Source organism: Neophocaena asiaeorientalis, unplaced genomic scaffold (genome assembly GCF_003031525.2).
Source record: "Neophocaena asiaeorientalis asiaeorientalis breed wild unplaced genomic scaffold, Neophocaena_asiaeorientalis_V1.1 scaffold15, whole genome shotgun sequence".
Taxonomy (NCBI): domain Eukaryota; kingdom Metazoa; phylum Chordata; class Mammalia; order Artiodactyla; family Phocoenidae; genus Neophocaena; species Neophocaena asiaeorientalis.
Genome location: NW_020185328.1, coordinates 597265 through 723228, shown reverse-complemented (window position 1 = coordinate 723228; position 125964 = coordinate 597265). Strand labels below are relative to the sequence as shown.

Sequence of the window (125964 nt, the reverse complement as noted above, 5' to 3'; positions counted from 1 at the left end):
CTGTGCCCGTGCCGCCCGGAGCAAGGTAATTACCGCGGCACACGTCGGGTTCCCCTTCTATACAAGGCGGGTAGGGAAAGCCTCGCTCCTCAGCCGGGGTGGTGAGGTGAATTAAGCACCAGGGTATGAAAAGCACGGCCGAATCATGTTCTCGCCCTTCACCGCCACAGGGAAGCGGCACTTCGTTGACACTCTGTAGAGAACTTTCCTCAGAGATGTTCTTCTGTGCTTGCCCAGCACTTACCACACCCTAGTGCTGCGGTCACCAAAGCGGGCTGTGTGTAAGACTGGATGTGAGAAGAAAGTGCTAGAACTTTCATTTGTGTTTGTAACTAAAAAGTAAGAAAGAATTCACATTAAATAGGTGGCATGACCCTGACTCTAAATGGTCCCATGTTCCATATGTTATAAGTGGGATTCTGAGGGAAGAGGGAAAACTGTCCAAAATGCAGAGGGGATGACAGCGGTGCTTTTACTTATGACAATACTTCATTGATGCTAGGAATTCAACTCTAAGACGTACTATTTTTGCGTGTGTGTGTGTGGTACTTGGGCCTCTCACTGTTGTGGCCTCTCCGTTGCGGAGCACTGGCTCCGCACGCACAGGCCCAGCGGCCATGGCTCACGGGCCCAGCCACTCCGCGGTATGTGGGATCTTCCCGGACCGGGGCACGAACCCGTGTCCCCTGCATCGGCAGGAGGACTCTCAACCACTGCGCCACCAGGGAAGCCCCGTACTATTTTTTATACACTAGTAAGAAAAAGAACTGTCTTATAAACTTGTGACATAATGCTTTCTTGTCACTTAGAATATTTTTAATTGAAATTTTTATTTTTAAAAAATTTATTTATTTTATTATTTTATTTTATTTATTTATTTTGGCTGCGTTGGGTCTTCGTTGCTGCGTGGAAGCTTTTCTCTGATTGCCGCGAGCAGGGGCTACTCTTCGTTGAGGTGTGTGGGCTTCACATTGTGGTGGCTTCTCTTGTTGAGGAGCATGGGCTCTAGGCACGTGGGCTTCAGTGGTTGTGGCACGTGGGCTTCAGTAGTTGTGGCCCATGGGCTCTAGAGTGCAGACTCAGTAGTTGTGGCGCACGGACTTAGTTGCTCCACGGCATGTGGGATCTTCCCGGACCAGGGCTCAAACCCATGTTCCCTGCGCTGGCAGGCAGATTCTTAACCACTGCACCACCAGGGAAGCCCCTAAAATTTTTATGTTTTAAAAAATATCCCTTTTAGATTTATTAGACATATGTGTTTGCTATCAGTCTTGCTCATTTGAAAAGAAAAAGGAAAATAGAAGCAAAATAAATTTGGTTAAAATATTCTTTAGATACATTCGCGTTCAGTCTGCAACATTCCTGATGACTTTTTTGTTTCACTCAATATCATCTTCAGTGACATGAGTATTAATAAAACCACATTTCTTAAAAGAATGTCCCAATGTTACCTCTGGGATGTTCTTCCCTTCCACTGAAACCAATCCAGGCTTGCTGAGTATGTGCAGAGCCAACTCCATCACCATACTGTTTGGGCAGTAAGCATAAGACACCTCCCAATTTCTTTTTAATAGATCGTTATTGGAGTATAATTGCTTCACAATACTGTGTTAGTTTCTATTGTACACCAAAGTGAATCATCCATATGCATACGTATGTCCCCATATCCCCTCCCTCTTGAGCCTCCCTCGCATCCTCCCTATCCCACCCCTCTAGGTCATCTCAGAGCACGGAGCTGATCTCCCTGTGCTATGCTGTTGCTTCCCACTAGCTAACTATTTTACATTTGGTAGTGTATATATGTCTATGCTACTCTCACTTCGTCAAGGCTTCCCCCTCCCACCCCATGTCCTCAGGTCCATTCTCTATGTCTACATCTTTATTCCTCCCCTGCAACTAGGTCCATTAGTACAATTTTTTTTTTAGATTCCATATATATGCATTAGCAAATGGTATTTGTTTTTCTCTTTCTGACTTACTTCACTCTGTATGACAGACTCCAGGTCCATCCACCTCACTACAAATAACTCAATTTTGTTTCTTTTTGTGGCTGAGTAATATTCCATTGTATATATGTGCCACATCTTTATCCATTCATCTGTCAATGGACACTTAGGCTTCTTCCATATCCTGGCTATTGTAAATAGTGCTGCAGTGAACATTCTGGTACATGTCTCTTTTTGAATTGTGGTTTTCTCAGGGTATATACCCAGTAGTGGGATTGCTGGGTCATATGGTAGTTCTATTTTTAGTTTTTTAAGGAACCTCCATACTGTTTTCAATAGTGGTTGTATCAATTTACATTCCTGCCAACAGTGCAGGAGGGTTACCTTTTCACCACACCCCTTCCAACATTTATTGATTCTAGATTTTTTGATAATGGCCATTCTGACTGGCGTGAAGTGATGCCTCATTATAGTTTTGATTTGCATTTCCCTAATAATTAGTGATGTTGAGCATCTTTTCATGTGCCTCTTGGCCATCTGTATGTCTTCCTTGGTGAAATGTCTATTTAGGTTTTCTGCCCATTTTTTATTTGGATTGTTTGTTTTTTGATATTGAGCTCCATGAGCTGTTTGTATATTTTGGAGATTAATCCTTTGTCCGTTGTTTCATTTGCAAATATTTTCTCCCATTCTGAGCGTTCTCTTTTCATCTTGTTTATGGTTTTTGTTGTGCAACAGCTTTTAAGTCCCATTTGTTTATTTTTGTTTTTAATTCTGTTACTCTAGGAGGTGGGTCAAAACAGATCTTGCTGTGGTTTATGTCAAAGAGTATTTTTCCTGTGTTTTCCTCTAAGAGTTTTATAATGTCTAGTTTTACATTTAGGTCTTTAATCCATTTGGAGATTATTTTTGTGTATGGTGTTAGGTAGTGTTCTAATTTCATTCTTTTACATGTAGCTGTCCAGTTTTCCCAGAACCACTTATTGAAGAAATGTCTTTTCTTTGTTGTATATTCTTGCCTCCTTTGTCATAAATTAGGTGACCATATGTGCATGGGTTTATCTCTGGGCATTCTATCCTGTACCATTGATCTATATTTCTGTTTTTGTGCCAGTACCATACTGTCTTGATTACTGTAGCTTTGTAGTATAATCTGAAGTCAGGAAGCCTGATTCCTCCAGCTCCGTTTTTCGTTCTCAAGATTGCTTTGGCTATTCGGGGTCTTTTGTGTTTCCATACAAATTGTGAAATTTTTTGTTCTAGTTCTGTGAAAAATGCCAGTGGTAGTTTGATAGGGACTGCATTGAATCTGTAGATTGCTTTGGGTAGTAGAGTCATTTTCACAATGTTGATTCTTCCAATATAGGAACATGGTGTATTTCTCCATCTGTTTATGACATCTTTGATTTCTTTCATCAGTGTTTTATAGTTTTCTGAGTACAAGCCTTTCTCCTCCTTAGGCAGGTTTATTCCTAGGTATTTCATTCTTTTTGTTGCAATGGTAAATGGGAGTGTTTCCTTAATTTCTCTTTCTGATTTTTCGTTGGTGGTGTATAGGAATGCCAGAGATTTCTATGCATTAATTTTGTATCCTGCAACCTTACCAAATTCATTGATTAGTTCTAGTAATTTTCTGGTGGCATCTTTAGGATTCTCTATGTATAGTATCATGTCATCTGCAAACAGTGACAGTTTTACTTCTTGTTTTCCAATATGTATTCCTTATATTTCTTTTTCTTCTCTGATTGCCATGGCTAGGACTTCCAAAACTATGTTGAATAAGAGTGGCGAGAGTGGACATCCTTGTCTTGTTCCTGATCTTAGAGGAAATGCTTTCAGTTTTTCACCATTGAGTATGATGCTTGCTGTTGGTTTGTCATATATGGCCTTTATTATGTTGAGGTAGGTCCCCTCTATGCCCATTTTCTGGAGGGGTTTTATTATAAATGGGTGTTGAATTTTGTCAAAAACGTTTTCTGCATCTATTGAGATGATCATATGGTTTTTATTCCTTAATTTGTTAATGTGGTGTATCACATTGATTGATTTGCATATATTGAAGAATCCTTGCATCCCTGCGATAAATCCCACTTGATCATGGTGTATGATCCTTTTAATGTGCTGTTGGATTCTGTTCGCTAGTATTTTGTTCAGGATTTTTGCATCTATGTTCATCAGTGATATTGTTATATAATTTTCTTTTTTTGTGAGATCTTTTTCTGATTTTGGCATCAGGGTGATGGTGGCTTCATAGAATGAATTTGGAAGTGTTTCTCCCTCTACAATTTTTTGGAAGAGTTTAAGATGGATTGGTGTTAGGTCTTCTCTAAATGTTTGATAGAATTCGCCTGTGAAGCCATCTGGTCCTGGACTGTTGTTTGTTGGCAGATTTTTAATTACAGTTTCAATTTCATTACTTTAATAGGTCTGTTTATATTTTCTAATTCTTCCTGGCTCAGTCTTGGAAAATTGTACCTTCCCAAGAATTTGTCCACTTCTTTGTGGTTGTCCATTTTATTGGCATATAGTTGTTTGTAGTAGTCTCTTATAACCCTTTGTATTTCTGCGGTGTCAGTTGTGATTTCTCCTTTTTCATTTTTAATTTTATTGATTTGCTTCCGCTCCCTTTTTTTTTCTTGATGAGTCTGGCTAAGGGTTTATCAATTTTGCTTATCTTCTCAAAGAACCAGCTTTTAGTTTTATTGATCTTTGCTATTGTCTTCTTCATTTCTATTTCATTTATTTCAGCTCTGATCCTTATGATTTCTTTCCTTCTACTGACTTTGGGTTTTCTTTGTTTTTCTTTCTCTAGTTCTTTTAAGTGTAGTGTTAGATTGTTTATTTGAGATTTTTCTTGTTTCTTGAGGTGAGATTGAATTGCTATAAACTTCCCTCTTTAGAACTGCTTTTGCTGCGTCCCATAGGTTTTGGGTCACTGTGTTTTTGTTGTCATTTGTTTCTGTGTATATATTTTTTTCTTCTTTGATTTCTTCAGTGATCTCTTGGTTTTTTAGTAGCACACTGTTTAGCCTCCATGTATTTGTGTCTTTTACAGTTTTTTTCCTGTAATTGATTTCCAATCTCATAGCGTTATGGTCAGAAAAGATGGTTGATACGATTTCAGTTTTCTTAAATTTTCTGAGGCTTGATTTGTGATGCAAGATGTGATCTATCCTGGAGAATGTTCTGTGTACACTTGAGAAGAAAGGGTATTCTCCCACTTTTGGGTGGAATGTTCTATAAATAACAATTAAATCTATCCGGTCTACTGTGTCATTTAAAGCTTTTGTTTACGTTATCTATTTTCTGTTTGGACGGTCTGTCCATTCGTGTAAGTGGGGTGTTAAAGTCCCCTACTATTATTGTGTTACTGTCGGTTTCTCCTTTCATGGTTGTTAGCATTTGCCTTATGTATTGAGGTGCACCTGTGCTGGGTGCATAAACATTTTTATAATTGTTATATCTTCTTCTTGGACTGATCCCTTGATCATTATGTAGAGACACCTCCCAGTTTTGAAGATGTTAAATATGAAAAATGTACATCTTAGACATGACAAAGTACAGTGGATTGCTTTTATGAGACTGTGACATGTAGTTTACATACTTCAGCAATTTATCTACGTGAATAATTTGATAAAAACAAATCCTTGAATTATAGAATCTTAACATCACTGCCTAGTGAGCTGGTGAGTCACTGTGAAAATTATTTGCAACAAAGTTAAAAGAATCTAGTTAAAACTGAGCTATTATTATTTTTTTTTTTTACAAAGAAGGCAAATATTTTAAACTCGCTGATCTTCTCTGTAATGATGTGTCTCTTAGTAGTATGTTACCTAATAGATATTTTTGGAAAAAAATAAAAAACAAGGTTTTTTTGTCCCTTCAAGTAAAGATAACATTTCAACACTGAGTGAGAAAGTGCTATAAAGAGAACATTTGAAAACAAATATTTCAAAACGTTACCACTATTGTGGGATTTTTTTTTCTTTTTGCTAAAAATATGTAACTTTGTCACCTACAAAAAAATGCTTAAAAAACTTGGAAACAATTTACTATCTTTTTCAGTCTTTCAGTTGAGTAATTGAGTGAATTTTCAACCCAGGTGTTAAAAAATATGAAAATGCAGCAGCTTCTGCTCAGTTTGAAAGGACGACTAATCAATATCAGGAGTAATAAAATTATGTAACCAAATGTTAATAAAAAGCTTATATAATTCATAGATTAGCTTATTTTTCTACAATTTTTAGTGAGAAGAAAGGCTTCTTATTTTGTTAATAAATTATTCAAAAAATGAATTTTACTCTCGTTTTAAAATTAATTTCTATTTTTGTGTACATTTTACAATATATATGTTGGAAATTTATATTTATAATATATATTTATGTATATATATAAATTTTAAGTAAATCTTTTAAAAAGCTGACCATATATTGGGAATATATTCTCAAGTCCCTTTTTTCTTAAGGCATGCACAATCTAAAATGTTTAGAAACCACTAGTCTGTTAACTTCTAACTGAAGCATGTTATAAAATTGCTAAATCAGACACAAGATGGTATTCCAGTACATCTGAGCTATTTTCTGTAGGGGAACAGATGAGAGGTATTGGAGAAAGGACTTGAATCAGTTAAGCAAGCAAAACAAATTATGAGAAAACTATAAGATGCAGGCAACAATGATAGCCTTCATTATTCTCTTCTTTTCCCTGGATGCAAATAAATCAGAAGATGACTTATCTTACATAAGCATTATTAGAGAAATTATCTTCTTCTAAGTTCATCAGTAGCTCATTCAATTTAGGCTTAAATATTGAGGGAAAGCTCATGCTAATAGTTATTGATAACAGGGGTTCTCCCATCCTCCCTGCATCCTTCCTGTTATTGTAAGCTCCAGGACTGCAAGGAGTCCTGTCTTGTTTGCCCCCTTATCTCCAGCACCTGGCACAGTGAGCAGCACAGAATAGGGGCTCAACAAATACTTGTTGAGTTGAATTGACTTGGTCTGGAGAGATCTCATTCTCTTTGGTCAACCAAAGTTATAAGTGGTATTGAATCTTCAAACTTTCAACAGAGTTAAAAAAGAATAGTTGGAAAATTATATATAGTTTTGCTTAGCATGTCAGTGACCCTTCCATATGGAATTTAACCCTCTGTAGAGGTCTTTCTGTTTTCTTTTTTCCTTTCTCTTCCTTTCCTTCCTCCTCTTCTTTGAATCTCTGGGGAGTTTCCCTAGTAGATACATGGTGGTTGTCAGTGGTTGCCTATCTAGTTAGAGAAAAAAAAATCTTGCTTCTCTATTTTCTGAGAACAAGCCCTAGACAGTTGAGAAAGGCTGGTGAAGCAAGAGCCTAACATACAAACCAAACTATCAACCTATGATGGTTAGGATGATTATTTTTAAGTCTTTGGATATGAGATGGTCATCTGTGTAGCTATAGCACTTGCAAATCAAAAGCTCAATTAAGTGAATAACCACACTGACAGTGACAAAGACTTTTCTAGGAAATACTAGTTCAGTTTCCATTTCTGGTATTTTTCCATTCCTTTAAATGTCTATTTTGGTTCATTGTTGATATCAGAAGTCCTGAAAGTACTTAATCATACTGTGCTATGAACAACTGAGTGTCATTTGTCAGAATAAATATTAAGAGATGGTTGCCAACATAGTGATTTAGTGCATCAGACAAATGCTGGCACCACTTAAGCTTGATAATAAGTTTTGACATACATTTTAACCTTTTACTTTAATAAGAAGATTAGAATCTAAGATTAATTATTCATTCTTACTGCTTCACTTTGCAAAAGTTCCATTTCTGAAAGTTTTTGCTTAATTATCAATTTTACTCATCTGTCCAAAGTGTTACACTGATAGGACACCAGTGTAACTCCTAAATATACTTATAGTCATATGTTGAAAATATAAAATATTGTAGTGTAAGGTTCTTAGATTATTTGTGATCCCCAAAGATTCTTAAAATGCAGAGTTGTAACTTTTCCACAACTGACATTCAGCAAGCGCAGATGTTGTTTATAGATGAACAAACCACATGGAAAATGCCGTGTCTTAGATAGGAACAATGCATTTACAAGAGGTTTTTAGGTTGCCAGAAGCCTTATTAAATGAAAATAAAGCTTAAAGAGTAAAATGAGACAGGAGGCAAATTTAAAACACTGACAGCCACAGGCCCTGCACAATATAAGTTTGATTCGCAGTCTGGCTTGGCTCTTCTCAACAGCTAAATCTAAGAGACATATGACACACAGGATTCACAGATCCCATCATATAATGGCTTGTAACCTGGGCATCAGAAGCAGAACTTGCGGTGGCCCAAGAGAAAGTTCTTAGGTTCTTCTAAAGAGGAGAGTGGTTCACATAAAAGACAAATTTCTTACAAACATTCCTACATAAAATCACACAGTAGATTCTTATTTATTTAATTAGTTAGTTAGTTATAGATTTGCTCAATGAAAATCTAATGAAGGGCACTCTGGAACATAGATGCTTGGTGAGCATTAACATTCTTTTCTATGTATCAGTCTTTTAGGCTCCAAATATCTCTTTGCTCCATGCTTTCCATACATAAAAAATACTCTCTGGAATGGACTTGAGGACACGGGGAGGGGGAGGGGTAAGCTGGGATGAAGTGAGAGAGTGGCGTGGACATATATACACTACCAAATGTAAAATAGATAGCTAGTGGGAAGCAGCCACATAGCACAGGGAGATCAGCTTGGTGCTTTGTGACCACCTAGAAGGGTGGGATAGGGAGGGTGGGAGGGAGACGCAAGAGGGAGGAGATATGGGGATATATGTATATGTATAGCTGATTCACTTTGTTATACAGCAGAAACTAACACACCATTGTAAAGCAATTATACTCCGACAAAAATGTTAAAAAAAAAAATACTCTCTGATTTCTGTAGTGAGATAACCTCCAATCCTGTCCCGTCAGTGTATCCAGCTCAGAGCCAAGCTTTCTGGGTAGTGAGCAACAGTGGTTTGCCTAGTGAGCTATGACTACTCTGGTCCACTGCCTATAACCGCCAGACACACATTACCTGTACCCCACTCCCTCACCCATGATGTAAAGTGGTGGAACAGGAACAATGAATGCTCCCCTTTGGAAGGGAGAAAAATGTGAGACACCGGAAGTCATTGGTCTGAAGCACTGCTATCTGCTGGGTGATGTATTAGTGTTTTTGATTTTAGTCTACAGGACCTCTGTTAAAACTGAGACAGAATCTCAATTAAGTATCCTTTGCTACAAGTCAAACACAAGAGAGTAATAATAGGGTAAATTAATAATTTGACCTTTCTTTCTAGTCCCTCCCTCCAAAGTAATAGTTTTTTTTTTGGTTTTTTTTTGCGGTATGCGGGCCTTTCACTGTTGTGACCTCTCCCGTTGCAGAGCACAGGCTCCGGACGCACAGGCTCAGTGGCCATGGCTCACGGGCCTAGCCGCTCCATGGCATGTGGGATCTTCCCAGACCGGGGCATGAACCCGTGTCCCCTGCATCGGCAGGCAGACTCTCAACCACTGCGCCACCAGGGAAGCCCCTAAAGTAATAGTTTTGTGAGAATCTTTCCACATTTTTCTTCATGTCTTTATAGATGTATAGGGTTTTTTTTTTCTGCTTTAAACAAAAATTGAGTCATTCTATCTATCTATCTTTTGTTTTTCTTTACCACTTGGCATAAACTTCATTCCACAACATACGTAATAGATCTAATTCATTTATTCCATAGCTACAAGTATTCCGTACTCTGTATACACTAAGATTTATTTGACCCTTCTCTTATTTATAGGTCTTCAGTTTTTGTCCTATTTTCCTCCAAACAAAAATACAACATACTCACCAAAAGAAAAATATTCTTAAACATAAATATATACAAATGTATAGCGTGTAGTAGAATCTCACATGTGGCCTGTTGAATCAAAGGGTTTGAGGGTTTGAGCTTTTTCACTTTAATGTATTATGCAAGATTATTATCCAAACTGTAGTAATTCACACTCTTACGAGCATACCACATCATCACTAACAATGAATGCTATCCATCTTCTGTAATTTTTATCAATATAACAGGTGAGAAATGGTATCTCATTGCTTTAAACTGTATATCCTTGACTACGATCATCTTTTCCTATGTCTGATAGTTTTTACAAATAAGTATTATTAATTTATCTCAGCCTACCTTCCAATAATGTATAATGCAAGAACTTTACAACAGTAGGCTTCTATCTTCATATCTTCTGTGCTATTCCATTGCACATTTTACCTTCATACATATTACACGCCACACAATACATTATTACTACTTTTGCTTTAACTATCTTTTAAAGAAATTTAAAAATAGAAAACAAAATTTTCTGTATTTCCCACATATTTTTCATTGCCAGCACCCTTTATTCCTTTGTAGAGATCAAAGTTTCCACTGGGTATCATTTCACTTCTGTCTAAAGAAATTCCTTTAACATTTCCTGTAGTGCAGGTGTGCTAGTGACAAATTTTCTCAGCTTTTATTTGTCTAAAAATGTCTAATTCACCTTTATTTTGCAGTATTTTTCGTGTTTATATGAAGTGACAGGTTTTTTTCTCCGTAGCATATTAAAGATATTATTCCATGGTCTTTGGGGTTACATTGTTTCTGATGAGAGTCAGTGGATTTCTTATCTTGTTCTCCTATATGTAATGTCCTTTTTGCCCCCTTGATGTCTTCAAGATTTTTCTCCTTATCACTGATATTCATATTATATTATGATGTGCTTTGGTGTGATTTCCTTGGTGTTAATTCTGCTTAGTGTTTGTTGAACTTGGTAGATCTGTGGGGTTTTTTTGTTTTTGCCAAAACTGGAAAAATATTCAGACATTGTTCCTGTAAACCTTATTTTTCAGTTTTTTTCTCTTTTTGCTTCAGCTTGGATAGTTTCGATTGCTGTGTCTTCAAGTTTATTGCTTTTTCTGCTGCAGTGTCAAATCTGTTAAATCTATCCAGTTTTATTTATTTACTTATTTATTTTTAGCTGCATTGGATCTTTATTGTTGCGCGCAGGCTTTCTCTAGTTGTGGCGAGCAGGGGCTACTCTTTGTTGCGGTGCACAGGCTTCTCATTGTCGTAGCTTCTCTTGTTGCAGAGCATGGGCTCTAGGCGCGCAGGCTTCAATAGTTGCAGCATGTGGGCTCAGTAGTTGTGGCTCGCAGGCTCTAGAGCGCAGGCTCAGTAGTTGTGGCACACGGGCCTAGTTGCTCCGTGGCATCTGGGATCTCCCTGGACCAGGGCTCGAACCCATGTCCCCTGCATTGGCAGGTGGATTCTTAACCGCTGCACCACCAGGGAAGCCCCCTATCCAGTTAGTTTTAGATAAAATTTTTAAATGTTTATCATCTTTAGAAGTTCCATTTTTAATAGTTTCCTTTTCACTTGTTATCAGTTTTTCCTTTTAATCCTTGAGTGCATTTATAATAGTTGTAGTAAAGTCTTCGTCTGCTATTTCTTTCATCTTTGCTATTTCTGATTTTATTTCTATTGCCTGCTTATGAGTCACATTAATTGTGCTTCTTTGCCCATGTAGTAATTTTTTACTGAATCCTAGATATTGTAAATGTTACAGGATCTACAGAGGCTAAAATATTTGTTATCTGGTCCTATACAGAAAATATATTTGCTAACCTTGCCCTAGATATATAGAGTCGTGTTGAGTATAACTGCCAGTACATGGAGTACACAGCATGCAGTTGTCTTTTAAAATCCTACCCCACCCCCACCTTTCTTCTTTCTTTCTTTCTTTCTTTGCAGTTAATACATCAGTACTTTTTTTTTTTTTAATTAGGCAACAGTCAAGAATATAAGAGTGGAGAGCAAAATAAACAATGCCCTTTGTTCCCCACCCTCATCACAAACCCAAGAACTATCAAATTTAGTTTAGGGAGATTTTGGTCCTCTTATTATATCTATCAGTCCATCCAGACCATACTTTGATAATGACACCTTCTGTTGTTTGAATTTATGCAAAGTCCCAAGCAAACACAACTTTTAGCTGGGTCTACTGTTAACAGTTTCTAACGTCTACACCCACTTTCTATTCATTGTATTCACAAACATACGCCTTTCTTTGTGTGGGTACATTTGGGACCATGGTATACATATTGGTCTTTTCTACCATTGTTCATCTTGGAGTTCTTTCCATGTCAAAGTGTGTAAGCCTATCTCATATTTTTCTTAAACAACTTCATCACATCTATAACACAAATAGGCCACAATTCATGAACTAGTTTCATTTTAATGGACATTTTGTTTTGTAATTTTCCATTATCAACATGATATTGCAAGAAACATACTTTACATAGTTTATATACGCATTTCTGAACATTTGTGGCTATTTCATGGGATAAATTTTGGAAGTAGAATTTAAACATCAGAAAAAGTGCATGTTTACAATTTTTATTGAGATATAATTGACATATAACATTATATTTCTTTCAGGTGTACAACATAATTATTTGATATATGTGTATATTGTGAAATAATCATCACAGTGTCTAATTAATGTCCATCATTCCACAGAGTTACGATTTTGTTTTCTTGTGATGAGAACTATTAAGATTTTCTTAGCAACTTTTGAATATGTAATACAGTTTTTTTGTTTTTTGGGTTTTTTTTGTGGTACACGGGCCTCTCACCAATGCGGCCCCTCCTGTTGCGGAGCACAGGCTCCGGACGCGCAGGCCCAGTGGCCATGGCCCACGGGCCCGGCAGCTCCGTGGCACGTGGGATCCCCTTGGACCGTGCGGCCCCTCCTGTTGCGGAGCACAGGCTCCGGACGCGCAGGCCCAGTGGCCATGGCCCACGGGCCCAGCAGCTCCGCGGCACGTGGGATCCCCTGGGACCCGGGCACGAACCTGCATCCCCCGCATCGGCAGGCAGACTCCCAACCACTGCGCCACCAGGGAAGCCCTGTAATACAGTATTATTAACTATAGTCACCATGCTGTATACATCCCCAGGACTTATTTATTTTATTTTATAACTGGAAGTTTGTACCTTTTGACCACCTTCACCAATTTCACCCACTCTCCATCCTCTGCCTTCAACAAACACCAGTCTGTTCTCTGTATTCACCAGTTTGGTGTTTGTTTGTTCGCTTTTTAGATTCCATGTATAAGTGAGATCATACAGCATTGTTTTTCTCTATCTGACTTATTTTATTTAGCATAATGCCCTCAAGGTCCATCCATGTTGCTGCAAATGGCAGTAATTCCTTCATTTTTATGGCTGACTAGTATTCCATCATATATATACACATAACTGATCCATTTGTCCATCAGTGGACGTTTAGTGTGTTTCCATATCTTGGCTATTGTAAATAGTGCTGCAGTGAATTTTGGGGTGTGGATACCTTTTCAAGTCATTGTCTTTGTTTTCTTCCCTGAAGGAGAATTGCTGGATCATATGGTAGCTCTAGTTTTAATTTTTTTGAGGCGGCTCCATACTGTTTTCCATAGTGACTGCACCAATTTACATTTTCGCCAACAGTGCACAAGGGGTCCCTTTTCTCCACATCCTCTCCAACGCTTGTTATTTCTTGTTTTTTTAATAATAGTATTCTAACAGATGTGAGGTGATATCTCATTGTGGTTTTGACTTGCATTTCCCTTTTAATTAGTGATATGGAACACCTTTTCATGTGCTTGTTGGCCATCTCTATATTATCTCTGGAAAAATGCCTATTCATATCCTCTGTCCAATTTTTTAATTGAGTTGTTTGTTTTTTTGCTATCGAGTTGTATGAGTTCTTTATATATTTTGGATATTAACCCCTTTCAAATATATGACTTGCAAATTTTTCTCCCATTCAGTAGGTTGCCTTTTCATTTTGTTGACAGTTTCCTTTGCTGTGTGGAAGCTTTTTTAGTTTGACATAGTCCCACCTGTTTACTTTTGCTTTTGTTGCCTTTGCTTTTGGTGTCAAAGCCAAAAAATCATTGCCAAGACCAATGTCAAAAGTTTACTGCCTGTATTTTCTTTTAGGAGTTTTATGGTTTCAGGTCTGATGTTCAAGCTTTATCACTTCTGCGGCCTCTCCCGTTGCAGAGCACAGGCTCCAGATGCGCAGGCTCAGCGGCCATGGCTCATGGGACCAGCCGCTCCACGGCATGTGGGATCCTCCTGGACCGGGGCACAAACCCGCATCCCCTGCATCGGCAGGCAGACTCTCAACCACTGCGCCACCAGGGAAGCCCTGAGTTAATTTTTGTGTAACGTGTAAGAGAGTGGTCTAGTTTCATTCTTTTGCATGTGTCTGTCCAGTTTTTCCTGCACTATCTATCAAAGAGACTGCTTTTTCCCCCTTGTGTATTCTCGGCTTCTTTGTCATAAACCTACCTATGTGTGGGCTTATTTCTGGGCTGTCTATTCTGTTCGGTTGATCTGTGTCTATTTTTATGCCAATGTCATACTCTTTGATTATGATAGCTTTGTAATATACTTTGAAATCAGGATGCATTGTGTCTCTAGCTTTTTATTCTTTCTCAAGATTGTTTTGGGTATCAAGGGTCTTTTGTGGTTCCATACAAATTTTAGTATTGTATGTTCTTTTTGTGAAAGAATGCCATTGGAATTTTGATAGCAATTGCATTGACTCTGTAGATTCTTTGGGTAGTATAGACATTTTAACAATATTAATTCTTCCAATCTATGAGCATGGACTATGTTTCAATTTGTGACTTCTTCAGCTTCTTTCATCAATGTCTTATAGTTTTCAGTGTACGGGTCTTTCACCTCCTTGGTTAAATTTATTCCTAAGTATTTTATTCTTTTTGATGCAATTGTAAATGGGATTGCTTTCTTATTTTCTCTTTCTAATAGTTTATTATTAGTGTATAGAAACCTCACTGATTTTTGTGTATTGATTTTATATTCTGAAACTTTACTAAATTTGTTTATTACTTCTCAGTTTCTTTGCTTTTTTTTTAGTTGAGCTTTTAGGGTTTTCTCTAATGGTATCATATCATCTGCAAATAATGATAGTTTTACTTCTTCCTTTCCAGTTGGATGCATTTTATTTCTGTTTCTTGCCTAATTGCTCTAGCTAGGACTTCCAGTACTAGGCTGAATAAAAATGGCAAGAGTAGTCATCCCTGACTCGTTCCTGATCTTAGGGGTAATACTTTCAGCTTTTCTCCACTGAGTATTATGTTAGCTGTGGACTTGTCATGTATAGCCTTTTTTATGTTGAGGTCTAGTCCCTCTGTTTCCACTTTGTTGAGAGTTTTTATCATAAATGGATGTTGAATTTTGTCAGATAACTTTTCTGCATCTATTGATATGATCATATGATTTTTATCCTTCTTTTTGTCCATATGGTGTAACACTTTGATTGATTTGTGGATGTTGAACCATCTTTGCACCCCTGGAATAAATCCCATTTGATTATGGTATATAATTCTTTTAAGGTATTGTTGGATTTGGTTTGCTAATATTTTGTTGAGTATTTGTACATGTATGTTCATCAGGAATATCGGCCTGTAATTTTCTTTTCTTGTAGTGGGCTTTTCTGGTTTTGATAGTGAGGTAATGCTGACCTTGTAAAATGAGTTTGGAAGGGTTCCCTTCTCTTCTATTTCTTGGGAAGATTTTGAGAAGGCATGATATTAGTTCTTCTTTAAGTGTTTGTTAGAATTCACCAGTGAAGCCATCAGGTCCTGGACTTTTATTGGTTGGGAAGATTTTGATTACTGATTCAATCTCCTTACTAGTAATAAGTCTGTTCAGGTTTTCTATTGCTTCATGGTTCAGTCTTGGTACTTTGTATGTTTCTAGGAAATTATCCATTTCTTTTAGATTGTCCAATTTTTTGCATATAATTATTCATGGTAGTCTCTTATGACCCTTTGTATTTCTGTGGTATCAGTTGTAATGTCTCCTCTTTCATTTCTGATTTTATTTATTTGAGTTATCTCTCTCTTTTTTTTTTTGGTGAGTCTAGTTCATACCCCCTTTTAACTTTTTGTTTTGTTTACTTTTATTTTTCCTTTCTAATTGTCTATCTCCAGTCTTATTACTTCCCAACTCACTGACACTCTCATTTATATAATGTATCTTTCCAATTTGCATTCTGTGTGTTTATTCACATACTTATGAATTTATGATAAATATCTAACATTGTTATGTTTTTAAAAATTTAAATGAATGGTATTACTTTATAAATTTAATACTGTTTTCACATTTGTTTCCCTCTCAACATTGTGTTTTTATGATCGATTCATGTTGTTACAAGTAGCTTTGGTTCATTGTTTCAGCCTGTTGCATAACATTCCTTCAAAAGCATAATCCACATTTCCACATTCATTCTCATATTGATGGGCTTCTCAGTTGCTTCGAACTCCTTGCTGCCACAAATAATACCTTGAACATCCTCGTGTATGTCTTTTGTGCATGTATGTGGATGTTTCTCTAAGGTGTGCACCCAGAAATAGAAGTGCTGAGTCATAAGTGATGCACACACTCAAATGAACTAAGTACTACAAGATTGCTCTTTAAAATTGGCTGCACCAGTTGGCAGTCACATGAGTGGCATGTGAGGATATCCATTTCTCCTCATCTTTTTCAGAAACTTGTACTATCCAATTGTATTAGTTTCCTAATGCTTCTGCAATAAATTACTACAAGCTTGGTGGCTTAAAATAACACAGATTTTTACATTCTTAAGGTCAGAAGTCCAAAGCGGGTCATATTGAGCTAAAATCAGTTTGTTGGCAACGTTGCACTCTTTTCTAGAGACCCTAAGGGAGAATCCATTTTCTTGCCTTTCTCAGCTTCTAGAATCAACTCACATTCCTTGATTCACGGCTCCCTTCATCTTCAGAGATAACAATGGTCAGTCAAGTGTTTTTCATGTCACATCACCCTAAGTCTCCCTTTCCTGCCTCCCTCTTTTACATTTAAGGACCCCTGTGATTACATTATGCTCACTTGGATAATCTCCCTCTTTCAAAGTCCACTGATTAACAACTTTAATTCTACCTTCAACCTTAATTCTCTTTTGCCCTGTAACCTAATATATTCACAGGTTCTGGGGATTAAAATGTCAGGATCATTTTGGGGGGGGCGCATTTTTCTGCCTACCACACCAACTTTATAGTTCTTGCCAATTTGTAAAGCATCTCATTGTAGCTAAAATGTACCAAAAAATCTTATAAATTGATAAGAAAAAAATGAATAGAAAATGAGTAATGGATATAAATAGACAAGTCACAAAAGGAAAAACCTGAAGTGTTAATAAATATATGGAGAGATGCTCAACTTCACTCTTAATAATAGGAACGCAAGTTAAAACTACACTGAAACCACTTTTTTGTAACAATTTGAGATATTTTTGGTAACAGTTTGAGGTATATTGAGATATAGTTATTATACCACATAACTCATCCATGTAAAGTGTAGAAGTCAATGGTTTTAGTATATTCATAGAGTTGTGCAACCATCACTATAATCAATTTCAGACTGTTTTCATCACCTCCCAAAGAAACACTGTAAACTTTAGCTATCACCTCCAACCCTTCTAACCCTCCTGACCGGAGGCAACCACTAATCTATTTTCTGTGTCTGTAGATTTGCCTATTCTGGACATTTCATACAAATGGAATGATATAATATACGGTCTTTGGCAGCTGGCCTCTTTCACTTAGCATGTTTTCAAGGTTCATTTGTGTTGTAGCATGTATCACTAACTTTATTCCCTTTTTTGGTTAAATAATATTATTCCATTTTATTGATATACTTCATTTTGTTTAGCCATTCATCAATTGATGGACATTTTGGTTATTTCTATCTTTTGGTGGAATGATGCTGTTATAAGCTTTCATGTACAAATTTATGTGTGGACATATGTTTTCATTTTCCTTGGGTATATTCCTAAGAGTGAAATTGCTTGGTCTAATATAACAACTCTATGTTTAAGTTTTTGAGAAATGTTCAATCTGTTTTCCAAGGTGGCTGCATCATTTAAAATTCCTACCATCAGCAGTGTATACAGGTTCTTCACCAAAACTTAATATCTGTCTTTTTATTATAGCCATCCCACTGTGTGTGAAGTGGTTATCTCTTTGTGGTTTTCACTTGCATGAGACCATTTTTTACCTGTCATATTAGCAAAGATCAAATTTTGAAAAAACACTGAGATGGAGAGTATATTGGGAGAAAACAGGCACTAACCAACATTGCTGGTGGGTTAGTGCAACCTCTAGGGAGGTATTTTGGCTATTTGGCTTATTTATTGATATCTTAAATGCACAAAACCTTTGACTTAACAATTCCTCTTCTAGCAATTTGAACTTGAGATACTTTTGCATATGGAAATGTGGAAAGTGATTTACGTACAGGGCTTTTCACAATAGCATTGTTTGTACCAATATTAATTAGTATGGGACTGATTATGTAAATGGAATGCAGTGCTACACTTTAAAAGAATGAGGCAATTTCATATGTACTAATATGAATTTATCCCCAAGATATATTGATATGTGAAGAAAGATGGGGTACTGAGCAATGTTCCACTATGCTGTCATTTTATAAAAAAAAAAGAAAGAAAAATATATATTTGCCTGTGTATCCCTAGGATATCTCTGAAAGAATGCATAAGAAACCAAGAGTGATTTCCCCTGGAGAAGGGAATTAAGTGGCTGAGAAAGGGTGGGAGGTCATTTTTAAATAATATTTCTTTCTTTTTGTATTTTAAATTTTCGAACTACATGTATGCTGTAGTTATTTTATGAATAATTTTTACTTAAAATTTTCTGCATAAAGGTCTGGCATTACTTATGCTAATTCCAACTTTATCTTTTGTTATAAAAGAAATCTTTTTATTATGTTTTTTAATTGGAAAAAAATCTTTTTATTATGTTTTCTAATTGGATATTGCTGGAACCAGGGGGCACTAATGATTCTTATATACAGATCTTATTCTGATAAATTATTATAACACTCTTTTATAATAGTTAATCTTATTGGTTATCATAGTTTATCTTTTTTTTATATAAATGATTGTATCACCTAAAAATATGAAACCTTTGTCACTTCTAATTCTTATACTTCTTATTTTTTTAATTGTCTTATTGTGTTGGTTTGGTGGAGTTTTCCTTGACCCATTTCCCCTAACAGGTCAACCTTGAGTGGTTCACAGAATTATTCAAGCTTTCCATAAAACCTGAGTCTGAGGCTATGTGCTTCTTCTTCTCACAAGTAGTGAAACTCCAGTCCCAAAGGTCTGTAATTATTTCCTTCACCCCTGTGAATTATGCTTTAGCTCCTACTCAGTGCTTTTACTTTGGGCCTCTCTTCATTTCTGGCAAATGGAGTAGTTCTTTCTTACTTTTGGCTTGGCTATGTATTTTAAACAAATTTTTTTAAAAATTCAGAATTTCAATGTATTTGGAGTTAGAGACAGCTTCTTATATCATCTGCTATATTATTATCAGGAAGTCTCCATCTGCTTTGGACAGAGTGTTTATGTTCCCCCCCAAATTCATATGTTGACGCCTTAATCTCCAGTGTGATGGTATTTGGAGGTAGGCCTTTGGGAAGTAATAGGTTTGGATGAGGTCATGTGTGTAGAGCTCCCATGATGGGATTGGTACCCTCATAAGGAGTTAAAGAAACCTAAGCTCTCTCTTCACATTGTGAGGAAATCAAGAAGACAGCTGTCACGGAACCTGACCATGCTTTCACCCTGATCTCAAACTTCCAGCCTCCAGAACTGTGAGAACTAAATATTGTTATTTAAGCCACCCAGTCTCTAGAATTCTTGTTATAGCAGCCCAAACTAACTAAGACACCGTCTGACCACCACCCCTTTTTAATACCCATTTTTGTCCCTATTTCTTTTCCCAGTCATTCAAATATGGATATATCAATATTTGTCAGAAATTTTGACCCTCTTTGGTTCTCTTCATATTCTTTTTCCATTGGTGTATTAGTATTCTACTGCTGCATCACAAATTGCCACATAGGTAACAGTTTAAAACAATATATATTTATTATCTCAGAGTTTTGGTGGGTCAGGAGCCTGGGCATGGCTCAGCTGGGCTCTCTGCTCATAAAGCGTCTCACAAGGCTGCACTCATGGTGTTGACCAGGGCTGTGACATTATCTGAAGCATGCTATCCTCTTCCAAGCTCACAGGGTTGTCGGCAGAATTCATTTCCATGCAACGATAGAACTCTTGGTGGCTTGTTCCTTCAAGCCAGCAGAAGAATCTCTTTGAACGTGGGGAAGGCCTCAGTCCCTCTTTTAGAGGGCTCATCTGATAATCTCCCTTTTAACTGACTCAACGCTAACTGATTTGGGACCTCAATGACACCCACAAAATACCTTCACCTTTGCCATATAAGGTAGCATAATTACAGGAGCGATATCCTACCACCACTACCATTTTCTGTTGGTTAGAAACAGGTCACAGGTTCCACACTCAAGAAAGGAGGATTATACAAAGGTATGAATACAAGAGAGTGAGAATCATGGGACTGTCTTAGAAGTCTGCCTATCACACTTGGTAATCTTATACTTGAATACTATTTGAAATTCACTCTTTAGCAGGAATGAATCTCAAGTCTGTACCTTAACTTCCGTTTCTTTTTCAATAACCATTTCAGCCATCTAACGAGCATCTCTGCTTCTGTGGCCCATGAGCATTTCAAACTCGATACAGTAAACCTTGATCAATGATGTATCTAATTCTCACATAAGGAGATGATTGTCTGAGTTCATAATTTAAACTTAGCCTTTAAAGTCATGAGTTTCCTCTGCACATACCCATTCCACAAGCTGATCTTTTTCACTTTGTTAGGGCTAGTGCATTAAAAACTGAGTTTCATTGGCTAGGCACTCAGCTGGGCTAACTACTAAGTCACTTGCTGTTATAGAGCACTGCCTCAGGCTTCAGCATCCTTAGAAATTACACGTCATGCTCCTCAACGGTCTCTCTAGAGTAGTCAAAACCACGCACACTATAAGGTGTTTGTTCTGTATTTTTAAAACCCGACTTCCCTCTACTCCTCTAAACCAACTATTTTTCAAGTTGTTCATGGGTTGCTTAATGCTATCACCATCCTCCAAACCATCCAGTCTTACAACTCTAAAGTAGTGGTGTGTGAACTTAAGTGGTGATATTTAAGAAAGGAAGGAATCTCCTGATTTATTATGCAAAGAAGCTTTTGCGAATGAGCATATGTGCATTCTTTTCCAGGAATGATGCCCTTAGCTTTCTTTAGATTTTCAAAGGCGTGCTTAACTGAACAAAACTGACTTAGAGTTAATTTTGTTTTTTCTCTCTCCTTTTTAACTTTGGCTGGGTTGTGAATTTCTTTCAACATTGCCACCTTGATATTCTTAGTATTTCTGTCATCACTACCAGCATCCTAGTTCAGGTATTCATTGCCTTTGTATTATATACCTAATTACTCTTTCGCCAATTTAATCTTCCTAAAGCCCAAATTTGAACGTGTGTTTAGCCAGTCAACCATTCATTCAGTTTACAGTGCCAATTGCTGAGAATACCAAGATGGGTAGATATTTCATATCCTCAATCTTTTCCCAATTTGGTGAAAAAAAACAGATATAAAGATATTTTTAAACAACAGCATATGTGCAAGAGTAAGTTTTACTATGTGTATACTGCTATGGTAATAATCAGAAGAGGATCTAACTCATCCTGAGGGAATAAAAAACAGAGTCACAGGATGTGACACTCACGGTGGGTCTGGAAGGATGAATAGGAACTTTGCAGGTCCAAAGGAGCGTGGAAAGATCATCGATGGAGATGGATTGTATGGTTAGATGTAAGGAGTCAAAGTGTAGGTTGAGCTTGGGAAGGTTTGAATAATTTCTACGAATCCTAAAGATGCACGGGGTGGAGTGTGAGAAATGAGCTGACATGTAGGGTTGGTCAGATTGGAAGATTCTCATTTGTCTTTTGTGAGGACCCAGGAAAGATTCAACCGTCCATTCCATTAGTGGCAATTTGTTAAATGCCTGGTATGGGTTGGGCGTTATGATAGGCCCCACAGGAAAGAGGTGATAAGAGACACAAATTGAAATTTTGTAAAAGAGTAGAACTTAAATGTTCTCACCAAAAAAAAAAAAAAAAAAAAAAAGGTAAATATATGAGGTGATAGATGTGTTAATTAACTTGATGCAGGGAAGAATCCTTTCACAATGTATGTGTATATCAAATCATCATGTTGTACACTTTAAATATCTTACAGTTTTGTTTCTCATCTATACCTCACTAACGCTGAGGGGAAAAAAAGAGATGTGTAGATAAGTAATCATAATAGAGTTTGATGAATTCTGTGAAAGTGGCCATCTTGTAAAATGGGGAGGCAGATCAGGGAAGCTTTTTGAAGGAAGATATATGAGCCCAGGGACTTCCCTGGTGGCGCAGTGGTTAAGACTCCACATTCCCAATGCAGGGGCCAGGGTTCAATCCCTGGTCAGGGAACTAGATCCCACAAGCATGCCGCAACTAAGAGTTCACATGCCACAACCAAGATCAGGTGCAACCAAATAAATAAATAAATAAACATTAAAAAAAAGAAAGTGTTATTAACAACTGCAATGTATAATCATTGTACTTTAAAAAAAGAAAAGATATATGAGCCCAGTGTTTTGCACATAGAAGGCACACATTAAAGTTCCTTGGATGATTACATGGACAAGAGACTGGCTGGCTGATATGACAGGGAGGGGTCTCCCAAGTAGAGGACAAAGGAATAAGCATGTTATGTTTAGGGAGAGAGAATTATCCTGAAGTATATGGAGAACTGTTGAAGCACTAAAAACATTGACCTAATCCTCCTTTTAAATCTTGAAATAGAGAGAAGAGTGACCTGGAGGAAGGAGAGACTGGGTACTCTGTGAGTGGGGCAGAGATGCAGAGGAGAATATGGAATTAAGAGACATTTAGGAACAGATTCCAAAATAGGACTCAACCAGATTATGGAATGTCACATAGAGGAGGATTGTGAGTTCAGCTTTGGACAGGCTGAGTTTGAGGCAGTTTGGAGGTATGATGGAGGATGTCTAGTAGGCAACTGGCTATGTAAGCCTGGTACTTTGAAGAGAGATCTAGCCAAGACATGTAGAAGGCATCAGCATGAAGGTGGTAATTGAAAACATGAAAGTACATGAGATCATCCAGGGAGATTTTATAAAGTCCTTGGGAACCTTAGAAACACTAATTTTGAAAGAATGTGAGAAAAAAAGGGATAGACAAGAAACTGTAAGAGGCTGGGGAAAAATCAGGAAGAGAAAGAGACCATGGAAACTGAGGGAGGAACTAACTTAAAAAGGCAAGGAACTGTCCAAAACGATAAGTTCTGCTTCAGAGGAGTGCATTTAGTCATTAAATTGATTTGTGAAATATATATTGGGAACATAGTCTGTGTCAGGTTCTAAACATTAAGAATAGAAGCAATTCTAAATATTAAGGATAGAAATTCAGAGTTTGGTGGCTTACATTTTGGTAGAGGAGTATTTATATAAGCAAATATGTACAATGAAATATTTAAGGTGTTTGATCAAAATTTCTGTAAGTTATACCAAAAAACACCAATGCAAGAGAGACCAGTTCTACCTGTGGAGGGCAGGGGAAATGGAAAGGATTCATATAGAAGGTGACATATGCGAAAGTATTAATTGGATCTGGCAATTACCTGCGTAAGAGGAATTCTTTAGAGGTAAGGAAAAAGGTCAAATTGTAGTTGGTAAGGAGTAAATGAGAAATAAATAAATAAGAAATGTAAGTTATCCTTTCAAGAAATTTGGCCCTGAATACAAAGGGGTAATTTCAGGTTCTGTCTCATTCTCTCTCAGCTTCTGCTTCTGGTGACTTCTGTCTGTATGTCTGTATTGATCATGTTTTTATTTATATATTTATTTATTTATTATTGAAGTATAGTTTATTTACAATATTGTGTTAGTTTCAGGTGTACAGCAAAGTGATTCAGATAGATATATATATATATATTTATGTATATATATACATATCATACCATTCTTTATTCTTTCATACCGTATCTTTATCCATTTATCTGTTGATGGACACTTAGATTGCTTCCATGTCTTGGCTATTGTAAATAGTGCTGCTGTGGACATTGGGATGCATATCTTTTCGAATTAGAGTTTTTGTCTTTTCCAGATATATGCCCAGGAGTGAGATTTCTGGATCACATGGTAATTCTATTTTTGGTTTTTTAAGGAAACTTCATACTGTTTTCCATAGTGGCTGCACCAATTTACATTCCCACTAACAGTGTAGGAGGGTTCCCTTCTCTCCACACCCTCTCCAGCATTTATTATTTGTAAACTTTTTGAAGATAGCCATTTTGAGCTGTTTGTATATTTTGGAAATTAAGCCCTTTTTGGTTGCATCATTTGCAAATATTTTCTCCCAGTCTGTAGTTTGTCTTTTCATTTTGTTTATGGTTTCCTTTGCTGTGCAAAAGCTTTTTTATAAGTTTGATGATCATGTTTTTTACTTTCTGTGTTTTACGATGCTTTGACATTTTGGGGCCTTGCAGACCTGGGGAGAGACCTCCCCTCCCAGGACTAGCTAATTCCTAAGATAGTAAACAATTTGCTTTCAAACACTCTTCATATACAGATCAACTGTCTTAGTCAGCTCCAGTTGCTATAACAAAATGCCGTAAACTGGATGACTTAAACAACAGACATCTACTTCTCAGAGTTCTGGAGACTGGGAAAGTCAAAGTCAAGGTGCCAGCAGATTTGTTCCTGGTGAGAGATCTCTTCCCAGCTTGCGTATGGCTGCCTTCTTGCTGTGTGCTCACATGGCCTTTCCTCCGTGCACTCTCATGGAGAGAGATTTCTCACTCTCTTCCTCTTCTTACAAGGACACTAATCCCATCAGGAGGGTCCTACCCTCATGACTTAATCTAAGCCTAATTACTTCCCCAGATCCTCACCTCCAAATACTATCACACTGGGAACTGGGGCATCAACATATGAATTTCGGGGGGACACAAACATTCAGTCCATAACACCAACTAACCTAAAGTCCATATCCCTGAACACCTCCTTTATACAATTTCCATGCATCAAGTGAGTATTTCCCATTCCTCAGACCACCCCACGTCCGAGTACCAGATGACTAAAGACTAGCTTTATAGCCCAGAGTCCACTGGGATTATTCAAACTACCCAATCCTAAACTTGCTCAAACTTGCCTGCTCTGCCCTGCTCATTCCTTCCCATGAAAACCCCCCAAAAGGCTGTAGGACATGTTCTCCCCTCACTCTTTCTGCCTCCTGACCAATTCTGGAACTTCCCTATGTGGCCCTGCACAGTGTGGTGTGCCCCCTTCTCTTGGAACTGTGAGTAATAAAGCTCACAGTTTCTACAGTGAGGTATCACCTCACACTGGTCAGAATGGCCATCATCAGAAAATCTACAAACAACAAATGCTGGAGAGGGTGTGGAGAAAAGGGAACCCTCTTGCACTGTTGGTGGGAATGTAAATTGATACAGCCACTATGGAGAACAGTATGGAGGTTCCTTAAAAAACTAAAAATAGAACTACCATATGACCCAGCAATCCCACTACTGGGCATATACCCTGAGAAAACCATAATTCAAAAAGAGTCATGTACCACAATGTCCATTGCAGCTGTATTTACAATAGCCAGGACATGGAAGCCACCTAAGTGTCCATCTACAGATGAATGGATAAAGAAGATGTGGCACATATATACAATGGAATATTACTCAGCCATAAAAAGAAATGAAATTGAGTTATTTGTAATGAGGTGGATGGACCTAGAGTCTGTCATACAGAGTGAAGTAAGTCAGAAAGAGAAAAATAAATACCGTATGCTAACACATATATATGGAAACTAAAAAAAAAAAAAAAGGTTCTGACCCTAGGGGCAGGACAGGCAGGAGTAAAGACACACATGTAGAGAATGGACTTCAGGACACGGGAAGGGGGAAGTGTAAGCTGGGACAACATGAGAGAGTGGCATGGACATATATACACCACCAAATGTAAAATAGATAGCTAGTGGGAAGCAGCCGCATAGCACAGGGAGATCAGCTTGGTGCTTTGTGACCACCTAGAGGGGTGGGATAGGGAAGGTGGGAGGGAGACTCAAGAGGGAGGAGATATGGGGATATATGTATATGTATAGCTGATTCACTTTGTTATAAAGCAGAAACTAATACACCATTGTAAAGCAATTATACTCCAATAAAGATGTTAAAAAAAAAAAAAAACCCTCACAGTTTGCTTTCCATGTCATCACTCAGTCATCTCTATAAAATAAATCCCAAGTACAATCAAGACAATGTCTCGGATTTAATATTACTAATGGGAGAAGTTGTGATTAAATTTATTTGTCACTGTATTATTAGTTCTTTAAGGCAGCTATAAAGAATTACCACAGGGGCTTCCCTGGTGGCGCAGTGGTTGAGAGTCCGCCTGCCGATGCAGGGGACACGGGTTCGTGCCCCAGTCCGGGAAGATCCCACATGCCGCGGAGCGGCTAGGCCCGTAAGCCATGGCCGCTGAGCCTGTGTGTCTGGAGCCTGTGCTCCGCAACAGGAGAGGCCACAACAGTGAGAGGCCCGCATAACACACACACACAAAAAAAAGAATTACCACAAACTAGGTGACCTAAATGATGGAAATTTATTCTCTCACAGTTCTGGAGGCAAGAAGTCTGAAATCAAGGTGGACCATGCTCCCTCTGAAGGCTTTAGGGAAGAATCCTTCTTTGCCTCTTCCTAGCTTCTGGTGGCTCCCAGCAGTCCTTGGAATTCCATGGCTGTAGCAGCATCCAATCTCTGCCTATTTCTTCACATGATGTGTTCTTATGAGGACACCAGTTATTAGATTTAGTGCCCACCCTAATCCGGTATGACTTTATCTTAACTTAATTATATCTGCAGAGACCTTTTCCCCAAATAAAGTCATATTCTGAGGTTCTGGATAGACATGAATTTTGGAGACATTATTGAATCTAGCACAGTCACTCTCCAAACTGGTATGAGGCAGAGTTCTCACATTAGGCTGCTCACATAGAGAGCTTATGCTGCCGGCTGTGCTTACATGCAACAACCCAGCTTCAAGATGGAGTTTCCTATCTAATTGAAACATACACAGATTCAGAGGAGGAATTGTTGAAAATAAATGCCTTCGAAACATTGATTCTTGGGACTTCCCTGGTGGTCCAGTGGTTAAGACTCCACGCTTCCAATGCAGGGGGCGTGGGTTCAATCCCTGGTCAGGGAACTAAGATCCCACATGCCAAAAAAATAAATTAAAAAAAAAATGATTCTCTAGAGAACATATTTTTAAGGCTTACTTGTTCCCAGGCATACACTCCTGCCTGCGGGAGAAAGTTAAGATTGGTGATGGGGCTCCTTGTTGAAGAGGCAGTACTACTGGTTCCAAGAGACACCTGAGCACAGCTCAGTGGACCAGCCCGTGTGTCCCAACAGTGGGACTCTCTGAGAAAGTCAGCTTCTGAAAAACTGATTCTGGTTACCTCTTCCCATCCAAACCTGGCTGGCAAGAGGCCAGGGAAGACCATGAGAATTTGCAGGAGCAAGACCTGGAAGTAAAGTCTAGGTATGTGAGCTTGGCATTTGGACTCTTTCCTTTTAGAGATGCCAGACAAATGTGTGACTGAGAAGCTCCTTGAGAAGTCCCAGGAGTTGCAGGGACAAAAAAATGGATCTCAGAAAATGTTCCCTGGTAAACTCTACAGGCATTCAGTTGGAATCCTGAAGGGCTTCAGCCTATGAGTCAATGGGAGTAGGAAATAGGCTTCACAAGAACTCCAGCCTAGCTTTGCATTATTTTAATCCCAGATTGCATTAAGATGATCTACCTCTCGCCAAACATCCTGCCAAAAGTAAAAGTCAACCCAGGGCCGCAAATTGCCTTCATATTTCTTCATGTACAATGTCTAGAATTCAATAAAAAAGAATGAAGCCTACCAAAATAATAATTAACCTAAACCAGAAAGAAAATATGAACAGAGCCACAGGAGATACAAATGTTGGGGTTTTTAGACATGATTTTAAAATAACTATGAGAATGTGTTTAAGAAATTAAAGAACAAGATGAATAATTTTGTCAGAGAACTGAAAACTATAAAAATGAATCAAATGGAAGTTCTAGAACTGAAAAATAAAAAGTAAGCACTGAATACATTGATTTAATAGTAGATTCGATGCAGCTAAAGAGAAAATAAAATTGGATATATGTCAGAGTCAAATATCCAGACTGAAGCAGGGAGAGACAAAAGAGGTAAGTGACACGTAGAACACAGTAAAAAGGTCTAACATACATGGAGCTGGAGTCCATTGAGAGAGAAGAAGGCAGAGGACAGAATCCAGGCTATATAAAGAGCTTCTAGCAGCAGACAACTCAAAAGAAAGATGGGCAAGAGACTTGAAGGCACTTCTACAGAAGAGGGGTTATGGGCTGAATTATGCACCCCCTCCCCCAATTCATATGTTGAAGTCTTAACCCCTAGTACCACAGAATGTGACCGTATTTGGAGATAGACTCTTTAAAGGAGGAAGTAAGTTAAAATGAGGTCATTAGGATGGACCCTAATCCAATTTGACTAGTGTCCTTATAAGAAGAAATTAGGACACACACATACACAGAGGGATAACCACGTGAAGACAGGAAGAACATAGCCATCTACAAGTCAAAGAGAGAAGAAAGCCTCAGAAGAAAGCAACCCTGCTAACACTTTGATCTCAAACTTCTAGCCTCCAAAATTGTGAGAAAATAAGTTTATGTTGTTTAAGCCGCCTAGTCTGTGATACTTTGTTATGGCAGCCCCAGCCAGCTGTTGCAGAAAGTATTCATAAGGCCAGTTAATACACGAAAAGGTGTTCAACCTCACTAATCATCAGGGAAATGCACATTAAAAACACTAGGCTACCACCACACCCACCTGAATGGCTAAAATTTAAACATCTGACAGTGCCAAAAGTGTTAACTATTGCTATAGTTGTCGACTCAGTTTACAGATATTTGTAAAACATTGTCCCAGGCACTGTACTAGAGAAAGGGACTCTAAACAAGGTAGACACTTTTCTTACCCTCCTTGAACTTGTGGTCTGGGAGGAAAGACAGACAGCTAAATTAGCTAACAAATAATATGTGCTAAGTGCAATGATTGTGAAAGTGTGGGATGCCTTGGGACACACAGCAAGAATATCTAGCCTAATATGGGAGTAAAATCAGTGGCAATTAAGAAGAGGAGTAAGCATTGCAGGGCTCTTCTAATGAGAGTCAGACTGAGATTCATGGGCTCCACAGGCAGCCTAGTAACTGGTGTTCCTTCAGGGAGATGATTTTCAAATAGATATTCAACATTTATTCAAAGATGAGGCTGAATCTCTTTGGGGGAAGAGCAGAGAAGGACCTCAGGGTCTGCCTCAGCCTGTCCCCTAGTATTCACAGAAATCCTGCTCTGGCCATAGACTCATCAAAACAGAAGCCTGCAATCAAGCCTGGCTTCATGGATGTGTGACCTGTAAGGATGCACAGGTCCCAAGCTTAAAAGAGTTGCGCTTGGTTTAATGCTCTGCTGTCCCCAATTTTTGAAATTCTTAATAATTTTTGAACAAGGAGCTCCAATTCATTTTTCACTGGGCCCCTTAATTTATGTAGCTGGCTTGGCCTGTAACTAACAACACTTGAGATCCTTAAACAGTAGTTTAGCATTCTCCTTGGGAGTTTTATATGGCCAGGATTATTGTGAATACAGACTCTCTGTCTGTATAATTCTGGGTCCACTCCAGACCTCCTGAATCAGAATCTCCATTTTAGAAGTTCCCTGGCAATTTAGTGCACATTAAAGTGGGAGAAGTGTTCATTGATAACACTTCTTCTCCCCTAGGAGCTGAGGTTAGAACTAACTCCACCCCTGACTCCTGGGCATGTGACTTGGCCTGGCCAATGAAAGCATTGCACTCCCTAGCAACAGTGATTAATTAGCTTAGAGATAAGTATGTGATGTGGGTTATTCCAAGCACCTTAATTGTTGGAATTTGTGTAGGAGCTGCTCAGCTGAGACCATCTCTTTTTCCCTGGGACTGCTAGCAGTAAGAGTGACCTGATGGTGGACACCATATGAAGCTTGAAAATAAGCCAACAGTGTAGAAGGACAAGCCAAGAGATGGGGGAAAACAAAGTCTTGATGCCATTGCCTTAGCTCCTGGATCAAGAGGTACTTAAAGTTAAATCTACCCTTGGATTTTTTTTTTTTTTTTTTACCTGATGCAATAAAGTCTTATTTTCATTTAAGTTCATTTGAATCAGATTTTCTACTCTTTGGTACCAAAAGAGCCCTGATGGATAAACCCCTCTCTGTTTAATTTTATATAAGGTGACCCTCAGAGCTAGAGAGATGTTTTGCTGCAGTTGTGTGTACTCACCAATAGATGCACTTTTTTAAAAAAACTTTATTTATTGATTGATTTTTTTGGCTGTGTTGGGTCTTTGTTGCTGCACGCGGGCTTTCTCTAGTTGCGGTGAACAGGTGCTACTCTTTGTTGCGGTGTGCATGCTTCTCATTGCTGTGGCTTCTCTTGTTGCAGAGCATGGGCTCTAGGCACGTGGGCTTCAGTAGTTGAGGCATGAAGGCTCAGTAGTTGTAGCTCTCGGGTTCAGTAGTTGTGGCTTGCGGGCTCTAGGGTGCAGGGTTAGTAGTTGTGGCACACAGGCTTAGTTGCTCCACGGCATGTGGGATCTTCCCGGACCAGGGATTGAACCCGTGTCCCCTGCGTTGGCAGGCAGATTCTTAACCACTGCTCCACTAGGGAAGTCCCAATAGATGCACTTTTTGCTTGAACTATCCAGTCTAGTAATCAAGTTGCAGAAATTCACCGGATAATTACGAAATTTCTACTTTGTTTACTTTAAATGACACCAGTCCTGGATCAAAAATTTTTTTTCTTTGTGCTTTTCTGCTGTTTCAAAACATGCTATTCAGTTTTAGCTATTAATGGAGGACCAGTCAATTCCAATGTGTAATAACAGGTTTCCTTCTGGGGTGTACCTTCCTTAGGTGGTTCACTGAGCAAACAATGCTAAGAATGAAAAGGTCCTCTTTCCCCATCAGGAATCTATGGCTAAAAGCACTTCTCTAACCAAAGCCTGCCCTTCTCCCCATGTTCACTATCTCCTCTAATTGCAGCTTAAGTTCCATTATCTCAAGGAAATGATTAATCAAGCTTTTTCTTTAATACAACATCAGTCCTTTTTCCTTCAAAGCATACTAAACTATGTTTTACTTGTCTCTGACTTGTCTACTAGCCTAAAGGTTATAAAGTTTCTTAAGGTTACAAATCTAACTCGAATATAGAACATGAGAGCTGGAAAGGACTGAAAGATTCTTTAGCTGAATCCTTTTACTTTCTCTGTCTCACTGTCTCTTCCCCTCTGCTTCTCTCTCTAGTTGCAAGACAGGAATAAAGATGTAGACATAGAGAATGGACTTGAGGACACAGGGTGGGAGGGGGAAGCCGGGGCAAAGTGAGAGTAGTAACAACATACATACACTACCCAATGAAAAACAGATAGTTAGTGGGAAGCAGCTGCATAGCACAGGGAGATCAGCTCGGTGCTTTGTGACCACCTAGAGGGGTGGGATAGGGAGGGTGGGAGGGAGGCTCAAGAGGGAGGGGATATGGGAACATGTGTATGCATATGGCTGATTCACTTTGGTGTACAACAGAAACTAACACAGCACAGTGAAGCAATTATACTCCAATAAATATCTATTAAAAGAAAATTATAGGGCTTCCCTGGTGGCGCAGTGGTTATGAATCCGCCTGCCGATGCAGGAGACACAGGTTTGAGCCCTGGTCCGGGAAGATCCCACATGCCACGGAGCAACTAAGTCCATGCACCACAACTACTGAGCTTGCGCTCGAGAGCCCGTGAACCACAACTACTGAGCCCGCAAGCCACAACTACCGAAGCCCGTGCACCTAGAGCCCGTGCTCCCAATAAGAGAAGCCACCACAGTGAGAAGCTTGCGCACCACAACGAAGGATAGCCCCTGCTCGCCGCAACCAGAGAAAAGCCCATGTGCAGCAACGAAGACCCAATGCAGCCAAAAATAAAATAAAATAAAATAAGTTTAAAAGAAAAAAAAGGAAATTATAGATACGACCAAAGCCCACCCTATCCTTCCCTTCCTCCCTCCCGCCTAGAGGTTAGCTCTACGGTGAAGCTGGTATACATCAATCCAGTATATGTTTTTGTACTTTTATGATGTATTTTAGTGTCTGAAAATTTGTATAAAGGGAATCAGATTGACATATCCTCTTGCAGTGTGCTTTTTTCCCCACTCACTCATATTCTTGAATTTATCCCTGTCGATAATGTGGATCAGGTCTGGGACAAGCTTGCATGTGAGCACAAGGAAGCATGTATACAGCTGCTCATTGCAGCACTATTTGTGATGGTGAAAAAGTTGAAACTACCCCATGTAGGGGAATGGATGAGCTGAGGTTTATTCATATAATGGAATGCCAATCCATAATTAAAACAAGTAACTTCTGTATTTTACATGGTCCAGAGAGGTTATGTGAAATGGCAAATGTCACTCAGTTGAACAGTGGGAAACCTGAGCCTGAATCCAGAACCCCTGGGTCTAACCTAGGGCTCTTTTTAAAAATTTTTTAATATCTACTCTTTTGTGTGTAAGTTTTTTTTTAATAAATTTATTTATTTTTATTTTTGCCTGCATTGGGTCCTCGTTGCTGCGTGCAGGCTTTTCTCTAGTTGTGGCAAGCAGGGGCTACTCTTCACTGCGGTGCACGGGCTTCACGTTGCGGTGGCTTCTCTTGTTGCAGAGCACAGACTCTAGGCGCGTGGGCTTCAGTAGTTGTGGCACTCGGGCTCAATAGTTGTGGCTCGCAGACTCAGTATTTGTGGCTCGCGGGCTCTAGAGCACAGGCTCAGTAGTTGTGGCGCACGGGCTTAGTTGCTCCTCAGCATGTGAGATCTTCCCCGAGCAGGGCTCAAACCGGTGTCCCCTGCATTGGCAAGCGGATTCTTAACCACTGTACCACCAGGGAAGCCCATAGGACTCTTTTTAAATTAATCTTATATTTTTAAATAATTTCAAACTTACAGGAAAACCATGAAAATAACACAAAGAATTCACATATACCTTTACTGGATATTTTTAACGTGTCGCTTTTGTTTTGTCATCTCTCTCCTATCTCTCTTGAGACACAATTTCTTCACTAAGCCATCTGAGAGAGATTGCTTGCATATATTATTGCCCTTTAGCTAAAATACTCCAATGTGTTTTCATATAAGTATTTTTTTAAATATTCACAGTGCAGGTATCAAATAGAGGAAATTTTAACATTGATACAGCATTTTAAAAATAAACTGCAGCTCATATTAAAATTCTGCTGAATGTCCCAATAATGGTCTTGATAGTAAATTGCCCCTCATACTTGCCCTGGGCATAGGATTCAGTCCAGAATCATGTGTCGGTTTTAGTGGTCAAGCCTAGTTTTCAAATGATTTATTATTGCTGCATCTGAACATGTTTCACAGGTGTGCTTTTTGTAATTGCTCTATTACACACACCTGCTGACTTTAATATACTCTTGGTATAATTACTATATTCTTGGTGCTGTGTACAGTATCACTACCAAGAAGAAAACTCCAGTCTTGCGTAGCAAATGTTAATTTTAAAGAAACAATTTAAACCACAGCTGAGAAATTCACAGTAGAGCACAGTGCTGAGTTAGGCATATGGAGGGAGTGAGTGACCTTTGTTCAAACTCTTACAAGCTGGGTGACCCTGGCACAATGCAACAGCTCTCTGACTCAGTTTCCTCAGCTGCAAAGTGGTGATGATAATACCTCACAAGTTGTTGGGAAGTTAAACAATGTTTGGGAATAGCCCCATATGAATTCATAGAACTCATTTAGAGCAGATCGGGTTTGTTTTTAGTTTGTGCACTGAGATTTAGTTTCTGTCAAGTTTGTGTTAATGGTTATGACACCTAGTAGCCCTTAAGCCTATTCACAGCAGAAGTGGGCGGTGACACTTAAGTCATTTCTTCCCCAGTTTATGACAAGGTTATCTGGTTTCTGCACAAACACAGATAAGGTGCTTTCTCTTTTACACATTATACCACATAAAACTTGGTATTTGGGGCTGCCCTGGTGGCGCAGTGGTTGAGAGTCCGCCTGCCGATGCAGGTGACACGGGTTCGTGCCGCGGTCCCGGGAAGATCCCACATGCCGCAGAGCGGCTGGGCCTGTGAGCCATGGCCGCTGAGCCTGCGCGTCCAGAGCCTGTGCTCCGCAACTGGGGAGGCCACAACAGTGAGAGGCCCGCGAACCGCAAAAAAAAAAAAACAACTTGGTACTGCGCAAAAGATTTTTCTTTATGTAGTCATAGAAAAGGAAATTTTCATCAGTTAGTTTGAACATCTTGGTTAGCCATACTTTATTAACATTCTAAAACTCAGTCACATAATTTAAAGGTATTTTCCTCTTCTCAAATAGCGTGCAATGTCTTTATTGAGGCACAATTGTTTGAGATGGAAAGAGGACAGTTATAAACATTTATATAAACAAAAACATTAGAATTTCATTTCTAATTTTAGTCTTCCAAATAGGAAGTACAATGAATTGATAATGCAATCCAGTGGTCCCCTCACAAGCTTTTAAAATTTATGGTGTTTTTTAAGCTGAATTGCATTTATGGCCAATTCTTCTGTCTGTAATTGCAAAGAGGTTGATCGAGGAAGAAGTTGTCAGGATGGCTTGAGGTTTAACTCCAGTTTACTAAAAATTTACTGAAAACAACACCGAATATATGTGTGTGCAGTAGTCCCTATTCAATTTCAGGTAAATTAGTGCACGAGATAAACACCACTATTGCTAATCATTATTAAAACTATATAGATTCTGGGAGCAAAATACAAAGCTATAACTCTGGAGGGTTGTATTAGGACTCTCAATTACAAATAACGGAAATACAGCTCTAAGTAGTTTATGCAAAAAGATGGCTGTATGATAAAGTTTTCTCTTATACTGTAGGTCACGAATGTAATTGAACCTTGTTAACGATTAAAACCAAGGACTGTGATACATTTGGGGTTCTCATTCCACCTCTCCTCTTTGCCCTTTTCTGTTCATCTGTTTATTCTTCTTGCTCTCTGCAAACCATCCTCCTTTTTAAATTCTGGTCATGTGAGAAAAAGACATGACTAACAACAGCTTCTGAACTCTGCATCTAAACTTCTATCACTGGAGAGACTGTTTCTCCAGAATTTCTGGGGAAGGCCTTTCATTGGTCCAGCTTAGGTCAAGTGTGAACCTCTAGCCCAATTGTTATAACCAGAGTCAAGTCCTAGGAGGGCATTTGGTTGGCCTGCCTTGGATTAGGGTACCCCACAATAATCAACTACAGTCTGCTGACCAGTGTGACACTGAAGGAACATGTGGAAGGGAGGAAAGGGGCAGTTCCCAGAGAGGGGGAACTGGGCAGACGATAGACGGCCACCATAGGGGTGTACTCCATCCTTTCTTAGGAAAATTAGTTTCTGATTACTTATTGCATCCATAATGATTAACTCATATACAAATATCTAGACTACCAATAACAGTGAGTTAAAAATATTAGCCTCACCTAAAAATAGACGTAAGTTCTCCAGGGCAGCCCCTCAAAATCATCAGGGACGTAGGCTCCTTCCATCTTTCTGCTCCACCGTCCTCAGTGTGTGGCTTCTTCTATCCTTCAGGTCGTCTCACAGTCCCAGATGGCTGCTGGAGCTCTAGCTGTCATGTCTACTTTCCAGTCATCAGGAAGAAGGAAGGGGGAGGAAAGGAGAAGAGGTTTCTCCATGTGTCTGTCTTCCCTTTTTAACAGACTTCCTGGAAATCCCTCTAAAAACTTCTATGTAAATCTCATTGGACAGAACTCAATCACACGGCCACACGTAGTCGTAAGGGAGGCTGGAAAATGGCTTTTAGTGGTTCAATAATAGAGAGGTCCTGATAGTAAGTAAGAATGTGAAAATGGATGCTGAAGAGACAACTAGAAGACTCTACCACATTTACGGTGAGCCAGACACTGGTAAACAAGAACGAGGTGGGTGTGATTTATAAACAGTTAACTATAGCCAGTCCCTAAGGAGGCACAAGATGAGGGGGCGAGTCCAGTGCCAGGTGGAGAGAGTAGCTTGACAAGGGAAAGGGGTATCTCTTTTGCTTTATGGAAGTAAGGAGAGAGGATGGGGGAAAGCAATTTGTGGGTGAGGTGGTGGTGAGGAAGGGGCTCCATTGATTGGCGTCTGTTGTCCCTGAGAAGAAGAGGTCATGGAAGAAGTGGGGATGCTGAATAATAACGGACAAAGGCAAAAAGCTCCTTTGTACAAGGAAAAACATTTAAGTGGCTGGTTCTGAACCCCGGCAGTGCACAAGATACCCCTGATGAACCTTTAAAAAGGTACTGATGGGGCTGGAGACCGTGATCAGCCTTCAGGAGGTTTTGGGTTTTCTTTTATCAATAGTTTACTTTTTAATGAATTTTTTATTGAAGTGCAGTTGCTGTACAATATTATATAAGTTACAGGTGTTCAATATAGTGATTCACAATTTTTAAAGGTTATACTTTAGTTACTATAAAATCCTGGCTGTATTCCCTGTGTTGTACAGTATATCCTTGTAGCTTATTTTATACCCAGTAGTTTATACCTGTTAATTCCCTACCCCTTTATTGCCAGCCCCCTCACCATTGGTAACCACTAGTTTGTTCATCTGTGATTCTACTTCTTTTTTTGTTATATTCACTAGTTTTGGTATTTCTCCCAGTAGTTTATACCTGTTAATTCCCTACCCCTTTATTGCCAGCCCCCTCACCATTGGTAACCACTAGTTTAATCTGTGATTCTACTTCTTTTTTTGTTATATTCACTAGTTTGGGTATTTCTTAGATTCCACATGTAAGTCATATCATACAGTATTTTTCTTTCTCTGTCTGACTTATTTCACTTAACATAATGCCCTCCAAGTCCATACTACTGGTCTATTTCTAAGCGATTAAGTTGGTTTAGGTGGTAAAAGAACCCCGGAGTAAGAGTCAGGAAAGTGGATGTGCCCCCAGCTCTGCCACACTGCATAAATCACCGAGCCGACCCCAGCTTCATTGAAAAAATTAACAGGCTAGATTGAAACAAAATAGATGACATTTAGAAAAGTAATAAGTAAGTAAGTATATTCTACGTATTATCTCTACTATTTTAGTTGAATATAGTGATTTTCTTTACACCAAAGTTCCTATTGACGCAAATGCCTGGTCTTTCAGAATTCAGCTGGTGTTTTTTTTATTAGTGAGCTATTTAATGAATGTCCTGTAAGGTGAGCACATCTGTTGGTTTGCTCATTTTCTTTAACACACCACACAATTTTTCTGCTCCTGATTATCAGAGAAAGCTATCTAATTAGTGTGGTAGCTAGAAACATTTTCTCCTGAAGAAATGGAAAGTATTGTTTGTTGTTTTTTTTTTTTGCGGTACGCGAGCCTCTCACTGTCGCGGCCTCTCCCGTCGCGGAGCCCAGGCTCCAGACGCGCAGGCTCAGCGGCCATGGCTCACGGGCCCAGCCACCCCGCGGCATGTGGGATCTTCCCGTACCGGGGCACGAACCCGTGTCCCCTGCATCGGCAGGCGGACTCTCAACCACGGCGCCACCAGGGAAGCCCGGAAAGTATTGTTTGCTCACTGAGGTGTTATTAACTCTGCCATATGAATCTATTTGTAGTAAGGAATTCAGTCAAAAGTTAAAAAGGTGGTTAAAAATAACTGCCATGTTGAAATGATCCAAGGAAATAAAAGAAAACTGCAGAGTTGAAAAGAGAAATGCATATTTTTACATTGTGTATTGCTTTCTCATCAGTTATACTGTGGCAGCTTAGAGAGAAACAACAATGATGATGATAAAATAATAGACTAAAGGGAAGAGCTTCAGAAGACACACTGAGGCCTGAAAGTTCTCTGATGCCTTCATGTAATATTGTTTTCCTTCTCATGGGAAACGGATGGAATTAATAAATTGTGTCATTGTCTATTATTCATTTACTCTTTTAACAAATATTTATTGAGCACCTACGATGTGCCAGGCACTCTTCTAAGCATTAAAGATCAGTGGGGAAAAAAGCAGACAACATTTCTGCCCTCCTGGATCTTACATTGTAGTAGGTAACAGTGAACAATGTATGAAATATGCAGTATGTTTGATTTTAGATGGTGGTGAGTACAATAAATAAAGAAAAGGGAGGGGAGGAGAGTAGGAAGTATGGGGGGCAGGTTTCCAATTTTAGATAGAGTGACCAGGGAAGGCCCAGAGGTGGTGTGCTAGTGAGCAACGCAACAACCTTGGGGAAGAGCATTCCAGGAAGAGGGAACAGCAAGGCAAAGGCCCTGAGGTGTTTGCTAGGTGGCCAGGGGACAGAGAGAGGTACACCAGGTAGGCCTTCACAGGTCACTGTAGTGACTTGGACTACTATTGTTTGTGGGATGGGGAGCCATTGACAGGTTTTGAACAGACAACATTGTTTTAGCAGGATCATCTAGTTACTCTATTGAAGAAGATCTGTGGGAGACTTTTGCAATGACCCAGGCAAGGGATGATGGTGGTTTGAACTAGGGTGGTCAAGCAGAGGTAGTAAGAAGTGATTTAATTTCTGGATATATTTTAAAGGTGGGGTAAATGGATTTTCCTGAAAGAGTAGACATGAGGAGTAAGAGAAAAAAAAAAAAAAATCAAGGATGACACCAAGATTTGTGAGCAGTACTATTTACTGAGATGGGGATGCCTGTGAGAATTCTTGGGAGATCATCTTGTATTGGATCTTACAGCCTGTGAGGAGGTGCAAATGGACATGTCAGACAGACAATTGAATGTATGAGTCTGGAGTTCAGGGTCAAGGTCGGGCTAATCTGTTTTCATGACATGTAGATAGTGCTTTAAGCCACAAGAATGGACAAGATCACCAAAGGCCTGAGCTGTGGGGCCTCCAGCATTTATGTGACAGAGAGACCTAGGAGAAACCTGAAAACGAGGCTGAGAATGAGTAGCCAGAGAAAGAGGTCATAGGCTAGCGGTGTCCTGGGAGTGAAGTGAGGAGAGCGTTTCAGGAAGGAGAGAGTAGTCAACTCAGTCAAATCTTCTTCTGCAAGGTACGCCAAGATCCGTGTCCCTGTCCCAGAAAATAGGATGAAGAGAGAGAACATGAAACTCCAGTGATTGCCCAGGGTCACACACTTGGCATGTGGTAGATTTGAGATTCAAAAACCCTGATTGTTTGACCTTAATCCAAGCTCTTAAAGGGAAAATAAAACAAAGTCTAGTCCACCTATTTACAACATCAGTTGTATTTGTAGCTCTACATGCTTTTCTGCAAATTTTTTGTTAAAAAAATTGGACTTTTAACAGAAGGATTTCCATGCTTAGTAAAACAAAGGAAACAAAATGGGGAAAAAATAGGAGTTTTAAAAATCATCATTTCATTAACGTTATGAGGATAGGCTGAAACCAACGTCTAGCATTTTTCCAAAGTGTTTCTGGGTTGGTTTGTTTGTTGCATTCGAATTGCTTTTCTGCATTACTCTGGGCTTTAGCGAGCTCCTTCCTCATCCCTCACAAGGTTCTACATATGCTGCCTCTCTTCAATCAAGTGGAATCTCCGAAGTAGCATGCTGGGTGGAATGTGCAATGAATACTAAAAAAGGAAAAATGAACCTGCAAACACTTGGCAGCTGGCAGCTTCTTAAAATCCTAATCTCATTTAATGAAATACAAGTGATTTTCAATTTTAGCTACTAAAATAATATTCTACGTTGAATACCAAAGTAAAATGAGTGCTGAACTTTGTTTAAATCCAGATGAGAAGAGGTTTTAAATAAGCATCACATCAGCCAGTATCCAATGAATATCAAATTTTGCATGTTTACCATGAAATCATGAACACTGAAAAGAAAACAGCAGGAGTATGATGAGAGTTTAGGGTTGGTGTTGTTTACTAGGTGGACATGAGCAGCCTGCACTACCTAAAATGCATGCTTTTCAACTTTTCTAGTCCTTTTTCCTCCTCTTCAGTCCACAAGTCTAGTGACACTTCCTGCCTCTCCTCTCAGGTACCTCATATTCCCATTCTTGCTGTCTCCATTTAAGTATCTGTCTCTTCCCCCAGACTCACATATGTGTGTACAGACATATATAAGAGGATTCATTACAGGAATGGGTATACTAGTGAAAAATTGGAAACAATCTAAATATCCGGTAACAGGAGAATAGGTAAATATATTAAAACACATTTATTCTATGGAATACTGTGCAACTGTTTAAAGGAGTAAGATAAGGTTAAATATGATGACGTAAAAATTTCCAAGGTGAAAATAAAAAGTCACAGAATAATACTATATGTTAACCACTTAGGTAGAAAACATATTGGAAAGAACACCATTAACTTGTTGAGAGTCACTATTTTTGATGATGGGGATGACACATGGGAAGCAGGGGTGGGAAAAGGCACTGTCACTTTTCATTCCATTTACATTGGTATTGCTTAGATTTGTTTCTTTCATGTATAACTGTATAGCTTAAAACTATATATATATTTTACTACTGTACTCTTTCTTTCTCACTCACTTCTAATAAAATTCTCAGGCAGGATGTGAACAGAAAGAAACAGTCAGGTTTATGGACTTCCGCATCTCACACTTGGGTTCCAGTGTTTGACTATTTATGATTTCCTTCCTGTGCTCTGACAAAGTCACTAATTATAGGTATGCCTTTATGGTTAAAAACTGCATTTTGTTTTGCTTGAATTTTTGAACCAGTGATCTCAAGAACTGTGTTTCTGCAACACTTGCTTAGTGTGCGAATCCTCTTCCTACCCCAAACAAAAAGGGACCATTTAAGAATAAGTTCTTAATTTGTTGCTAAATGCTAATTATGAGAATTAGATAATAAGTTGTTTTCCTGACCATAAACATAAAGGAAATGCATCTTCAGAAAATCGATGGAAATTCTGTATATAAAAGATGCAGATTATTTATCCTAAATTAAATTCAAAAGTGAAATTAGCAAAGTGGCTAGGGTAGTCCTAACATAAAACATTAATTGGGATTTAATGGTGATAATCTTAGCGGTAGGAAAGAGACATAATAGTCTATCAGACCTTTGTTAGATATCCTTGTAATATTGCCTTAATGATAGCATCCAAGAAAGTTGCACACAATCCACTCCATGAATCAGAATCCAATTATTTTTTATTGGTTTCATGCTTTTACCCAAGAGAGATCCATAAATTGTTTTTAATCACTTCTTTTATCTTAAATCAATAGTGTCTGCCAAGTGGGTAATGTTTTCCATTAAAACATCATCTCCCTGTAATTGGTATGATTACTTCATAAAGAGATAAACTGCAGCACAATTTGGCAGTCTTTGGGTTTATAAAATCTAATTATATTCACAACACAATATTTTATTCTTAGTAATCACAAAAAGAACATAAACTTGAACAAAACCCAGACATTTACGATGAAGTAATTGGAAAGAAACAAGTTAATTATTGCATATAGTACCACCTCTATTAGTAATCTCTGAGAGAAAGCTTTTTACAAAGTCATTCAGAGCGTAGGGAGGTTCAAGGGAATTCTGGTCCTCTTTGCCTGCTAGGCAACCTTGTGGCTGAGATGGGGAGTTTTGTTCAATCCTGAGGTACAGGCTTCTCAAGGCTGGGCTAGGACCCGGATCACCCAGGTGTGGACTAGAAATTCCCCAGCCTTGGATTTTCATATGCAAGCCTATGCATGGATGGATAGGCTGCTTCAGCAGGAGCTACAGAGGAGGGGTAGTGGGGACAAGCATGAACGTCACCCTCTGTTTCAACAGAATATTTGCTTTCACTTGTTTTTTATTTGGGGTTTCTGCAACAGATTTCACTTGGAGAAAGGGGATCAGCTGCTAAAATTTATTTTTGAAAACCTCTGCCCTATGCCATAGTCATCTTCTGCCTCTATGTCAAAGGGACTGAAAATAGAAGGAAAGAAAAGAAGCTGGGAACACCTTCTGACTGAACCAGGAGGGCCAAACAACAACCCATGTTACCCAAAAACTGCATGCTAAAACTCTAAAGCCCTCTTATAGCATCAATATTATTTCTAACTCTGGCAAAAACAAATTCCTAATTTAAAAAAGGATAAAACACACACACAAACCAAGAAGATACCCCCAAATTGTAATTCAATTTTTCCTCCCTATATCGCTTCTGTGTAAGAAAAGAGAGGTAGGGAGCAAAGAAGATTCGAGAACAGGAGGAAATTAGATGTCCCTTAATCAGCTTCAGTATTGTCCAGAACCAAGGTGTTCCATTTTGCTTCAGCATCACTGCATACTAATCTACCTTTCTTTCTTTGTATTTCTCTCCCCTTCTTTCCTCTCGATGGTATCTTGAGGGGCTTTTTCTCTCTCTTCCTCTTTCTCCGTAACCCACTCCAATAAGTATGACACATTCATTTAGGAAGCAGCAACTTAGATTGTGAGACTCAGAGAAAGTTAATAATAAGCCCAAGGGCTAGATGGAAAGATGAAAAGATACAAAGTTGTCCCCTAAAGCTACAGAAAATTCTGACTGAGGAAGGGAAAGGTGGCAGAGGTCTGGGGTTAGGGGCAACTTGTCCAGGAGGGAAAGAAGTAGAGACATTAGCTCTGGAGAATTCTTCTATAAAAGGGACTTATCAGTGGCAAGCTGATTCTCACATGCAGCTCCTACCTGTGATTCAGATTGCAACGTCCCCTCCTGGGAAAGACCTTCCCTGACTGCCCAGCACAAAGTGGCCACCAAGTCCTTCTCTATCACATTATCCCATTTTACCTCTCTACATGGCAGTCATTATCTGGCATTTTTATTCTTTATTTTTTTCTGCCTCTCTCCATCTCCTATCCTCACCCTCTTCCCCACCAAAAAGCTCCCTGAAGGGCAGTGATTTGGTTCCATGTGCTATCTGCTTCTTGCTTTTAGAATATAAGCTCTAAGGCTGCAGGAACTAGGCTGGTTTTGTTAACATCTATATTGGTTCAAAGTGCCTTTACACATAGTAGGGGCATTCAACACTTCAGTGAATACTTGTTGAATAAGAATCATAGAAAGATGGGCTTCTCTGGTGGCGTAGTGGTTAAGAATCCACCTGCCAATGCAGGGAACATGGCTTTGAGCCCTGGTTTGGGAAGATCCCACGTGCTGTGGAGCAACTAAGTCTGTGCACCACAACTACTGAGTCTGTGCTCTAGAGCCCACGTGCCACAACTACTGAGCCCACGTGCCACAACTACTGAAGCCCATGTGCCTAGAGCCCATGCTCTGCAACAAGAGCAGCCACGATGATGAGGCGCACCACAACAAAGAGTAGCCCCGCTCACAGCAACTAGAGAAAGCCCACGCACAGCAGCGAAGACCCAATGCAGCCAAAAATAAATAAATAAAATAAATAACTTTATTTAAAAAAAAAGAGTCATAGAAAGAAAACCCTTTGCCGTTTACCAAGGTTGCATTGTGATGAAGCAGTTGAAATTTTCTCTGAGTTGGGGCAGTGGCAAGCATACTGCTTTGTTTATAGGTATAGCCTCAAATTTTAGTCCATTGGGACCAACAAGGGCCAATGGCGTGGATGGAAGTGTCTCCTCCATTCTTAACGTGTTGTGGGTGTGAGAAGGACACTATAGGAAGAGAAAGCAGCCCCCTTTCTGCTCCAGGGGGACAAGGAGGAGATGTTCTAAAGGAAGCACTGACTGCATTGAAAGCACACACAGAAGATCAAATAATGCTGCAATCCTATAAGCCTGACAAAAGCTTTTTTGATGTGTGGCAGGTTACAGTTATACTGAAATACACTATGAAAATATTTTTCACTTGTTAACAGATGTCTTCAGCAGATTGGTAAACATCAAAGATTCATCTTGGTCTTTTGGTATTTCTATCTCAAATACTACCCGCCTCTTTGCTTCATTATATTCTCCCATTGGATAAGGAATAACACAAAGGCATATGATCATTTACAAGTCAAGATATTTAATGTTAGCATTTCATTAGTGATTTAAAATATACACCTTTCAGAATATGTGAAGTACAACAAATATATACATATTTTAGGGTAAACAGAATAGAATTTCACAGCAGGAGATATATTTTTTACACCAATAGTATGTTCATTTTGGAGCACAATGGCTTTAGTAAATGATATAAAATAAAGAGGACCATCAAGGCAAAAAAAGAGATGAATTGTGATAAATTATTTATATGTTGGACATTAAACAGTCTTCATAGATAGAGTGACCAAATGATTTATCATCCAAAGGGATGCTTCTGAGAGGGAAAAGGCACACTGGCCATAATTAACACTGGGACAACAGACAAAAACCAGGACAAACCAGGATGTGTGGTCATCCTCCTCATGGGGACATTTTTTTTTTTTTTTTTGCAGTACGCGGGCCTCTCACTGTTGTGGCCTCTCCCGTTGCGGAGCACAGGCTCCGGACGCGCAGGCTCAGCGGCCATGGATCACGGGCCCAGCGGCTCCGCGGCATGTGGGATCTTCCCGCGTCCCCTGCATTGGCAGGCGGACTCTCAACCACTACGCCACCAGGGAAGCCCCATGGGGACATTTAATGACAACAAAACTGGTTTTGTGGTTTTTCTTTTTTTCAAAAGCCAAAGCAAAACAAAATAGCTTGCTTATGTGCTAACAACTGGTCCTTTTTTGATTAACTGCTTTGTTTGCTAAAATAAAACTATTTAATCTGAATATAAATTATTGCTGACAACTGTTAGAAGAAGAGAAATTCAATGGGTAATCTATTCAATTTTCAAATTGTTCTGATCATTAGAAAAAAGTTCCTCCTGATGTAAAAATTAATCATAATAGAGATGTCTGCTGGGTACCATTTCTCAATTAAAATATACATTTTATATTTTTAAGATCACCCACTTCCAATATTGACCTGGTTGGCAGATAGAGTTCATCTCCAGTCCCAGCCCTTATTGACTGTGGCCATGAGGAGCACTGTGTTGCGAGGATTCTGAGGCCACCTTAGGGCTCAGCAGAAAGGCACGTGGTGATGAGTTGGTGATGTTTACAGGAGACATAGGATATGGGGCAGTGACAGGTGTGGCAAGTATTGCCATCCTAGATTTGGAAAAATACCTGGTTTAACAATAATTTTGAGACAGATATCTAATACAAAAGAAATAATTACACCTTGTTGATCTTCTACCTCAATAAATCTACTACAGTGTAATTAATACACCAACTACACCACAGGAGAACAATGCCATCACTCTGAACTGGAATGAAGACAGCTATCTCATGATTTCCACACATCACTGTTTTACAACTCTCTCAGTCCAAAATCAAAATAAGGAAGATCAAATTCTTAACATCTGAATAGAAAGTAGTAGGGCAAAAACCCAACACAGTAAACATGCAATTAATTGTTCCTCTGTTTCCATCCCTTACCTATTTTGTTGTCTGTGGGCTGTATTTTTATCTACTCGAGAGAACACTAAGTAATAAAATGAAAATTAAACTTGCTTTTCCTCTTGTAAGCGAATACTAATATCTCAATTTCAAAGAACGATTTTCAGCATTTATTTCACTACCACATATTTTGTATTATTTATCCTTCATACAAAAGAGAGATCTGTTTTGTGCCTTGTAATGAGGAAAATTAAAAAAGATATAGTTGATACATCTTCTAAAATATAGGAGGCATCCCTAATATTGTTGCTGCTTTTGTGGCCATGAATTATGTTCTATCTTTAGATCTTAATTCTCCAATTAAAAAAAATAGGGCAGAATTAAATTTGTGTTGAGGGAGAGAGCCATCTTCAAATTGCAAGGCAGCTTTGGACTACACAGCTCTACTTTTCTAAGAGTGAAATCCTATTGAAGTGGCTTTCCAAAATATTTTGTGGAAAATAAGAATTTATAGATGGTAACGCCTCGTTCATGCTCCCCAAACAGGTCACGAATTCATCAGGCAGCAGGGTCTGTTCTGGAATAGTTTCATTTGGTGATGCATTTTCCAAAAGCATGGTGGTTTCCCCTTCTACAGGGTTTTGCATGTCTGGAGGACTGCATTCTCCTTGATTTAAAATGAGGCTTAATTCTTCAAGAAATAGTGTGTTGCTTAGCGAATTCATACTTGAGACAGAGAAAGAAAAATTAGGATATTTTTTAAACCTGGCATTCTTTCCCAGGTTTAAGCAATCAGCTGGTGGCTCCAGAGGTGAGGAAGCTGTTTCATCATTTTTGCTGAGATGGTTTCCCCCAGTGAGAAAATTTGAAATCTGGGGTTTATACCCAGTGTTGAGATCAGGAATATATACAATTGTAGTGTTGGTGAGTAGTGACTTTTGCAGGCTGTCGTTTGTCTCCACGGATCCTGCGTTCTTTTCCCTTTTGTAGTCCATGGGTTTTTCTTCTGGGAGAAAGATTTCTATCTCTGTAATCACTGGATCAACATATAGGACCTGTTCTCTGGAATTATTATTCATAAATTCACTTTTTTCCTAGAAAGAAAAGACATTGTTTTTTTTTTTTACAAAAGAAGTTTAAAGGAGCCAACTGGATAATTGAGTAAGGACTGGAGTTTTGCTTTCCCTCAACTTTCCTTTCCCCCTCATTTTTCTTCATATTGTTTCACTTCCCATATGATTTCCTCCTTTTGTCTTTTGTTAACCCTGCTCCATTCCAAATGTTTGTTAAATTCTCCCAGGAGGAGACTGAAGGAAGGGAGTAATAAAAATAGTCCATGCTGTAAGCACATGCCTTTATTTAAAAATTTTAAAGAGAAAGAAGCCTATTTCATATTAACTTGCAAATTATTTCAGGACCTTTTAAGATTTTGGACTATTTCTTAATATTATAGTTCCTTTCTACAAGAAAATACTTTGTTGCTTAAATAAAAGAAAGTTGGCGGTGGGGGATAGTGCATGAGAATCCTATTTTGCTTCCATTTGAGAATAAAGTTGTAGTAAATGCTTTGTGCTGTGGTTCTAAAGGGGTGCAGCTAGCTGCTCACAATTCAGACATGTCTGTGATGATCAGTCAGGAGGGTGGGTGAAGAAAGTTTTTCTTTGTATAAAAGCCTGATGACTCTTCTGGTAAGAAAAGGACTCGAAGCCTTCCAGCTGATGGCTGGCTTCCCAGGGCAAATAACTCCCACCCAACACAATTACAAAATTATAGCCACTTGCTATGGACTGAATGTTTGAGTCCCTCCAAAATTCATATGTTGAAGCCCTAACCCCCAATGTGATGGTATTAGGAGGTGGGGCCTTTGGGAGGTAGTTAGGTCATGGGGGTGGAGCCTTCATGAATAGGATTAGCGTTCTCATAAGAAAAGACACGAGAGAGCTGATCTCTCTGTCTGCCATGTGAGGACACAACCAGAAAGCAGCCATCTGCAAGAGAGCTGTCACCAGGAACCAGATCTGCTGGTGTCTTGATCTTGGACCTCCCAGCCTCCAGGACTGTAGGAAATAGATGTTTGTCATTTAAGCCACCCTGTCTATGGTATTCTGTTGGAGTAGCCTGAACTGACTAGAACACTACCCCTTAGTCTTTGGGCAGAAAACAAAGCCTCATCTGAAGGAAACCCTAAGGTTCATTTCTAATTCCAGGAGCCCAGAATGGGAAGGAAGTTTGACAAAGACGAAGACCTTGAATAAAGCAGCATGAAGGGTCATCCAAATTTTCATCGACTCTGCCTCCCCAAGGCACTTGCCAGGTTTGGGTTGGGAAGGGCAGACATGTAGTCATGGGTCAGATGCAGTCAAAGGAGCTAGAGTTGCTATAGTAAACTGAGAGGAAGGCGGTGTTTTCCCCTCTTCAGGCTGGCAGCTGAGTGGAGAAGTGGATGGGAGTCAGACCGTAGTGAAGGACATAGAAGAGCAACAGGGACTATTCCAGTGTGAGGACAGCAAAGGAAGAGGAGGATCTGATCACAACAAGGGCAGGGACAATGCTCTGAATCACAGAGTGTCCCCAGTTCCCTAGGATAACTAGTGGGGGGGCAAGACAGAACGACTAAGTGGAATGTATATCAAGACCACAGTATTTATTAGTTGTAGTTTGGTGACTATGTACTTGTCCTTCAGTCAGCTGTTAACTATGTACTTTATTCTATATGTGGGTTCAGTTATTCCAGACCACCCGTCCACTGTGTAGGCAACGTTACCTCCTTCAAAATCAACCACGTCCACACCCTTTCTCTCCTTCAAGGATCCAGAGACAAGGATCCCTCCTCTTGCTCCAGGTGAGACTTTCCTCCACATCCCCTCATAGTCGTGCTTGATCAGTCCCCTCCCTCCCCCGCCCCTCCCCCCATACTAGTCCTCTCAAGCCCATTCAATTTAGTACAAACACGCTTCTGAGTCCATACTGCTCTGGAGCTACTGTTAATACATTCGTCGCATCAGTATTGAGAGTATTTGATCATGTGTCAGCATAGCCCCTTTCTTACTTCCCTTCTAGACTACACTCCTCAAAAGATGTCTCCACTCTCAGTCCCCTTCCATTCACTTCTAACTGACCCCCTGAGCCGGGACCACCAGTGACCTACTCCTTGTCACATTCCACAGATGAATTCCACTTCTTATGTTACAGACCCTCTACAAAGTCAGCACCAAGGACCCTTGCTTCTCGACACTTGGCCCACAACTCACGATGCTCATTTCTCTACCTTCCCATTCTGCCTCTTTCCTAGGACCATTCCTATTCCAATGGACACACCCTCACTGACTCCTCACTGGCTTTAGCAATAGTTTTCAACCCCTTAACAGTGTGCTCAGCATGGCTGTGTAGTGGAATCACTTGGAAAGCTTTGGAAACTGCTGAGGCCTGGGTCTCCCCCTGCCCTCCCTCCCCCAAAGACCCTGGGTTGTGGCCTGGGAATCAGGATTCTAGCATGCAACCAAGGCTGAGAACTGTTGCCTTAGGGACTCACCTGGGACTAGGGAAGGAGTTGGTTAACGGGCTCACTAGATCTCCAAAAAGAGCCACTTTTTCTTGTTTTACAAATACTTGTCTTCCTCACATCATTTGAACAAAGGGTTCCTAGGCTAAAAATAACTTTTTTTCAAGTTTGAAAACTATTGATTGGCAGAATGAAGTCTGAGTTCCATAATGAGATCTCCTGTGATCTGATCCCACTCTGCATTCCCACATTATTCCAGTCACTCTTCACATCAAGTGTTTCCACAAAGCAACACCCAACATGGTCTTCTCACCTCTGTGCCCTTGCTCATGTAGCCTGTCTATTTTGAATGTCTTCCGTTTCTCCTGAGCAACTCCTTCCTGTCTTTTAATATGTTTCCTCTATACTCTCATCATGTTTGGTCTCATCTCTGTTACTGTACTACGTCACTGCATTGCAATGCTTGAATGATGTGTCTGTCCCATCAACTGAGTTTTGAACCCCTTGACAGCCAGGCTGGAGAGCCAGAAAGTGTAGGAGCACACATAGCAGATTACTTCCCCTCTTCCATAATCAGCAGCAGCTCCTCCATAACTGGCAAAGTCCCCTACAGCCTCAGGGTCTTCCTGGGGCACCCTTCTATTCTTTGCTAAACTGGATACCTGGCCTACCCCTGGTGACGCCATCTGCCATAGTCCCCTCACATTCATCTTCTCTAATTCCACTGGGTCTCAGGAGCAAAGTGGTGTCCTCCCTGGGCTCCACCTGCTTCTCCAGTCTCATGTAAAACAGAAGCCCCTTTGTGTCTCTGAGGCTCGATCTATTGAGATTTTCTTCCCTCTTCCTTTTGTCCCTGAAGACACCTTCCAACTGCTTGGCCACCAAGTAAGTGGCTCTGGCACCTGGCTTACAATCTTCCATTCACTCTTCTCTTTTGAATGGCATTGCTTCTCTCTTTCATCTCTCTTTTCTTCCCTTAGTCCATTCTCTTATCTCTCTTAAGTATGATTTGAAATATGTATAATTTTATCTCTACATAAGCCATACAGTTGTGCAAATATGCACACATATTTATTTGAATGGAAATTCTACTCTAATTATTGGACTGCACTCTTGGTTTCAGCTGCCATTTAGTTTGTATTTGATGGTGTTTGGTTACCTGTAGCATTTTCACAACATTGCTATTTTCTATATTAGGAATATCTTCATAAATCCACTTCGGTATTAGCAATAAGATTCTTCTTTTAATTCTAAAAAACAAAAAATGACTAAGAATAAGCATCTTACTTGAGGATTGGTGCAGGCAATCATCTAGGAGATTAGGAAATCAACTAGAATGGAATGCATAATTAAAACCAAACTTTCCGATGCAGAAACTAAGATTTCCATCTCTTACTTTAAAAAGTTATGTGGGAAGTTGATTCAATATCTTTTCAGATTTTCCTCTTCTCTCTATTGCTCTGCCTGTCTCTAATAAGCCGGAACATTACAAAACACTCACACTAGATTCAAGATAAATGGGAGAACCACCCAGGAAGTGAAACTATACACATGTTAAATATGGCAAACCATTATAAGCGGAGATGTCGGTGTGGAAAAGTTTGTAAAACCTAAGGGATACTTTGTAAAACTTTCCAAGGGGACCATAACCACAGAGAAATATTAAAGAAGAGAATGTCATATAATAAAACTATAATATTTGAGCTCCTCTAATTGTAATGATTCTAAATAAGGTTGAGATGATAGTGGTGGCTCCAGACTTTCCTTATGTAGTTGGAGCAGGAGTCCTGGGAAGTTGGCTTGCAGTTGTGTGGCATGGTGAGGACACCAGTTTTTACTTAGGCTGTGTGCTTATTATGGATCTCTGGGATCGGGTGGTGGAAGGAAGAGTGAGAAGCTGTGAACACCTCACCTTTCCTCCAAAGCTACCCCTTGTCACTGCCACTGTGTTGAAAGCACTTTCTGCATTTACGTAAAAACTGATTTGAGCAAAAAGGCTGTCCCGGGAGCTTCGAAGAGACTACACTGATCTCTGGCACGTTATTATGTGTTAACAATGCAGCACAACAGATCAGACTCTTATGCAGCTTCTCTAAGAACTTTTACTAAGTAACAACCAAATTAGCTGCATGAAATTTGCTTGCCCAGTTTGACCTTGAACTGTAGGGTAAAAACTAATTTCTTTATACATATTTATACAATGTTTTATGGTTCAGTTTTTTAAATAATTCACACTCCCTTTGTATACCTAAAATGAGACCAAATTAGTAAGTTCATGCTATTGAAGAAAAGTTTTTATACAGCATATTGATACAGTGAGAAAAATATATATGTGTGTGTGTGTATATATATAGATAGATAGATACCACTCTTGTTTTCATTATATTAAAAATTGTTTTGCTCTCCATTTTCCAGTTCTGTTTCTGAAATAAGGCTTCTATAAATAATGTAAAGTTATAGTAAAAACAGTTTCTGCTCATTTGTAAAATAGTAATATTGGAATTATCTCTGGTTTTATCTTTTTAAAAAGAATGCTTATTTAAATAATTAAATTAGCAAAGAATTGTTTTCTTATTTATCGTTACCAGTAGGAAGTTAATTTTTAGTTTGTAACAAACTTAATGTTATTTAAAATTTTACACTCTCTGGGACATCTTTGGAGAATAACACAAATATTAATATGCTTTATGCACTACGAGTTAGACATTAAGATATTTCAAAGGGTTTTATAATCAAGTATATTTTAAAACAACCTGAAATAAGGTTCCATATTAGTTTTCTCACCTCACAAGGGTACCAGGGATATATTTATTAATGTGTAATTTAAAAGCTTAGGTTTTGAGGAAAAAGCCTATGTAAATTTAAAAAATATATCACTAGTGTACCTTATTCACAATAGCTCATTCTGAATCTCTCTACTGCATTTTGATTACAAATTTCAAAGAAAGAAGGATTATCTCACGAAGCAAGTGATGGCAAGAAATAGAAACTCAGTGCCAATTAGGCAAAGAACATTCACATGTGTTAAATTTGTGCCTCACTGGACGAACTGGGGGACTGACACCTCAAACAACTTTATTAACCAATTAGAAATACTCAGTGCATCTGGTAAGATTTAGGGTGTCAAAGGACTTGCTTCCCTCAAAGTCTCATTTTAAAATAATTAGGCATTGATCTTTATTATACTAATACCATATTGGAAAAAAATGACTGAAGGAGGCCAAGGGGAATGGGCATTGGGGCTGGATGCTAAAACACTAACACGATTGGTATCAAAGTGATGAATTCACACATTGCCACACTTCTCTTCACATTGATTCAGGGGATTTGCTTGGGTAGAACTTGAGGTAGGTTACGACTTAAACTACTGTGAAGAATTCAGGCACTGTAGACAGACTTGAGGGCACAATGAGAAGGCTGCGTAGGGAAAGACAGAACATGGGCTGAGACGTCAGCTGTTCCTGGCTTAGTGTTTGGTGACCTTGGGCTGAGCACTTAACCTCCCTAAGCCTCGTGTAAGTCATCTGTAAAATAGGCCACTGAGCTTTTCTGGCAGGATCTTGCAAGGATTAAATGAATGACATTTGTAAATAGTTTGGCATGGATGGGTACTCATTGAACAGTTTCTTTTGTCTTTCTCTCAAGAAAAATGTTGATGAATTTTTCTAGTAAATCATAGAATTGACTACATTTTGATGGTACCAATATATGTCTAAATGAGAAAACAAATTCTACAAAAACTTACCCAGTTCTGAGCGATCTGTTCAATATCCCAATCAAAGAAAGAATTGATAAAATAACGGCAAAGAAGACCATTCCTAATAGAAGCCCAATGTCTTGTTGCCTATTGTCTGAGAGGAAAGAAAAATAATTTTAGGTATAATTTCCATCTATGTGACGCCAGAATCATTGTTCTTCTACTCTGCTCCAAGTGAAGGTCATTGATCTCAAAGGAAATAGGAAGGGGAAATAAAATTAACCTTTACCTTGGGCTGTAAAGTGACTGCCCTTCCAAACTGCACAATACCTTTTGTTTGAGGGAATTGGGCTGCATATATCTGATGTCAGTGAATTGAGTCTCTGGCAAACGTGGTCAGCATTAGACATTTTTCTGAGCTTGTGCTTGCATATTTTATATAAAAAAAGTTTAGTGATAAACATCACTTGGTTTGTTCGGCACGAGTGAGAATTCCCAATTGCTTGCAACAGAGTCTAAAGCTGGCCACAATCACAATTGAGTTGTTTTTTTTTTTTTTAACCTTTTGTACAAGACAGAAGTTATGTACAACTTGTCACCATTCTTCGAAATTTATTGTTCATGAATTTTTTCCTGCTAAAAAAGAACCTTCACTCTACTTAGAACAATATTTGTTATAAGAGAGAAATCCAAATTGCCATATATCTTACACTGACATTTTATTTTAAAAACAGTGCTTTTTTTGAATTTTGAAGTGGAATTAATCACCTGTAATCTTTAAATAATTATTATATTCGGCATGTGTTACCTACCAGGCTCATCCTATTTTCTCCCTAGTACATGAAAAACCCTATTTTCTATTTTCAAATGTAAACTTTAATTTGGACATAACTTGTCATGCTGGAGTTGGTTCTGAGCCATGCTGGATATTGGCCCCTTCCATCCTCCTTCCTCCCCAGCTTTGGCAGACGTTTATCGGATACTTACCATGTGTCAGACACTGAATTGGCCCTGCCCTAGTTATTCCCCAGCTGCACCTAACATGAACTTGGGGGTCTCCACGCTGTCCAGCCCCTCTCCTAAAGCCACTGGTGGGCCAGGGCCAGTGTGGCTTACTTCGCTCCAAAGTCCCAGTGGGGTATGGAATTAGTGTTTTCCTAGGACTACAATACTATTGCTAAGGATTTCAAGCAACTAACGGGAGGTACTGGCTTCCACATATCCTTGTGTATTAGTCCTGGAGGAGAATGAGGAATTCCCAAGTTAACATGGGGCCAGGTAAAGGGCTTTGAGGAGTAGAGCGGAGTCACCAAGAGAATACCCTGAGATACCTGGGTTCAAACTAGATGCTGCTGCTTATTAGCTCTGTAACATCAGAGCATAATAATGAACTTGCTGAAGCTCAAGTTTCCTCTTCTGTAAAATAATACCTATCTCACAGAGCAGCCATGGGTTCCTAGCCTCCACAATTCCCACAGAAATATCAAGGTGCAGGTCTGTGCAGGCATTTGTAATTAGGGATCTGTGCTGAACCTAAGCACTTGGCCTGTAATTGATTCACATAACACAAACTCAGAGTACCCTTACATTGCTTCATTTCCTTTATAACACTAGCTGCCACCTTCCTTTCCTTTTTTTTGTTTGTGGTTTCCCCCACCCCACCCTGTCTATCTGGAATGGAAGCGCCATGAAGACAGGGCCTTTGTTCATCTTTTTCACTGCTGATTCCCCAGTACTCAGAATAGTGCTTGGCACATAAAATATGCGCCTGGCAACATAGAATATTTTTTGAATAAATAAACAGAAGTCCAAAGAATGTCAATATCACCTGCCAAAGTTTTTATACTATTCTTGCCAGATTTCTGTGCAAGGAGATAAATGTTCTACAACCTGATCTAATACCTTTTTTATGCCTGAAACATTTAGATATGCTTATCAATGGAAAATACAAAGTCATACTAACAAATAAAATGGGAGCTGGTTTGTATAAGAGAAAGAGCACAGACTTCAGGATTTGAAAATTGGATTTGAATTTTAGTCCAAACAAGTTCCTCAACCTCTCTGAGCTCCAGTTTTCCCATCTGTAAAATAGATACATAGCACTTACCTCAACAGGTTGTTTTGAAGATTGATGAAGATTTTGAAGGTTGAAAAAGATGATGTATATGAAATTCCTAGCACATGGTAGACACTCAAATAATGGTATTTTTTAGGAAGAATTTTTGAGGTCTTGAGCCCCAGCAGCAATTGAACTGAACGTGTATCTAACCCAGAGCAAAGCTGGCAAAATCTACCTAAACAACTCCTTACATTCAATTTAAAGCAGATTTTTGTTTGATTATTTTCCTATGGAAAGCATGTGGCATATCTTACTGTCAAGAAACGTATGCCTGACACATGATTTTTCAGTATGGAGCATTCAAATGGATGATTAGTAAAGACTACTCAACAAACCTAAGCAGTATTTTCTTACCAGAAGTAAGGTGTCCTTCAAAGATGGAAGCAATTAGAAGCCCAGAATTCTGAGTATCATGTTGAAATGATTTCAGTGTGACCTGGGGAACTTAAACAAAAAGAAAATAGTGTCAGCTTTTTATTTTTTGCACTCAGGTTACCCAATTTCCTAAGAGAGTTTCTTCACTTGTTTGGAGATGATTAAAGCAAACCAGTAACTTTAATAGACTGGAAAGATGGAGTAAAAGCAAAACGTCTGTGTGTTTGTGTGTGTGTGTGTGTGTGTGTGTGTGTGTGTGTGTGTCTTCCTAAAGGAGGAAACATTCAAAGGACAATAAAAACTACCTAGGGTTTGTAAGACTTGAAGGTGTGTCCACTAATTTCATGAGGCTTCTAGGCAACAAATTCCAAGGAGCTTTATTTCATTCACCGAGCCAGAAAAAAACACACAACTGGTCTCTACTTGATTCCTTCCAATAGATGATGCAATAAAGTTTAGATTTCCTTAAGAGCCTCCAAGATGTGTCACTTTTGCCTTTGCACAGTCTTAGAGATGCTGTTTGTGAACAGCCTCTTGGCTTCATATAAGAAGCCCAGTTTTGATTAGCAGACACTTTGAGGTTATAACATAAGGGTGGAATGCCATTAATGACTTCCCTCTGCTCCTTCCCCGCGGGCAAGGATCCTGGCCAGCACTGTCTACCCATAAAGCCTGTCAGAACACTGCTAATGAAATCTTCTGACCAGGGTGGGGTCAGCTGCCTTGGTAGCTAACTTGTTTTCAGCCTGAACTCAGAAGAGTCCTGGATGGGCTTCCCTGGTGGTTCAGTGGTTAAGAATCCGCCTGCCAATGCAGGGGACACAGGTTTAAGCCCTGCTCGGGGAAGATCCCACATGCCGCGGAGCAACTAAGCCCATGTGCCACAACTACTGAAGCCTGTGCTCTAGAGCCTGGGAGCCACAACTACTGAGCCCTCGTGCCACAACTACTGAAGGCCGTGCGCCTAGAGCCCGTGCTCTGCAACAGGAGAAGCCACCGAATGAGAAGCCCGCACACCTCACCTCAATGAAGACCCAATGCAGCCAAAAAAAATAATAATGATAATAATAAAATAAAATAATTTATAAAAGAAAAAAAAAAAGAGTCCTGGAGTTTCCTTACCCACCTCCTCCCTCCTGATAATTAAAAGCTGCCAGAGGTGACTTCAAGGACACAATTCTCCCAGCTGACAGAAGATATTCATGAAAATGGTTCTAAGCTCTGGATCTCCAAGAGGGCCTCAAGCCCTATTTATTCAGTCATTCTGATTTCAGTGTTCAAATTCTTCTATTAAAAGAATCACTTTGGGGGCCAGGGAGAAATCACAACTTGAGGTGTCCTTAACTGCTACGGAGATATCATAGGCTTGTATAACAAGCTATGTGGCCAGGGCAACTCTCTTTGAGAAAAATATCACAGAGTTCCGATAAAAAGATTCCTATGGGTCTTTGGAAATGTTTTAAAAAGGCTGATCTGGGTGCAAACACAGGCTCGATTGAAGAGTAGTTTTCTAAGAACAATGGGTAGGGAATTTTAGAAGATGAAAACATCAGAAAAGCCAAAAGTTCTTTCCTGTGTTTTTATTCTCACTTCTCCACAGCAAGAGGGAAATGTTTCACTGTGGATTGTGACAAATCAGAAGCTCTTTCTGGCTCCTCAGTGCTTCACTATGTCTCTTTTTTCCCTAAGTATGTGGTTCCATCCCCAGTGGTCAACAGCCAGGTTTATTCATCTAAATTAGTATTTTACAGGCTTATGTTCATTCTCAGGGAGCCCAAGCAGGAGTGTGCATCTACATTAGTTTAAAATTTTAAGAAAAATATTACATTAAAATGTAACACAACTTTCAATTTTGCAAAATCATGGGTTTATAGCATATGTTGGTGGATTATTTTTGTTTTCACTTTTATTACTTTAAAGTTAGCATTTTTATTTAAAAATATATATGGTGCTGTTGGCTTTTAATACAGGTTAATATAATTCTGTTGTATAAACTACAGGTGATTATTTGGCATGAAACGTCAGTTATTAATTTGCATCACATAAAAATAATTTTCATATCTGACTAGGGCTTTATTAGCCCTAATAGAGAATAAACATAATCTTCCTTTAGAGTCTTTTTGTTATCATAGTTTCAAATCAACCAGGTGTATTAATTTAAATTAGATTAAATTAAAGTCAGTTAAAAGAGATGCTTAATTGTAAGAGGGTAATTTCACAAAGAATCAGATATCTGAAGTAAGACAATTTATAAACAAAACTGTCAGAGAAGAGATCAAGCCAATGACAAATTTTTTTAATTAATGTTTATTGGAGTATAGTTGCTTTACAATGTTGTGTTAGTTTCTGCTATACAGCAAAGTGAATCAGTTATATGTATATACGCTGTACCTATATCCACTCTTTTTAGATTTCCTCGCCATTTAGGTCACCATAGATCATTGAGTAGAGTTCCCTGTGCTATACAGTAGGTTCTCATTAGTTACCTATTTTATACATGGTAGTGTATATATGTCAATGACAAAATTTTTAAGCGAAGGACTGAAATGAAGCCATATAGACTATTATCTTCATGACATACTGCCACCAAGTGGCTAGGTCATTTCTTCTTAAATCATACTTAATATTTTTCATTATAAAAGCAGTAACTATAATAGGAAAAAATAATTTTAATAAGAAAAATAAAAGAGAGAGGGAAAAAAACTCTAATACATCCCCTTAATTCACTTGCCATGACTGAAAAACATTGTTTATATCAACTCTAATCATCAGTGTATTGCCTAAAATGCTAGAAGAAAATCTCATGGTATTTTTGTTATTTATTTAATATCTGCAGTGTTATGTCTGTAAAGAGACAGTTCTGTCCCTGCAGCGGAATATTAAATTATGCTTTATTACTCTCACAGCATATATTTGAGTATACTCAGAAACCCCAAATCATCTCTAATTTGGTAAGAATTTTTCTATAACTTATACACACTGACATTGGACACTAGAGTTAGTCTTAACAGAAGGCAGTATGTTTATAGGGAGTTTAGAATGGTTTTAAAAAAAGATGCAGTTTCTTGTTCTTGGACAAAACTAGAAGCATAACTACATTCTTTGGCCTACCCAATACCAGCTTAATTTAATCAAATCCACTCAAAAGGAATTAGTTTTAGCGATAATGTATTCCATCTGTTTCTTAGGGATAATGTCAAATCAGCCTCCTCAGCCTTTCCCTCTACGTCTACCATGGGGCAAAGTGTGTTTTGTTATTCTTTTAAAGTGATGATTTATCGAGTACTAATTATGTTCCAGATACTGTACTAGACTTTACATGCTTTCTCTCACTTAATCCTTACAACAACCCAATCAGGTAGATAGTACTATTGTCCTCATTTTATGGATGAGGAAACAAAGGCATAAAAAGGATAAATGACTTGTCCAAAGTCACCTAGGTAGAGGTCCAAGAGTGAAAATTCCTTCCTGGCTCTGGCATGTAATTTATGCTGGTCTCTGCTCCATTAATTAATAATCTCACTTTTGTAGCAGGATGGCTCCAGATGGAGCAGCTGAGTCAGCCTTGCAAGCAGTGCTCCCATGCTGAGACTTAGCCATTGCTCCCTGGGGGCTGGCCAGTGTGTTAGAGCTGCCTGGCCTCGTAGGGCTCAGAAGCCACCACAATGGACGATGGTTGGGCTAACCCATTGAGCACTGATTCTCAGACTCTTCCAGCCTAGAGTTATCTTCTTCTGAACACCAACTATTTCCCTTTTATACAAGCAATACTTGCTAACTGTAGGATGCTTGAAAAGTATAGAAGAGTATGAAAAAGAAAATACAATTTTACATTTGTTTAGAAACAATCATATTTTTACATTTGTTAACAGTCTTTTGTGTATATCTGTACCCTAGTTGAGATCATGCTCTTTACTAAATGTTGTGTCTGGGATTTTTAAATTTAATATTATATCATGAACATTTTTAAATTTTCTTAAAAATTGTTCAAAATCATCATACTAATGGCAATGTAATATTTCATGATGTTTGTACTGTGTTTATTCAATCATCCTCCATTAAAAAAGTGTATAGCTTGGTGATTTCAAATACCAGCTTTGGATTCAGATGAAACTCAGTTCAAATCCCGGCTCTACCACTTGGAGTTGCTTGGCCCTGGGCAAGTTGCTTAACTGCTTTGTGACTCAGTATCTTCATTTGTAAAATTGGGTAATAACAACGCTTCATTCATGAGGTTTGATGACATAGTTCATACAAAGCACTTAGTACCATGCCTTATACAAATTAAAAGCTTAATAAGCGTTAGCTATTGCTATGATTGGACTTTTAGATTGTTACCAAATTCTTACTTTTATAATTAGCTTTTAAATAAATATCATTGTACATAAGACTCCTTTCCATAGCTCTGCTTATTTCCTAAGGCTAGATTTCTATAAGTGGAATTAGTGGGCCAAAGGGTATGGACATTTATAATGCTCCTTTGTTTATTTTTGTCCTTGCCAGTCTTGGTGTCAGAGCCACACTAATCAAGGCCTGCTTCTTAGAGGTTTGACCAGAGCCGACACAGGGACCTTTCTAGATCTTTATCTTTCAGAAGTTTCTAGATATTTAAGAAAGAGGAACCATATTAAAGGTGTGTTTTTCAAGTTAGTGAAGGGTTTTTTTTCCATTTTGTTTTTCTTAAAACATAAACATCTCCTTTTGATTTCTTTCTATTCTCCTTCTTCTAATAATCTTAGCTATTCACAGCATTTACATGCTATCTCCCTAGGCCAATTTAGCTCTGTGGTTGGAATTCAACATTATTGGGCCAAGGGTGAAGATTGGACCCCCAGTCCATGTCAGATGGCAAAGCAAAAGACAGTGGCCAGACCTATCAAATAGGCAGCAGAAGCCCAGGGCAGAGAAAACAATACATCAGAACAAACTCTTTATCACACCTCGAAAAACAAGTCAAACAATGAATCATTTCATGAGTTACCGTGTTATCCTTGTATATTAATGATAGGAGGTCGTGCCTAGGCATATTCAAGGGACCGTCTTCATGTTTATATTCCTAGGCTGTAAGTACTTGGTACATAGAGAGTAAAGAAGGTAAGAAATATGTATATGGCAATCATATTGTTAAAGAGAAAGAATAAGAGAAGGAAAAGGTAAAAAGCAGCAGCCACCTAGACATTTTCTTGAGTGACATGGACCACACAGAGGTGAGGGTCTGATGTCAAAGTGTAGCAAAATTCTATGTGCAAGAATAGGCAGCTTCCAAGTTTTACCCAGTGGTTTCGGATTCTTCAGAGGTGCAACCTTGCTGTCAAGCCAGCGTGTTCCTGTTCCTGAGTCTGAACAGTCTAGTGGACATTTGCCATTTTTCAGTTGCCCAGCACCAGGACTTACTCTGTGGGCATCCTAGGGTAGGTAGGAGGCCAGTAGGGCTTCCCACTGTGGTAGCCTCAATGGAGCAGAGGCCCCCTCTCCCCACAGCCAGCAAGTAGCTGCAAGCAGATGACCTGAGCCTAGCTCATCAGATGCCCTCCTCCCCACCTCGCACAGGACACACAGCTCCAGGAAATCGCTTAGAATCCAATATGGGTGCAGCAGCTATATCCAGGGTCTGGTAACAGCAGCACCGATGGAGTGTCCAGGGCACAGGGCAGGCAGTGGCAGTGACCACAGTGCCAGCTGCAGAGTTCTCACCAGATTCTTCCTAGGCTGCGATTTTGGCTGTGGTTCTAGTTCCTGCAGCCCTTGGATCCTGCCTGTGATCATTTTGCCAGCCTTTCTACTACTTTCCAGCTATCTTTCCCATAATTCTCTTTCTGCTTAAGAGAACCAGATTTTATTTCTTTTGCTTGTACCTAATCACAGTGAAAACTTGTGTAGTTGGTAAAAATTGCAATTGTTGGTAGTGGGTGGTTAGGTGAGGAGACATGGTAGGACAATAATGACCCCACAAAGATGACCATGCTCTAATCCCTGGAATTTGTGTATAGATTACCTTATATGGCAAAAGGGATTTGAGATGGAGAGATTATCCTAAATTACAGGGATGAAATTTCAAGGGTCTTTATAAGAAGGAGGCAGGGGGGTCAGAGTCAGAGAAAGAGATTGGCAGATGCTATACTTCTGGCTTTGAAGATGAAAGATGAGGCTACAAGCCAAGAAATGCAGGCAGCCTCTAGAGTCTGGAAAGCGCACTGAAACTGACTCTCTCCTAGAGCTTCCGGAAGGAACACAGTCCTGCCGATGCCTTGGTTTTGGCCCAGTGATATTTATTTTGGATTTCTCACCTCCATAACTACTAGATAATACCTTTGTATTGTTTGAAGTTACTGAATTTATGCTAACATTTTACAGAAGCAATAGGAAACTAATACAGGAGATTATTACTTCCTCATGAAAAAGCATAATCTTTATTCTCTATTACAGGATTGCAAACCTCAGAGAAATTGTGAAACTCTTATGAATTGCTTTTTATTCTACAAAACCCTGGTAGTTTATTAGGGACAGGACCCAAAGATTAAATAAATCCAGATGAAGGGTCTAAAATGATTAGTATTTCAAGGAATATTGTGTATATGTTTAACCCAGTTTAGTAACCACAAATCTACAAATTTATAATCCATCTCAATATGAATGAATCAGAAATCTCTAGTTACAAATGACAGAATTTTTGCAAGAGTACATTCTGTGCCTGTGTGCCACTTCTAATTTGCATTATATTTAATACCACCTATATTTGGTTCCATTGATATAACATTTGTTTTAGTGGCTAAAAAGCCACTAAAAGTCCTGGAAAATTAATGAGAATCTTTGAGTCACTGGTAATGCAACAACAAACAGTATTTTGTGAGAACAAAGTACGATGTGGTTTAATATCTTGCTTATACTTGCCTTCCTCTGGAGAATTGTCAAAAAAAAAAAAACAGAATATGAGTTCTCTGGGAAACTTTTCTACTGCAAGTTGCAATTCAAGCAAGTTAATTAGTCATTATGAAATGTGACTGCCCTTCCCTCAGGCTTCTGACTTGTCTTTAAAGGGATTAGAGAAGCCTCTACCTTTTCTTCATTACAAACGGATCTGTATTACAATGCAGAATTGAAAAACATTCCTGCCTGGAAGACCTCTTCTCACATTGGTAGTAGGGAATTCATGGTCACATTTTCAGTGTTGGTTTTTTATGCTGACAAACCATCTTTTCCCCTTTGGGGCTCTTTCTGTACTGCTTAAAGACCCCAGAAATTTTTACAGCGACTATCCAGGTTGGTGGTCTAGAAGCTGCCATTTCAGCAGCCCCTGAAGGTTTTCAGAGCCCCTGCTGAAACCTCACACCCAGAGGCAGGGGAGGGTGTAGGCAGTGGGGGTAATGTGGGATGTGATGGTTTACTGGAGCCTAGGTCCTGCATCCCGTGCTTCTTGGGATCCTGGGCTGCCAAGAGACTTGGGGTGCCCAGTGACTGAGAAAGCGGTGAACAGGAGGAAAAGGAATAGAGAGGGAACCGGAGAGTACTAGAGAGAGAGGCCTGAGACTCTCATGTGCCCACCCTTTTCTGGCCCCCAGAACCACTCTTACCAAGGCAATGGCTTGGGCACTCTGTTCTCCCCCTTTCTGTCCACATTTCCTACCCACACCCTTCATGACACTTCTCCCTCTTAAAGGGTGTGTCCAACTTCCAGAACACTGGTTTTTACACTTCGCTGCAGAAGTATCACTTGACTAGAGGCTGAGGCATCTGTATTTTAAACTAGTACCAAGCATTTCTAATGTAGATGGTCCACAGACCCCGCTCTGAGAAACATTGCTTTCAGGACATTTTCCTGAGCCAGGGCCAGCTGGAAAAACACACTATGCATTTCCCTGTGGTGCCTTGTCTTGGGCAAGGTCAACCTTTCCCGTGTATACTTTGTCCTCATCTCAGACTGCACTATCCTATCCCAAGGTTTCCATTGTTTCATTCTCATCACTTTAACCCAAACGTGCTTCCACATCTTGTATTCATTGCCAAAGTAGAAATAGTTGATAGCATCTTACAGTTCCCTCTTCTCTCATTTATTTGCATTTCATAACAAGCATTACATTAAATGAAGTTATGTTGGCATATTAGCTAATGTGTAGAGGAGAATATGGTTAGGTGGCCCAGGGAAGGTTGACATGGGACCCTCCTAGGTCTCTTAGGAAGGAGACCAGCAGAGCTAGAGGGTGAGTGCTGGAATCCTACAGCCTGAGCTATGCCCTGGCCCTACCATTTACCAGCGCTATAATGTTCAGCCAACCGCTTAACCTCCCTGAGCCTCATCTCTTCATCTGCACAGCTGGAATAACAGTTTTATAGGGCTGCAGTGATGAGTAAAATCCTTATCGCAGTGCCCAACACACAATAAGCATCCAGTAAATGTTACTATATTATTTATTATCCTGAAGTCACCTGGATTCAGTCACTGAATTAGCCTCTTGTTATTATACCAGTATAGAAAAAGTCTGTAATCTAGAGAAATTTCTCCTATGTGATTGTTAAAGCCCAAGAGGAAGTAATCAACTAAGGTTGATTTTTTTTTTTTCTTTTTTAGTATAGGAGTCCCCCCTTATCCAACGTGTTGCTTTCCTTGGGTTGTTACCTTGGTCAACTGGGCCCCAAAATATTAAATGGAAAATTCCAGAAATAAACAATTCTTAAGTTTTAAATTGCATGCCATTCTGAGTAGTGTGATGAAATCTCACGTTGTCTAGCTCTGTCCCACCCCAGATGGGAATCATCCACGGATCTGGCCTGTTAGTCACGTAGTAGCTACCTTGGTTATCAGAACACCGTCTTGGTTATCATGGTGCTTGTGTTCAAGTGACCCTTATTTTACGTAATAATGGCCCAAAGTACAAGTGCAGTGATGCTGGCAATTTGGATATGCCAAAGAGAAGCCGTAAAGTGCTTCCTTTAAGTGAAAAGATGCAAGTTCTCAACTTATTAAGGAAGGAAAAATAATCCTATGCTGAGGTTGCTAACTTGTACGGTGAGAATGAATCTTCTATCCTTGAAATTGTGAAGAGGGAAAAAGAAATTTGTGCTAGTTTTGCTGTCATACCTGAAACTGCAAAAGTTACAGCTATAGAGTGTGATGAGTGCTTAGTTAAGATGCAAAAGGCATTAAATTTCCACAAGATATTTTGAAAGAGACTACGTTCACATAACTTTTACTATAGTATATTGTTATAGCTGTTCTATTTTATCACTAGCTATTGTTGTTAATCTCTTGCTGTGCCTAATTTAGAAATTAAACTTTATCATAAGTGTGTATGTACTGGAAAAAAAAACATAACGTATATAAGGTTCGACACTATCCGTGGTTTCAGGCATCCACTGGGGGGTTGGAATATATCTCCCAACTCTTAAGGGGGGACTACTGTGTGAGGCTTTGTTTTCCATTGAAGTCTAAACACTCTAAGGCAGGAAAAGATAATACGTCATTTAACCCTTATTATAATTGAGTTCCTTTGGTTTCTTTTGGAGACCAGGTTTTTGAAGACCAAGGAAAGGCGCTGTCCAGAGGGAAAGTGATACAGAAGAATGCTAGGGGCCTGCAGGAAAAGCCGTACCTACTTCATGATTTGTCCTGCTGTGCCATCTGGGCATAATTTTGGAAACACATTGTTTCAGGATGAATCAATTTAGTGATACACATAGGAGAATTTTAGAGAACAAAAACAGGAAATTCCTGCATGGAGGGTGAAGTATTGCCTGGGCTGTGTTTCTTCATAAATAAATAAACCTTAATGACTGGGAAAGTTTAGCCAAGAAAAACCCATTATTAAACAAGTTGGTTATGAAACAATTCAAACTTCAGTTGTGAGGTTTGATTCTTACTGCTTGATTTCTATATTTATAATGTTATATACTTTTTATTATACTTTTGTATTGACTGTCTTCTCTAGAATTAAGGAATCTTTGTCTCCTTTGCTCACTGAGGTTCTGCAAGTACCTAGCAAGTGTCTGGTGCATGGTAGAGGATACATGAATACTTCATGAACAACTTAAATGAATTACTGTCTTTTCATGGATACCTTTTTAAAAAGAAATTGATATTAAAGATTTACTGAAAAGCAGTTTGGCAACTTGCATCAAACATCTTAAAATGTGCTTAACTCTTGATCCAAAAAGACCTAAAGACGTAAGGAGAGTTCATATACAAAGCTATTCAAAGAAGTTTATTGATAACGGAAAAAATGCAATAACCTAGATATTGTTTAAATAGAGAAATGATTAAATTATACTACATCCATAAACTGGAATGCACCCATTAATAGGTTTTTAAATTCAACAAGGTAGATTAAGTAAGAAAATCAGGATATAAAACAGTACATATACCACAGCATCAACCATTTAAAAATATGTGCATAGGAAAAAACTAGTATTAAATCCATTAAAATGTAAACAATACTTATTTCTAGGTCGCATATTACAACAGACTTACATTGCTTTTACAAATAGATAAAAAGAGATAAGTTTTTGAAAAGATTTAATACTAGCACTTTCCCTAACACACTTTCCCTGTTTCTTCTTTAATGTGTCTTAGAAAGGAATTTGTACCAAGAGAATAGTTTATGGTTCCTCTTAGCTAACATGTTAAACATGGATAGATTCAAGTTTTCAGGGATATTTCATTTTAACTGGCATTTTTGCCTCTTAAGTGGTTTTCTCCCCCTTAGGAAACAAAGGCTTTACATTTAGAATTGTTGCGGGGTAGCTGATATTCCTGTTCCTTCTATGTGAGGTTTACGGCCTTTACTTTTAAAGGAGAACATTTGTGGTCCTATACAGTAGTCCCTTTGTATCTATGGGGGATAAGTTCTAGGACCGCCCCCCCCCCCACCACGGATACAAAACTCTGAGGAAGCGCGAGTCCCTTAATTAAAATGGAGTAGTATGTTCCCATAATCTATGCACATCCTTCCGTATACTTTAAATCATCTCTAGATTATTTATAATGCCCAATACAATGTAAATGCTATGTAAATAGTTGTAAATACAATGTACATGCTATGGAAATAGTTGCCGGTGTGAGGCAAATTCAAGCTTTGCTTTTGGAACTTTCCAGGCTTTTTTTCCCCAAATATTTTCTATCTATGGTTGGTTGAATCTGTGCATGTGGAACCCATGAATATGGAGAGCTGACTGTACTTAACCTGTAGGATATTTTAGTAAACTGTTCCTCCACTTTGATGTATAGTTGACCCTTGAACAACACAAAGGTTGGGGTGCTGACCCTCCACACAGCCAAAAATCCCCGTATAATTTATAGTTGGCCTTCAGTATTCTTGGTTCCACTACATCCCAGTTTTGCACCCGTGGATTCAACCAACCACAGACTGTGTAGTACTGTAGCATTTATTGACAAAAATCTGTGTATAAGTGAATCCGCAGAGTTCAAACCCATGTTGTTAAAGGGTCAACTGTAATTGGTTAAAGAAAGAAATTGATGAGATTACTGAGGGCTGGTGGTGAGTAAGAAAACTCGTGTTCTCCTTTAACTGCTGTTAAAGCAAATCATGCTTGAAGCAAATCATGCTTCAGTTTCCTCATTTGTAAAATGATGCCAATTACACTACCAAATATGACTAATGTAAAGGTCAAACAAGCTTATATGTAGTGGTACGTTGTAAGAGGTAAGTAAATGTTAATTATCAATTTGAATAATCTTGCTAAACAATTTTAGATTTCATTAAAATAGATTATCAACTAAATTCTGACTATTCTAAAATGGCATCTAAAGTCCTAAGAATTTTAACAATATCAACTTAAAACAGAATACCTTAAATTAAAAAGTCACTTTAAAAAAAGAGAACCGATAACCAGTATTGTAAATGGTTCCCTTAATAATGTGTTTCTGAGATTTTGGCAGTAGGGGGCACCGAAAGGACTTCTTAGCTTGTCTGGCTCTTGGCACTTCTGCTTATTTGGTGTCCATCAATATTTACAATGTATGTCAAAGTGTTTTGAAAACATAAAACACAATTCCAAGATGTTGTATTATAGTAAGAACGATATTAACAATGCTGTGATTACAATTAAGTACTTCAGTTCTGAAAAAAAAATTTTAATCTAGTGTATAAGCTACCTACAGTAGGGAGACATCTTCAGGATAATGGGGCCACTATGGAGTATTATGAAAATTACTATAGATTTATTTTATTATTTGCTTACAATTGAGTCTATTTGGCTAAGATTTTATGGAACGATGTGTGAATGACTAGAAAATTAAACGAATAATATTAAGAGCAGGAAAATACCTAAAGATAATAGCTCAGCTAGATTTTATTGAGAAGAGAATTACGTAATCCCGTGCATACAAACAAGCACCCCCAGGTGGTTTTTATTGGGTTTTATGCCCTGAAATGTTTGAGAACCATTACATAAATTGTAGTCAGCCTTAACAAAATCAAAGGAAAATGACAATTTAAATGTTATCACCTGCCCTAGAATAGTTTTGTTGATTTTGATAGAAATTAAGGAGAAACAAATATATACTTAGAAAAGAGACAGAAGTCAAAAGAGAAGCCTAAGAAATTAAATATATAAGTACACTCACCTATTTCAGGAGTTTTATGAAAAAAGGGTGAACTCCAGGGCTGCCAGTACCTTTTAGCTTTTTCTTGACATCTTACTTGAAATACATACTTAGTGTTTGGCTGCAAGTAGAATTCTGACTGTTGCGCGTATGTAAAATTGGTGTCAAATTCTTTAACCTAAAATGGATGAATAACCATAGTGAAATACCATAAAGAAATGATGCACTGTGCTTTTAAAACAATTATTCCATTTAGTAGAAATGTATGAGACACTTATTATGTTCCAGGACCCTGGGAAAACAGAGAGGAATAGGCTACTTTGTATAAAAGATGGCCAAAGATAATCAAATACATGTTATTTAACCTTAAAAGTGAAATACATGTTGCTTAGTGTTTGACAACTCTTTCAAGCTTTTAAATATCAAGAAATTCCAAAATGTAATATATTCTTAATTTTGGAACAGCAGATTTTAATAGGGTGGGAGAAAGGGGGACATAATAGCAATTGTTTGAATTCAGTCTTCCTTCCTCTCTCTCTCTTTCTCTGCAGTTGCATATTTAGATCAATAATTCTTCCTGAATGATGAAATAATTTCACTTGTGAATGATGACTTTTGGAAAAAATTACCTACAAACTAAGCTGTTAAATTGGTCCTTATTGCAGATCTATGCATTCTACAAGGATATATATATCCTTTCTCATATATATATATGAGAAAACAAAACAAAACATTTAAGACTGTTGAAACGTGAAAATCCAATGGAAGATAAGCAAGAAAATAGCTGAGGGATAAACTTAAAAATCATTTTTCTGGGACTACAGCCTGCTATAAAATATAATGAAAAAGGACCCCCAGACAAGCTGGTTCAGATGGGAGAGAAAAACCAAGGCATTTACGCAACACCTTAGTGTGTTGTAATAGTGGATCTATTGAAAAAAGTGAAGCACAATTGAAACGTAAACATAAAAAAAGTCTAGGGTTCGCCTGGTGGCGCAGTGGTTGAGAGTCTGCCTGCCGATGCAGGGGACACGGGTTCGTGTCCCGGTCCGGGAAGATCCCACATGCCGCGGAGCGGCTGGGCCCGTGAGCCATGGCCGCTGAGCCTACGCGTCCGGAGCCTGTGCTCCGCAACGGGAGAGGCCACGGCGGTGAGAGGCCCGCGTATCGAAAAAAAAAAAAAAAAAAAGTCTAGAAATGCATTTATTCAGCAACTGGGAGAAAACAGTCCCCAGGAAAGAGAAAGTTAAAACTATCACGATTAAAACACACACTCTCACACACACACACTCACACACACACACACACACACACACACACAACAAGGTATACACGTCATTTAGAGATTCTAATGTTAAAACCCAGTCTTAACATAAATCTTTAAAACTTTCAATGCATTGAAAATGTAAAAATCATAAACATATCTGTTTTGGGATATCACGTTTCCTGAAAGATATCATTCAGAGTTTCCGTAAGCCACATTTCTACCCACGGCCCTTGAAATTTTCTGCTCTTCTAAATATGACCAAAGGCCCCTAGAGTCTACTGGGATCCAGGAGAAATTTTTTTTTTTAACATCTTTATTGGAGTATAATTGCTTTACAATGGTGTGTTAGTTTCTGCTTTATAACAAAGTCAATCAGTTATACATATACATATGTTCCCATATCTCTTCCCTCTTGCGTCTCCCTCCCTCCCACCCTCCCTATCCAACCCCTCTAGGTGGTCACAAAGCACCGAGATGATCTCCCTGTGCCGGGAGAGTTGTTATTAGTGCCAAAAGTTTGACTTCCATATGCACCCTGCTTCATATGAGCTTCTTTTGGTGAGGAGTTGCTGTTCTCCAATATGTCTCTTGCCATTATGTTTATAGATAAGTCCTCTAAGAAGAGAAATACCCTAAAGTACAGCCAGAGTTCTAAAATAGAAAGAAGAAGTTTATGGAACTGTTAACAGTTGCTTCTACTAAGAGGCCAACCAGGTGCCTGCTTAGGGCCTTGCAAGTTGAAGACGGTACCTTCAAAATGATACTTTCAGAGGCTACAATAGACATTGAGAGAGCTGGACCTAACTGTGTTCCTATGCAGAGGGTATGACCTCAAGGGCCAGAAATATAACTTTATTTTTATAGCAGCTACTTTCTTTTTAGAGCCTCAATTCTGAAGACGTGAGGCCTGGAAACTTAATCTCCATCATTTTGAGGTACCGCTTTTCTTAGGGTTACACCTAAATTTCTGGGAGCATCCTTGGGTGAAGGGGAGAATCTCAACCTATTCAGAGTTCTATAATCCCAACTTCCTCTGACTCCCAACCTGGGGCATGGCCCAGATGAGGGGTCCTGCTCAGTAACCACCCAAGTCTAAACTCTTTTTGTTCTTCCCCCTTACCAACCTCTTCCCCTCACCCATTTCCCCCTCTCTCTGCTCAGGAATCTTTATCTAGTCTTTGGTGTGAGGGAAGGAGGGGGATGGGGATTGAGAAAGCCAGTCATGACTAATCACATTTTCTTACAAGTCTTCTGTCCTATACTAGCATTTATACTTTTGAAATGCAAAGGCCAAGGATTTGAACCTTGGCTGTCTGCCTGCTGTTCTATTAGCCATTCCAGGAAAAAAGTGAATGCTTGGTTTTGTGCAGCCCATGAGCTAAGAAGACTTTTTACATTTTTTAAATTGTTGAAAGAAAATCCAAAGAAGACTATTTCAATGATGCATGGAAATGATATAAAATTCAAATTTCAGTGTCCAAAAGTAAAATTTTACTGGAACACAGCAATGTCCATTCATTTACATATCGTCTATGGCTACTTTTATGCTACAAATGCAGAGTTGAATAGTTGGGACAGAGATCTTATGGCCTGCAAAGCCTAAATTGTTTACTATTTGGCCCTTGAATAAAAAGTTTGCCAATACCCTGGTCTAGCTTAATCAGAGACTCGAGTCAATATTAATCCATTCAGTTGAACTTCTAGTCAAGATTTCCCTACTTTACTATCACTGCTGTTGGCACCATCAAAGGCAAATAATAATAATACTAATAGCTAATGTGTCAAAATATTATCTGTGTGAACCAGACATTATAAATATCAATGGAAATACAAAAATGATTATGGAACAGTCCTGTCTTCCAGGGACTCGTAGTTAAAGGATGGGAAAATACACATGTAAACAGGTAAATACAAACAACATGGCAAATGTTCCTGAGAAAAGGTACACAGAAGTGGGCAAGGATGCCAGGGAGGTAGGGAGACAGTCCATGAAGATAACCAACAAGTAGATATTCTCCCCATGGTGTCAGCCTTGCAAGTTCACCTGAAGGACTGGCTGATACCTCGTAATTTATATGCAGCTTAGCTAAAAACAGCTGAAAACACCCTCAATGCACTGATTTTGATTTTCAGGTGGGCATCCTTGGCTCAGCCACACCTGCTGCATGGCTCTCCTGGAGGTTAAGATGAAGAGGAACAGTAACAGCCAGCATTTACTGAACATTAACTCTATTCCAGGCTCTGGGCTAGCTTCTTCCATCATTTGACCATCCCCCAAACCATATGAGGTAGGTGCTTATCTTATCCCTCTTTTAGGTGTGGTAATAATGAGGCCCAGAGAAGCTAGGGAACTTGCCCAAGGCTGCGCAACCAGAAAGTGGTAGAGCCAGGCTTTGAACTCCAGAGCCTATGTGTTTAGCCACAAGGCTTTCTGCATAGCTGTCTGCCACTTTGAAGTGAAGAGCTTCCTTCCATCAGTTATCTGATGCAGGCAGAGCTGAGGTGGAAGAACAAATCGGTAGTCCTTTGTGTCTGCCCAATCTTCATGACTCTCGCTTCCTGTCTCCTTACAAGGAGGTAAAGACAACATTTTATGCATGATCCAGATGAAACTGACGGGTAACAACTGTAAAAAACAAAGCATCATTCTGGCTGTTACCAACTGGACTTGGGTCATCTGTGTGAGTAATTACATTTGGAGGAATCATGGTAAAAGGGATAGGATACACATATTGAATTGAAACTGGTTCCTTCATTTTCCCAACATTTTTGGGGTGCCCAAAGTGATGTAGGGTCTGTAAGAGGCACTAAGTTACTAACTCTGTAAGCTTGGAGAACCTGGCTTAAGCTCTTTTCAAGCCCTATGTCCTCATTTCGATGATGGAGCTGATACTACCTATCATAAAAGATTGTGATGAAGATGAAATGAGGTAACAAATATTCTTTCAGCTCCTCCATTTGCCTGCTTCTGATAAAGAGAAGGTTTTGAAAAGGGAACTCAGATTTACCTCTGAGTTACCAAGTCTCACAGTGGCATATGTAGCACCACCAAGGGGAGCAGAGAACAAGAATTTCAACAGGAAAACAGTTGGTTTCTGAAAATCTATTCATGGATACCGATACTGTAACTCCTTTCTATTTTCTAAACATTCTTATAGCTTATTGTGCCAAATAAAGAAATTTCGTCTTCTCAGTATCATCCTATGACCCTGACACTACCCAGGTGTCTTATTAGAGTAAAGCCTCATCCACTCAGAATCGAGGATGAGAGTTTCATTTGGGTTGTTTTCAAATGTACCTAAATTCCACATATGCCAAAGATTGGCTGTGAAGTTTTTAATCTTGCTCGTCCTAGGCTTCAAGCATGGGGTTGCTGTGCACACAAATGCCACAGTTATTTAGTCAACGAGTCCAGCAGGATCTTCATGTGGTTACTGACCAAATGCTGCAGCACATGGACTTGCATCCAAGTGTAATCTAAACAACTAAAAGATCACATTTCTCATGTACATTAACAAGGGTAAATAAACAACTTGGCATCCGGGATTTCTTTTTAAAGAGCAGTCTTTAGAGTATGTCATGAAATCAGTATAGTTTTACCCTCATTTTCTTGACACTCTTTAAACATATTGTTCTACAGCAAAGCCAATATCGTTCATGTTCAGAATGATGAAAACTTTGGAGCCATGCTAATCACCAGAGAATAAATACATATCATTTCACTTAACTCTCTGAAAACCGGTAAATTCATACATGACACGTAACTATTAATTAAGCAAAGCCATAAACTCCATTCCTTAATTATTTTGACTAAATGCCAGTTTATTGTACTTAAAAATAATAAAATGGCATTTGTTTTCAAATACACTAAAATTGGTACTTTTTCTTCAGCCAGGCTAGTGTTACCCTGTAGTTCAAATTAGTGAGTTTTATTATAATAACATTTTATTATAATGTTCACAGGTGCTGTCATGTGATGAACCTTGTACCTATGCCTCTCCTAAGATGCTTACTAACTTACCATTGGTATTTAAGGATGATTAGTTTGCCTAGACATTCACTTTTTACCTTATGCTCATCTAAGACTAATATAGTAACAAATTTTACATTTTGGATTGCACATTTCTCATTTAAAAAGAGACACCCATAAATCTGAAGTTCTTTGAACAGATTTTATTTCCCTGGGTGGCTGTTAAATTTCAGCATAGAATACTTACATTTTATATTCATAATCACTGATATAAATTTCACCCTAAGAGACAGTGAATTACAAGGAGCTAAAGAGATGAATCCGTCCTAGTTGGACATTTGTCTGTTTAGCAGTTTACAAAAGGCAAGAGACCTTTTCAGGAAACACCTCTCTATTTGGAAGCATCATTATTAAAAGTAGAGTGGTTTGAATATTACATGAACAATCAGATAAAAACATGTAAAATAGATCATTATACATCCACTGTGGTCACTGACTATTGGCTGGCTTTTCTTTCACTCACTTACATGCAAAAGAATAGTGAAAGTTAGCTTACGTTCCAAGTTTGGTTTGTTGTAGCCTTGTATCTCATTTCACAGGAAACCTTTTCAATTGATGTTTGACTATTCCAGTGGATTATGGTTTTGGGCACTGTAGTATTTATATCCTCAGCCCTGGAAATAATGGATGCAGAAGGTATCACTAAAGAAAAACAAAAACAGAAATCCAGCAGCTTAAAACTTGCCTAGGGAGAAATCAATATTTTTTCATCAATATTTAGAATGTTAAAACTCAAAGTACCAAAAAAAAAAAAATCTCCTGATCTAATTAACATGAAATTTTTCTTGTTTTCTAATCTATTATGTAGGAGAAAACTGCTGTTCTAAAGTAAAATTCTGTTCCACCCATTCTCCATTTCTGTTAAATGGAGCTCTGTCTTGTCCTTTCCCACCTCATACTCCCCTGTATTCCAAACTAATGAAATTCTGAAGCCTGGCCTATTAACAAAAGAATGTAAAAAGGAGGTAAAGAAGATATCTCTTCTTTCCCACACCTGTTTAGGGAGAAATGATGTTTTGCATCCTAAATTTAGTTCAGAGAATCTAATTTGGTAAGATGTAAAATTAAGATCGTTCACAATAATATTTTTATTCTCTTGTGTCATAGGGAAACTTGTATGAATATTTATATTTATTGCTAACTTTTGTTATCTATTAAAATAAATCTGTACTTGAAAGTATGATTTGAACAAGGAGTCTCACAAGACTCTTAGACTTTACAAATTATTGCTGTGTTCTGTGATTATGATTTTCAAAAGGAAACTGACATTCTGATTGGTTATCTTACTAGTTATTTTTTGTACTAGGTGTAATGGTGTAACTGGAAGCTCTGTATTTCTAAACTGTGTAAATTCTTGTAAATTTGTTCTGTCTGAACAGAATAAAATCATGGGCATTTCCCATTTTTCCTATATGCATAGTAGAACAGTGAAAACCTATAACTTTGTTAGATGTATTACTTAACAAAGAACTCAAGAACCTGTATGTGTGTTTTTAGAGGCCATTATTACAGCTTAATATTCTCTATGACTTAGTTTCCTTTTTGTTTATTCTAAGTTTATAAAGTATTCTTTGGGAAATTTGTTTTATTTTCAGTGAATAATATTATCTAAAATTATGTGCACAGATATATGATTTGTAGAAAAATATAAAAATTAAAGATTTGCTTTCTAGTAGCACTGACCTAAAATAAAATCCTTGGGCTAAACCCAGTATAGAACAAAAGTAGTAGTAGCAGGATTAATCTTATTAAAGAGCTTACCATACTGAAGTTTTATCATCTGAATTCCATAGGTGGTTTCCTTTTGCTAGTTTAAGCTTCTTGTAATGAGAATCAGAATTCAGAGATTTCTAGAGTCAGGGAAGTGGATCTCCAGGGCTCTGAAACCACTTGGGACCATTTAAGCACCCTCAAGGCTACAAATTACCTACCCCCTCCTGTCTCCCACCTCTGAGTGTGACCTGCCACAGACGTAACAACGCAAGCATTACGAGACCCTTTTGCAGAAAGAGATATTCTGGGGAGGAAGCAAAAGTCTGCTTAGTCCTATGAGAAACGTAAGTTGGGTTTAAGATAGAGTCTTAGCACAGAGCAGATAGGTGCAATAGAGGTCTGACGGTTTAGGTTTGAATGAGCTTATATTTTTCAAATAAAAACATGTTATGTAATATGTACTTGAACAGTAGTTTGTTACACAGACTCAGAATGTTGAATTTTTGCTCTCATTGCTTTGGTTTCATACATTCCCATTAGATCTTACATTTTTTAAAAAAACGGTCAGTTCCATCATAGATGCCATATCTTTAGTTTCCACTTATATTGAAATAAAGAACCATATTGTAGTTCTTTGGTGTCTTTCTAACAGCATGTATTTGCTTATAATTATTCAGTGGGGAGAACTAATGTTCAAAATGGCAGCCGGAAGGCACTGCATTCTCCGTATTGAAACTTATTTCTCTATAAAAGAAGTTTAAGCATTCCTCTCACATGTCATTTTGGCAGTGTTACTGCACTCTTAATTCAGCCCTGCCTTTCAGCATATCTTCCTAACTTAATTAAAGACCAATCCCATAGCCGTTATGTGGAAATTGCTCCCAGCAAAGTTCCCTGTCTTCAGTTTCATAGAACAGTTCATATATCTAACTTGCAGTGTCTCATTCTTAAAGGGCCACAAATGAATGTAGTTCATCCGTTAATAACCTAGGGGCTCTGTTGGGAGTAGCCTCCTACACTGTCAACCTGTGCTTTTCAACCTGAGTTTCTAAGAGTGCATTTTGGGATACTGAGAAAGGAGGAAGAGAAGGAGGTGGAGTAACTCTAAACAAGAGGCTCCCTGGTTCAGTGTGAAAAGCAGATTTGGAGGTGACAGCCAGATGAGATTTTCCCTTTATGGGAGGTGGGGTGCTGGTTAACTACAGCAAGTCGGCAAGTCTGAGATGACATCTGGCTCTCCTCCTTCCTAGCTATGTGCTTTGAGCAAATTATTTTATCTCTTTCTTTGTCTGTAAAATGGGCACAGTGGTATCATGCATGATTGTTTTCAGAATTAAATGTGATTTGCATGTTAATTGTCTGGAACACTATAGGTGTTCAATAAATGGATGCAATGACACTAAGATCTTAATAAGATAACAATGGTAATAATAGCAGTAAGACTAATAGTAATAATCTAGTTCCTAAAAATGATACTGCCAAAATGATACTGAACACAATAGCCTTTAAACATCATTAATCCATTGAGGGGAACCTGTTTTAAGATAAGGGCATGTTATGGCTATATCCTGCCTCAAAATGTAAACTTACAAAAATGTGGAGAACTATAAGTCCAAGAATATACAATACAATGGAGTTACTATTCACCACCATAGTCAGCAGTGTTTGTTTTCAAAGCCAATATTCATAGCATAAGGACAGATTTTTAAACCAATCTTATTAGTTGAGATAGTTCAGTTTAGTTGAGACGTTGAGACATTAGTTCCAATAAAAGACCCCAGTAGTCCCCAAAGGATACCCGTGTTGTGCCCCAAGAGGTGTCACATCCCCTAGAACATTAATCAGCAGGAAAGTTGTCTTTCTATTAAAATAAATAATTGCACATTTTGCAGTGTGCTTTAAATAAAGACTGAGGATAGGAGTTGAGGATACTAGAACTAGAGGCTTCCTAGCTCTGCAAACTCAACTTCTAATGCCACCTAGCCTTGGCTTCCTCATGTGTAAATTATAATCTCTTCTACAAAATAGGACTGTTGTGAGGGTTAAATAACATAATGTATGTAAAAGCAGTTAGCACTGAAGAAAGTGTGCCATAAATGTTAGCTACTGAAATCATCTTTAATAATAAAAACAAGAATAATTGGCACTAGAATCTCCAGAGAGAAGGTGATTCACACTTGGTGCTCTTTGGCTGTACTCTGGCTTTAGGACTACGATATAGTTGTAAAAGGCTCAAGGGCAATCACTTTTTGGAAGTTATCTTAAGGAAAAAAACAACTACTATGCAAAAATTCAGCCAAAAGGTTGTCCATGGCAGTGTAGTTTATGATGGCGAAAAATTGAGAACAATAATAAGGGACTAATTAAAGATATTAATTAAAAATAAGATTATAGATTAAATTAATAGAAATATATATTCTATATTATTATTTTTTTAAAGGCAAGTTCTAAAATACCTGAAGCAAAAAATGTTAACTTTTGTTGAATCTGGCTGGTGTACATAGAGATGTCTACATAATTCTCCACAATTTTCTGTTTTTTGTAGAACTTTTCAAACAAAATCAAACAAAAACATAACTTCCAAAATAGCATATACAGTAGAATGCTTTAGTATGCTATACTTCTCACAACATAAGACTCATCACACTTTATTATAATCCTTATTTCTTTCCCTCTTCCCTGGTAGATTGCAAGATATTTAGGACAGGAAGTATCTTCCTTGTCTATCTCATTCTCCCTAGCCCTTAGAACAATGGTTAAACATAAGAAGTTCTCAGTAAATATTGTGAAAAGACATACCCCATGTAGAAATAAGACTGGAAGAATATACAACACAATGGCAGCCTTACTTATCTTTGGCTTGTCTCAGGCAGTGACTTATGGGTAATTCTTGTTGTCTGTATCATGATCTTCAGGAACTTTAGGGAAACTCTTTTCAAATCTCAATTTCATTTGATTAGGTCAGAACAAATTAGTTGTTTATTCGTAAAGCCATTACAGAATTTCTTTTTCTTTACCTATATCGTCCAGGTGAATTTGCACTTGTTTTGACTTCTCTGTGCCCAGTACATTTGAAGCTTGGACCCAAACCAAATACTTCTTGCCACCTTGCAATGAATCAGTGGAGATGTTAACATAACTTGAAGTGAGATACTCTTGCTCTTCTTCTGTCTCTAAACTTAAAAAAAAAAGATTATGATCACCAGTTATGTTGGTTTGAATTAATTATTCCTCAATTTTTTTGATGCTATCTTTTTAGCTAGCTTTCAGAAAGCAACCTTTTACTTAAAAATGAATCAGAATTGGTTTCACTTTTAGAATTTTTTAAAACAAAGTCAAGACCATCCAGGGCCACAGTATGACTTTCATGGGCCCTAAGCACTTTTGCCTTCATAGACCCCTTCTCCCATTAACATAAAAAAGTTTATATGTGTGTAGGTATGTTTATGTTTATATATATATATATATATATATATATATATACACACACACACACACATTCATATAGATTATGTTTCACAACTGCTGATATAAAAGCAACTATATTAATATCACATATTAAACCATTTTCTTTGACCTAATGGTTCATTTTTTCCTGTGATTTTAAATGCAATTAAACATCCTGTAGACTCCTGAAAGTATGGCTAGCCCTGGGTACTATGCCTACTGTACCTCTTTGGGAAGGGCAGCTGTGGACATGGCTTGAAGTAAATGAGCTCCCTCTGAGAAGGAGCATTGCACAGGGGTTCCATGCAAGGGCTCTGTAATAAGGAATGCTAACTTCATGGTAAATAAGTATTCAAATGTGAAAATAAGAGAATGGCAACTATGTGTAAGTAGTAAGTAGGGCATCTTTGAATATTTTCCAGTTAGAGAAAACCACATACATGTTGTTAATTGGTTTGTGGCTAATTCTTTTATCACACGTATTGAGACCACAAGTCAAAATGGAAATGTATTCTCAAACCGACATTAACCATAGCTACTAGGCAATTTAATTCTTCTTTTTTTTTTTTTTTTTTTTTTTTTTTTTAATTTTTTTTTTTTTTTTTTTTTTTTTTTTAATTCTTCTTTTAAAGTCTACCCCTCATATCAGCACCTAGACCACAAAGCACTATTTTAGATGAAGAATCTAATTGTAATGACTGACTATATACCTTAGGACAATTTTTGCATACAAATGTATGTTACAAAGTTTTTTTTTGTTTGTTTCTTTCTTTTCTTTTTTTGCGGTCCGCGGGCCTCTCACTGTTGTGGCCTCTCCCGTTGCAGAGCACAGGCTCTGGATGCGCAGGCTCAGCGGCCATGGCTCACGGGCCCAGCCGCTCCGCAGAACGTGGGATCCTCTCGGACCGGGGCACGAACCCGTGTCCCCTGCATCGGCAGGAGGACTCTCAACCACTGCGCCACCAGGGAAGCCCTGTTACAAAGTTTTTTAAATTTCTTACTTCTATTTCTTTTTTTCTTGTGCTAACTAATACATAACAGATTATTTGTTGAAGGAGTCAGCATGATTTATATTTTTCTGAAGTTTCCATTGCACCTAATCCTAGTTGGAGTTAATAGATTTTTAATAAACACTGCTGATTTGTGGTGATAATGGTGAACAGTACTTTTTAATTTAATCATTCATTCAAAAAATATTTATTTAACACCCACTATGTTCCAAGCGCTACTTTAGTCACTGGGGCTACCACAGTGAACAAAACAGGTAAAGTCCCAACCTTTGTGGAGCACACATTCTGGTGGAAACAAATGCATATATAATATGTCTTGTGGTGATAAACATTCAGAAGAGAAAAGAAGGAGGTTAGGAAATGCTAGGAGTAGGTGTGGGGGTACTTTTTTTTTTTTTTTAGGGAGATTGGGAAGATCTGAGCATCTGAGAAGGTAACACTAGAGTAGTAAAGAATCAGGTCTTGTGGCCCTTTGGAGCATTCTAGGTGATATGCAAAGGCCCTGAGGCAGGACCTTGCCTGTCCTGTTCAAGAACAGTAAGGAGGTCATTGAGGCTTGGTAGACTGAGGGATGGAAAGGGATGAGATGGTATCAGAGAGTCCTAGAGGAGTGGGAGATTTAGAAGGCATTGTAAGGTCACATAAGGCCATGGAAGGATGCTGCCTTTGATCTCTGAGTGAAATGGGAGATTTTGAGCAGAGGAGTGACATCTGATGTGCATGTGAAAAGGATTACTCTGACTACTTGTGAATAATAGACTGTAGCAGGGCAAAGGTGAAGCGTAGAGCACCAGTTTACTAATGCAGGTGAGAGATGATATGGCTTGGACCAGGCAGTGAGAAGTCAGTTTTTTAAAGACAGATCCAGTAGGTTTTGCTGATCAGTTGAATGGGGGAGCGTGTTAGAGAGGAATCCAGGAGGACTCCAATGATTTTAACCTGAATACTGCAAAGGATGGTGCTACCACTTACTGAGATAGGGAATGCGAGTCTGGGGAAAGGAAACTGGGTATTTGGTTTTGAAAGTGTTAGCTTGAAAATACGTTTTGGACATCCAAGAGGAAATACTGAGTAAGATGTTAGATAAATGATGGCTGCATTGCAGGAGAGATATCTGGACTGGAGATATAGATTAGGGAGTTTTACACCATAAATTTGGGTGAGATCTTTTAGGTAATGAATGTAAATAGAGATAATAAGAGGTCCTAGGATAGAGCTCTGGGTCACCATTACTTTACTGGAATAAAGGGGAACTGGCAAAAGAGACTGAGAAAAAGCATACAGGAAGGTAGGAGGAGAACCAAAAGGGAGTGCTGTTCTGGAAGCCAAAAGAAGGAAGTAAAAAGCTAAGTTAAATGTTCCTGATGGTAAATCCTCCTGATAAGGAGGGTGGGGACTGAGAATAAACCATTGCATCTGGCAATGGGGAAGTCATTAGTGACACTGCTAAGACCTGGAGGTGAAGGGCAAAAACTTGACTAGATTAAAGAGACGATGAAAAGAGAGGAAGTAGAGGCAGAAAGTACAAACAACTCTTTTGAGGAGTTTGCCATAGAAGGAGCAGAGAAATAGATTAGTGGAAGGCAAGGACCAAGGGAGGGTTGTATTTTCAAGAGAGCAGATGTTACAGCATCTTTGAAAGCTGATGAGGAGATCCAGTAAAGATAGAAAAGGTGATGATACAGAAGAAAGGAGTATTATTGGAGCAATGTCCTCTAGTAGGCAGGCAGGGTAAGATCTAGTACACAGTGGAGAGCTGGCATCAGGGCAATGGTACTTCATCCACAGTAGTAGAAGGTAAGACCAAGTATGTGGGTACAGATGTCAGTGTGTCAGCAGATGAGGGAGGCTGTGGTATTTCTCATTACTCCTATTTTCTCAGTGAAATAGAAAGCAGGTCATCAATAGAGTGAGGAAGGGGAGAAGTTGTTAGAGACCAGAGATGAAAGAAAGAGTAATGAAATAATTACCCGGTTAGTGGGGGAGTGACTTGACCAGTGAAGTGTAGTAGGACTACTGGGTGGCTACCTGGGTCCAGGTGAGGTGAGTGGTCATGAATATAAAGTAATATCAGTCAGTAAGTTTGTGTTTGTTCCCAGCCACAATTAGCTCTCCAAGCACTGGTGCAGAATCGGTGAGGAGATGGAGTTTAACATATGAACTGGTTATTGAACTCAGTAGAAATATAACATCACAGCCTCAAATATATTTGGAATTATATCTAAGAACTCTGGTTATAACGAATGTGCATATGGAGAGGAAGATGTGGCAAAAACAAGCAGGCCTTATGAACTGGAAGAGTAGGCAGTTGTTTTTAGGGGTCTCATTAAAACTACAAGACCCTGGGCTTCCCTGGTGGCGCAGTGGTTAAGAATCTGCCTGCCAATGCAGGGAACACGGGTTCGAGCCCTGGTCTGGGAAGATCCCACATGTCGCGGAGCAACTAGGCCTGTGAGCCACAACTACTGAGCCTGTGCGTCTGGAGCCTGTGCTCCGGAACGGGAGAGGCCGCGACCGTAAGAGGCCGGCGCACCGCAATGAAGAGTGGCCCCCTCTCGCCACAGCTGGAGAAAGCACTCGCACAGAAATGAAGACCCAACACAGCCAAAAGATAAATAAATAAATAAAAAGTGGAAGTGTAGCAGTTACATAATAAGAATAATGCAATACCTAAAACAAAAAATTAAAAGACCCTATTGGTCTTTCATAGTACCTGAAAATTCTACCATTGGTGCTGTTCTGAACAGTTGATAAACTTGTCATGCACCGACATGTTGCGTATTTAAAAAATTTTTCTAGCATTTAACATAGTTCCAAGAAGACATGAAATACTAAATAAATATTTGTTAAATTGACTTGAATAAAATAGAATGAAGGGCCATCATGCACTTATTTTCATTCAACAAGGTATTTATTTTCATTCAACAAGGTACTGTGCCAGACATTGCAAGAGTATCCAAGGTAAAGAAAGAACGTATTTACATGAAGCTGTTGAGCGTAACGGGACAACAGTAAGTAGATATTTATTAGCAGAGATTCATTTTTTTTTTTTCTATCACCACCCACTGGTACATAGCAAAATACAAAGGGGTTGAGGAGTGTATGTGAATGGACATGCAGCTCTGCTGGTGGGGTCAGCACAAAGGTTCTGGGGAGAAAGAAGACTCTTGAAGCAACACAGACACAATTCCTCTACTTTACAACTTCAATCCAACACCAGACGGAGGCCCTGATGGCCCCTATGCTGCCATAGAGGGAATGCCATCTTCCTGCCACTGTGGAAACAAGTGGGTGGGCTGAGGTGAAATGCCTCTCTCTATATGTGATTTTACTGGAAAACAGAACCACATGAGTTGGAAGTGAAACCTTGCAAATGCTGATCTCTACCTATCTGCCCAAGTGGAAAATACCCTGAGAACCCAGGATCTAGAAAAGGCTTTTTAAATCTGATACCACTTCAACCACAAAATTCATTATAACTCACCTTTTTCCTAGGGGGAAAGGCCTTCTTAACCATAAGTTAGAAAAAATGGATTTCTCTAATTTTTCTCAACTCATGGGTGCATTTTTAATTAATTATAAGACAAACAGATGTTTATTTTCTTTTCCAATTTGTCTGTGCTTATAGGAGCTCATTCTTTGAATTTGCTAGAGGAGAACATTTGTTTTTATGGTAACCCTTCACATCTTTTATGATAACCTATGATAAAGTTTTTAAAAAAATGATAAAATTCCATTAATCTGGACTCAATCAAGTCAGAATTTGGGTTAGGTTTGCCTGAGTTTGGCTATAATTTGCTCTTGGTTTCAGAAAAGACAGTAAGAAAAGTTTTTTTAATATATAGGACCTTGTAGTATTATTAGTTAACTAGATTGTGAAGGGAGGATGCAGTAAATGTTTATTTCTAGTTATCAGAATAATCACTCAACGAGTGTTTATTGAGCGCTTACTATGCGCCAGGCCTCATCCTGGGCTCAAGCAATATAGCAATGAACAAAACAAACAAAAATTCTTGCCCACATTGGGTTTACATTTCTAGTTTGAATAAATGAGTGACTTTACTACTGACATATGTACAACAGTTAGAAAATTAGTCTTATTAGAGCACATTTAACAATCTTTCTAGATAGTCATCTGTCCAAAATTACTGTTACTTGAAAATAATATAAATAAAGTCAGTGTTTATAATATCCTGTAAGTGATCATTTTTTATGGCTTTACATTAATCTTGTCTCCCAGATCAGTCAGGTTTTGATTTTGGAACAAATCAAACAAGTCTAGAGAGCCAGCCTTGAGTTTCACCCTAATGTTCTAATATTCTAACATCACCTTTTTGTCAGTTTCTAAGCATTTCCTATTTGTGAGCCTTTTCTTATAATTTGCTTTCTTGTAAGTTTTATAACACTCAGTATGGTATTACTTATACTCATTTCTCAGGAGGCTGAGGCTTAGCAAAGCTAAACAAATTTACCAAGATCCCTCAGCTAGCAATTGTGGCAGATACTGTTAGATGACAGTACTGAGCTCCACCCATAACACCCCTCTCTGAGGTTGCCATCCTGACAGAGTAGACATGTAACTCAACTCTGGCCAATGAGATGCAAGTGGAATTCCATGGGAGGATATCCTTTTCCCTTCACCTCTTTCCTTCCTGAAACTTGGATGAGAAGCCTGGATGTGTAGCATCTGTGGATTAAGGCCAACACACTAAAGGCTGCAGAGGAGAAAAGTGGAAAGAGCCTGGTTCCTTGGGGTATCATTGAATTAACATGCTAGCTCCGTACTACCTACCACTATGGCCTTGTCTGTTTAAGTCACTGCACTTGGGTTTTCAGATATTTGTACCATAAAAGACATCTAAATGATAAGCCTCAGAACTGGAATTCAAACATAAAATTCTAAAGCCTGTACTCTTTCCAATGGATATTTCTGACAGTTTGCTCTTTAATAAATCTATTCTTAAGATTTCCAAAGTGACTTTTTGAGTACTGAGAACAATTTCAGTATTCATAACTACTGCAAGTATTCCTCACTTGATAAAGAAGATGTGTCCCTCAAAAACCACGTGTAAATAATTTAGACAGATATAATTGTTAATGCATTAATGGCTTTTAAAAGAGATATATAATAATCTTATAAAATATTAGGAGAACATTTTTATGATACTAAATAGGAAATTAGGGGTAGCCAACAGGCACATGAAAAAATGCTCAACATTGCTGATCATTAGAGAAATGCAAATTAAAACAACAATGAGAGGGCCCCTGGCGGTCCAGTTGTTAGAACTATGCGCTCTCATTGCCAAGGGCCTGGGTTCAGTCCCTGGTCGGGGAACTAAGATCCCACAAGATGTGTGGCATGGCCAAAACAAAACAGAACAAAACAATGAGATACCACCTCACGCGTGTCAGAATGGTTATTATCAAAAAGTCTACAAATAACAAATGTTGGCAGGGATGTGGAGAAAAGGAAACCCTAGTACACTGTTGATGGGATTGAAAATTGGTGCAGCCACTATGGAGAATAGTATGGAGGTTCCTCAAAAAACTAAAAATAGAACTACCAAATGATCCATCAATTTCACTGCTGAGTATATATTGGAAGAAAATGAAAACACTAATTCAAAAAGAGACATGCATCCCAATGTTCATAACAGCATTATTTACAATAGCCAAGATATGGAAGCAACCTAAGTATCCATCAATGGATGAATGGACAAAGAAGATGTGGTATATATATATATATATATATATACACAATGGAATATTACTCAGACACAAAAAAGAATGAAACTTTGCCATTTGTAACAACATGGATGGGCCTAGAGAGTATTATGCTTAGTGAAATAAGTCAGACAGAGAAAGACAAATACTCTGTTATCACTTATATGTGGAATCTAAAAAATAAAACATGTATGTAACAAAACAGAAACAGACTCACAGATATAGAAAACAAACTAGTGGTTACTAGTGTGTGGGGGGGGCAAGATAGGTGTATGAGATTAGGAGATACAAACTATTATTTATAAAATAAATAAGGAACAAAAATATATTGTACAGCACTGGGAAACACAGCCATTATTTTGCAATAACTTTAAAGGGAATATGACCTATAAAAATATTGAATCATTATGTTGTACACCTGAAACTAACATAATATTGTAAATCAACTATACTTCCATTAAAAAAAGCAGTATGGCAGTTCCTCAAAAGTTTAAACTGAGGTACCATATGACCTAGCAATTCTATTCCTAAGTATCAATATATGCTCAAGCAAAATGAAAACATATGTCTATACATAATTTTGTACATGAATGTTAGTAGAGCATTATTCATAGTAGGCCCCAAAATGGAAACCACCCAAATGTCCATCAACTAATGAATGGATACATGTGATATATTCATACAATAATGGAACTTTAGTCAGCCATAAAAAGGAATGAAGTACTGATACATGCTACACCATGGATGAACCTTGAAAACCTTACACTAAGTGAAAGAAGCTAGTCATGAAAGACCACAAATTGTATAATTCCTTTTATATAAAATGTCCCGAGTAGGCAAATGCACAGAGGATGCCTAGGGCTGGGAGGGTTGGGGGGAGATGGGGAGTAACTGCTAATGAAGATGGGGTTTCTTTCTGGCATGAAGAAAACGTGCTAATATTGTGGTGATGGTTGTACAGCTCTTTGAATATACTAAAATCATTGAATTGTACACTTTAAATAAGGTGAATTGTATGGTATGTGAATTATACTCAATAAAGCTGTTATATTAAAAGAAAAAGAATTAACCAACTAATCAAGATCAGTGAGTCCATGAGATAGTATAAGTTGCAGGAGATAGCAAAGCCTAGGCATTCTCTGTCAATCTGGCACTATCTAACTTTTCTTTGAGCTTAAACTGTGGTGTTTGCTCCCATACTGCCCTCATTTTCACATTCCTAAAGTTGCCTTTGCAATGAGATTCTTGTCCTCATGGACTCTTCATCTCGAGGGGACTACTTTATTCCAGAGGCAAGGAGGATTGGTTAAGTCTTGGACACCTGTTAGAATTCTGGCTCCCTTATGTCTAAGGGGAAGTAACATAAGCTCTGTAAAAGGGACAATTCTAATAGTTACTGCTCAAGGTTAAGCTGAGGATTGAAGATGTAAGGCACATGAAGTATGGAGCGCAGTGTTTAGTATATTATATATTTGACAACACAACCCATCACTGATCTCAGTGTTTCCATCATCCCTTTGCTACCTGACCATACCGCAACTTAGTAAAGGATGTGAGCTTCTTGCCCATGACATGTAGCCAGTAACCCCAGGCTTAGCAATGTATTCATAAAATCTGTCTAGTTTTTACCCAAAATGTCTTGATCACAGAGATGTTACTTTTTATGTTTCACTTAATCAAAGTTATTCTGAATACCTAACAGATGGAGAGAGAGAGTAAGATTGGAAGGTTATTCTTTCCCATAATGATGAGACCTGGATAGCATCTCTCAAATATGCCCTATGATCTGGGTTCCCACACCACTTCAGCAGAAAAGACTAAACTAGGAAGAAAGCAGTCAGGCCACCCCAGATTCAAATCCCACCTCTCCCTCTCATAGCTGTGTGGCCCTGAATGCATCACCTAACCTAGCTAAGCCTCAGTCACCTGTCTACAAAAATCGGAAAAATAATCATATGTACCACAAAAGGTTGTATAGGGGATTAAATGAGGTAGCACATATAAAGCTTTTGGCCCAGTGCTTGGCAAACAGTAGGAGTCCAATAAATATATATATATATATTTAAGTATAAAAGAAAAAGTAGTTTGTGAAACTTTTGAGAATCACTAGAGTAAACGTGTACTTCAAATACAGTTGACCCTTGAACAACATGGGTTTGAACTGTGCAGATCCACTTATAGGTGGATTATTTTCAATAAATATATTGGAAAAATTTTAGGAGATTTGCGACAATTTGAAAAAACTCACAGATGAACTGCATAGAGATATCAAAAAATTAAGAAAAACTTAGGTATGTCATAAATGCATAAAATATTTGTAGATGTTAGTAGATACTTGTCTATCCTTACATAGGCATAAAGTAAGTGATATTTAATATAAAATTAATGATGTGTTACTTTCTTACTGTGCTATAATTTTGCTTTCAAAGAATTACATTACCATATAGTACGCCTGTTTTTCCTAATCAGAGAAACTGCGTATCAGCCTATCATCACAGGTAAGTGGTTTTTTAAAAAATGTAACAAAGTTTCCAATGCTGTATTATGAATATGACTGCAATATTGTATGCCATAAAAATTTTATAATGATTCATTCATTAGTGTATAGGCTAGGCTATTATAAAGCAATCATATTGCTGCTTCTTCCCTATCAATGCATGAATTGTGACACCTGTAAATAAACATGAATTTCTTTTTCACATGATCTTTTCATTTTTGATATCAGTAGTAAGAGATGATTAATCTTGTAAACAGACAAAATTAACTTACAGTATCAAGAAATACAGTACAGTATTATAAATGTATTTTCTCTTCCTTATGATTTTCTTAATAACATATTCTTTTCTCTAGCTTACTTTATTGTAAGAATACAGTATATAATACATGTAACATACAAAATATGTCAATCAACTGTTTATGTTATCAGTAAGGTTTCTGGTCAACTATTAGTTGACTATTAGTAGCTAAGTTTGGGGAGAGTCAAAAGTTACACGAAGTTACACAAAGGGGTCAGCACCCCAACCCCTGCGTTTTTCAAGGATCAATTGTACAAAACCAAAGACATTCTTTTAGAAAAATAATAAATGAAACAAAACAAGGATAGGGTGACCAATGTAGCCCAGTTTGCCCACAATTTTTTCCCCCAAATTAATGATATTATTTCCATCTTTAACACTCGCAAAGGAGTCCAACACAGACTGACATATGTGGATATAGTTTAGATGTAACAGTGAAACATTTTTTTTTTTAAAGGATAGAAGAGAGTTTTATTCAAGGCAAACAGGACTATAGCCCAGGAGACAGCCTCAGTAGCTCTGAAGAACTGCTCTAACAGTGAAACATTTGAACTATGTACATTCAGGAAGGAAAAGATTTTTTTCACATCAACCTTTTCCTATTTTGCAGTTTCTGAATAGCAGAAACTAAAGATACATTTCTCCCAATTTAATTTAGTATGAAGTAATATAACTCTTATGATCAATTATTTGTCCTTAAGCATAAAACTTAAGAGATTTTGGCTGCATGGTTGTCTGGCTCCTGAAGTCTGGTTATTGTTAGAACGTAACCAAAGAGCATTTCCACAAAGCCCTCCTCAACTTCAATTAGAAAATTATTACTTTCATTCAATTATTACTTTCAGTTTTAAAATTGAAAGTCCTGTGTCCTGATAGCTCCCTTAGTCTCAGGCAAACCAGGGAAGATGGTCAGCCTACACAGACACCAAATTTAAGATTTGGGGGTCATTATTAATAACTAACAGCTTCCGTGAATGTAGTGCTGACTATGGACCTGGCACAGTGATACACACTTAAAAAGCCAAATTCCACTTAAATAATTAAAATTACCCCGTGCATTAGGTTTTATTTTTAAAACCATTTTAAAGATAAAGAAATGGCAATTTGGAGAGATTAAAATTGCCTAAACCCTAGAAGGAGGATGGAGCTGGGATTTGAGCAAAGATCCTTTTAAAACTGTGCTGTGCTGTATCCCATTAGGCCCTTGCCCCCAATTACCTCCAATGAGTGAAAAGAGTAGAAAGATTATGGAACACATTGTCCCACAGAGTGAAAATATTAATGGCCTGAAAAGTGTTCTGGTAGCTTCCTTGATCATTATTAGGGAGTTGGTGATAAAAAGGATGCATTTAATATTTAAAGTTGATTTCTTGGATCTCTGCTGGAGGCACAGCATGGGCTGGACTGCAGTGGACTTGCTCAGGTTAGACTGTTAGGAGGGAACCTACCTCTGCACGTACACCACATACTTGGTGTCTATGTAGGTGGGCTTCCCAGGGTTCCAGGTGCAAGTCATGTTGCCTGAATATTCATAAATGACACAGGTTACTTTGTCAGGGACATCTGGTGGATCTGCAACAAAATATATCACTTAGGAGCATAGAAACATAAAGTTTTTTATAGTTACTTGATAAACTTTCCATTTTATTTGGAAAACCAGGCCAGTTCGTACACAGCACCTCCCCCATTCCATCCCTACCAGCTCACCTTGCAACCCACTTTGCCCTCAAACATTGCTACTTTCCTCCATATATTTTACTATATTCTCCCCTCCTTTGGGATACTAAGGTGATCAAGTTCCTCCCATCCAAAAAGAAAATTCCTCTCCAAATTTTCTCCCCTCAGCTGCCAACGTATCTTACTCTTGAACCCCAAACAATCAAGATTCAGACCTGTGATTCCACCAGAACCACTGTTGTTAAGGTCATCGTGACTTTCTAATCCACAAATCCCGTGATTTCTGTGCAGTCATCATTGAGCTTGACCTCTGCAGCATTTGCTATTTTGGTCACTCCCACCTTGAAACCTCTCTGCCTTTTGGCTCTTGTGAAAGGGTTCTCCATGGTGTTTTTCTTCTGCTCTGGCAACTATCTACTTCTCCAGCACCTATTCCACTACCCACTTTAAAAGTTTGGTGTTCATACATACAATGGAGTATTACTGAGTCTTTAAAAGAAAGGGAATTCTGACATGCTACAACATGGATGAACCTTGAGGACATTATGCTAAATAAAATAAGCCAGACATGGAAGTACAAACACTATATGATTCCACTTATAGGAGGTATCTAGAACAGTCAAACACACAGAGACTGAAAGTAGAATGATGGTGTCTGGGGAGATGGGGGAGATGGGGAGTTGTTGTTCAATGGGTACAGAGCTTTGGGTTTGCAAGATGAAAAAAGTTCTGGGAGTGGATGGTGGTGATGGTTACACAGTGATGTGAATGTACAATATGCTTAACGCCACAGAACTGTGCACTTAAGAATAGTTAAAATGGTACATTTTACTACAATAAAAAAAGATTAAAATTTTTTGGCATTCATAGAATTCTATTTCTAGTTTCTCTCTCTTTTTCCCTTCTCCCATGCCCTCAACTCTTTCTCCGAGTGGCCCTGTTATGGGGAATATTGTTAGTTTTTGTCTGCTACCATCTTTCCCTTTGAGAATTGACATCTCCTTCACTCCCAACCTCCACCCCTATGACAAGGGCTGTCAATCACACAGAAGTGTACCCTTGACCTAGGCTAACTAATCAGAGTATTTCCCTTGGGAATGAACACATGACTCAAGATGAACCAATCAGAGTTATCCAAGGATCATCTTCTGGAGCCATTGTAAAAGAGGTGCTTCTCCCCCACTGAAACTGCCATCTCTGAGTAACATGTGAGCAGTGAGTTGTTGATGGCCATTTTGCTGTCATAGTGAAACAGTCTATTTAAGAATGAAGCCAACACAGGGGAAAATAAAACCCAAGAAATGAGAAAAGATGAGAGAGTTCTAATGACATTGTTTGAGCCCTTGGAGCCTCTGAAGCCTATGAAACCCCAGCAACTGTAGAACTGCATCTGGAATTTCAGATGCATCATCCAATAATAAATTACCAAGAATCAAGATAAAAAAAGAAGTATGGAAATACTGAGTGTTTAGCATATGCTCACTTTTCAGGTGTGGCTCTCTCAGCTTGTGCCTACATTTGCAATACTGCCTGGGAAACTTGACAACTCAGAAAATGACAAGAGGGATTTCCCTGGCAGTCCAGTGGTTAAGATTCCACACTTGCACTTCAGGGGGCATGGGTTCCATCCCTGCTCGGGGAGCTAAGATCCCACATGCCTCACTGTGCGCCCAAAAAAAAAAGGAAAAAAAAAAAGAAAATGATAATTCTTTCCCATTAAAAAAAAAAGGAAAGGATGGGGGCTCAGAAAGAATAAAAATGCAGACATTTATGCACCTGAAGTTATACCCAAAGCTTTATCTTAAATACAAGTATGTTCTTGCACTTCACCTGTAAATCATCTACCAAGAATACTACTTATAAAAGAAGAAATAAATATATGAAAAATTTATCCTCATTGCAAATTAAACCAATAATAGATGTCATTTAGATCTATCAAATTGGCAAGGATTTTGAAAAATGTTAATCCACAGTATTGGAATGAACTCAGGGAAATCCTCTAACACACTGCTGGTGGGAATGCAAATTGATACAACCTTTATGGAGAGCACTTTACATATCACAATCTTTAAAAGTGGGAGTAACATCTTTCGACCCAGCAATTTTAAATCTAGGAATGCAACCATATTGAAATGTTCATAGATATACAAAAATATTTGGCTAAAGAGGGTTTGCCTCTTAAAGTGTTGTTCCTAATAATGAAAGAATTGGAGACCACCTTAACAACCCAAAATGCACTCCTAAAGTACATCCAAAAACAAAGTTATAGAAGACAGTTTAAGTATATGGCCTTTGGAAGGCACTAGAAATATGTTTAATTAAGTAAGTAAGTACTGGCCATATGATAAAGTGAAAAAAATAGTACAGTATAGTAGTCTCATTTGAGAGACAAACAGAGAGATAGAGAAGGGGAGAGAGAGAAAAATACTGAAACTTGAAAGGCATATTCCAAATTATTAAAGAGGGAGTCTGTTAGTAGTGAGATTATGGGATTATAGAAATGATAAGTATTTCTTTTTTGTTAGTCCAAAATTTTAAAAACCTTCTGCATGAATGCAATTTGATTTTACAATTAAAAAAATATTTTCGAGGAGATATGGGGATATATGTATAGCTGATTTACTTTGTTATAAAACAGAAACTAACACACCATTGTAAATCAATTATACTCCGATAAAGATGTTAAATAAAACTTTAACTTGGCGTTCTCAGAAAAAAAACCAAAAAAAACGTGTTTTCAAACAGTAAGAACACACTAAAATGTGTAGTTGTAGTATCAAGTTACAATGGGGAGAAACTGGACTCCAAGTAGGATAAAAGAAATCTTTAAGTTTTCTTTGAGCTTTGAAGGAGGTAGCTGTGGAAACATAAATTTAAATCATTTTGGATATTGATTGAGTTGGGGTCCCTCAGTGATCTGTGCTGAAGTTATTTTTTCCCTCTGGTTTCAGACAGAGTATCACTGATTTGGCCATCCTAAAAGACAGCTGTCAGTCTTTTGGGCTATGTTACGCCACAGCATTCTCTCTGAAGTGTCTGGTAACTAATTAACTTTGCAAAAGATCAAATAGATTATATACACACATGCAAATATACACACTATTTGTTAACGTGAAGCTATGTAAAGAAGGGAATGTGAATATGGTTATAAGAATAAGACCGAATTGTTTTTAGATCTCATTGCCAGGTTATTAAATGTCCATGGATAAAAACCTTCTGTACAGCCAGATAGCAGAAAACACTCTGCTCTCTCCTACTAATTGCACCTCTCCCCTACCATTGGGTCCCTCACTATTCACAGGTCAGATTTCTTGTTAATTCAAAGTTTAGCCAAGTATCATTTTCTACTGAGAGCTTCTTGAAGGCACTGTCTGTGATCCCCTCTTCTCTGAATTTCTATCGTTTAACACATTTTTGGTGCATACCAACCACTTAGTAAAGTTTATTTCATGACTTGATTGGCTTGATTAATAAAATGACAATGAGAAGAATTTAAAATTAAAAGAAAGTCAATACTTCTGGCAAAGATCACTCCATAATTCCTTACCTAGGGAGCACGCAGACCAGCCTATTGTGTCACTAATGAGACTTAGTAGCAATGTTAAAGATGAATATTCAGTGCCTTCTAGGCACTGGTGACAAGTAGAGATCAAAGATGGTTAAAATTTAAGTCAAAGATATTTAAACTTTTAAATAAATGATTATGTGGATATATGACTTTCATGAATAGTTTAATCTGGTGTTTTTAAATGAATAAAGACATCTTATAGTATTTTATCCCGTGAATGGTGTGACTGTAATAGAATACTTTTCATAATATGCATGCATTTAATCACAGATAAGAATCTAAGAAGTTTTTAAGATTATGGCTAAAAATGAAAACTGTGATAATAATAGTTTGTATTTCACAAATTACACATTAAGGTACAGAACCTTTTTAATACGTTTAGATATCTTTTTAGGAACAGCAACGACTCATTTATCTTCTCTTTGTCTTTTATGATTTGTCTCCAGTTTAAAAAAATACACATAATCATTTTGTTCAGAACAGTGATGATAAGTTGACACAATAAAGCTCACAGGATGAATATCCTGTAATCAAAGTGATCCAGTGAAAGCAATGTGATTTCTAGAATACCACAAAACCCCTCAAAAACCTTTGCTTGACCTACTTAAATAGAAAGTTCTGTTTGCTAAGAGTGCAGCACCTGAGAACACAGGGGTTCTTGAATCCAGGAGTTTGAGTACACCCTTACATGGCAGTTACAATTTCACGCTCATAACCAGAGGTCTATGTAAGAAGTTCCAACTCACGAAGTAAATAAGTGGAAAGGATGATGTTCTTTCTAAGCAGCCATCAGCAAAAAGTATAAGTGCTTCTAATATGTTGTCCTAGAAGGGGAGAAAAGGCCATTTCCTGGCCCTAAACATCGCCTGGTGTTTGTGTTTGAGGGCAGAGGGCCTCAGGCAACACAGGGAGAGCGGTTGGCAATAACCTGTCACCCAAACTGCAACAGAGGGAAGGAGGCGTACTTCTTTTGCCTCCTTTCTTACTCTGGCTTTAATTAAAAACTAATCTTTCCACACAACTGTGAAAGTTACTCATTTGCCCTCTAAAGAAATATTCTCTCAACACCCCACCACACCCCCAAAGAATAAATAGGAAAGTATTTAAGCATGAAGGGTTATTTCTGTTTCCTGAGGATGTGGACAAGCTAAGAAGTCCTTAGACATCAGATAAGATGTCTACTTGTGGTTTCAATTCCTACAATTTAGGGCAAGTTTAGCATGTTAGTATTACTTTAAGGCATAAATTTTTTCTTTGACTCCAAAACCTACTAATTTCCTTCCTTAGTTGACCTCTACCACTTCCCACGGCTCTTCTCTCTTGAAAATCGCAGAGATCAGGAGCCCAGCAGGACGATAGCCTTACTTGAGAACAAGAAAGCCTCTTGCTTCTCAGACATCCCCTCAAGGGGCAGGTGGAGGTGGCCAGGTGGGCTTGCTCTGTCTAGCTGAGGACTGGAGATGAGGAAGAACTCAGATTTGATTCTCAAAAGTATGGAGAAAGGGAGCATGACAAAGACCCAAAGCCCTCTATCTTTCACTGAAAATGGGCCCAGATGCTGTAGGGAATGAACCTCTGGGTTAAAACCGTGCTGAACTTACTGATTGTTCCTTCATAATAGTAGAACCAAGAGTTAAGTGTATAATTATACAAGCCAGCCCATATTACTATAGTAACTTAAACACCTTCAGAATACCAGGAACACAAATTGAACTTACCAAATATTTAAAAAATTAACTTAATTAATTTTTTTCTTAATAATAACAAACACAATTATTCACAATTAGGGCAGTGACATTAGGTGCAGGGAATTGTATCAGAATCCCCCCATGTTTTATCAAAAGGATGCATTTAAGAGGGTTTAGGCACATTAATGTTGTAGTTTAAAGTGTATAATGTGCTTTCAAATAAATTATTGAAATTTGATGCTTACCATAGCCAATATAATTAGCCTCATTTTACAGACATGGAATTGAGGCTCAGACTAGTTAAGCAACTTGCCCAAGGTCACACAGCTGGTAAGAAGTATAGCAGGGACACAAAGCTAATGTTGCAAATGTTTTTCTCCTTCCTAAATCTTAGCCTCAAAATTTTTCAATGGGACCTGCTTCAAGGTTGATATTATTGAATAGTTTGGATAACAATGTTAAGTAAAAAACAGATGAGAAGAGCAACAGTGAAAATCTGAGGATGCTGCCCTGCACATATGCTGTGTTTGGCCAGACTAGTGTTGAAAAATTATTTTTTGAATGCATTGGCATACAAACATTTAAAGTTTGTAGAGTTCACATTGAAAATGTACACTTCTGTCTTCTTTTGAAGTGTCCAAGGATCTAGGGATACTGGACCCTCATAGATGCTGAAGCTGGGCAGTGGCTGAGCCCAGTAGACCATCACTGTGCTTTCCTCTCTGCACGGATCCCATCAGCCTCCTTAACTCACACGTTTCACCAGCCTGGCCCCTGGAGACATTTGAATTTGCAACTCCTACATTAAACTAATACAAGAAGTGAACGATATTAATTTGCCTCTATTTTTAGACAAGATTGGTAATTACCAGTTAATTGTTAGCCTAACTTTCATTTGGATTTTGAATGCACCTCAACACTTACATCCAGAAGAAATGTCTTTTCCACATATCAGTGTCTCTTGAAAATATCCAGGACATTCAGCAGTACAGTACATAAAGGCCTGTGGCTCCTGAAAGTTGTTATACCAAAGGCGAGCCGTTGTTTTATTAATTCTTGTGATTTGAAATCTTTCTTTGATGCCATTTTTATAAAAATAAAGTTTCCTTGGTTGGCAGTTCTTAATTGCTGCTTGGCAATATATAGAGATATTCATACCCATCTTAAAAATTGTGGCTGGTTCTACCCAGATGCGTCCAGAGCAGTTTATATTTGTAATTCCTGGAAAACAAATAGATAAAATTAAAAATTCCATGTAAAGCATTAAAACCAGAGATTCAGAAGAATGTGCTATTGCATTAAAATTTTTTTTTCGATTAACTGAATAATTTCCATTGGAAAAGAGTTTTAGGACTCAGAGTATCATTTGTTTAGTTTATCAAAGTGTGTTTTTACCGTGTTCTATTGATGTTCGGCAGCATGACACAAGACTAGAGTCAGCTTTCAGCCTTTAAGTTTCTCTAGCTGTCTAAAGAGCAAATATGATTAGCTCTCCTGGTTTAAAGGTGAGGACTGAGACTTTTTGAGTCTACCTCATTTTTCAAAGGTAACATTAGGAATAAGAATTGGCACTGCAGAATCCAAACCCCACTAACCAGCTACTCAATCTTTCACTCTTTCACCAGCTATTTTCACTTTCACTTGATAAAGGCTACTTTTAACAGAAAACTATGAGTTTAATGAGTAAAATCAGTACTAATTACTAACTGCAAAAATGTATTGCTTGACAACCACTTAAAATTCATCACTTTTAAGTTGAAAAGCAAGTTTCAAAACAACATATTTAATGGAGGCTCAATGTTAAAAATAACTCGAATGAATTAAAAAGAAATACACTAAGATATTAACAATGATAATCTCTGTGTGTTAGAGTAATTTTTTATTGTATATTTCTGTGTTTTTAAAATTATATAATAACATATTATTTTTATAACCAAAAGACAATAAAGTCATTTTCATAAACTTGAATGACAATGCAATGCAATATCAATTAAATTAAATTCACAGCAAGGAAAATTTATTGTAGGCTTTTTCTGGAAATACCTGTATCAGAATATCTTAAAACCTTATCAAAATAGTGATAATTAAAGGTCAGTATTTGATTTTTAAAAGTTCTTATCTTTGGAATTCAAAGCTTAAAGAATTAATAACTACTGAAGCCCGCATGCCTAGAGCCCATGCTCCACAATAAGAGAAGCCACCACAATGAGAAGCCCGCACACTGCAACGACCGATGCAGCCAAAAATAAATTAATTAATTAATTAATTAATTAATTTTAAAAAAAGAGTTAAATTTTTTATAATATAAGCATAATTGAATATGGCCAGTTATGTAATGAACATTTACATATAAGTTATAAATATTTAAATGTTGAGGTAATGCTAAAAATAATTCCATCATTATCAATAGGGAATTGAAAGCAAAGACATGGAAGAAGTTTTAAGAAGCATCTGACTGCTTTAAATAAGTTCAACAATTCAAGTTCAGACAAACTGCATCTTGAGCACCTTAAAAAATCTGTGAATACTTTCATGAAACCATTGTGAGTAGTATTTGAGAATACACAGAAAATATCAAAAATGTCAGAAGACTTCAGATTTGGACAAATATTCTCCCGGTTTTCAAAAGTGGAATAAAGAAGAACCCCAGAAACACTGGACTGCTGAGCTTCACAACATTCAAGAATAAATTAATAAGTTGATCATTTTTCAGTGCATAGAAAAAAATCAGTAATCAGCAGGAATCAACATGGATTATATAAGAATAAGTCATATGAAAAATTGTCAATTTCTCTTTTTAATATGTTAAAATAAGTCATATAAAACATTAATTTCTTCTTTTTAGATTGGTCAGAGGAATGCTAAACATAGTATATTTTTTATTCAGCAAATCTATTAAAAAGGGGTAAAATATTGTTCTAGTAGAAAACGTGGAAAAGATAGTCTGGATGATATTAAAAATATTCATAGCAGATTGAACAATAATATATAGAATAATTTTTAATGGACAGCTGGTAGGTCTCTAATGCCACATGACACGGGCTTGTCTTATTTCTCTATGCTTTATATTAATCACTTGGATATATAAACAGAAGTCCTACTTATCCTTTGCATATTTCTAGAAGCTGGAAAAAGTAGCTGGTGTCTTATTTTTACTAAATCTTCTTGGATAGCTGTTGGTCTGACTCTGGAAGTGTCCAATATCCTGCTGGAAGGATTCTAGTTCTCAAGGTGGGGCTACTTCTATATCTCTAATATAATGTGTCCCAACCTACAGAAGACAGTTTTGCTTTTGTCACTATTCTGAGTAACTTGCATGATTTGCAAAGCTTCCTTCAAGGTCTAGAACCCTGCCTTGGTGTTGCTTATCTCCTAGTAAATGAATCCCTGTCACCTGCCAAGGATGCTATGCAGAAACTCTCAAATGCTGATGGCTGCCCTGCCTGAACTTCTGATGATCTCCCTCCTGGACTCCTAAAATCTGTGTATGCCTTTGTCATAATGCCAGATGTTTGTGTGAATTACAAAATAGGAATAATAATAGCACATAATACTACTGCACGAAGGAATACAAGGCTTAGCACAGCACCTGACACACGGTAACCGTCAATAAATGGTTTGTGGAATTGAATTAAGTTGAAATGTTTGATGAGTTATCGTATAAGTTAAAAATGTTCAAAGATAGAATATGCCAACTCAAAATAATAAGCTCCTTCGTGGAAATGTTGGTATAAGAATTAGACGTCTGTCTGTTAAGATGCTTGATAAATGAATCCTGAATTAGTAGGGAGGTTGGACTTTATTTCATTCCACATAATTTTATGTGCATATAATTTTTTGGATATAATAAGTTTTTATTCTTCAGAGATCCTAGCATAATGCCATGAACATAATAAACACTCAACATTTTATTTGAATAAAAAATAGCAATAGGTACTCAAAACACTGTACCTCCATGACACCAATTGAAGAATATGTAAAGAGCTATTGCCACATCCCATTGAATTGTGACCTGATTCATGACCAAAAGCAGGAAAAAGCTCTTTGTCGCCCTCTAGAAAAAATATGAAAAATGTTTAAATTGTAATATTTTAATAAAATAACAATAAAATACTAAAAGGCATAACATTTTTTCTAACAGTTGCTTTTGATGAGAATAATTAGGAAGAAAAAAAGGAAGGAAGGAAGGAAGGAAGGAAGGAAGGAAGGAAGGAAGGGGGAGGTAAAGGAAACAGGGCAAAGGACTTACTGGAGCGTGAGGAGGTAGAATACAGGTGGAGGAGTAAAGCAAAAGTATGGAATTTTATACCCTCCCAAAATCACTATGAATTACCTTAGTAGGACATTTTGACCCTTGATAAAATATAACTCCTCCTAATCTTGTCTCTCTCATCAGAAATCTCTTTCTGCTCTAACCCCTGATGCTCAGTTCTTTTCCTGACCAGGTTTACATGCCTATCAAGCTCCAGAAATATTAGTCTTTGATAAGTAAAACTCAGGAAAAGCCAAAAATGTCAGAACTTCCAGAAAAAAAAGCATTCAAAATGAAGCAAGAGAAAGTGAGACAAAGGCTTATGTGCTATCACCAGTTAAATCTACAGAAAGCCCTTTTATCTGTAGAGAGTTCAAAAGAAATACCTTATAGAAATTCCAAACAATATTGCCATGAGTTTACAACTGGAGTTACATTATTCAGGTAATCAGTTACCTACATTATTGAATAAATTATTCAATAATCAACATTATTCAGTTATTTTTATCTCTTTAGTAAAATCTGAGCCTTTCATATAAAACAACAAAACTCATGACTCATCAAATAGCACAAGATATCTGATAACACTTTTAAAAACTGGGGTCCCCGTGACTTATGAATATAAGGATCCCTTTCATAATTTGTTAACAATAGTAGGTCTTCACTTTATAAATAATAGGCGAAACAAGCCCTAAAATGTTCCCAGTTAGGAGTTAACTACTCACCTGATAGAATATACACAATAATATTATTTAAAGTGATGTGATAGACAATATTACAGATTCAACTTCCATCAGTAACCACTGTATGAAATACCACAAGAACTTTTAAGAGAAGACAACTTGGCCCATGTATTTCCAAAAGAAAATATAGCTGTTTTTTGAGTATTTAGATGATCGTTGTCTCTTTACCTTTCAACGTGTTTGAAGCACATAATTCCACTTCAGAGCCAGGCTGTCGCCTGTGTCACATCTTCTTTCCTCACTGCCTGCCTGTCAACGATCACTTCAGGTTTTCAGTGATGAGGCAAATGGAAATGTCAGCAAAGCACCGACCTACATTTCAGATTCTCAAAGAGGAACTCAAACCGTCCAATTCAAAATGACTGGCTCTTATGTCACTATTTGGGAAAACCCAGATTATTGAAAGTGAACTGCTTTATCAGTACTTTTTTTCCCTCATCTTAATTTAAAATAATCTGTCTCAGCCAAGAAGTAGAACACATATATATGCTTTATCTATCAAAATCTTTGACACCAAAGATATGATGCTTAGTTTTCATTTGCAACCAACAGTGATATCCATTATAAACCCATTTCTTAAGAAAAGAAAGTTTAAATGCTACTGTTGACCATTCATGTATTTAACAAGCATTTTTGAGCATCTAATATGTGCCAGGTATTGTTCGGGGCATTAAAGATATAATGGTGATTAATCACAGAACATCTGCTTTATTGTATTGTTTACATGATAAAATTACAGATTAGTGGCTTTGAACTATTGTTCATGGTTTAGCAGGATCCTACAACCAAATAAAATAATTATTAAATTATTTGGTTGGTTTATAGTAAGCTCACCAGGAGACTTCTGCGACATACCTTTTCTTGCCTCCTTATTTGTTCTACATGAATATCTTTTCACTCTTTGTACTCCTTTATATTGTAAATGACAATTAATTTATTAATTTCCTCCACAGTGAATTTCTTGAAGTTAGAAACTCCATACTGTCTTTTTAATTTTTATATCTGTTGCACCTAGCACATTAGAATACTCTGGGGGAATATTTAAAACATTCCTATGCTCAAATTTATTGTACCCAATGAAATCAGAACTTCTGTGAGTGGATGTTTGTGCATCGATATCTTTAAAAAGCCTCTCCTGGTAGTTACAAGGAACAGCCAGGGTTGAGGTCCACTGGAATACACGAATAAGAATGTCTTTGACTATCACTGGGTTTTAATCCCCAGTAACAATTTTCTAAACTGTGAAGGAGAGGGTATGGGAAAACATTTCACATACCAAGAACAGAAGGTGCAAGTAAATTGTTTAGGACTGGCAGGTTGTTTCTCCAGGTTGAAGGGAAAAGGATCTGAGCTGGAAAATTAGGTCAGTGGCAGAATGTAATGGGCTTTGTATTCCTGTGTATTCCTGTCCGTCCTCCCATTCACCCAGCTGCACATCGCCACCTGGCCGTTGCTTGTCAGGCTACACAGCTGAAAAAAACCCAAAACAACAACAAAAAAACCCCAACTTCCTTTATCAGAAAGTGTCAGAGATAGCAAAGATGGTTAGGCAGAGAAATACATAATCAAGTTGGATTTTTAGAAAGATAATTCTAGTTACTGTGTGGAGAATTGAATGAGGGTAGAGAGTCCAGTTAGGAGGCTATGGAAAACCAGAGTCTGATGAAGGCCTAAGGCAAAGCAAAGGCAGTGAGAACTGAGAGGAGGAAACACACCTGAGAGCTCTGTGGAGGCCAATTCAACAGCTGTGCAGTGAACAACCGCTGTGTGGGGCTAAGAATTTGGGAGCTTAAGGATTGACTCTGTGGCTACTTTTGCTGACTCAGCAGATAACAGCATTAACTGAGCACACAAAAGGAGGAGTGAGGGTGGGGAAGTAATGAATTTGGTTCTGATCATGGAGATTTGGAGGAGCTTACAGCATGTTTAGAGAAGACTGGTAGGATATTGGAGACTTGGGTAAACTTGAGAGAGAAGTTTGAGCTGAAGATCTAAATTTAGAAGATTTCAGCATGTCAATAGTATTAAAAGTAAGATTAGAATAAGAGAACTCAAAGAGAACATCCAGGGAGCTAAGGGAAGGGAGTAGGTGGCCAGAGCCAAAAATCTTGACCAAAGGACAGAAGAAGAGATACGAGAAGTGTGTGACCAAGTGTCAAATTGTCAGAGATTAAATATGATAGGAACTAACAGGTAGTGTTGAATTTAACAAAAGTCTGTCTTCCCTGAGAATAGTTTCAGAAAAGAAATGGGGGCAAAAAGGAGATTGAAGTGAATTAGAATAGAAAATAAAGGAGAGGACATCATCTAACCTTTCAGGAATTCGGACAGTGGAGATGAGATTGATGGACAGCTCAGTGCAAATCAGGATTCATTTATTTATTTTAATGGGGGCTGGTGGTACTTCTTAACCATCTTTTCAAAGATATTTGCCATGCATATCTCTTTTTTAGTGAACAGTCTGTTCAAATATTTTGTCCATTTTTATTGGTTTATTATGTTTCTTATTACTGAGTTTTGAGAGTTCTATATGTGGTTTGGAAACTAGTCCTTTATCAGACATACGTTTCGCAAATATTTTGTCCTAGTCTGTACCTTATCTTTTCATTTTCTTACCAACATCTTTTGAAAGAAGTTTTTAATTTTGATTAAGTCCAATTCATTAATTATTTTAGTGATTCTTTCTTTTGTTTCTTTGTCCTGTGAGTCTCTGCTTACAATTTTATCAATGGATCAATACGTAATATTGCTTTATGTGTGTTTCTGTTTATGTGTGTTTCTCTTTATGTGTGTTTCTGTTTATATTGTTGACTCATTAACATTGAACTTAGGGCCAACAGCCCTATAATTCATATCTGAACAAAGCTTAGGTAACACGGGTGTTCTTTGTAGTATACATTGCAGACTTCTTACACTTAAGAGCACTAGACAATACTACAGGACTATACTTGGGGGCCGTGTTAAACAGAAAAATCACCAAAAAAAAAAAAGCACAGAATGTGAAAAATGTAGCACTAAAATAGACTTGAGAAAGGACACTTGATTACAGTATCATGCCGAAACAAGTTTCTTAGCTGGGAACTTGCACATTGTGTGACTCAAATCTTTCGCCACTCTGTAAATCTCAGCAAATGACTGACAAAGTGCTGCAAGTGTTGATTTTGGGGTTACAAATCAATTTTAGTTAGTAAATAAATTCACAAGTACAGAATTGGAATGATGAGGATCGACTATATAAAATCTTGTACGTAAATGGTTTGACTTCACTTGCTAATCAGAAAGCATCAAAACCCATTGTCTTGGCTTGCTTTCCATAGGCAGGGTTGCCATCTGGGTATCCTGGGACAGTGCAATTTAAACTTGTCCCAAGGTAATTACACATAACACTCCATTTTACTTCCAAAATTATTCCATTTTGGAAGATATCTTGTCACCATCTTGCAAGCCTGCAAGTAATAAACCTTGTTTATTTTCTAAAAGTCACACAATTTCAAGTTTTTCTCTAGCATTTGGTAAAAGTTTGGAATGGTTGTCGGCTGAGGGGATGAAAAGGGTGATTGAGTGTAAAATGCATGATCTTGAAAATATATCATATTAAATTAGTAAGTATATTTTGAGTTAACACATACAGGGTAAATACATTTAATGCAACATTTAGCTTTTTTCCAACTTAAAAAAAAATCCACTTTAGGGAACTTCAGAACAGAAGAAAACAGCTAGAACTGTAGTCCTTATGCAATTGTGCTTTTCTATAAATTTACCTGCCTATTGTGGATTGAAAATACCTCCAGTTTCCCCATCCATTGGCGACACTGTCATAAACCAACTGACTACTAGAAGGAGCTCCTTGAAGTGGATTGGTTAGGATCTTCCAGTTTAAGAAGTATAGCTGGACCAAGACCTGGAATGTTAAACTGTTACCTAACAGCACTCATCTAGCACTGGGGAGGAGACCTAGAGGGATCTATCTTGTCTCAGAACTCAGATGCCCTATATGGGTGGGAATGAGAAGAACAAGGAGTGGACTGTTGATCCCTGAAGTGGGAACTTAGTGACTCCCTGACTCTGAATAGAGGTGGAAAACCTACCACCTCTATATAGGGAAGTGATATGGCAGCCCCAACATTTTTAAATAGGCCTGGCTTAGGGCAGATAATCTGGTGAGAGAGGAGGACTAGGGAACTCTTGAATTTGTGCTTGCAAAGCAGGTACACTATTTCTACTTTGATTACTGCGTTTCTTTGAAGTGGCTTTAGTAGGGGAGAATGTCTGAATCATGTGTAAAGCTCCTAAGCCATCCCTTTGAAGGTACCACTAAATATGCAAATCCCATTCAGTAGACCTGATTTGGGAGGCTTAAAGTTTTGTGCCATAGTAATCTAGCAATTCTGTGTGGAAGAAAGGAAATCAATATTATGGAAGGGTGGGGAGACTGATGGGTGTTTGGATGAATTGTTTTTTGCAGGAGAGAAGATGACAACGGCTACCCATAGAGGCCAGAGGAAGTCCCCTAATATATGGATACGCTCAGGGCAGACATTTGTACATATCTGCACAATTCTTGGTAGCTAGGATACAGTGGTACAGCCCAGTCTCTTGCTACACCATGTAAAACAGGTGCTCCCATTTGAGAGGGCTTACTGTACTACAATGACTAAAGTGTGACTGGATTCCCTCGTCACTCCCTGCCAGGGGCAAGACATGTATCCACTCTTCCTCCTTGGGCAGTCACAAATCGAACCAAGATGACAGAAAAGGGCCTTTAGAAACTGCAGCACAAAGATAAGACAGAGGGCTTCTTTTTCCCTAGGCAAAAACCAGGAGTTATGCTTTGAAGCAATTCCCCAATTCATAGTAGAATAATAGTCTAATTGTTTAATAGACATTTGGCTAGGAAAGTGGCTTCCTCCTCCCAATTTCTTCTTTAAACATTCAAAAGAGAGGCAACTGCATGGGTGGGCCCCCCAAAATTTAGGATGAGAGAAGAAAAGCCCACTGTGACTGTGGATGGACTTGTGCAGGGGCAGTGAGCCACTCCTCAGGTCTATTTAAGGTGGTTTCTGTATATACTGCAATAAGGGGCTTGAGCCTGGAGTAAAGAACCATTTTGCACTCTTCAATATACTGACGTTTGCATGTGCAATTGAAGACTTATTTGGATAATTGACTGTGTCACCCTGCCCTTCTATTGTTACAGGCCTGATAAAGGGGCCTTAAGTGCCTTCTGTGCGCCAGCATGGACTGGCTAAGTGTTGTGACTACAGAAGAGGATGTTAATGGCTTTCAAGGACCCTGAAGTAGGAAACAAAATTGTATTTTAAAATTACAATGAAAAAAATGCTAATAGAAAATATGAAAACAATTAGGGGATCAGAGAGGAATATACAGGAGCCTCAGGTTCACACTTTTGCAAGCTTCAGCCCTGAATGCCAACTCCTGTAGGCCAAAGTTTACCTGATCTGGGTCAGTGACTCAGGCTTGGTTTCATACCTATTCCCTGCAGTTTGATCTCACCCTTGTGACTCTGAACTAGATTTTGTGATACCAAATAACTCTGGTTTCTCTTCAGATCATGTAAATCTTTTGCCTTTTTATGGTACCAGCATTCCTCCTTCAGCTGCCTCTACTTCTACCCCATCATCCTCCAATGGGTGTGTACCACACCATATCACTTTGCTTCACCAACAGTGCCCAGCTCACTGTCTGGGCCTGCCCTACTTTTCAAAACTCACAACTGAGTAATTACGAAAAGTACAATTTCAGTTCCGCAGTCTTAAGAATGTAACAGACAGTATTATTCATTTCAGAAAACTTTTTGTCAAAAATGTTGAACTTACTTTTGTAACTTTATGGCCTTGGAGTTATAATTTTCTTGATGATAATTTTACCTGGAAAAACTCATTCTTCTAATATGCCAGATAAAAGAGGTGTCACTTTATTAATTTTCTCAACTACTGAATTAATAGTCCCATTATTCATAAGGAGTTAGGTAGTCGCTTTGAAGAGAAATAAATACCATAAATCTTTTGACTCATCCAAAGGACCCTACATGTACCCTACATGCATCTGCTCAGTATTTCTCAGTATCAAATACCTTATGGCTCATTCAGTTCTATCGGAGGAGTGGGTGCCACTGGCTGAATCATCACCATTTCCTGTGAGGTGTGCATTAAAGGTCAATGTTATCTTATTTCCTATGAATTTCTTAGAGACTTAAGAATGCTCAGAAGCGGAGGTGAACTCAAAACCTTCAGTGTACAACTGTAGCTCTTGGAGACTTCATGCATACTCCTAAGGAGATCAGTTTCCAGATTTTCAACTTCCTAATGTGCACTTCCCTACATTTGATTTCTCTGAGAATGAGCCTGGGTTCGCAGTAGTCATTCTTTCGCTTCTTAAAGAATGGTATCCCTCCACCCCAAATCTCAGTATTGTGCATGACCCTGGGTATACTTAGCTCCAGGGTACCAAGCAAACAGAGAAATGGAGATACTGGTTTCAGGGAGAACTCGTCTGATTACTAATCAAGGTGCGTTAAACTCATAAGGCTTCTAATCTTTTCCTGCATTGTATACATTTTTTAGAAAAGTGAAGCTTACTAAAATACTTGTATTTCAGCCCATATTGATGTACTCTGAATTTTAGCCAATTTGGGGATATTTGGGCCCATTTTGGAATAGTCTGAATGCTGAGCATCAGAAGTAATATGGGGGGCTTATGGTTATCCTCTTAAATGTAAATGAGATTTTTGATGGACTGTCATATTTTTTCTAGACACATTGGATAAAAGTCATGTGTAACTACCTTATCAATAAAGTACAGCAAATCTGAAAGAAATCAAGTAAAATTTTAAAGGTTTTGTTATCAAACTATATCATGGCATATTTGTCCCTATAACAGCCTTGTCTCACTTATTTCATCTTGTAAAACATTCAGTAATTTCTATTTAAAAGGAAGTAAACTTTTTTAGACTTTTGTTTAATATTTTAGACATTAATTTAAAAATATGCAATAGGGTACATAATTTTTAAAGTTTATTTTAAGGGTATTTAAGGAAAACATTTGGAAGACCATTGTACTAGTTCTCACCTATACTAGCCAAACAAAATCCGTATGTGGAAAAAATACACCAAAATATCAATAGTGGTTTCTTTGGATTATGGAACTATGGTTACTTTTTCTTCCTTTTGCTTTTCTATAACTTCCTATTTTTTAGGATGAGTATATTGTATATGATAATTTAAAAACATTTAAAAAATACTAAACACATTAAGGACAGGAAGTCTTTAAAGGGAAGGATATAAAGAGGAGATTACTTCCTAGTCGATTCTAAAATATGAGGCAGCTGGAGGCAATTGTTGATATGTCTACTGGTTGGTGTACACGTTTATTTATGCAAGTTCAACTCTAAGTGGAGGGGGGGGAAGAGTTTTTATCCCACTAAATTCTCCTTCATTCTTCTACCATCTTCTTTAAAAGAGACCTTAAGTCTTTAGTGACTCAAAGAAAAGAAGGCCATACCAGAAATGCAATAATAATAAATATTTTTTAAATTGAGGTATAATTGACAAATAAAATTGTATTCAATATATATTTAAAATGTACAATGTGATGATTTGGTATATGTATACATATGTTAAATGACTACCACAATCAAGATAATCAGTGCATTCATCACCTCACATAGTTACTCTTTTTCTTTCTTTCTCTCTCTTTTTTTTTTTTGTAAGAACACTTCAGATCTACTCTCTTAGCAAGTATACAATATGGTATTATGAACGATATTCACCATGCTGTATGTTAGATCCTCAGAACTTATTCATCTTATAAATAAAAGTTTGCACCCCTGGATCAACATCTCCCTATTTCCCCCACCCCACAGCCTCTGGGAACTACCATTCTACTCTCTGTTTCTATGAGTTTCACTTTTTATTTTTTTTAGATTCCTGATATAAGTGATACCAAATAGTATTTGTCTTTCTCTGTCTTGTGTATTTCATTCTGTGTCCTCCAAATTCATACATGTTGTTGCAAATGGCAGGATTCCTTTCTATCTCATGGCTGAATAATATTCCATTGTATATATACATCACATCTTTTTTATCCATTCATCTTGTCAGACACTTAGGTTGTTTCCATAGATTGGTTATTGCATTTATTGTGTATAAAGGTAATGAACATAGGTGTGCAGATATCTCTTCAGATACTGATTTCAGTTCCTTCAGATATATACCCAGGTGTGGGATTGTTGGATCATATGGTAGTTCAATTTTTAGTTTTTTAAGGAACCTCTATACTATCTCCAATAATGGCTGTACCATTTTACATCCCACCAACAGTGTAGAAGTGTTCCCTTTTCTCTACATCTTCTGCAACATTTGTTATCTCTTGTCTTTTTGATAAAAAAGTCCTTCTAACAAGTGTGAGGTAATATCTCACTGTAGTTTTGATGTGCATTTCCTTCATGATTAGTGATGTTGAGCACCTTCTCTGTTACCAGTTGGCCATTTGTGTATCTTTTTTTGGAAAAATGTCTATTCAGTCCCTCTGCCCATTTTTTAATCAGATTGTTTTTCTGCTATTGAGTTGTATGTTCCTTATATATTTTAGATATTAACCCCTTATCAGATATATAGTTTGCAATTATTTTCTCTCATTCCATAGGTTGCCTTTCCTTTGTGTTGATTGTTTTCTTTGCTGTGCAGAAGCTTTTCAGTTTGATGTAGTCACACTTGCTTATTTTTGCTTTTGTTGTCTGGGCTTTTGTTGTCATATCCAAAAATCATTGCCAAGACCAGTGTCAAGGAGCTTTTTCTCTGTGTTTTCTTCCAAGAGTTTTGTGGGTTCAGGTCTTACATTTAAGTCTTTAAGTAATTTCAAGTTAATTTTTTTGAATGATGTAAGATAGGGGTCTAATTTCATTCTTTTGCATGTGGAAATCCAGTTTTCTCAGCACCATTTATTGAAGAGACTATACTTTCCCCATTGTGTGTTCTTGGTGTCTTTGTCAAAAATTGATCATATATGCATAAGTTTATTTCTGGGCTTTTTCTTCTATTCCATTGGTCTGTGTGTCTATTTTTATGCCAGCACCATACTGATTTGATTACTATAGCTTTGTAATATAGTTTGAAATCAGGAAGTGTAATGCCTTCCACTTTGTTCTTCTTTTCAAGATTGCTTTGACTATTCAAAGTCTTTTTTGGTTCTATACAAATACTAAGGTTGTTTTTCTATTTCTGGGAAAAATACCATTGGACTTTTGATAGGTATTGCATTGAATCTGTAGATTGCTTCAGATAGTATGAACATTTTAGCAATATTAATTTTTCCAATCCAAGGAAACAGGATAGCTTTGCTTTTCTTTTTAATTGAAGTACAGTTGATTTACAATGTTGTGTTAGTTTCAGGTGTACAGTAAAGTGATTCTGTTATATATATTATATATAAATATATTCTTTTTTCTATTCTTTTCCATTATAGTTTATTATAAGATATTGAATATAGTTCCCTGTGCTATACAGTAGGACCTTGTTGATTATCTATTTTATATATAGTGTGTATTTGTTAATCCCAAATTTCTAATTTATCCCCTACCCCTTTACTCTTTGGTAATCATAAGTTTGTTTTCTATGTCAGTGAGTCTATTTCTGTTTCATAAATAAGTTCATTTGTATCATGTTTTTTCTTAGATTCCACATATAATTGATATCATATGGTATTTGTCTTTCTCTGTCTGACTTACTTCACTTAGTATGATAATCTCTAGGTCCATCCACATTGCTGCAAATGGCATTATTTCATTCTTTTTTATATAAGATGTGAGACATATATATATATATATCTCACATCTTCTCTATGCATTCCTCTGTCAGTGGACATTTAGGTTGCTTTCATGTCGTGGCTGTTGTAAATAGTGCTGCTATGAAAATTGGGGTGCATGTATCTTTTTGAATTATAGTTTTCTCTGGATATATGCCCAGGAGTGGGATTGCTGGGTCATATGGCAGCTCTCTTTTTTGTTTTTTAAGGAATCTCCATACTGTTCTCCATAGTGGCTGCACCAATTTACATTCCCACCAACAATGTAGGAAAGTTCCCTTTTCTCCACACCCTCTCCAGCATTTATTGTTTGTAGACTTTTTAATATGGCCTTTCTGACCAGTGTGACGTGATACCTCATTGTAGTTTTGATTTGCATTTCTCTAATAATTAGCAATGTTGAGAAACTTTTCATGTGCCTGTTGGCCACCTGTATGTCTTCTTTGGAGAAATGTCTATTTAGGTCTTCTGCCCATTTTTTGATCGGGTTGTTTGGTTTTTTTGGTTATTGAGTTGTATGAGCTGTTTGTGTATTTTGGAAATTAATCCCTTTTTGGGCGCATTATTTGCAAATATTTTCTCCAAGTCTGTAGTTTGTATTTTCATTTTGTTTATGGTTTCCTTTTCTGTGCAAAAGTTTATGTTTGATTAGGTCCCATTTGTTTATTTATTTATTTTTATTCTATTGCTTTCAGAGGCTAACCTAAGAAAACGTTGCTACAATTTATGTTAGAGAATGTTTTGCCTGTATTCTCTTCTAGGAGTTTTATGGTGTCATGTCTTATATTTAAGTCTTTAAGCCATTTTGAGTTTATTTTTGTGTATGTTGTGAGGGAGTGTTCTAACTTCATTGATTAATATCAGGGTATCTTTTCATTCATATTTATATCTTCTTCAGTGTCTTTCATCAGTGTCTTATAGTTTTCAGTGTATAGATCTTTCACTTCTTTGGTTATGTTTATTCTTAAATATTTTATTGTTTTTGATGCTATTAAAGTGGATGATTTTCTTAATTTCACTTTCAGATATTTTGTTGTTAGTGTATAGAAATGCAACTGGTTTTTGTATATTGATGTTGTATCCTGAAACTGTGCTGAATTTGTTTGTTAACTCTAGTTACTTTTTGGTGGAATCTTTAGGGTTACTCTATATATAAAATCTGCAAACAGAGACAATTTCTTTTCCAATTTGGGTAGCTTTGATTTATTTTTCTTGCCTAATTGCTCTGGCTTGGACTTCCAGTACCATGTTGAATAGAAGTGATGGGAGTGGACATCCTTGTCTTATTCCAGATCTTAGAGGAAAAGCTTTTAGCTTTTCACTGTTCAGGATGATGTTATCTGTGGGATTGTCATATACGGCCTTTTTTATGTTGAGGTACATTGCTTCTATACCTAATTTATTGAGAGTTTTTACCATGAAAGGATGTTGAATTCTTGTCAAATGCTCTTTCTGCATCTATTGAGATGATCATATGATTCTTATCCTTCATTCTATTAATGTGTATCACATTCATTGATTTCAATATCAATAAATGGATGTTGAACCATCCTTGTATCCCAGGGATAAACATGGCTTGATCATGGTGTATGACCTTTTCAATGTGCTGTTGAATTTAGTTTGCTAGTATTTTATTGAGTATTTGTGCATATATGTTCATCAGGGATATTGACCTGTAATTTTCTTTTCTTATGGTCTTGTCTGGCTTTGTTATCATGGTAATGCTGGCCTTATAAAATGAGTTTGGAAATGTTTCTTCCTCTTCAATTTTTTGGAAGTTTGAGAAGGATTGGTGTTAACCTTCTTAAAATGTTTGGTAGAATTCCCAATTGAAGCCATCTTGTCTTGAACTTTTCTTTGCTAGGAGACTTTAGATTACTGATTCAATCTCCTTAATAGTTATAGGTCTTCATATTTTCTATTTCTCCATGATTCAATGTTGGTAGGTGATCTGTTTCTAGGAATTTATCTGTTTATTCTAGGTTATCCAATTTGTTGGCATATAGTTGTTCACAGTAGTCCATGATCTTTATATTTCTGCAGCATCAGTTTTAATGTCTCTTCTTTCATTTCTGATTTCATTTATTTGAGTTGCTCTCTTTTTTTCTTAGTCTAGGTTTGTCAGTTTTGTTCACCTTTTCAACAAATTGGCTCTTAGTTTCATTGATCTTTTCTATTGCTTTTCTAGTCTCTGTTTCATTTATTTCTGCTCTGATCTTTGTTATTTCCTTCCTTCTGCTAACCTTGAGCTTAATTTTTTGTTCTTTTTCTAGTTTCTTGAGATATAAATTTAGGTTGTTTATTTGTGATCTTTCTTTTTTCTCAATGTAGGTGTTTACTGCTATAAAGATAATTATTATTAACAATGAAACTTATTATCATTTATTATTAGTATTATTGGCTTTGATGGAAAATTTATATCATTTGCTAAAGATAATAGAAAGTAATAGAATAAAAGAGTTTTCTTTATCCATTTACCACTGCCAATCGGTGGGAAAAAATATTTAGGAAGTGTTTCATGATATTAAAATATTTTTAGAGAATTTTTCAGTTAAAGAATAATAGAATATAGCATGATCAAGACACATTCATCACTCTATTTTTCAGGCCCCTCACTCACTTGGCCTTCATGTATAATTATAATGGAAGCTCACATTGTAAGGGTGATTTTAAGCTGTTCAAATTAGCAGAGATATCAGTAAGATATTCTACTTTTAAATCCATTCATGAAAACAATTTTGAAGATTGAAGGCTTTCTTCAGAAAGATTTAGAGTTCTATCAACTCAAATGAAAGAGTGAGGACTTGGGCGCATGGAAGCTAATGATCTTCGATGGTTTTCATTGCCTCTGTTCATCTCTTTGAAAAGTAAAAATCTGAAATTTAAGAGAACTTTGGATTATACAATTGACAATTTGAAAAGCATCATTTAAATACTCCTCTTCAGTTTTCATGTGTGTGCTCAGGGGGATTTTGCTGGTGCATCCAAACAGTGACTAGATTATGCTTCTAGGGCAATCATTTTAATACTCCAGTACTCAACATTCAACAGCTTTTCAAAGTGACATTTCAATTTAATGCTGAAAAGAATGCAGGAATGGACTTGAAAATTCAGTATGTAAGAAAACATACTAGTGAACAGCATTCTATGAACAGTTCCAAGAGGAGGTTCACTATGATCATGGGTAGGCCTGAGTCCCACTCCTGTGATTCGTGTGATATACAAATTACCACAGCTCTTCCTGTTGTAGCCTCACCTTAAAAAGTCACATCCAGGGCTTCCCTGGTGGCGCAGTGGTTGAGAGTCCGCCTGCCGATTGAGGGGACATGGGTTTGTGCCCCGGTCCGGGAAGATCCCACATGCCGCAGAGCAGCTGGGCCCATGAGCCATGGCTGCTGAGCCCGCGCGTCCGGAGCCTGTGCTCCGCAATGGGAGAGGCCACAACAGTGGGAGGCCCAAGTACAGCAAAAAAAAAAAAAAAAAAGTCACATCCAGAAGATCACAGCTGTGATATGCTAGCTTTGTTTTTCCTAACACACATTAAAATAATCACATGGCTATTAAATGAAAATGTTTACCTGTGTACCATCTAAAATTACTCACATCACCAGAAGTACTCTGCCCTAAGGAAACTTGTTTAGAGTATCCTCTGTAGCAAAATAAATTTTTAGAGAGCCTATTTTTTTTTTTTTTTTTGCTTTACTTTGACATATTTTCTCTGCCATTCTACCCATATGTATTTTTAAAAAACAACTGAATGAGAGGTTTTTTTTATTAACAATGTAAAATGTACCATGGAGTCATTCTTGCCATCTAGACACATTCATTGAAAGGTATAATTCGAGTGAAAGAAAATTATTTATCATTTTGTTCTGTCTGTATTTGTTGTGAACTTATGTATCTACTTTGAGAACATTCATTTATTCAAGAAACATGTACTGAGTATTTACTATGTTTCAGTAATTATTCCACCACTGAGAATAAAGGGGTAAACAAAGCAGACAAAAATCTAGTCCTCATGGAGCTTAGATTCTAATGTGAGGAGACAGACAGTAAGTAAAATAAATAAGTGAAATATAGTTTTAGATGGTGGTACCATTTGGAGAGAAATTAAGTGGGAAAGACAGACAGAGTTCAGTGTGCTCAGAGAAGCTTTTGCTGGAATATAATATCTGAGCAAAGATCTGGTAGACTCAGTGAGGGGCCATGGAGTTAATTTGAAGAAGTGTGCTTCAGGCAGGCAGAACAGTGGGGGGCAGGGAAGGGGAAGAAAAGAAGCTCTGGGCTGCATTTGAGTACACATAAGGAGGCCAGTGTGGGAAGAGCTTAGTAAACAAGGGGAGATGAAAGTGGGAGATAAAATCAGAAGGAAAGGAGGTTAGAGAAGTAACTGCAGTGAAGGGGTGGTGGGCAATAGTGTCAGGCTCCATGGGCCTTCAGCTCTTCTGACAGTTGAGATGAGAAGCTATTGGAATGTTTTAAGAAGAGGAGTGACCGTGATTTGACTTCAAGGATCCTCGCCTAAGCAACTAGAAAGGTTGGGTAAAGTGGCCGTTAACTGAGTTGGGGTAAAACTTGAAGAGGAAGATATTTTGCAGAGGAATGGGGAAACAAATTAGGAATTTATTTTAGACCATGTTGGGTTTAGAATGCCTATTATGCATCCAGACAGTGATGTTGAATAAGCAGTTGGTCCTATCAATCTGAATTTCAGAGGAGGGATACAGGTGGGATACAAAATTTGAGTGTCTTCTGCACAGAGATGAATTTAAAACCGCAAGCAGAGTGAGATTACCAAGAAAGTAGATATAAACTAGAGGTAGAAAAGGAAAGAAGCCCTAGGACTGAGCCCAGAACATTCCTATGTAAAGATATAAGGAAAAATAAACCAAGGCAAATTTTCTAGCTATCCTTAAGAAGGTTACCTGGAAATTCATTTATTTATGATTGGAAAAAAGAATTAACTGTATATATCACAAAGCTAAAGAATCTTAAAGCTAAAGTATGTCTTAACCTAAAGGATGATCAAATTCAACCTGTTGGCCTTTTGGCAACAAATATTTTGACCTTTAAAAAACTAGCTGACTCACTTGCCCAATGTAATTTAGGGATTTAATTTCAATCAAATGATGGGAAATGATTGAAATATGAACCTCCAGCATAAAGTAAGTGGATTAGAGTAAACATGGGTTGACTTGGACAAAAGAGGGGATCTAGTTTTAACCCAGGGGTTTGGTTGAGGGACCACTTAATTCCACAAATATTTACTGAGTGCCAGTTATGTGTAAGACACTTGAAAGAGTAATTTGGGAAATGCAAATTTGATTAGGAGACTGTCTTTTTCTTCAGAAGGATTACAACAGAAAAATAGAAAGTAACACAAGTAAAGTGTGATAAGAGGCACAGAGAGACAGAAATACTTTATGGAAGTTCGAGTTAAAGAAAGTGATTCTCCACTGGGAACATCTTAGATGCTCCATAGAGGACATGACATCTCAGATAGCCCCTGAACTATGGGTAGGATGGGATTTGACAGGTAGAAGGTATAATATGGCCAAGGGCCCCAGTGTGAGAAAGCTCAGGAGTATGTTTCACTGGTGGGTGTTTGTGTCCTCACACCACTGTTATTATCATCTATATTTCTTTCATTTTTTTCCTCCCAAAGTGGAGAAGCAGAGATTGCACAAGAAATTATGGGTTTGAATCCATTAAGAAAATACGTATATATTCGCACATATTTCCCATCTTCATGGCAGCTTTATTCACAAGAGCCGTGAGGTGAAAGCAATCTAAATGTCCATTGATGGATGAATGGATAAAGAAAATGTGGTATATACATATCTAATGGAATATTATGCATCCCTAAAAAGAAGGAAATGCTGTCATATGTTATGATGTGGATGAACTTTGAGGACATTATGATAAGTGAGATAAGCTGGTCACAAAAAGACATATAGCTCATAATTCCACATATATGAAGTATCTAAAGTAATTAAACTCAAAGAAACAGAAAGTAGAATGGTAGTTTTCAGGGGAAGGAAGGATGTGAAGAAGAGGAGTTGTTGGTCAGTGGTTATAGAGTTTCAGTTTTACAAGACAAAAATGTTCTAGAGATCTGTTGCACAACAGTGCGCATATAGTATGCACTGCTGTACTGCAGACTTAGAAATGGTTAAGATGGTAAATTTTACATAATACGGTTTCACCACAATTTTTTTTAAAAAAAAAGGAAAAGAAAGAATGTGTATGGGTCAATACTCATTCAATTGCAAGAGACTAAACTCAGCCAAAATAGCTTAGTCAAACTAAGGAGAAATTTATTGGTTCAGAGAACCTAAGAAAGGTTAAGGATGCAGTGAGGCCTTAATAACTGCAACCAGGGACTCTAAAGAGCCCCTAGATGTCGCTCTTCACCTCCCGACTCATCTTTCTCACTGCAAATCTGCTTTCTCCACAGGGCGGCCAAAATGGCTGAGGATAACTCCTAGGTTTTATACCTTAGACTTTCTGCCCCAGGAAGAGTGCCCTCATGTTCTCCCTCCAAGTTCAAAACATTGAGAAGAGCTCTAAGTAGCCCAGTCTGCCTCTGGACCAACAGGGGAGGGAGAAGGATGGGGCTAAATCATTTAATCTACCACAAGGTGTGAATGTGAGAAACAGTTTCCAGAGGAAATTTGGATGTTGGGCAAACAAGACAATAGGAGTCCTGTATAGTATTATTACATAGATACAAATATAGTAATATCAAGTAGTAGATTTTATCAATCCCCAAATGCTAAAGTAGAGAGGATTGGAAGAGAACCAGTTATCCCTTACAATGTTGTGAGCAGTATACTAGGAATTTTATAGCTATTATGTCAAAGGAGAAGCAATAAAAGCTATTATTAACCTGAAACAGTGTCATTTTGCACATAAACTCTCTCAAGTTGCAAAGAAAGTGTCCTTGAGGATTCCAAGTTAATAACCTCTTTTCCAGTTGGCGCCTCTTTAAGAGTAGGTCATGCCTATTAAACTTTCTAATGTTTATGTCTGTGAAACAAATGCACCAGCATGGAATAATGGGAAAGAGAAATATTCTGGTGCCAGAGAAACCTAAGTTTAAATTCAAGTTCGGCCACTTCCTAGTTGAATGACCTTAGACAAGTCACAAGCCCATTTTACCATTAGTTTTCTTCTCTGTAAAATATGGGTAATAATACATACCATATAGGATTTGGGGGAGAATTGAATGAGATCACATCTATAAATGTATATCACAGTGTCTGGCACATAATTATGCAATAAATGTTAGTTTCTTGGTATGGTGATAACAAATGGAATAAAGCAAGAGTCCTGTCTTGAGTTCAGTTCTGTGTTCCTTTCCACACTAAAATCGAATACTATTACAGAATGGAAGAAGTCTCAAATAAAATGGAGCACAAGTTTGCACAGGAGAAAAAAAGTAAAACATTGAAGTCATTGGCACTATACTTGAAACCAAAATTCGACTGAAAGAAAACAAGGTAGTTGTTTGTTTTGTCAACTATTTCTGTCAGGAGAATCTTCTGGTAACCTAACTGTGAGAGTTTTGCTTCACCTCTCAGTCAGTAGTGGAGCACATGTAGCTTCCTGTTAAACTGTTAGAGTACAGTGGTCTAAACACTGAGGAGCTTAACACATCTTTCACTAACCACAATTTACAGGTGTGATTCAGTTTTTTTAACATAGGAGAGATGTTAACTTTACCTTCAGTAGCTAACCAACTTTCTCTTTCAGGATGTTTCTTCCATGTGCCTCCTTTTCTTCACAGTATTGGGAACTCAAAGTGTTCACACCTGTAAATACATTGTAAAAAGGCAATTTATAGTATAAATTAGGTTGTCAATTTTCTACTTTCCTGTTTGACAGAGTATATCTTGGAAGATTAATTTGTCTTCTTTAGATGCCTTTATACTTTATGCATTTCACAAGTGGTCCTTGCTGCAGCCTTGTTTACAAGAACCTTTATATTTTGCTGGGATTTCCTTCTTAGTTTAATACTAATTAGCTGTTAAATAAAAGAATGATTTAATATGTTATCATTAAACATTTGTACATGTTTTATGCTAGAAACCAACAAAAAACTTCATTAATCCAGAGCATAGTATTATTCAATAGTAAAGAATTCTCAGAGTTTCATTACTTCATATTATATCGTGTACCTTTTCTTTTCTGGATGGCAAAATTATAGAGAATTTAAAAAAAAAAAACAACCAAGTTTTCAAATTGGAGTCGCAAGAGAAAACGGTAAAGCTGAGTAACTTTTAAGATTGTCGTTTTACTCCAATGAAGCACACCTTTTTCCATAAATTTTTCCCATTACAAAAAACTCTGAAAATCTAATTTTCATTTCTTAAACAATTTGTTAAGCTCATCAGATTGTGGCAACTACAAATTATATACTATAACACATTGATTTCTTATTAGGTAACGCTTTAAATATACTGCAACTTCAGCTCTTTTTACTGTAAGTCATTTTCCCATTATGAATATAAGGTAGATAAATTAAAAACAAGAAAAAATATTTTTATCATTTTGGTTTGCTTGTATTTGCAATAGTCAGAATTTTTTAAACTGTAACTGCTAGAAATCCAACTCAAACTACTTAAGTAAAAAAATGGGAATTAATGGGAAAAGCATGCGGCCCATTATAGAATTGATGGAATTTCTGTGGGGAACAGGTGACTTCAGGTATCTCAGGGAGAGAAACTTCCAACTTGACATAACTAGGACTTAACTCTCTTTCATACCGTTCGTCTCTCATCGGCTTAATTCTTCTAGGCTTTATTTTCTCAAAATATCTTCCACATAGAAGCCCAGGACTACAGCTTTCTTATTTTGTGCCTCAAGAAAGGAGTCTTTTCCTGAAAAAAATCTCAGAGAAGAACTCTGCCCTGTCTTGGGGCCTGTACTTATCCTTTAGAATAATCCCTTTTCCTAAAGAGATGGGGTACTATGATTGACCAGAACAAGGTCATGTTCTCATTCCTATAGGCCAGGTGGAGTGATGTACTGTAGTTGACAGTCCAACCAAAACTAATTGGAGGGAGTTCCCTGGTGGCACAGTGGTTAAGAATCCACCTGCTAATGCAGAGGACATGGGTTCGAGCCCTGATCCGGGAAGATCCCACATGCCGTGGAGCAACTAAGCCCGTGTGCCACAACTACTGAGCCTGCACCTAGAGCCTGTGCTCCGCAACAAGAGAAGCCACAGCAATGAGAAGCCCGCGCACCGCAACGAAGAGTAGCTCCCGCTCACCACAACTAGAGAAAGCCCAAACGAAGACCCAACACAGCCAACAATTAATTAATTAATTATAAAAAATAATTGGAAAGGGGGAAGGACAGTTTCCCCAAGAAGAAGGGTAGCTGTTAGCAAATGAAAGTGGGAAGAGGAGAGGTATTCTGCACTTAAACATATGAATGAATAAATATCTCCAGTCATAATTCTACTATAATCTGGGCATGTTGAGCCTCTTGGTTTCAGTCTCCTCTGGTCATGTCTGAAGGTCTGGTGGGCTTCACATCCTAGTATCTGTATACATGAAGGACTTGGTGCCTCATTGGAGAAATTTTAATCCAAGGGAAGGGAATGTCATGGCACAAAAGTATGGCTTAAGGACAGTGGGCCAGGATAAAGGAGGAGAAATGATTATGAATGTGGCACTATTTCTGTCTGTCTATCACTCAGATTATCTAGTGGCCCATCCCCCACGGATTCATGCCTGAGCCCTAGAGTGAAAGGGACGCAATAAAAATGTGATCAGATCTGAAGGGCTTTTTCACAATGATCTCTGTGGGATAGTGAAGTGCAAGAGGTCAGCAGTATCCATGACAACAACTTCTGTAGTGACCTGAGACTGCACCCCAGTGTAGACATCTGCACTCTCAATGTCGAGTGCCGGCAATGTTAGCATAGACATTGGCAGGCACTGGTAACTGTGGCAAAGACTTAGAAGACAGCAGAATTGTCACTTTTGTCATTACACACGTAGGAGACATGATCACATGAAGCCAGAATAGGAGAGAAGGAGATGACTGGGCTAAGCTGAAAGGTTCTTCTGTCCCACATGATGTTGACTGGAGGTGCAGTTGTCTGTGGCTCAACTAGTCTGGAACATCCAAGATGGCTCATTCACATGGCTGGCAGCTTGTGCTGGCTGCCATCTGGGAAATCAGCTGGGACTGCTGACCAGACTGCCTCAGTTTTCCTCTCTATGTTATTGCCATGGTTTGGACTAACCACAGCACGTTAGTTGGTTTCCAAAAGGGAATATCCCAATCAGAAAAATTGGAACCTGCAGATATTTTAAGCCCAACCTTAGAAGTTGCACAATATCCGTTCTTCCACGTTCTATTGATTAAAACTAATTACAGAGCCAGTTCAGACTCAATGTGGGAATTGTTTACATAAGGGTGTGAATACTGGGAGACATGGTTTACTGGGGGCCATCCTTGCAAACTAGCTACCACAGCAAGAGAATGCAATTTTGCTACTATTTTAGTGATCTTGTGTTGTCTGCAGTTTATCTAGGAAACACATTACAGCTAAAAATATTATTCATTCATTCATGTATTTATTAATTCATTCAGCAAATATTTAATTATCCAATAGTGCCAGACACTGTGCATGCATGGTAGTGAAGATATTAACATGAGTATGATAGTGAAATGAACACAGATATAGGAAAAAAGGGCTACAATGCAATGGCATAAGGGCTAGAAGAGAGGGAGACCATGGGAGCACAGAAAAGAGGAGATGCAATAAAGTGTCAGGGAAGATTTCTTCCTGAAAGGCAACAACTAAGTTGAATTTCAAAAGATGCATAGGAGAGGCATTCCCAAAAGGAGCAGCATGTTAGAAAGCAGAATAAGGGGAATTGGGGGACCTGAATGAAATGAACATGAGGTTGAGGGGAGTGGCCTGTGCCGTGGGTGTTATCAAGCTTGTCAAGGATCTTGTGGCCCATGCTGAGAAGACTGGCTGTTATCTGCTGGGGAATGGGAAGCTGTTTAAAAATGTTAAGTAAGAACAGGACATTAATATAATATTATTTTAGAAGGGTCATTCTAGCTGCACAGTGGGGTATGGATTGGAGATGGTTGAGGATGGAGGCAGGAAGATGAGTTATATAGAAGGATTTAGGAGCTGTCCCAATTAGAGAAATAATGAGGACTTAAGAGAGGAAGAAGAATTAAGGAGGAATGAAAAGATTTGGTAATTGATCTATCTGAAGTGGATAGTGAAGAAGGAGGAATTTATTGGCACGTTGCTTGTATCAGTCAGGATAGGCTAGCATACACAGTAATCACAACAAACTGAAATCTCCGGAACTTACCACAAAGGTATTTTTCCTTAATCATGTGGCGTCTCCTCCAGCTTTTAACTATGCCATCTGGAATTCATGGCTTCTAAGGTTGCCACAACTGAGGGAAAAAGGGATTAAGGGGAATACAACTTCTTTAAGTGCCTTGGCCTGGAAGAGACACACATCACTTCCATTCCCATTTCATTGGCCAGAACTAGATAGATGATCCCAACCTAGTTGCAAGGGAGGTGAGAAAATGTTTAGACACATGGATATTTGGTGCTGCTCCTGATAAGTGTGGGTTAGCAGTATGGACTCTGAAAACACCGAGTTTACATCTCAGTTCCTCTACTTACTAGCCATGTAACTATGGGCAAGTCTGTTTCCTCATTTATAAAATGGTTTTAACAATAGTACTTACCTCATAGGCTTGTTTTGAGCATTAAATAAGGTAATGTATATAAAAGACTCAGAACTCAATTAATCATTTTAATTATTAATTATTATTCACATTAAAATGACTCCAATATTTCATTGTCAATGACCAAGTCAAAGGGCAAAAGGGTGCGGGATGGAACAAATTTAGGAAGGGACATAAATTAACAAGTAGACATGTTGAATTTTCAGTGCTTGTGGGACCTCCAGTGGACATGTTAAACAGGCCATCACAAAATGAATGGAGCTTCAGAGAGAAATGGGGCTGGAAAGATAAACCTAGGTCATAAACCTATGGTCATAGTTATCAGCTTTTATGATGATTTTTTTGTCAGCATTTTGATAAGAAAGACAACTCCTCTCTTACTGAAAGGAAAATCTTCCTCTTTCTGTAAGGAATGCCAATGTAAGGAGACAAATCAGGCCTCAGTAGCAGCAAAAAGTAAAGAGACATACAAAGTAAGAAAGTGGTTTAAGCATTAATTCAATAGTTTCACTGCATTATAATGGTAATTTCATGACTATTATAATAGTATAAAAACAGGCAGGGGCTGGGGGAGAAGGGACACATTGGAGAAAGAATTTTTCTGAAAAACCTACAATATAGTAAGAGTAGCTTAATCTCCAACTGGAAAATGACACATTTTGGGGAAATTGTTTTACAGCCATTATCATGAGATATTTAGTGTCATTTCAAGTCATTACTACTATTTTTTTAGTTTCAATCATCTAAACTTGTATACTGCCATCAAGTGGTAGAAGCATGTGTGTGAAATAAGAGAATATTGTTTTTCTCTTCATTTTATTCTTTGAACCTACTTCTGTAACTGCATTTTATTCTACTAAAATTACACACACACACACACACACACACACACACACACACAGCTATTTACTGGACTCTGTTGATGTCCTACTTGAATCCCCTCAATTCACTCCTTTTTTTAAAATTTTTATTTATTTATTTATTTCTGGCTGCGTTGGGTCTTCGTTGCTGTGTGCGGCCTTTCTCTAGTTGTGGCGAGTGGGGGTGCTGCTCTTCCTTGCGGAGCATAGGCTCTAGGTGCACGGGCTTTGGTAGTTGCGGTGCACGGGCTTCTCGTTGAGGTGGTATTTCTTGTTGCGGAGCATGGGCTCTAGGTGCATGAGCTTCAGTAGTTGTGGCTCGCGGGCTCTAGAGCGCAGGCTCAGTAGTTGTGGTGCACGGGCTTAGTTGCTCCGCGGCATGTGGTATCTTCCCGGACCAGGGCTTGAACCCGTGTGCCCTGCATTGGCAGGCGGATTCTTAACCACTGCGCCACCAGGGAAGCCCCTCAATTCACTCTTGATGTCACTTGCAGCTTCAAGAAGAATTGCTTTATATTGCCAAGGGTATCTCACCTCAAGCATCTGTGTCTTTCTGCCTAGAGACTTTCTCTGGCCTCAGGAGTGAGCTCAGCCCGTTTGTGGGGCAGGGTCGACGTGCCAGGAATATAATGGCTCAGAATAACCATCAATCAGTGAGGGATGCATGTTGTGGATAAACCCTAGCTTCCTCACCCATCGTAGGGACAATTATGTCGTCGGTTCTACATCAATTCCATCAACTCTCAGAATTACCCAGGGAAACTGAGCCCCAGTTGCCCACAGCAGTAACCCATTCATTAAAGCATTGACTTTTCTTCTTTCCTTTCCTTGTTTCACTTCTTCATCACACTTCGTGGGATCGCCTCCTAAATAAAGTCCTTATACCAAATCCTTGTTTTTGCTTGGTCTGCTTTTGGGAGAACCCAAATAAGACAACAATTCACCTTTAATTCTACTTTTAAAGCAAAAATCCTTCCTAGCACTAAGTCATGCTATTCATTGCCAAACAATCTAAAGATTGCATATCTGTTAGTCTGTAAAATTTGTCTTGTGTCACAGATAGGATATTCACTCTGCTTAGGTTTTGCCTTTGAAGCACATGTATAGCCTTTGATTTTGTTTTGCTGTGAGGTGGAGTAGAAAGCTCCTGGCTTTGAAAGAAAAAAAAAAGTTTACCTCTTTCTACCTAAGTAGCTTTGTCAAATTACTTAACCTGTCGAAGTGTCAGTTTTCTCATCTATGAAGTGGGGATAATAATACCTACCTCTTAAGCCTGTGGGGAGGACTAAGTGAGGTTATGCCCTAAATACAGGGTCCAATTAAAAGTGGTTCATTCTTTTTTTTAATGTTTTTTATTTTATTTATTTATTTGGCTGTGTTGGGTCTTAGCTGCAGCATGCAGGATCTTCATTGTGGCATGTGGGATCTTTGGTTGCGGTGCGTGGGCTCTTCATTGTGGTGCACAGGCTCTCTAGTTGTGGCATGTGGGCTCCAGAGAGCCTGGGCTCAGTAGTTGCAGCACACGGGCTTCTCTCTAGTTGTGGCACACGGGCTCCAGAGTACCCGGGCTCAGTAGTTGCGACACACAGGCTTGTCTCTAGTTGTGGCGCGCAGGCTCTAGAGCATGCAGGCTCTAGAGTTGCCGCATGGCATGTGTGACCTTAGTTCCCTGACCAAGGATCAAACGCAAGTCCCGTGCATTGCAAGGCAGATTCTTAACCACTGGACCACCAGGGAAGTCCCAAAAGTTGTTCATTCTTAATATTGCCATTTGCAGCGACATGGATGGACATATCACGTGAAGCAAGTCAGACAGAGAAAGACAAATGTTATATGATATCACTTATATGTGGAATCTAAAAAAGAATACAAATGAATTTATTTACAAAACAGAAACAGACTCACAGACATAGAAAACAAACTTATGGTTACCAGAGGGGAAGGGAAGGGGAGATAAATTAGAAGTTTGGGATTAACAGATACACACTACTATATATAAAATAGATAAACAACAAGGACCTACTGTATAACACATGGAACTATATTCAATTGTTTGTAATAAACTATAATGGAAAATAATCTGGAAAATATATATATATAACTGAAAAAAAGTGGTTCATTTTTTAATGAAATAAATAGATAAAACATCTAGCAAAATACCTCACACATGTGTCTTAGTTCCTTTCTCCTTAACTTCTTTCCCTTAAAGTATTACCTTCTTTCTCTAAATAGTACCAAAAAGAAGAAAATAACAAAAGAGCTATCTAGGGCATATTCTTATTTGTACCATAAAACCGTCATGATTATTTTTCCTTATTTAGACATAAATTATTTATTTGCTCTTTAATACTCTTCCCTCCTATTCAGTTTATTCTTATTTCTCTCTCTGTCCTTTTTATCTTTCTCCTACCTTCCCTGCCTCAGTTTAACTTTGCCTGGTTTGTCACTGGTCTACTAGGACTATAATAATAATATTTTTCCAATTTAGTTTTAGAGTATTTTTGAACAGTTTAAAGTAATAAGACAGATTTCCTAAAATTTTCCTAAAAAGTGACAGAATTCCTTGCAAAATATTTCTAATAAAACACATATTTAAAAATCACAGCCTAGGGTTCATGTCCCTGTCCAGGCACTATGGATGTGTGTTTGGGACTTCCCTGGTGGTCCAGTGGTTAAGAATCTGCCTTCCAGTGCGGGGATGCAGGTTCAATCCCTGGTCGGGGAACTAAGATCCCACATGCTGTGGGACAACTAAGCCCACGTGCTGCAACTGCAGAGTCCATGTGCTCTGGAGCCTGCACACCACAAATAGAGAGAAGCCTGAGCGCTGCAATGAAAGATCCCGCATGCTGCAACGAAGACGCGACACAGCCAAAAACATGAAATAAATAAATTTTAAAAATGTTTTTAAGAAAATAAAATAAAAATCATGTTAAACTGGTTTTCCATCACAGTTGTAGAAAAGTTGAAAGACTGATTTTGGAATTATAATAATATTCCCAACACCAAGTTCATCTAAGCAGGAATTCTGAGTTCACCTCAGCATAAGAGATTGTTTAATTCAGTTGAGTGTACCTTCACTAGTTTTGAACAATAAAAATGTTTACATCTGATGTTATAAGTCATAGGAGCAAATAATCTATTATTTCCACTCTAGGATACAATCTATATTTAGGAGTCTTGATGTCAGAGTTAAAGTGTCTTGACCATTTCAGATTTTTCCTGCCTTAGGATCAAAGCAGATTGCTGTATTGTATTTGTAAAACATCTTTGAGAGCAGGCCAATTGGAGGGGCTCCAGCTCTTATTCACACAAAAGTGTCTTGACCCCTCCCTCAGGTAAAAGTGCCATAGCCTGGAACAGACAATAGAAGCATTTTAAAGGGGATTGCTATCAAATTATCAGCAATTTTCCTCTTGTCTACACTCAGCTTTTTTTTTTTTTAATGTATTTATTTATTTATTTGGCTGCATTGGGTCTTCGTTGCTGCACGTGGGCTTTTTCTAGTTGTGGCAAGCGGGAGCTAATCTTCATTGCAGTGCACAGGCCTCTCATTGCGGTAGGTTCTCGCTGCATAGCACTGGTTCTAGGCGCATGGGCTTCAGTAGTTGTGGCACGCAGGCTCAGTAGCTGTGGCTCTCAGGCTCTAGAGCGCAGGCTTAGTAGTTGTGGCACACGGGCTTAGTTGCTCTGCAGCATGTGGGATCTTCCCAGACCAGGGCTCGAACCCATGTCCCCTGCATTGGCAGGCAGATTCTTAACCACAGCGCCACCAGGGAAGTCCTACACTCAGCTTTTCTATTTTTCATTGGTTTATCCCTTACTTTTGAAACCATTAAATTATTATTTTTTAAATCTTTAGCT

The 125964-nt window shown here is 38.1% G+C and overlaps 1 protein-coding gene across 1 annotated transcript; it reads right to left on the bottom strand.

The window, feature by feature from the left end:
• Positions 1 to 45757: 45757 nt before the first annotated feature.
• IL23R (interleukin 23 receptor) lies at positions 45758 to 99897 on the bottom strand. Its single transcript, XM_024734588.1, has 11 exons — positions 99839 to 99897; positions 98627 to 98729; positions 95600 to 95896; positions 89191 to 89314; positions 77784 to 77944; positions 73550 to 73695; positions 67778 to 67934; positions 55180 to 55269; positions 52755 to 52860; positions 50169 to 50259; positions 45758 to 46601 (listed from the first exon to the last, which is right to left on the bottom strand). Exons 2-11 carry the CDS (start codon positions 98694 to 98696, stop codon positions 45951 to 45953), a joined length of 1893 nt encoding a protein of 630 aa, XP_024590356.1. The 5' UTR covers positions 98697 to 98729; positions 99839 to 99897; the 3' UTR covers positions 45758 to 45950.
• Between the last annotated feature and the right edge of the window lie 26067 nt (positions 99898 to 125964).

What these genes read in the sequence shown, in the direction of transcription:
- IL23R (XM_024734588.1), bottom strand. Translation starts at nt 98,696, where the DNA reads ATGAATCAGGTCACAATTCAATGGGATGTGGCAATAGCTCTTTACATA. An exon ending in CAACAAACCAAACTTGGAAC is followed by an intron (nt 67,935 to 73,549) that starts GTAAGCTAACTT and finishes CATCCATTTTAG; the next exon opens with GTTAAAGAATTTGACACCAA. An exon ending in AACAGATCGCTCAGAACTGG is followed by an intron (nt 50,260 to 52,754) that starts GTAAGTTTTTGT and finishes TTTGTTTTTTAG; the next exon opens with AATTAAAAGAAGAATCTTAT.